This window comes from Phocoena phocoena, chromosome 4 (genome assembly GCF_963924675.1).
Source record: "Phocoena phocoena chromosome 4, mPhoPho1.1, whole genome shotgun sequence".
Lineage (NCBI taxonomy): Eukaryota > Metazoa > Chordata > Mammalia > Artiodactyla > Phocoenidae > Phocoena > Phocoena phocoena.
In genome coordinates, this window is record NC_089222.1 from 60,240,135 (window position 1) to 60,384,313 (window position 144,179).

A 144,179-nucleotide genomic window follows, 5' to 3' on the forward strand; every position below is an offset into this window, starting at 1 on the left:
TGATACTTGCTGGTAATATTTAGGGTGTATAGCAATTTAAATGTTAGTTGTGAGAGTTTAGTTGCTGCTAAATACATCTGGAGCATTAGGAGACCAGCAGTAAGATGACACCTTGAAGGCTTGCACCTTTAGATGCTCTCTCAGAACAGTCTATGGTTATTTAATCCTAACCCCAAGTATGAAGACCACCTGCCTAAGGGGAGAATTTAGGGGGCAGATTTGCTTATATCAGAACATGACAATGCTCAATTCATAAACTTTGCTTTTGCTAAGTTGATTTTCCTTTCAGTTCTTGTAGCTTTTGATAAATACTTATCAAATGTTGAAACACTTGCTATCCTTCCAGTTAATCCAGATTTGAGACTTCTGACTCATTCCTAGACTTTCTTTTCCCTTCCCATCTCATTCAAATCCCTCCCAATCCCTATAGCTACTTCCTTTGTAAAAGATCTTGAGTTCCTTAATACCCAATTCTATCACTAAGTTTGTTTTCGGTGTGTTATGCATGCTTATAAGTAATGAAGAGAAAATACAAAATGAAGACTTTCATTAATATAGATGACAGAATGGTGGAGAACTCTTTTCCTTTATTTAAAAAATCTTGATATTATGAAAATTTTATGTAGTACATACTAATTTTAGAATAATATCACTGAAATTATATGTTAATAGTATTTGTATAAAACAGTTTAAATCAGACTGCCTTACACTTAGCTGATGCTATTTACCTCGGACAAAAAAAATGAAGCAATCCTATTGTTAACAGGAAATCATTTGCTGAAAAGAGTGCTCTAGAGAATGAGACCTTGGATAAATGAGATTTTACTTTATGTTTATGTACCCCAAGTTTCTGAAATAAGAATTAGAAGGTAGATCCTTGGCAATATATAGCACAGCTCCTTCCCCACCACCTGCTACAGTGTCTCTTACATCTTTAAAAGGGTGGTGGTATAGACTCAGTAGTGCCCCCCACTCCAGATTTGTGTGTTGAAGTCCTAACTGCCAGCATCTCCGAATGTGATTGTATTTGGAGATAGGGCCATTAAAGAAGTTATTAAGTTAAAATGAGGCCATTAGAGTGGGTCCTTATCCAATCTGACTGGTATCTTCATAAGAAGAGGAGACTGAGACATACAGAGGCACACTAGGGTTGCGCGTGCATAGAGGAATGACCACGTAAGGACACAGCAGGAAGAGGGCCATCTGCAAACCAAGGAAAGAGGCCTCAGAAGAAACCAATCCTGCTGACACCTTGATTTTGGACCTCCAGCTTCCGGAACTGTGAGAAAATAAATTTCTGTTGTTTAAGCCACCCAGTCTGTGGTACTTTATTATGGTAGCCCTAGTAAGCCAATGGAAACTAAAACTCTGGCCTTTGTTTCAACTTCTCCAGTGACAGAAAACTTTTGGCTTCTCTAAGCCACCCAGTTTTATATTTGGCCTATGTTAATTATTTTGTAGATCTTCCTAATATTGAGCTAAAATTTTCTATCTTATAAATTCTCTAATTCTGACCTCTAGAGTCACATCAAATCTGTTTTTTTTTTATAAATGACGTTTCTCAAATATCTGAAGGTAATTATTTCCCTAATATGACCTGTTTTTTCCGAAACATTCCCTACCCCCAGTTCCTTTCACTGTCTTCATATGCTGTTGTTTTCAAGCCCTGTCTTTATGATGATCATATTCTTTTCAATCTTATAAATATTCCTTTTGAGGACACATTGAAAAAGTTTCCAGGTGGAATATTTTGATCACTGATGGCCAAATAGGCCTATTTCTTTTAGGGAGGATGAAGTTTATGGTGAAAAAGGGAACCAGCAATTTGAATCATCTTTTTTTCCTTAGATGTATAAAACGGAGGAGTAATCACACATTTAAAGTAGAAACATGGAGAAGTAGCACCATGACTCCTTACTACCAGGCAAAACTATCATTGTGTGCTTGTAGACAGAAACCTACTATTCTCTACCATATGTAGTTTGAATTTAAATTGTATTTAAGGACAATTAATATATTTGATGATGTATTTAATATTAAAACTAATGTTTTTACAAAAAATTCAAAATTATATATAATTTTAGAAGTAATTCTAATAACCATAATATTAATTTGGACTTTTTGTCATTTTTGAGGATTCACTCATTTTAAAATATTTATTTATTTATCATTGAAGTATAATTGTCCTATAACACTGTTCCAGTGCACAGCATAGTGATTCAATATTTCAATATTTGCAAAATGATCACAAAGGTAACTCTAGTTACCATCTGTTACCATACAAAGTTATTACAATATTATTGACTATATTCCCCATGCTATGCATTTCATCCCTGTGACTCACTTAGTTTATAACTGGAAGTTTGTACCTCTTAATCTTTCTCACCCATTTCACTCCTCCCGCCACCCATCTGCCCTCTGGGAACCATCTGTTTGTTCACTGTATCTTTGAATCTGTTTCTGTTTCCAACAAATGTTTATGGAATAACTATCATATGGAAGGGTTAGTTCAGGAAAAAGTTTAAAAACCACTTGTATCTGTGTGACTAGTCAACAGTTCAGTCAGATTGTTGAGCATGCTACATTTATAGTGTTTGCATCTCCTTTAAAAATAGAAACACAATAGTGTATTTTATTTATTTACTTATTTATTTAACATCTTTATTGGAGTATAATTGCTTCACAGTGGTGTGTTAGTTTCTACTGTATAACAAAGTGAATCAGCTATACATATACATATATCCCCATATCTCCTCCCTCTTGCATCTCCCTCCCACCCTCCCTATCCCACCCCTCTAGGAGGTCACAAAGCACTGAGCTGATCTCCCTGTGCTATGCGGCTGCTTCCCACTAGCTATCAATTTTACATTTGGTAGTGTATATATGTTCATGCCACTCTCTCACTTCGTCCCAGCTTGCCCTTCCCTCTCCCCTTGTCCTCAAGTCCATTTTCAAAGTCTGCATCTTTATTCTGGTCCTGCCCCTAGTTCTTCAGAGCCATTTTTTTTTTCAGATTCCATATATATGTGTTAGCATACGGTATTTGTTTTTCTCTTTCGGACTTACTTTACTCTGTATGACAGTCTCTAGGTCCACCCACCTCACTACAAATACCTCAATTTGGTTTTTTTTATGGCTGAGTAATACTCCATTGTATATATGTGCCACATCTTCTTTATCCATTCATCTGTTGATAGACACTTAGGTGGCTTCCACATCCTGGCTATTGTAAATAGTGCTGCAGTGAACATTGTGCTACATGACTCTTTTTGAATTATGGTTTTCTCAGGGTATATGCCCAGTAGTGGGATTGCTGGGTCGTATGGTAGTTCTATTCTTAGTTTTTAAAGGAACCTCCATACTGTTCTCCATAGTGGCTGTATCAGTTTACATTCCTAACAACAGTGCAAGACGGTTCCCTTTTCTCCACACCCTCTCCAGCATTTACTGTTTGTAGATTTTTGATGATGGCCATTCTGACTGGTGTGAGGTGATACCTCATTGTAGTTTTGATTTGCATTTCTCTAATGATTAGTGATGTTGAGCATCCTCTCATGTGTTTGTTGGCAATCTGTATATCTTCTTTGGAGAAATGTCTCTTTAGGTCTTCTGCCCATTTTTGGATTCGGTTGTTTTTTTGATATTGAGCTGCATGAGCTGCTTATATATTTTGGAGATTAATCCTTTTTCAGTTGCTTCATTTGCAAATATTTTCTCCCATTCTGAGGGTTGTCTTTTCGTCTTGTTTATGGTTTCCTTTGCTGTGCAAAAGCTTTGAAGTTTCATTAGGTTCCATTTGTTTATCTTTGTTTTTACCTCCATATCTCTAAAAGGTGAGTCAAAAAGGATCTTGCTGTGATTTATGTCATAGAGTGTTCTGCCTATGTTTTCTTCTAAGAGTTTTATAGTGTCTGGCCTTACATTTAGGTCTTTAGTCCATTTTGAGTTTATTTTTGTGTATGCTGTTAGGGAGTGTTCTAATTTCATTCTTTTGCATGTAGCTGTCCAGCTATACCACTTACTAGCACCACTTATTGAAAAGGCTGTCTTTTCTCCATTGTATATTCTTGTCTCCTTTATCAAAGATAAGGTGAACATATGTACATGGGTTTATCTCTGGGCTTTCCAGTTCCATTGATCTATCTTTCTGTTTTTGTGCCAGTACCATACTGTCTTGATTACTGTAGCTTTGTAGTATAGTCTGAAGTCAGGGAGCATGATTCCTCCAACTCCGTTTTTCATTCTCAAGATTGCTTTGGCTATTTGGGATCTTTGTGTTTCCATACACATTGTGAAATATCTTTTTCTAGTTCTGTGGAAAATGCCATTGGCAGTTTGGTAGAGATTGCATTGAATCTGTAGATTGCTTTGGGTAGTAGAGTCATTTTCACAATGTTGATTCTTCCAATCCAAGAACATGATATATCTCTCCATCTATTTGTATCATCTTTAATTTCTGTCATCAGTGTCTTATAGCTTTCTGCATACAGGTCTTTTGCCTCCTTAGGTAGGTTTATTCCTAGGTATTTTATGCTTTTTGTTGCAATGGTAAATGGGAGTGTTTCCTTAATTTCTCTTTGAGATTTTTCATCATTAGTGTATAAGAATGCAAGAGATTTCTGTCATTAATTTTGTATACTTATACTCTACCAAATCCATTGATTAGCTCTAGTAGTTTTCTGGTGGCATTTTTAGGATTCTCTATGTATAGTATCATGTCATCTGCAAACAGTGACAGTTTTACTTCTTCTTTTCCAATTCGCATTCCTTTTATTTCTTTTTTTTCTCTGATTGCTGTGGCTAAAACTTCCAAAATTATGTTGAATAATAGTGATGAGAGTGGGCAACCTTGTCTTGTTCCTGATCTTAGTGGAAATGGTTTCAGTTTTTCACCATTGAGAATGATGTTGGCTGTGGGTTTGTCATATGTGGCCTTTATTATGTTGAGATAAGTTCCCTCGCTGCCTACTTTCCAGAGGGTTTTTATTATCAACGGGTGTTGTATTTTGTCGAAAGCTTTTTCTGCATCTATTGAAATGATCATATGTTTTTTCTCCTTCAGTTTGTTAATATGTTGTATCACATTGATTGATTTGCATATATTGAAGAATCCTTGCATTCCTGGGATAAACCCCACTTGATCATGGTGTATGATCCTTTTAATGTGCTGTTGGATTCTGTTTGCTAGTATTTTGTTGAGGATTTTTGCATCTGTGTTCATCAGTGATATTGGCCTGTAGTTTTCTTTCTTTGTGACATCTTTGTCTGGTTGGTATCAGGGTGATGGTGGCGTCACAGAATGAGTTTGGAAGTGTTCCTCCCTCTGCTATATTTTGGAAGAGGTTGAGAAGGATAGGTGTTAGCTCTTCTCTAAATGTTTGATAGAATTCTCCTGTGAAGCCATCTGCTCCTGGACTTTTGTTTGGTGGAAGTTTGTTTTTTTTTTTTTTTTTTTTTGCTGTACATGGGCCTCTCACTCTTGTGGCGTCTCCCGTTGTGGAGCACAGGCTCTGGACACGCAGGCTCAGCAGCCATGGCTCACAGGCCTAGCCGCTCCACAGCATGTGGGATCTTCCCGGACTGGGGCACTAACCTGTGTCCCCTGGATCGGCTGGCGAACTCTCAACCACTGCGCCACCAGGGAAGCCCTGGTGGAAGATTTTTAATCCCAGTTTTAATTTCGGTGCTTGTGATTGGTCTGTTTATATTTTCTGTTTCTTTCTGGTTCAGTTTCAAAGTTGTGCTTTTCTAAGAATTTGTCAATTTCTTCCAGGCTGTCCATTTTATTGGCATATAGTTGCTTGTAGTAATCCCTCATGATCCTTTGTATTTCTTCAGTGTCAGAAATTATTACTTCTCCTTTTTCATTTATAATTCTACTGATTTGAGTTTTCTCCCATTTTTCTTGATGAGTCTGGCTAATGATTTATAAATTTTGTTTATCTTCTCAAAGAACCAGCTTTTAGTTTTATTGATCTTTGCTCTAGTTTCCTTCATTTCTTTTTCATTTATTTCTGATCTGATCTTTATGATTACTTTCCTTCTGCTAACTTTGGATTTTGTTTGTTCTTCTCTCTCTAGTTCCTTTAGGTGTAAGGTTAGGTTGTTTATTTGAGATGTTTCTTGTTTCTTGAGGTAGGATTGTATTTCTATAAACTTCCCTCTTAGAACTGCTTTTGCTGCATCCCATAGATTTGGGGTCATCGTGTTTTCATTGTCATTTGTTTCTAGGTGTTTTTTGATTTCCTCTTGGACTTCTTCAGTAATCTCTTTGTTATTTAGTAATGTACTGTTAGCCTCCATGTGTTTGTATTTTTTACAGCTATTTTCCTGTAATTGATATCTAGTCTCATAGTGTTGTCGTTGGAAAAGATACTTGACACGATTTCAATTTTCTTAAATTTACCAAGGCTTGATTTGTGACCCAAGGTATAGTCTATTCTGGAGAATGTTCCATGAGCACTTGATAAGAAAGTGTATTCTGTTGTTTTTGGATGGAATGTCCTATAAATATCAATTAAGGCTGTCTTGTTTAATGTATCATTTAAAGTTTGTGTTTCCTTATGTATTTTCATTTTGGATTATCTGTCCACTGGTGAAAGTGGCATGTTAAAGTCCCCTACTATGATTGTGTTACTGTCGACTTCCCCTTTTATAGCTGTTAGCATTTGTCTTATGTATCGAGCCACTCCTATGTTGGGTGCATAAATATTTACAATTGTTATATCTTCTTCTTGGATTGATCCCTTGATCATTATGTAGTGTCCTTTGTCTCTTGTAAAAGTCTTTATTTTAAACTCTATTTTATCTAATATGAGAATTGCTACTCCAGCTTTCTTTTGATTTCCATTTGCATGGAATATCTTTCTCCATCCCCTCACTTTCAGTCTGTATGTGTCCCTGGGTCTGAAGTGGGTCTCTTGTAGACAGCATATATATGGGTCTTGTTTTTGTATGCATTCAGCCATTCTGTTTCTTTTGTTTGGAGCATTTAGACCATTTACATTTAAGGTAATTATTGATATGTATGTATGTTCCTATTACCATTTTCTTAATTGTTTTGGGTTTGTTATTGTAGGTCTTTTCCTTCTCTTGTGTTTTCTGCCTGGAGAAGTACCTTTAGCATTTGTTGTAAAGCTGGTTTGGTGGTGCTGAATTCTCTTAGCTTTTGGTTGTCTGTAAAGGTTTTAATATCTCCATTGAATCTGAATGAGATCCTTGCTGGGTAGAGTAATCTTGGTTGTAGGTTTTTCCCTTTCCTCACTTCAAATATGTCATGTCACTCCCTTCTGGCTTGCAGAGTTTCTGCTGAAAGATCAGCTGTTAGCCTTATGGGGATTCCCTTGTATGGTATTTGTTGTTTTTCCCTTGCTGCTTTTAATATTTTTTCTTGGTTTTTAATTTTTGATAGTTTAATTAATATGTGTCTTGGTGTGTTTCTCCTTGGATTTATCCTGTACAGGGCTCTGTACTTCCTGGACTTGACTGACTGTTTCCTTTCCCATATTGGGGAAGTTTTCAACTATAATCTCTTCATATATTTTCTCAGTCCTGTTCCTTCTCTCTTCTTCTTCTGGGACCCCTATAATTTGAATGTTGGTGTGTTAATTGTTGTCCCAGAGGTCTCTGAGATTGTCCTCAATCCTTTTCATTCTTTTTTCTTTATTCTGCTGTCTGGTAATTATATCCACTATTTTATCTTCCAGGTCACTTATCCGTTCTTCTGCCTCAGTTATTCTGCTATTGATTCCTTCTACAGAATTTTTAATTTCATTTATCCTGTTGTTCATCATTGTTTGTTTGCTCTTTAGTTCTTCTAGGTCCTTGTTAAACGTTTCTTGTATTTTTTCCATTCTGTTTCCCAGATTTGGGATCATCTTTACTATCATGACTCTGAATTCTTTTTCCAGTAGACTGCCTATTTCCTCTTCATTTGTTTGGTCTGGTGAGTTTTTACCTTCCTTCTTCATCTGCTGTGTATTTCTCTCTCTCCTCATTTTGCTTAACTTACTATGTTTAGGGTCTCCTTTTTGCAGGCTGCAGGTTTATAGTTCCCGTTGTTTTTGGTGTCTGCCCCCAGTGGGTAAGGTTGTTTCAGTGGGTTGTGTAGGCTTCCTGGTGGAGGGGACTGGTGCCTGTGTTCTGGTGGATGAGACTGGATCTCGTTTTCTGGTGGGCAGGACCACATCCAGTGGTGTGTTTTGGGGTGTCTGTGAACTTAGTATGATTTTAGGCAGCCTCTCTGCTATTGGGTGGGGTTGTGTTCCTGTTTTGCTAGTTGTTTCGCATAGGGTGTCCAGCACTGTAGCTTGCTGGTTGTTGAGTGGATTTAGGTCTTAGCGTTGAGATGGAGATCTCTCGGAGAGCTTTCACTGTTTGATATTACATGGAGCCGGGAGGTCTCTGGTGCACCAATGTCCTGAACTTGGCTCTCGCACCTTGGAGGCTCATGCCTGACACCCACCCAGAACACTACAACCCTGTCAGCCATACGGCTCAGAAGAAAAGGGAGAAAAAAAGAGAAAGAAAGAAAGAAAAAATAAATAAGATTATTAAAATTTTAAAAATATTAAAAATAAAAAAGTAATTAAAAGAAAGCAAAAAAGAAGAGAGCAATTAAACCAATAAATAAATCCACCAATGATAACAAGTGCTAGAAACTATACTAAACAAACAAACAAAACGGACAGAGAGAACCCTAGGACAAATGGCAAAAGCAAAACTATACAAAGTCACACAAAGAAGCATACACATACACATTCACAAAAAGAGAAAAAGGGAAAAAATATATATATAGAAGGAAGAGAGCAATGAAATCAGTAAACAAATCTACCAATGATAATAAGCTCTAAATACTAAACTAAGATAGACATAAAACCAGAAACAAATTAGATGCAGAAAGCAAACCCCAAGTCTACAGTTGCTCTCAAAGTCCACCTCCTCAATTTTGAGATGATTCATTGTCTATTTGGGTATTCCACAGATGCAGGGAACATCACGTTGATTGTGGAGATTTAATTCACTGCTCCTGAGGTTGCTGGGAGAAATTTCCCTTTCTCTTCTTTGTTCACACAGCTCCTGGGGTTCAGCTTTGGATTTGGTCCTGCCTTTGCATGTAGGTCACCTGAGGGCATCTGTTCTTTGCTCAGACAGGATGGGGTTAAAGTAGCAGCTGATTAGGGGGCTCTGGCTCACTCACACTAAGGGGAGGGCATGGTATGGAATGCGGGGCGAGCCTGTGGCGGCAGAGGCGTGACATTGCAACAGCCTGAGGCACGCTGTGTGTCCTCCCGGGGAAGTTGTCCCTGGATCACAGGACCCTGGCAGTGGTGGGCTGCACAGGCTCTCCGTAGGGGAGGTGTGGATAGTGACCTGTGCTTGCACACAGGCTTCTTGGTGGCTACAGCAGCAGCCTTAGCATTTCATGCCCGTCTCCGGGGTCCACACTGATAGGTGCGGCTTGCCCCCATCTCTGGAGCTCGTTTAGGTGGTGCTCTGAATCCCCTGTCCTCGCACACCCCTAAACAATGGTCTCTTGCCTCTTAGGCAGTTCCAGACTTTTTCCCAGACTCCTTCCTGGCTAGCTGTGGCACACCAGCCCCCTTCAGGCTGTGTTCACATAGCCAACCCCAGTCCTCTCCCTGGGCTCTGACCTCTGAAGCCTCAGCTCTCAGCTCCCACCCGCCCCGTGTGTGAGCAGACAAGCCTCTCAGGCTGGGGAGTGCTGGTTGGCACCGATCCTCTGTGCGGGAATCTCTCCACTTTGTCCTCCGCACCCCTGTTGCTGTGCTCTCCTCCATGGCTCCGAAGCTTCCCCCCTGCCCACCCCCCATCTCCGCCAGTGAAGGGGCTTCCTAGTGTGTGGAAACTTTTCCTCCTTCACAGCTCCCTCCCAGAGGTGCAGGTCCCGTCCCTATTCTTTTGTCTCTGTTTTTTCTTTTGCCCTACCCAGGTACATGGGGAGTTTCTTGCCTTTTGGGAAGTCTGAGGTCTTCTGCTAGTGTTCAGTAGGTGTTCTGTAAGAGTTGTTCCACGTGTAGATGTAGTTTTGATGTATTTGTGGGGAGGAAGGTGATCTCCACATCTTATTCCTCTGCTATCTTGAAGGTGCCTCCAATAGTGTATTTTAAAATTAGCCCTCCATGGCCTGGGGTTCAGGGCTGTCCCAGAAGGTTCCAGGAGTATGAAGAGAAGAGGGGAAAGATGGGCAGACACGTGCCCCAGTAAGAATTAGGAGAGAGTGGTTTAGAAGAGTAAAGACTGTGGATTCACCCCACACTAAAAGCGGGAATAATTCCAAAGACCAGGCTTCTAATATGGTGTCAACTTTGCTTGATTAGTCCAGGAGTTAGCAGGTGACCTGACCCTATAGATCAAATGCCTTTAGTAACTACAGCTTCATAAGCAGGCATGGATACTTCGGATAATAATAAGAATGGCAACAAAAGTAACAACAGTAGCAGCAGTAATAGCAATTACAGCAATGATAATAATAGTTATATGAAAATTTATCAGGCTCTAGCCACTAAGTGCTATATACGTATCAACTTATTTTCCTCAAATTCATTTACTCACTTGATAAACATTTATTGAACGCGTACTATATGTAACATGCTATGAACAAAATACACAAAAGCCTCTGTCGTTAAGAAGTTTATTTCGGTGAAGAAAAAATTTTTTTGCCTTTATTAAATCAAGGTGCCAGAAGAGGTCGCAGTGAGAAAGCGAGATTTAAATAAAGACTTGAAGCAAAAGCCACAGTAGCAGGCAGGTCTCTACCGGGGGAGGGTTCCAGGCTGTGGGAAGAGCTAGAGCAAAGTGCTAAGTGCAGGAGTTTGCCTTTTGTGGTCGAGGAGCAGGGAGATCAGTGTGGCTGAAGCTGCCTGAGTGACTCAGGGGAGAGTGGGAGGGGCTATCAGCGGAGCATAACCGGATGGAGCAGCGTGGAGGACATTGTAAGCCATTGTGAGGACTTGAACTTTTACTCTGATTTAAATGTGAAGTCTTTCCATGATTTTGATCAGAATAGTGATTCGGTCTGACCAAATACGAAATGGATCACTCTTGGGAATCGTGTTGAGAATACATTTGTGGATTAGGAAGACTGATTTGGAGACTTTTGAGACAGTGGTGACAAGGACAAGAGTGATAGCCATGGAGGTAATGAGGAGTGGTCAAATTCTACGTTTATGTTGAAGGGACAAAGAAATCCACTTATCTAAGGTTACAAAGCTAATAAATGGCTGAATTGGGAATTGAACCCAGGCAGTACAGACTCAAAGATAATTCTGATATGCAGAATAACCTGACCAATAAAAAGAGATGGTGAGAAGATAGGCATCAACTCAGTAAAAGGCAGAACTTTCTGATAATTATGTCTGAAAGGCAGTGATTTTCTGTGATTAGAGGGATTTAAGTGTAAACTAGAAAGCTATTTGTCTTTGACAGTAAGGGAGTGAGGGGATTATGCATTGCGGTAGGGTGGGGGCAGTCATAAAATTACTTTTAGTGCCTTTCTAACTCTAAGATTCTATAATCCAAATACAGAGCGACACAGTTTATACTGTTTGTCAGAAGTTGACAATTCTAACTAATAATTACTATTTTGAAAACCACTTTCTTGACTTCATCTCTTATCCTAAAGTAGAAACAATGCTTGGTTTGGCCTCTGCCCTTAAAGAAAGGATGAAAACTTGATATATCCGATAAATCTCTGTTGTGACTCTAAATGAACCCATGAAATTGCCTTTTTAAATGCAAATTTGAAACATTTGTGTATTTGCGGTGCCAATGCTGCTATAAGAGTTTGGAGGATATAAATTCATAAAATAACAGATGTTGGTCTCAGATTAGGATTCTCCAAAGTCATTGTATAAAACCCTTCAGTACTCCTCTGGGGGTCTCGGCTAATAGTTCATATATCCCAGGTGCCGTACCCTGAATGTGTGTGTTGATGGTACACCACTTGAGTATTTGTGTTTGTGTTTGTGTTTATGAAACAGACACAGCTCTGTTCCTGCTTATAGCTGCGGGTTGATGTGCTGGGAGGTAATCCAAAGATGTTACTTCATCCTCATGTTTTAAAAGTTCTTTAGCATAATATCAAAGCGTTCTGAAGAAATTCCTACTGGAGGTCATATGTCCCACTGCAAGCAACATACAACACGTCTATAGAATCTACCAACTACTCCCAGCATATTCGGTGGGACAGGAAATGTGGAAATCTGGGAGAAACTTTTTGGAATATTTCTAATTGGACTAAGAAAAGATAGGAGAGAATAGATGAATGCATGATGTTTGGTGCAATGGGAAGAGGAGGAAGCAAAATGAGGTTGAAGTAGATCCTGGCAATTGACAAAGAAATGCCAGGGCCCCTATTTTGGATGAAAGTTTCTTGAAATTCAACCTGTCTCTGAAGGTGGAAAATTGTAGGTTAGTATGCTTTATCTGAATTTGGGTATATCTGGAGTCCTATTGGTTGGTCTTCTCGAAGAAGGAACACTAAACTCAAAAAGAACAAAGAAAAAAAAATACCCCTTCCCCACTCCATATGGAATAGGATCTTGGATTATGTCCCTGTGGGACTTGATTCTGCTCTTAAAAATACAAAAAGTAAACCTGGTTCTTCTTTACACTGGTGGTGGTGGTGGTTGTGGTGTGTTTGTGTGTGTGTGTGTGTGTGTGTGTGTGTGTACCTTCATCATGCAGATGTTCTAAGGTAAACAGAGAGAGCCATTAGTTATATGAGGCAATTTACCAGCCTACTATAGAGCATACGTTCAGATCTTAATGGTGACTTCTAGGTATTTGGGACTGTTTGAATAGCATATCAAAGGAAGAAAATCTCAAATAAGTTGTCTAAATTTAGTAAAGAAACCTCTTCTCCCTGGTGGTTTTGCTTTGTATTTCTTTTGGAGCACCATAGACATAATAGATAGCATTAAGAAATTCGGTCCTGATTCTGTACTTTGTGAAAAGCTGTGACTTTCTTTTCACTTTTTGTTTGATACTAGCAACTGATGTCTGAATCATGAAGCAAGACCGTATCGATCTTACTTCTTGTAATGTAAAATTACACTCCCACTTGGACTCTCGCTGTATAATTCATAGTGCAATTTTAATGAATTCTTTTTTTTCTTTTTTGTTTTCTTCACGTGTAGCATGCAACTTACATATTCTATTAGAATTTTAGGTCAACTTTTATAATTCCCCAAAATTAATTGTGGAAAAGTTTTGCTTCGTAAATGTGTACATATAGAGAACTAGCACCCCCTAGTGTATTAAATGCCCCCAAAGATTTGATTTGGCATTTAATAAGCTAATAACAACAAACAGGAATGTGTCCTAATGGGCAGGTTATTTGTTAACTTTTATCACTGCCATTATGACATAACTTGTTTAGGCACAGGGAAAGCATGTTTTTAAGTTAATAAAAATCATAAATGGACTAAAAGGATGGAAGTCACATTTCAAATATTGAATCTAAAATTAGATAACCATTGTTGGCTATTTTAACTGTAATATTTCAAGGCTGTAAAATAAAACAGTAATCTGTGGTCATGTTGCTAATTTTCTAAATTCTGTTTCTTTTGGAAAATTTCAGCAAAATACTTAATTGTTTATGGAAGACTATAAAACTGAAAGTGTTTAGGATTTCTCTTCTTTTGGTGACTGTTATACTGTGTGTTGCTTAATGAAACTGTAAACTGAAAATTACAGCTTCATTCCAGAGAGTAAGAGGACTTATTCCAACAGATGGCATCAAAACACCGGTCTAAACTGTATGATCGCTGATTGTTAATTGCATCTGTAAAACAATCCTTTTAAACAGAGTAATGCATTTTATCATACAGATTATAGTTCTACGCTTTTTGGTTTTTCAATGTGTGTTAACATTTTCTGCTCCAATGTGAGATTTAGTGCTTGCATAATTATCAGATTAAACAACAGAACAACAGTGACTCAATCATTTTTAAGAATGTGCATAAGGAAGATAGAGAACCATGAATCACATTTTTTTTTTAGGACATGCTATTTGAGAAATGTTTGGGTTCTTATTTCATTATATAAAACAGGAAGAATGGGCTGGATCTCACCCTCATCAAATTAAAATAGTGGAAACCTATAAAAAGATCTTAAATATATGGTAAACATATACTGTATTTTTAAATATATCTCACTGTAGATTAAAATATGTTTAATCTGCATGGATATTTTGAATGAAAAGGAAACATATGAGGCACATAATAAGAAAAGACTGTTCTCTGAAAGATTTAGAGATTAAGGCACACAGCTTCCTTTTAGAAATGGTTGTAGTGAAATCCTATATAGAAGCAGAGGGGTGGGTTTGACAACATCGTGAATATCCTTTCAGTAAGATTCTTTTGTTATAGATGGCATGGGGAAGATGGAATATGAAGACTTGATTCGTTTTTTTTCAAACTGAATAATATAAGCTGCTTTTATAATTACAGAAAATGCCTGTGTGGTAGAAACAATGTCCATTTTCATAAAGGCAAGCTACATTCTTGGCATGACAGAGATACTCAATAACAGTTTATTTAAGGACTTGATTCTTTTGTTAGTTCTTCAGCCTAGGTGATTTAGAACTTGGAGCCTGAGTTAAGAGATGTGGAGAGAATAATTTAACATTCATGTCGTCATGAGGCAGTTGTTTTGTTTGTGGGTGTCACATGTGATTTTTCTTACATCTAACATATTAAGTATAAACAGAATTAATGGCCCCCCAAACTCTTCCTAACTTGATTTCTGCGTAACCGACTGGGAAGGGACTATCAGAGTAAACTTGCTTGTTGACCTGGAAATATGCACTTAGTAAATCAATTTGTAATGATTCCACTTCTGAGTTTTCAGATATCTTTATCTGATGTATAAGAGCCACTAAGATAATGCCTGATGAGTGACCCTTCCTAAGTGAAGTATTATCAACCATACAGATTCTAGATAGAAAACATCAAAACCAAGAACATGAATGTAACCACAAAGGATGTCTAAGCAGCAAAAAAACATATCTTTAAAAATCTAAAATAAACCTTTGCCCAGAGCCCACTTTTGTTTTTAATTTTGAAAAGAATTCTGACAAACAAGTTTTACTGATTTGTAGCCACAACAGGTTACAAAGGCAAGTTACTGGTGACACGCACATGGAGTGACTTCCAATGTCTCACTCTGAAGAAAGAGTTGGAAAACTGTATTAACAAATCAAAGAAATACTGTTATTTATTAATTACCAAGGGGGAAAATAAGACCTTGGAATATCCTGGCAGACGCCACCTCAATGGAGTGATCAAGGTTAGCATCGCCAGTAATAAGATACATTGCATCATGAACCCTGATGTACCAAAGAAAGGGCACACCCTGACTTCTGTGGTATCTTTGCCAAAAATGTGTAGTCTCAATATATTCATTGGAAAAGTCAGACATAGTTAAAGACATTCTGCAAAATAGTTGACCAGTCCTCACTGAAAGTGAGCAGATCATGGTAGACCAGTACAGACTGAAGATCTGCCACAGATTGAAGGAGACTAAGGAGACAAAAACATGAAACTCGTTGTGAGAATCTGGGTTGGATCCTGGAACAGAGAATGGACATTAGTGGAAAAACTGGTAAAATTTGAATATGGCTGCAGTTTAATTAATAGTATTTATTGTACCAATGTTAATTTCTTAGTTTTGATGATTACATTGTGGTTATTTAAGATAATAGGATTGGGGAAGTTTAGTGAAGTGTATATGTTGAGATTGTCTATACTCTTTTGCAACTTTTAATTAAGTCTAAAATTATTTTAGGATAAAACAATTTAAATCCTATACAGCTCAAAGTGTAGAGTAGTCTGAGGCCGCTTAATGTAGGGGCAAAAAACCTGAGATGTATAAAATAATTATTGATATTCAATATGATGAGTGCAAAGAAGAGTTATTTTCATTATCATTTGTTTAATGTAAACCAGAAAGCACATAATACAGTTTAGAAACATTTTAATTAAAAATTTTAATATAAAAAGTTTTTAAACTGTAAATGAATAAATTTCAATTATTTGGGAAATCTACTTTTTGGAAAATTTTATTCATTAATAATGTATAATGAACCATTATTCTACCCTAAGAATTTTCCTACCTGTGCCAGACACTAGAATTCCCCCTCAGTCCTCCACCCAAAGATAGGTAAGGTGTTATATATCTTGTAGCAACTGTGTGGCTATGTGATGTTATCCAGATCTTAATTTGAACCTGTAATTTAACTAAATATGAAAGTTGAGCAATAAGTTGAAGGAGTTCCATCACACCTTGATCTTGATACTGTGTGGAAATGGGAAATTCAAATGATTTCCTTAAGGCTTATCTCTGTTCTCTGCTTTACAAACAGAAGTGGGAGATTTGAGTATTTATAGAACAGTTAGTGTTAAACAATTCATAGTTCTAACCCCCAAATCCGTTTACTAATATTCTCTTATTTTTCAATAAAGAGTGACAATCAGAGTTTTCACTAAAATCCATGTAAGATGGCCCTGAATGGAACAAAGGGTAGAAAGCGCCACTCTTCTGGGCAACTTAATAAGCAGTAGAATCATGCTTTCTTCATGCTTTTTCTTAGCCTATCATTTAGCAAATAAGCCTGAATTTCTCTCATGTATACCATTACACTTAATTATGTGAGAGAAGCTTATAACAAGTATTTGTTGAACGCCCACCGTGTATTCAGTTTGGGTGAGGTGCTATAGGATTCAGAAGTGTGCTCTAGTTCTACTGTGTCTTTTAAGAAACTCTTTAAAGACCTCATGGGGGTTTACAAAATTAAAGAACATGCACAATTGGATATCAACAAGATTGTATTCACTTAAGTGTTTATACCAGTCGTTTCCAACCTTATTGAGATCAAAGATTCTTTTTTAATGTCAGATATTTCACAAACTCTATCTGATAGTTAATCCATGTTCAGTACTTGGAATGAAAAAAACACATAATGGCAGAAAACAAACATGAATTATTTCAAATTAATGTGTATTTCATTAGTCACAATAGTATCTACTTATTTTGAAAAAATGGTAGCAAGTACCTGTGAGTTGCATGTAATTTAGTATATACTTTGGTACATGTAGGGACCCATAGCCCATGAATTCTCCCCCTGCCCATCCCATGGGTGTTTGTCCTCAGGCTGTGAGCCACACTGCTGGAGCACAAATCCTATAGGAATCCAATTGGAAAAGGCTGGCATTTTCAGGGAAATCATCAGAGGCCCCCTGGTGGGGCTTAAGGTGTGCCTCAGAGGTTAGGAAAAGCTAGAGTATGCCGGAGGGAAGTCATGGAGAATCAGGAATGAGGTAGGCTTATTGAGAGGCAATGAGGAACCAAGGCAATGAGGACCCCCAGGGAGGGGTATGTTGGGGAGTTAGGAAAAATAAAATGGGTTAAATGAGGCAAAGGGAGATTAAGGAGATTCTTGAAATCAAGAACAGGAACTACAAACTTCCTTCCGTTAAGACAAAGCACTGGACCAGGACTCAAAGGAATGGGTTGTAATCCTGGCTCTACAATTACTAGCCTTAGGCAGCTTATATTTTGGAGCCTCAAGTTTCATCATTAGTATGACTGGGATGATAATACCTACCACTCAGAGAAGAGAGCATCTGTGAAATATCCTGGTGGGCTTTCACTCTATTTTGGTTGCATCTGAAATAGGGAACTATCTAAGATTATTGAACAGGGAATCAGCATGATGAAAGTGATATATTAAAGAAGATTAGTTTGGCAGCTATGTGCAGGTTGGTTTAGAGTCAGGGAAGCCAATAAGAAAACTGTCCCAGTGATCCAGACTCAAAGACTGAAAATAGGGACAAAGGGAGGTTGAGATGAAAATTGATTCTGTGTTTTGTTTGATAAGGTATCAGGGATGAAATGAATCAAAAATGATCTTGAGGTTTTAAATAGCTAGTGACTGTAGAAATATGGCTGAAACACTGAAAAAGAAAAGGAAAATGGAGAGGAAGGTGATTTGGAGGAAAAGGATATTGGGTTTGGACATGGTGACTGGTATGTGAGAGCCAACAGTCAAGAAGAAGTTGACGCTAAATTATTGGGAATATGCAATTGGAGTGAAGGTGAAGTTTGTGCTAGAGATGGCAAGGTATGGGAGTCAGAAGCCTAGTGGTGACAGCTGAGCTGTGAAGTGGATGTTCCACTTAATAGAGATTATAAACACAAAACCAAGGATCTAGAATGAAGCCTATGTGATACTTTCTCTTGAGAAATGTTTCCAAAGGCTGATCAATTCATTACTCTGTAGCTAATATAAGATGGAATTGAGTTTTAATCATCTTATAGGGGTATTTAACTTTTTTGTTTTGTTTTGTTTTAAAATTCTGATGAGCAAAGGTATATAAACACATTGTTTTTCCTTTCAAGGGAATGACTGATTGCTTGCTTATAGCACTCCTTCTAATATGAGGCGTTGAAAGGTACTCCTTTTGGGTCGTTTCTTCCTGAGTTATGGCAGGGAAGTAGGGCAACATTGTTGGAATTGCTGGCTGGCAAAGCCACTCAGGACAAGCCTGTAACCAGTAGGGCTTCTCTGGCATTCAAAATTCCTCATGATCTGACTTCTTTCCAGCCTCGTTGTGTAATACTGCCCAGCTCCTTCCAGCTGTATGAGTTGGGACCCCAGGTATGCCAAATCTTATGCTAGCTCTGAGCTCTCACTCTCCCTCTACATGGAATGCCCTTCTCTTTGAATCCTTCAAGAGCCAGTTCCAATGCCTCCTCTTTTCTGAGCCCCTGTTGCTAATTCCCCAGTGGGAACGAATCCCATCTTCACGGGTGCTTCCACCTCTGTGACACACTCCTTCCAGCCTACATTGCATCATTCTTGCTTGTTTACATCCTTGTCTCCCCCACATGGCTGTGAACCCCAGACAGCAGGCGATGTGTCTGACTTGAGTGTATACCCCACACAGTGCCTAGCCTAGTCTCTCACTTACTGCTTGCCAAGTTGAGAAGATGACATTTTTCCTAGCAACATTTAGTAAATCAAAAAGGAAGAAAAGCAGCATTGGGAAAAAGGGAAAGAAGAGTCCTCTGTCTTTAGTTGGAAATTGAACTAAGCAAAAAAAAGGAGCTGGTGACGGTGGTAGGGTAATAGCCATTTCTGTGGGTGGCCCAGGAGAAAGAAACAGGAGCTTGCTGGAGAGTAAACATGAACGCCTGATTTCTGTGGCGCTCTGAATCTCGAAGCATTGGAAGTATGTGTTAAGGATATGACTCCTCTGTGGAGAGTTTTAGGTAATGTGGTGAATTTTAGGAGAATTATTCAGTCAGGGTGACCTTGTTGTACAGGAGGTGAGCAATAGTTTATAAGGCCCGTAGAGGGTCAGTGGGGGCTTGTGGAGTAGATTGAAAGGAAGAATGTCCAGTCCAAGTGCAAAAACTAAATATTTGAGAACTTAAAACTTCAAAATGGGGTACAGGAAAAGTAAATGGGGTAGAGGAAAAGTAAAATGAGGTTATTTTGGAAAGAGAAAATCCATCTCAGGTTTGATTAATTCAACCCCCAAATTATCAAATGAGTAATAACCTATCACATTTGGTTAGAGCTATGGAGCCTTCAATTAAATAGAGGCTGAACATTTAAATTTGATTAAGTAAGGTGACTTCTAATAATACAGGCAATTAGCCTGTGGAATGTGCAGGTGGAGAATGAGAAGGAGGAAACAATGCTGCATTTTGAAAGCTGGTTTAGTAATTTTTAATACAATAATACCTTAGGCTTTTATAGAACTTTCAATTTACAATACTCCTTAATCTTCATTATCTCATTTGAGCCTTGCATCCCCCTGTTGGGCAGGTAAAGAAAGCCATGCTCCCAAAAATGGGCAGAAGACCTAAATAGACATTTCTCCAAAGAAGATATACAACAAACACATGAAAGAATGCTCAACATCATTAATCATTAGAGAAATGCAAATCAAAACTACAATGAGATATCATCTCACACCGGTCAGAATGGCCATCATCAAAAAATCTACAAACAATAAATGCTGGAGAGGGTGTGGAGAAAAGGGAACCCGCTTGCACTGTTGGTGGGAATGTAAGTTGATACAGCCACTATGGAGAACAGTATGGAGGTTCCTTAAAAAACTAAAAATAGAACTACCATACAACCCATCAATCCCACTACTGGGCATATACCCTGAGAAAACCATAATTCAAAAAGAGTCATGTAGGGCTTCCCTGGTGGCGCTGTGGTTAAGAATCCGCCCGCCAATGCAGGGGACATGGGTTCGAGCCCTGGTCCAGGAAGATCCCACATGCCGCATAGCAACTAAGTCCGTGCACCACAACTACATGAGCTTGTGCTCTAGAGCTCGAGAGCCACAACTACTGAGCCCGCGTGCCACAACTACTGAAGCCCACGCGCCTGGAGCCCATGCTCCGCAACAAGAGAAACCACCGCAATGAGAAGCCCGCGCAACTGCAACGAAGTGTAGCCCCTGCTCGCTGCAACTAGAGAAAGCCCGCACGCAGCAATGAAGACCCAATGCAGCCAAAAAAAAAAGAGTCATGTACCAAAATGTTCATTGCAGCTCTATTTACAATAGCCAGGACATGGAAGCAACCTAAGTGTCCATCAACAGATGAATGGATAAAGAAGATGTGGCACATATATACAATGGAGTATTACTCAGCCATAAAAAGAAACGAAATTGAGTTATTTGCAGTGAGGTGGATGGACCTAGAGTCTGTCATACAGAGTGAAGTAAGTCAGAAAGAGAAAGACAAATACCGTATGCTAACACATATATATGGAATCTAAGAAAAAAAAGGTCATGAAGAACCCAAGGGCGAGATGGGAATAAAGACACAGACCTACTAGAGAATGGACTTGAGGACATGGGGAGGGGGAAGGGTAAGCTGGGACAAAGTGAGACAGTGGAATGGACATATATACACTACCAAACGTAAAATAGCTAGCTAGTGGGAAGCAGCTGCATAGCACAGGGAGATCAGCTTGGTGCTTTGTGACCACCTAGAGGGGTGGAATAGGGAGGGTGGGAGGGAGGGAGACACAAGAGGTAAGAGATATGGGAACATATGTATATGTATAACTGATTCACTTTGTTATAAAGCAGAAACTAACACACCATTGTAAAGCAGTTATACTCCAATAAAGATGTAAAAAAAAAAATAAAAAAGCCTTGCTCACACCTGGGTCTCCTCACTTCAAGCCTGGAATTCCTGTGTTCCTTCCACAGCCCCTGCTACCTCTCTGATGGTGGGGAAGATAGGTTCAGAGTGTTTGGAGTTCTTAGCTGTCATTCAATTAATACAGGAAAGTGTGGTTTGAAAAAAGCTATTTGAATGAAAGCCTTGTTTTATTTACTTTTGCAACTATTCCACACACTATGTGACACAGTGCTATGTATGGTAAATATCCACTAATATTTGGGAAACAAATGAACTGTTGCATAGTTTCCCTAGGCATTCTAGTGTTTCTAGAAGGTACCTGAGAGGTAGCTTGGTGGGGGACCAGAGGTGGCGAAGGTGGACAGGGGAGAAAAATGGAAAGACAGACTTATGGTGCTCCAGCCCCTTTAACCCCAGAAACTCCCTTTTCTTTGTCTTAGATAGTAAGTGTTATGGGTTGAATTGTGTGTCCCACCCCCAAGTTCATATGTTGAAGTTCTAACCTCCAGTACCTCAGAATATGAATGTGTTTGGCAATGGTCTTTAAAGAGGTAATTAAGTTAAAACGAGGTAATAAGCGTGGGCCCTAATTCAGTCTGACTGGTATCCTTGTAAGAAGACATTTGTACCCAGAGGGAGAGCCCTGTGAAGACATGAGGAGAAGACAGCCATCTACAAGCCAAGGAGAAAGGCCTCAGAAGAAACCAACCATACTGACGACTTGATCTTCTACTTCTAGCCTCCAAAATTATGAGAAAATAAATTTCTGTTGTTTATGCCACCCAGTCTGTGGTACTTTATTATAGCAGCCTGAGCAAATGAATGCATTAAGATTCTGAGAGTTTAAGGGAGTTAAAAGACAGAGAGATGGGGGTTGAGGAGGAGGTGAGAATGTTCTTAAGAGATTTATAAAACTATGATTCTACGGTTTAAGATTATTTTCTATGAGAGTCAGATACATACTTTTTTTTATCTTTAAATCACATAAACTATCAGTAAGTAGAGGTCTATCTCTTTGAGGTGACCAAGTCTACACCTTCGTTGGGTAAGTAGATCAAAACAGCTTCTACATTTTATTTTCCAGCTCTAGAACATTAACAGGCTATTTAGGCATGCATTGCATCACGCAGCATAATTACCATTGTTCTTGAAAAAGAGTTAAACATTAGTTTCTAAACTGTATGTGGCACAAACTGATTCTGTGGCTGCTTCTTCCTCCACCCTCTTGTACTGAACACTTCAGACTTTGAGCGTCTTCTAAAGGCCCTGAAGAAAAACTCAAATCATTTCACAAAGGCAAGGAACACATACCGTTTTTTGCATAATTTGAAACCTCTGGGGAAGAATTCTAGATTTGTTAATATTACTGTTTGTTTCAAAATTATCTTGGTTCCCCTGGGCCTGAGCAAATGGCCAAGAAAAGGCAAACTAGCTCCCCAACAAGTTTTAGGATGGTGTAATGAAACCACCGTCAATTAAGGATACATTTGGTAGGAGTATCATTGTGAAGAAAATTTTCACTGCTATTTGCAAAAAGAAATCAGCAGGAAGGCATGAAATGAAATTGTTTCTAAAAGAGCTATATATAAGAATTCATATTTGGGATCCATTGTCATTTTCCTTGATTCCAAGGCTGTATCATTTGCAGATGAAATTAACGTCAGATTTCTACTCTTCACGCCTGCTGTAGTAACAATACTGAAACTGCTCTGAAAGACCCATCTTTTGTATTCTCAAGTTTGAACCTAAATTTTAAAGAGATCTGAACGAAATAAAATGTGAAAATTTCTTATTTAGTTAAAAAAATTTTTAAAAAAACAGAAAAAACCGCACAGGACAAGAACATATGCTTACTGCCTTTCTTAATAAACATTGTATGGAATTCTTTAAGAACATGAGTGGTTGAAGCCTTTTAAAAAATGATCAGACAATTGTCTAATTAGGAAGTGGAGAAGAAAACACTATTTGTTTTACTTACAGTCTAGAAAAATAATGCTTCACATGAAAGCATAACTTATTCTGAATGATCTGTTGTGTCAGTACCTGGCAAATTTTTTAAATGAAGACAATTATGTGTAATGTAAATACAGACTATCTATCATTGACCATTTTCTGGTGATGGAATCTGCAAACTGCTTCTCTCACAGGATCATCCTTCTAGGCTAGGATGTGAGCTGGTAACAACAACCAAAATGCATATTTGATTACCTCATTGGCCCTCAGAATCCTGGCAGACTCCTCCAACAGAGTCTATTGTTTGTAAAAGGCCTATTGTTGGTAAAAGGTCATTGGTGAGGTTGGCTTTCAGCCCAATATTATTTATTTATGTAAGTTTTGGAGCACATATGACCTGTCATCTTGAAACCTAGGTCTGGGCAATGAATGCAAAGGACAGAAACGGAGCACATCTTCTTGTATATGCTGGGAGCTGGCAGCCTTGCAGGAGTAGTTCTAAATTGTCATTCCCAGCCCTTTCTTTTAAAGACAGGGGTATTTTACAGTCTTATACTTACTGCCACAGATCACATTAGGTTTGCATAATCTAAGCTGCTTGTGAGTGAGACTGACTACACTATCAGGACAAAATGCTATAATTCACCCTACACGACGAGTCTAAAGCAAGTTCCCAATTCTGCATGAGCATGCAGTTCACCACTGTGAGTTCTAAATCAGTGTCTCTCTATGCTTTTTAGTATCCTGCAGTGTCCTTGAAATAAATATTCCCTAACTTTTGAAAAGTTTGGTTTTATACGTTTGTTTGCATATTGCTTCAGAATTCAGGGAATAATTTTTTCCTTTAAACCATGGTTACAAATATGTCTGTAAAAGCCAGTGCTTATTAGAGCTAATATTGCCAAAATATTGCAAGGCTTAAACTGTATTCTTCACTAATAAGCAAAACTAGAATAGAATAAAGTGCAATTAGAATTAGTTTCAGGGCTTCCCTGGTGGCGCAGTGGTTGAGAGTCCGCCTGCCGATGCAGGGGACACGGGTTCGTGTCCCGGTCTGGGAAGATCCCACATGCCGTGGAGCGGCTAGGCCCGTGAGCCATGGCCGCTGAGCCTGCGTGTCAGGGGCCTGTGCTCCGCAACGGGAGAGGCCACAACAGTGAGAGGCCTGCGTACCGCAAAAAAAAAAAAAAAAAAGAATTAGTTTCATATTTATCTTGATCACTGGTGTCTAAGGAAAAAGTTTAATTAGAGAAAGTTGAGGCAGAAAATGGGGACTTCTCAGTATTTGAAGGACTTTAAAAGGATGAAGCCTTTAATGATGTCTAGCCTAACGATGGAAATGGTTTACCTTTCCTTTATACAAATGTATTGTTAACCATGCTCTAATGCTTATCGATAATAATTAGTATTGTTCTTTGGGCTCACAATGGTGTATAAACAGAGGGCTTGAGAAAGTAAGGGAGAAAAATATTTCTGAAGAAATAAGCAAGGATTAAATGTGTTGGAAAGAAAAAACAGAGTTAAAGAGATATATGAAAAAAATTACCAGGATAGAATTTATGATACTTTCAAGGTTGAAATACAAGGAAAAATTATCTAACCTATCACCTCCTCACCTGCAGGGAAAGAAAGGAGGGAGTGGGACAGAGGCTTGGGGCTTGATGGCTCCCCATTACTATTACTCTGGGTGATAGTGTAGCTTGGCAGCTACCTGGAATGGGCAAAGGGGCAGGAGGCAGCGAGGAAGAGGGGCAGGAACCCATGGGCCAGCTATATAAACAAGGCATTTGTAGCTCAAGGATGATTTATTATAATAGGTGTTATAGTATTATACCATTAGAGAAAGATAATATTTATGAGATCATAGCCAGTACAGTTTTGTGTTGTGTGTGTACTTACTATCTTCCACGCACTGTTTATAATGTTTATAAACATCATCTCATTTAACCCTGTTAATCCTAAAAGAGAGATATAATTGCCACCATTTTCCAGATAAAGAAACAAGTTACATAAAAGTTAAGCATATTGTCCAAGAGAGCAGAGGTTTTAACTGGTGGCCCTGAGATTTGAGCCCTGAGCTGGCTGCACTGAACCAGTGCTCTGGTCCGGAATGAGACATGAGGTCCCCTCTCCCATCCGTACTGAGGTATCATCCCATTAAAATATAAGAAAAAATGTACACTTAGTACAGTGTTGAGTGCAAATTAAATATTAACTAAATATTGTGATTATCGTCTACTGAAGTAAACTGTTGCTTGTTAAATACCAACACGGCCAATATTGGGTCTTGGTATTCACTCTTGATTTTGCTTCTTTCTGCATTTCGGTAGTTTTTTTCTGCCCTCCAGACATCTCACAGTCATATATTTCTATCTTCTTGGAAATCCACCAATTTCCCTTTCGTGTGTTTGCCAGCCTACCAGCTCTGTGAGAGCAAGGGACTGTTCAGGACCATAGTAGGCACTCATTAAATATTTGTTAGATTGAATCATTTTATCCAACAAGTGGATCATTTATTTTGGGTAGTAGGGGGCAATCAAGAATTTAGTTCCAAGGACAAACATCTGTACTTTAATATATTACAATTTAAAAATTTGAAGTAAAACTTCAGAAACATAGGGGATTTTTTGTCCAGAGGCTGTGATAACACATCCCATCATTTACCATTAGGATTTTCAACATAAATAGTGTATTTCCATGTTTACACTAAATTACCAACATGAACAATTTAAGCATTACTCTTCACCAGTTATACAAGATACTTCATTTGAATTCTATTACACGCATAGCACTATGCCTCTCCTCCTAAATTTTTAAAAATTACATTTAGAAACAAGAGTGAATATTGTAACTAAGCAAGTTCATAATCATGTTTCTGAGATTTATAGTCTGCCTTCTTTGCTGTCTATCCATTCATGGGTGTAGAAAACAAGAATATTTTATTCTTGTTCTGATATGTCCTACTAATACATGTTTATGGAATAAAATTGCCATGGTTATTAAAAGAGTCTATGACATTTTCTAAAGAGTGTGGATATTGCCTGCACGGCCTGGCTCAATTCCAATTTGGGTAATTACATTCTGCTGTCTGGTTACCTTAGCGATCCTCTCTTTTGCTCTGTGGGTCCTTACGGTGGTTGAGCTCAGCTGAGATATCCCTGTTTGCCGTCCCTAGTTTCAAATAATAAGAGCTGGAGGCAATCTAGTCTTTGGAAATTTATATTCCATCTATTTTGACAAAGTTAAAATTTTGTACACATTCTGGGGTGTGTAGTAAAGCCTGGCTTCCTAATCTGAATTTCCTTGAAATAGAGTGGGCAGTCTAATCAGGGAGAAAATTGTGAACCTTGTTTTCTTTCTCCTGTTTTTGATCGTATTTATTATTCCTATGGAAATTGGAGGAATTTTCTGAGTCTACTTAATCTCTCCTGTCTCTGAACCTTCATAGCAATTTGCTAGAACTTCTGTTCTTGTTCTTAGAGTCTGCCTTGAGGTAGAGCTGCTTGTGGGTTTATCTTAGGCCCAGGATGAATGTTAAATTTCTCGACTATACGGGCCTCTGCCTTTTTTTCATACTGATGGAAACCTTCACAGAATTGCATGTTGTAGATTTCAATAAATGACGGATGAATGACATTTCCTTTGGGTTAACATTATTTACTATTAAAGACTGAGCCTATGTTTTGGACACTAGCAGGCAATTTATTATGCAATCTAATGGGATTGTTTCAATTGAAATATTTCAGTTCCTGGACATTGGCATCACTATATTGTGGCAGGTTGCCCATAGAGACAGCTGCTTCCCTCCCTTGCGCCTTCCCCACACCAATTTACTCTTAGAAAGCTTAAGGGTTCCAAGCCAGGATTATTATAAGGTTATTATTGGGACTGCAATCACAGTTTGCTCTGCACTGGAAGATTCAATTTGTTCAGAAAGGGCAATTCAGAGCAGAGAGTTCCCAAACTTTGATTTACTCTAACAAAAAGAATGGAGGGTCTAGCTATAGCTGCCCCATCCCCTTGACCCAAGCACATTTTTTTCCTCCCATGGAAGGAAGCATATTAAAATGCAAATGCCTTAGAATGACTTTACTATAGGGTTAAACTTGCATTGGCTTTAAGTTTTGAAATGTAAGTAATTCATAAATGTCAGTACTTTAAGAAATGAAATTCTTGGTACACATCCCTCAGTAGAACTCCTTGTGTTCATATCTTACTTCAGATTCAGGTTGTTCTCAGGGACCTCTAAGGCTACTCTCCTACCTATTTAAGCCTCATCTTGGGGAATTACTCATCCTGTGCTTGGTACTCTAGTAACATCAAACTGCTATTCTTTCCCTGCACACAATGAATATTTCTTTGGCCTGGAATGCCATGTTACTATCCCTGTCTGGCTGACACTTATGCATCCTTAAAGACTCAGTTTCACCAGGAGTGAAAACCCTAGAGGCAGGGTCAGGTCTCCCTCATCTGTGGTTCCCTAATGTCTTGAGTATATCTTCACATTTATCCTTTCTTACAGAAATGATCCATTTCTGTGTAGTCTTCCTTTACTCTTGGCAGAACAGAACTAAGATTCCTTAGACATTGCATGTACATAGCAGAACCACTTGCTGGGGATCCTTATTATGGGGTAACTCTTCTCAGGACTCTAGTCTGCAAGGAGAAAGTAAATACAAAGGACAATGAAAACAAGATGGAGCCAGAGCAAGAAAGGTCATATTTACCTACGTCTCCTTTTCCTCTTTCAGTGTGTTAAATGCAGTTCAAGTATTTACTGTTTTGCTTTTTTTTAAAGATGAATTTGTTTTATACTTAATAAGAAAAGAACTTAATTGCTCTCTAGTTCAGCTCTTAGGGACTTCTTTCTAAAAGATTAATCTGTAAACCTCAAATTCTAGCTTCTCTTTTAGAAGAGCTATTTTCTGTTATTTGGAAATTTTCAAAATTGAATCTTTACCCCAGCGGGGAATGAATCATTTTGGTAAATACTTCTAATATTTAAGAGTCAGAAGTTCATAGGTTTTAATTCAAGATTGACTCACTGCTATGGTGCCATGGTATCAATGAATACCAAATTAAAAATCTACGTTGTACTTGAAATCTGAAAAATGATTATTATAGTCCCTCAAGAGGCAGTGTGATATTGTCAGAAGGGTACTGACCTCGGCAGGAGAAAGCTAACATTCCAGTCTCAGATTTGCCATTTCCAGCTGTGGGACTTTGGGAAAGTCATTTGGCCTCTTCGAGGCTCAGTTTCTGCTTCTGCAAGGTGGTGATATTTGGAGGCTGGGCTGATGACAACAGCAACAGTGGCAACCACAACAATCAAAACTAAAAAACTAGAAGGCATATCCAGGTGCTCCACGCAAGAAAACAGTTGGAGGGAATCTAGACATTTTTTAAACATCCTCCCTTTCATATGAAACATTGGGAAAACATGTTTTGATTTCCCTAATTTGACAGGATTACCTAACGCATGATGACACTGTAAAGATTTAATTTTAAAAATCTTTTGTGTAAACTTGATATACTGGATTGAAAGTCTGGAGACACGTGGTCTGGTTCTTGCTGTTGGAAGAAGGCTGGCATTATGGCGCCTGCAAGAGGCTGGATAGAGGTATTCAAGCCATGCCAATCAGCTTTGGCCAAATCTAGGGAGGCGCTATGGCCTAGTACTTCAGAGCATGGGCTTCAAATCTCAGGTTTGCTCCTTATTAACAGTGTGACATTAGACAACTTGCTTAACCTCTGTGGAAATCAGTCTTCTTATTTGGAAAAGGAGGATAATGTCTAACCAAAGGGGTTTGAGAAATACTACTTGCATCATGATATGTTAAGGATGCAATAAGTGATAGCAATTATTGTGAGGTGGCCTATATGAGTCTCGGAGTCACCTGGGGATTGGGCCCCAGCCTTGTTGGAGCTATCATCTCAGACTTAGTGGCTAGAGTCCTGACTCCTAATGATAACAATAAACAACATTTATAGAATAGGTTATAGACCTGCACATAGATTACCTCATTTTCTCATCATAATAATCCTGGAAGCAAGGCAAGTATGAATCCATTTTATGGACAAAGAAAGTGAAGCTAATAATTTAAATGATATAGGGCTTCCCTGGTGGCGCAGTGGTTGAGAGTCCGCCTGCCGATGCAGGGGACACGGGTTCGTGCCCTGGTCTGGGAAGATCCCACATGCCGTGGAGCGGCTGGGCCCGTGGGCCACGGCCGCTGAGCCTGCGCGTCCAGAGCCTGTGCTCCACAACAGGAGAGGCCACAGCGGTGAGAGGCCCGCGTACTGCAGAAAAAAAAAAAAAAGATATAGCTAAGATCACCCATCTAGTATGTAGCAGACTTGGGGCTCCAACCAAGGTCTTTTGTTGCCTAATCCTCATGTGTTCCTTGTGATCCTAGTTCTACAGAGCGCTAATGATCTGTGGCTTTAGGTCAGTTGCCTAATTTGTCTGTTCAGTTTAATTAATAAAGTGATTAGAAAAGCTTTAAGAATGTGTCTATGATTTCAGGCAGTTTAGGGACAGGTAACGTACAAATTCTGAAGAAGATATTTTGAAAAATAACTTTACCTTAAGAAGAAATATATGCTATTATTAAATATCTAAAGTAGCAAATTGAGGATAATTTTGACTTTTGTTTGGGAGGTTGGCGCAAATAGTGAAATGGGGGAGGAATTAATAGGGGCCTTTAATTTTAGTGGTAACGTTTTATTTCCTAAGCTGACAGTAAATATATGGTAGTTGTTATATTGTTGTTTGTTTGTTCTTTTACTAATTGATATCGGAAATATTTCATAATAAACTTTCCCAAAAAAGACTGGAAGGAAACCACACACATAAAGAAATATATTGGTGCATAAAAAAGTATTTTAATATTTTCATAACCTTATGTCAAAGATGTTTTACACTGGAGAGTCACATCATGGGGGACAGTTTAAGCATTGTAAGGAACCCACTTATATTCCCTAATAATCCTTAACACTTCCCATAGTTAATCTCAACTTTACATTTGGGGTCATAAATCTATTTATATTTCTCTTGGCTGGGACTGTGGGTTTGGTTGCAGGACTGTTAAGAAAAACTAAGAAAACCAGAACTTTTCAATAAGTTGCCTTGTTTATGAACAGTCTATTTTAAGGAATAGACAGTTTCAAGTTCCTACCAATCAAACAAAGGTGCAAATGGACAGCACAGCTGCCAATGAGTCAGAATCCTTATGGCGCTGCTGCCAGTGACCTAAGCTCACACTGGCACAATGCTTTATAGTTTACAAAGCACTTTCACACATAAGAGTGTGCTAATACAAATAGTATGCTAATAGAAAATGCTAATAGTGTTAAGTGATTTTGCCAGTTGAAGAAACCAAGGGGCAAAGTCTAGGATTAATCAGCTGGTGAAGGCTAGAGCCAGGACTGGAACCCACGTTTTTTACTGCAAAAGCCCAAGATTGTCTTAGAACTATAACATCTTTCTATTTGCAGCCCTACATCTAGAACTTTTTAGTTTGTGAGCTAGTCATTTATACCAGATTGCTATTACCTTGGTTTTAACTTTCACCTTTCTTCAATTTTAGAGGTTTTGACCTCTTTCCTACTGAAATGATTAAATGTAACCAAGACGTTCTAGAGGTTACCAAATGTACACAGGTTTTGATGATTTTGGCTGTTTATATACTTCACTGCTACTCCTTTCAGTTTTCCTTCTAGGAACAAGAAAGGGAAGTTGGCTTTTCCATTGTTGTTTGGAAAAATAAGGATATCAAGACAAACAGTCCACCACAAATCCTGCCAATAAAACTAAACAAAAACTATGGCTCCTCTCCTGGGGCCCAGGATTTTGTCAGTGGTTCAGGTGAAGGCAGAGGGTTCTTTGCATTTTTGTCTTGGCGTCCAACACATTGGCTTGCACAAATTTGGATTCAACTGATTTGCTTTAATTTTACCTAAGCCCTTACATTCTCTGCTTCTAGCCTGTTCTTCTGCTGTGGTAAAACAAACAAATAAACAAAAAACAAAAAAAAAACACTATTGTGCTCAAATCAGTCAAAGTAATCATTTAAAAGAGAACTACTTCAATGATTTTCTGAAATTGGTGAAATTATTTACACAGGGACTTATGCCTTTTTCTATTATACTTAAAAACTTTGTGCCAAGTTTTTATGAATTCCATTGCAAATACCCATTCTTCTTTTTTTTTTGAGGTACGCGGGCCTCTCACTGTTGTGGCCTCTCCTGTTGCGGAGCACAGGCTCCGGACGCACAGGCTCAGTGGCCATGGCTTACGAGTCCAGCCGCTCCGCGGCACGTGGGATCCTCCCGGACCAGGGCACGAACCTGTGTCCCCTGCATTGGCAGGCGGACTCTCAACCACTGCACCACCAGGGAAGCCCCAAATACCCATTCTTAATGTGAATTTTACTTATGAGGTAATTAATTAATATCTTCCAGTTACTTTTCTGAGAAATATATTTTCTTCTTCCTAGTAATTTATCCAAAGGAAAAAATAATGTTTTATTCTTACCAAAGATGATGACCCTACTAAATGAACAATGAGTTTGATGCTTTTAACTGCAAGGTTGCATTTAGTTCTCATCACTGAGCCTAAGGGGTAGGTCACATTATTCCTGTTTTAAAGATGAGCAAACAAACTCAAGGAGGTGAAATAACTTGCCATGTATCTGCCATACACCAAGAAGTGACAGAGCAGGTGTATCTGAATCTTTTCATAGCGTCACGTTCTCTACAGAGATGAAAATTAGAGGCGCAGTAATCATTTCATTTATCAATCCTGCAGGAGCTTCTCTGTGGATATATTGTTGAATGACCAACTAATGCCTTCATGAGATGTCTGGCTTTGTGGCCCATTGGGAATAAATTGAACCTTTAGTTCAGAGAAAAAGCATTCAAAGGTTGTGGGTGAATTTGGAAGGGATACCGAGGAGCCCATTTTCATACACAGTGATACAGCTAGGCAGAGCAATCTAACCAAATGTCCTACAAAACATATATTATCCCCTAAAGTTCCAGGATGAAACTTATTTCAACTCAGCAAACATTTTGTGTGTGTGCATGCAAACTTGCTAGGTGTCAAACACTCTTAGTGAACATTAATGGTACTCAAAGGTAAATAACATGTGATTTCTGCCCTTCAGGATCTCAAGATCTAATGAAGAAGACTGAGGTCTATAAATACAAGGCGGAACACTGATTTTTTTTTCTTCCCATTCCTTAAGTGATGATCTTCACTAGGATTCTATCTTCAGTCATTTCCTTTTCTTACTTCCTTTCTCACCCTAGGAAAACTCATTTATGTTCTTTATTTCAACCATCACACAATGAGTTGCAACTCCCAGATATTTATCTCTCCTGGATTCTAGTCTCCTATTTGTAGCTGTCTTCTGGACATACCCAACTGTGTTCCTCAGATATTTTAAATGCTATATATACAGAATGAAACCTTTCCTCCTTTTTATATTCTCTGTTTGATTTGATGGCATCCTTGTACATCAGTTTTCCACACTAAAAACCTTAAATGCATAATTTATCTTTCCATCAGTCTCCCATTCCTCATGTTCAGTTGTTCATTAAATCCTGTGAATTTGTATCTCCTAAATATGCCTTGAATTTGATACTTTATCTCTGTCTTCACAGCTATGGTTTCAGTTCAGCTACATTTCATCTCTTACCTGGACTATGACAATCATCTAACTCATCTCAGCCTTTTATTTCTTTTCCTTCAAATCCAGCCTCTATAGGTTGCCTGGTTGATCTTTCTAAAATATAGTTGCTAACATGACTTTCATTTGTCTAAAACCTTTCAGTGGTTCCCTCCTATCTACTGGAATAAGTTCAAATCATTATCATAGCCCTACTAATCTGTTATTGAGCTAGTCCTTCCTGCTACTCTTTTTGTGCCAGGCACGTTCATTGACTTTGTTTCTGGGTTGATATTCAGCGGGCGTGTATAGGTAAGACCATTGTTAATTCTGATTGGTCAGTACACATGCCCACTGGTTGTTAAATATTTTGAATAGCATCCTTTCTTTAGTAATACTAATCTGTTTTCCATTCTGCTATCGTGTACTTTTGTGCCCTTTGAATAGTTAAAACTAACTAACAGACAACATCTAACTAACTAACTAACAGACAACATCTGTCAGGAACATTATTCTCTTCTTCTCTATCCAGCAAATTAATATTAATTCTTCAAGACACCTGCTCAAATAACACCTCCTCTGTAATATCTTTCCTATTTTCCCTATATCCAGGCAGAATTTTTGTCCCCCTCTGGCCTTTCAAAAACACATTGTGCATATGTTGGTTATAGCATTTATCACATTATATTGCAAACATCACTTACCAACTTAGGAAATATTCAAGAAAAACCTTCTAAAGAAATCTCTGTTGCATAGCTTAGTATTTGGTACACAGCAAAAACTATCATAAAACATGTATTGGATTGACAGATAGATGGATCTAGAAAAGTTTACGATAGGATTCAAGTTTTGTTCTGAAGGCAAAGTTGAAGATTAAGGCAGGAAAGGCATTCCAGGGTGAAAGACTAGAATGTGCCCAAAGCAGGAAAGATCAGTATTTTATGGAGCAGTGAGTCTAAGTGTAAGACGCAGTAGGTTATAGGAAGTAGTTTAATATAAGTAAGTTAGGATCAAATTGTGGAGGGCTCTGATAAAGAAGTTAGGACTGTATCCTATGTATGTTGAATATCTTCACATCAAAGGACTGTGAACAAGGAATGATGTTTTCCAAACTACGTTTCAGCGGGGCATCTCTAATTAGCACTATCCTATGATAACGGAAGACTGGGAGCTTGTGGGTGGCCACAGTGCAAGAAGGGTCCAATGAATAAGGCTCTATCTAAGTCTGTGAGAGTGCAGAGATGGAAATAAAGATGAGATTCATTTTGGAGGCAGAATTGGCAAGATTTTGTAACTGATAAAGTATAGGGTTAAAAGGAGAGAGAGATTAACAATAATTACAGTATTTCAAAATTGAGTGATTAAGAGACTAGACAGGGTACATCACAGGAGGCTTTGTGGAGTTTATGTTCGGTGAATTAAATAAGACAGAAGTACATAGATGCTACCAGTTATAGACTCATACTTTCACCCTAAGAGCCCCAATTATAAAGCTTACCTCACATATTTTCTATGTTTATCTTAATTTCCAGTACAAAACTCACTGAAAGGTTCAGTAGCAGTGCTGGTCAGCACTTCTAATCACTGTTGTGTAGAACTGATGGAGATAATTGAACTAACATATACAGTTAAGAATGTTTCTTTTCTATGGGGTTAGGGAAGAACAAGCTCTATCTCAAATGTATTCATTGCCAAAAAATTTGTTTTATATGTTGGAAAATGCATTATTCTAGTGTCATTAGCTATACCAATACATTATTAACTTACAGCACAAGAGAAAAGAGCAAATCTCATTCAATTAACAGGGTACAGAGTGTCTGTGCTGTCTGATATGGTAACCACTAGCCATATATGGCTGTCGAGCACTTGAAATGTGGTTAGTTTAAACTGAGATGTAATGTAAAATGCGCACTAGATCTTGAAGCCTTAGTACAAAGATGAAATAATATCAAATTTGTCAATAATTTATTATATTCAATACATGTTGAAATGATACTACTTTGGATACATTGGTTATATGAAGTGTATTATCAAAATCAATTCCACCTGTTTCTCTCTACTTTTTTAATGTGGCTCCTAGAACATTTAGAATTACATACAAGGTTCACATTATATTTCTGTTGGATGGTGCCAGAATGTTTTTCTTACTCAAAAACCAGCCAGCAGATATTTATTTAGCTCGTAGTGTACAGATGGTTTTGCTATGTTCTAAAAGCTTTGAAGTTAGCTGAGGAGTTGCAATTGCATAAATTATGTATTTTTAGAGCTTGATAACATTTTGATCAATAAACAGGACATTGGTTAGAAAAGCAGATTGAAATGTCTGTGGATTCGCTCTGTCTCCCCCCTTAAACATTAGTTTTATTGTCTTACACTTTCTCCCCAATATCCTGTTTGGTGATTTGTAAGGATCCACTCATCTTCTGTTTGTTACAAAACAGTCAGGAATTTGATTTACAAGTTCCCAGAACCCTCGGGCTAGTGGGAAAGAATTAGCACATATCCACATTTGGTGGCCAGGATGCAGAGCCCTGGAATATAATCACTATGCTTAACTATTCTCAAACTATGCTCAACATATCTTATTCTTTTTCTGAAGAATCAGAAGATGCTTACCAAGGTGTTAGGCCTTGGGGTCATCCAGAATATTATCTGCTAGCCATGGTACAGAGGAAGGAGGAAGAAGCGGAGGGAGAAGTGGAGAGAGAAAGAGATTGTATGTAATTTATAAATATTGAGATTTTAAATAAAAAAGAATTTAGCTTGTAGTGATGGCCTTACTGATAGTGTATTTGCACTACTCTTCCAGATAAAACATGTGAATGTGTGTGATTGTACAGAAACAACTGTTTTTTAAGCAAAATGACTTGTTATTGGCCCATATCTTAATTTTTATGTTTTGATCAAGGCACCTAGTTTTCCATGCCTTGGTTCCTTCACCTTTCAAATGGAAGAGATTTTTATTCTGTTGTGTTTTGTTTTTATGGAAATGAGAAGTAAATGCTTTATATTTTAAAAAGCTAACTTCCTGATTATAATGGAAAGTGCTTCAGTGCTACAACAATGTACTGAATAGACTAAAGTGGCAGAAACAATGTAATACAGAAGATGCACAATATTCTTTGAAAATGGCGACTTCGTTTTAGACGAGATTTTGACTGGGTTAGAGTAATGCTGATGGAAATAAATAAGTAGCTGGAAACCATTTATGAAAACCAAGATACGAGCGCAGTTTAGCTTTGCAATTCTCAATTAAGAGCCTGTGTGGGAACATCTCTTATTTAAAAAGAGCTGCCTGAATTGAGGTTATGTTCACTTTCCCAAGTGCCAGTCTGGATGTGTTTTTATATTTTGATTGCTAAAAAGGATTTTATTTCCTTTGAAAAAAGAAAATTTACATCACTTACTGAATAGCCCACGTCGTGTACTCTAAAAGTATGCACAAGCAATGCAAAACCAGGAAAAATGGCTAAGTTTTCAAATGAGTAGCGCTCATTTTTGGGTATAAAGAATTGAATTATTCAAGGCTAGACTGCACTTTCAAATATTAGTTACACAGTTTTGTGAAACATTGTTAACATTCTTGTTGACTCTGAATAAGTATTAATAATATGCAGATTGTACCTGGGGTGCACTCTGTATTCTGGCTGCATAGTATGTCAAATGTACCAATGTTTCTATGCGTTTGGAGTGTTTCTGTGTCAGTATTAAAATATACGCTACTAACTTCAATATCTACTCAGTCTCAAAACAAAAAATCTATGCCAATGGCCTTGCTTTTTCATAGAATTTATATTCTTTAAAGTATCAGTGACACTTAAACATTTTGGCTTTTACTTACAGCCTTACAATAAAAGGAATTAAACCATTAAAAAACAAAAATAAAAGCACCTTACTCACTGAAGCAAAGATACATGAAGTTCTGTCTGTTAGGCTAAGCCACCTCACAGGATTAATGAAGCAGACAGGTCTCCAAATATGGAGGAACTGCATTGGCAGCTAAAATAACTGAGAGATTCAGCAGTCTTCAGCTTCTAAACCATGTCTTTATTTTGAGCTAAATTTCATTCACTGATTCAATAATTGTTAAGTTCCTATTATGGATCAGGCTTGAGCAAAATAAACATGATTGCTGGCTTCCTGGTACTTCCCGACTAGTGTCTGGGGGACAAGGGGAGTTGACAAATAGTGTGGCTAGGTAATTGTGCGGATAAATATGGCAATAAGAAGCAGTAGCTAAGAGCACATACTCTGGACCCAGACACGGGTCGAGTCCTGGCTCCACCACTTTCTAGCTGTGGAATCTTGGGCAAGCAATTTAATGTCTCCGTGACTCATCATCTTCCTCCACAAGGTTGCTGTGAGGTATTTGTTAAAACGTCTAGTAGCCTGGCACATAATAAATGCTTTATATTTGTATTATTATTCTTTTCTTAAACTGTAATAAGGGCTATGAGGGATGTAATAACACTGATGATCTTATCCAGAGCTGACAGTGGGGGGTCAGAGAACGCTTTCCTAAGGAAAGGATGTTTGAATCGGGATCTGCAGAATGAGTGGGACATAAGTAGATTGAAGGGATTGGAGGTGGAGGAGAGAGTGGGGTTGAAGTTGTAAAAGAACTTTCCAGGCAGTGGGAAGAACACGTGCAAACACCCTGAGGCAGGAGGGAATGTGCCACATTCAAGGTCCCCAGAGTAGCCCAGGGTGAAGAGGAATGACGAGAGAAGAGGTGGTACTGACTTTGCTCACTGCAGGAACTTGAGTTTCCTTAGACTTTTTTTTTTTATAGTTTTGCTTTCTCTCCCCCATCCACACCCCTCTCCCCCTCCAAGCAAAAGATAGGGGAACGAATAGTCCTCTGTCCCTTCTCTGCTCAGCCTTGCAAATAAAAATAATTCACAAGTGGCTCTACATATATAACCAAAATGTAACATTCTGTCTAAATATTAGATGTAAATTAAATTGCCTCTTGGTGTTCAACTTATCTTTTTGTATGCATTATAATCCTCTATTTGTGTTTATGCTCCACAGCTGGAGTGCTGCAACTAGCTGGGAAAAAAAAATTATAATACTCAATACAAAAGAGGTGGGGTGGAAGGGTACTAATTAAACCTAAGTAGTAAGAGACTTAAGGAAAAAGAGATTTCTGTATCTCTCCTAATGGGATGAATGTCATGTTCCAATTCCTACTTTATGTAAAATCCATTATACAATATGTAAAATAATTCTCCAAATCTTGATTTCCTCAATTGAAAATGACCCAGAGCATAAACTATAAGTAGAGGAAGGTTTGAATTTCTTGATCTTTGCACTCTTTTGTTCTCTCCGTACGTGATGTCTTAAATCAGCAGAATAATTTAGGAACGGTAGATATTGAAACAACTAATTTTTCTTTTCTATAATCTGCATAGACTTCAAAATGCCTACAAAGCACCAAGTGCCAGTTCATATAATTTGTTGGCAAGGATAAAAAGAAGAAAGGAAATTATTTCCTAAGCGTGTGAATCAGCCCAGCTTTAACAGATATTTTTCTGTCATGTGCAGCCTGAGGGCTTATGCCTATCTGAGCTTTATTTGACAATTACCACTTGCCAGCATAATTAAATGAGAATTTATAAATACTAAGAAAGCATAATGGGGAAGAGCAAATAAGTGCTTATCAGGGTATTGAATAAAGTTGATCGGCTTCAGTGGCAATTTTCATCTCTTATCTTGGTTGTTAACTGGTCTCACGTTTGTGTGTGTTTTGTTTAGGTTTGATATTTGTTAGGGTGATATTATCTACCTACATATACACATTTTCCTTCCATACAGAATTCTAATATTTCTTTTATTGTTCTTTCTGAAGCCAATGTATTTATGAACCATTGCTGGTATTTTAATTCATAACGTAAATTGAGCACCTAGAATTGCACATATTACTAGAGAAACCCTACACAAATTACTAATTTTTCTGTTCACCTCCCCCTCACCTTATTTTTCTTTTTCCGGTGAATAAGTTCTTTCCTGTGCTGTGTCTGTGATTTTCTTTTAATCGGTTTTTTAATCACCTGGGCTTTGCAGTTAATTACATTCCACAGAGTTTCTTCATCTATTTCCTAGAATGCTGGCAGATTTTTTGTAAGTAAGAGAGAAAGCACACATGTAAGCCAGGACTGGCAAGAAGGGCTTCCTAACCTTGCAGTGAGAAGAATGATACTTTATATGCATCACGGAAATTTTGCTATGTTCCTACCGAATATAGAAATTACCCAAAGAAGAATTCTGTAGGGTAGACGGCTTTTGTCCTATCAGTATCTCTTCTCAAGGTCCCTTACCTATTGTAAATATTAGGGCAATCTCTGCAGAAGCTGTCGTTAGGCCATGGACAGAAACACAGTTTTGTCCTGGGTAACCTAGATAAAGCAGTGCAAGAGCAGTTCTCTATTTGAATGGAAACAAATCAGTAGAATGGCAAATATATATATATATATATATACACAGAGAGAGAGAGAGAGAGAGAGAGAGAATTTCCACACTTTTAGAAAAGCATGTTTGAAGAAGCAAATGGGTGGGGAAAGCAAGATATTGTTAGTGGGTCGCAAAGAGACTGAGGTCTTTTTTTTTTTTTTTGACACCATGAAATTAAATAATTTTAGTAACTACTGATTAGGGTTGTGGTGGCTTGAGTGAAGAGTGTGGGAATGGCTTATCAGAGGAATAACGAAATAAAAGGCTTTGGTGTTTAAAGTTGTCAATTCCTTGAATTATTCAGCATTTTGTTCTTATAAATAGCAATTATTTGCCTTTTTTAGCACTGAAAAATTATCTTTTATATTCAGATATTTAAATATACAGAGCCATCATTGGGGCAAAAAAAACATCCTAATGTCAGAACAGATTTTTATACAGGGAATAATTTGAAAGTGGTGGATTAGTTTCCACCTTTTGAAACACAGTGCTTTCTGTAATCTTCAAACATTATTTAGGATAATGGAAGCCATCATCCTGGTTCTCAAATGTTAGCACTTCCATTAGAATTTGCAGCTACCTCTTATTTTTTATATTAAAATACAAGGCTTAAAAGGTATTATCTTACTAAAGGGGGCAATTGTAGAGATGATTTGATTGAATAAAGGAAAAAGCTGTACAGGCCTTTTAAGATCAAGGATGTATTGATGGAAAGCTATCATTAGAGACAATTAATGTCCTCCAAGGGAAGAAATTGATTATGGACAAAGATGGACCCTAAGGAGCAGATATGTCTTAATGCTCTAAGGCCTTAAGGATTATGCATTTCATTCGCAGCATCTGTATTTTAACCCTTTGTAGTGACTAAAATACTAGCTTATTCTTGCAGAGTGGCATGAATTAAATTTTTTTAAAAAGACTGTGCCTTGTACAAGATGTTCATAGTGATTGACATTTGATCCTTTAAATAATAATAAAATAATTAAATTTGTAGCGTCATTTCTCTAAATTGCCCTTTAGAGTAGATCTAGTCATAAATCTATAGAAGGAATGAAATTAGATAGCGATGGCCATTCTTCAACATTATGGAAGTGTAGTAATGCCCAATCATTACCTTAAAGATGTGCTTTCATATGGAGCCCCTGAACTTCAGCTGCACTTATGCTTCCAAATAACATACCTATTTAACTTTGCTGGTCCTTTCTATAGATCTTGTACAACGCATTCATCATGTTTTTAGCCAGTCCCCAGCAGCCGTGGATCACAATTGGGTACTTAATAAGGTGGCAACCCCACTGGGAACATTTCACATAATTATTCTTAGCAGAAAGAAGATTGTTATGGCTTTTTCTCCCCTCTTTTTGAGTTTGGCAAAATTCCAAGTGATTTAGTTTGGGCTCCTGAAAACCCGTTCTATACCATTGGTGAAATATACTTCATGTATACTCTGTATCCTTACTTCCCAGTAGGATACTATATTGCAGGCCAGCAGAGACAGCTTAACTGTACAGCTGTCCTCCTCGAATCTGGGACCAGCCGCAGAACAAGTGAGTGATAAAAACTGCTTTTAGGCCACAAACTTCAGAGGGTGTCGATCTGAGCATGGGACTGTTTTTAGAAATCATTATCACTCAAGACTTCACTGTACTCTCTGACAGTGCATTATGGTTATTACTAAATAATTAGGAGAAGCTCACGCACAGTTGTAAATAGCGTATCCAGAGAGCTCTATGAGTTTAAGTATCAGTTAAGGGTGGTTAGGCCCTGGACCCTAACTTTGGGCTTATTGAGTTTAGAAATAACTTATTTAGTTAGCTCGTATCATTAAAACAGTTTAAATTCTCATAATTTAAAGGTATATCTTGAGGCTCTCGGACCTTAAAGATTATGCATTTCATTCACCACTGAATGATTTTTTTTCAAAAATTTCAAACAATTTGGAAATCACTATTTTAAAGAATAGTGGGTGACTATGCATTCTACTGGGGTGCAACTGGATTATAAGTTTCAGTCTCCCAGCTGCCATTGCCAACTAGTGTCTCTGAGCACTCAGCACTTACATTGACTCAAGTACATGTATTTTGGTGACTATGTGAGTGACTGTAAGTGGCTTTTTCTGGTAAGACAGTCATCTTCATATGTGAGAAGATAGTCTCCTATACAGTTCCTCTTAACAACAACAACAACAAATAGAGCATAGGAGATTAAATATCCAAAGTTCTAAATTAAAGAAAGATTATGGCTAATTTTTCATGGAATTCTCATAAAAAGAGGAAAAATGTAGGTGTTCTTCCTAATTTTCATTGGCCACATTGCTGATGAGAAGTGGTATTCTATTAAGGGCCTTTTAGAAATCCCTCGTGTGGTTTATGAAAAGAGTGAAAATAACTAAGTAGAAACTCCCAACTAACTAAATGCGTCTGAAGTTTTGAACCTGAGTGACTGGGAAGATAGTGGTGCCACTAGTGAAAATAAATGAGGGAGAAGAATGAGCTAGGGTGAGGCATATTGCTTTCGATTTGTCTGGTCAAATCTAGGCAGAGCTGCCCAGCAGGAAATTGAAATAAAGTCTGGAGTTTAAGAGAGAGGTCAAAGTTTAGAATACTAATTTGGAGATATAATGAAGAATCAAAATGGTAAGAGAAAGAACAGGATAATGCAGTGAAAAAAACCCAGAGAGAAGAAACTTTCAGGGAGAGTAGTCAGGTACCATTAATGACCCAGGGAGAAGGAGAACCTAGAAAAAGCCCATTGGGTTTGACCATCGATAGCTCATTAGTAGGCTGGGAAGTCAGATCTGCTTAGGTTAAAGCCTAGTTCCCCAATTACTAGGGGAATTTTGTATCCTTGGGGAAGTTACTTAATCTCTCTAGGCCTAACTCATTTATTCCTTACAGCAACCCTGAGAACTGATAAAGTTATTAGGACACAACTGAGTTGCAAAGAAGTAAGTAACTTCCCCCCAAGAACCACAGCTAGTAATGGCGGGATAGGGATTAGAACCACCACTCATGGGTCTTCTTCCTGTTTCACGAATCAGTAGCCGGAGATGCGCGAAGATTAAACAAATTGATTAGAGAGGCAGAGCCAAGATCCGAACCTATGCCCATCTGATTCTCAACTAATATCTGTTCACTATAGCCCTTCCAATTACTGACTATGAGATTTTGGAGGGGGAACAATTTATAGGGATCAAAAATACTGGACCTGTTGGCTTAGAAGAGCTCAATTTATTGACCTATGACCTCTGCAGCCTGATTACGTTCGAAGAACCCAGAGTATATTTTCTGGTCCAGCTGCATTGGCATCACCTGGGGACTTGTTAGAACTGTAGATTCTCTGCCCCACCCAGACCTGCTGACTCATAAACTCTGGAGTGGGGCCTGGCAGTCTGTTTTAACAAGCCCTCCAGGTGAGACGCTCATGTGTGCTGAAGTCCAAGAATTGCTGTCTTAATCTAGCTTTGCTTCCAGGTTTTCTGTTTCTGTTGGTGACTATTGCCAAGCAGCCGGGTAGATCTGATTGTGGGTAGAACTGTGGTTCCCTACTGAAATCTAGGTGCTATTTTCGGAAATTTTTATTTAATTTGTCTGGGTTGTGGACTAGGCACTGAGAGTTCTAAAACTTCCCCAGGTGATTTTAATGCACAGCTAGGGCTGGGAACTTCTGGTCTAGAAGCATGGTTCTCAAACTTTAGTACGAATCAGAATTTCACCTGGAGAGCTGGTTAAAAGCCAGATTATTGGGCCCCCTCCCTTTAAGTTTCTAATTCAGTAGTTTGGAGATGGGGTCAGAGAGTTTGTATTTCTTACGTGTTGCCAGGTGATACTGATGCTGCCGGTCTGGGGACCACACTGTGAGAATTGCTAGTCTAGAAATCACATGTTCACTTTGGGAGATGTGATGAATTGAGCTGGTAATTTTGGTCAGAGAACTCCCATTCCTGCCCCCAGGCCTATGTAATAGTCCCTGCCAGTGTCCTGGTGATTCCTCCGTGTCTGCTTCTCATTGACTGGGGAGACTTGGTCCAGAAATACATGCACCTGGGCCGGGCTTCTCAAACTTCTCAAACTTGGTGATCACAGATCACCAAAGGATCTTGCTAATGCCAGTTCTGATTCAGTGGGTCTGGGGCAGGGCTGAGAATCTGCATTTGTGACAAGCTCCCTGGTGATGCTCAGGCTGTTGATCCATGGGCCACGGTGAGTAGCAAGACACTAAAAGAGTGATTCTCAAATTTGCCTGATCATCCAGATCCCCTGAAGTGCTTTTATTATGGGCTTTTGGCTTCACCTCAGTTCTGTTCAGTCAGAATATCCAGGGGAAACAGCCTCAGTATCATATCTGTATCTTTGTTAAGCAATTTATTAATTTATTTAAAAAATACTGAGCATTTACTTCTGTGCTAGGATCTGTGCTAAGTGCAAACAAGGCAGATGCATAGCTCCCCATCCCATGGGGCTTACATTTTAGACAAAGAAACAAACAATAAACAAGTTTTTTATAAAAGTAACTTATGATAGTAACTGCCTCAAAGCACACAAAGCAGGGTCATGTGTCCAAGTTTTGCGGTGAAGCTGCATTGAATAGGGTCTTCAAGAAAGGCCTTCTAAGGGGGAGCCGTCCTGGTCTCACTCTGTGTGAAGATGGTGGGAAAGGAGAAGCAGAGGCTCTGAGGGGAGACTGGATTTGGCTGATTGCCAGGAGTTTAGAGTGGGTGGGGTGCCAAGTACAGTGATTGAGTTCCCACCACCCCACCCGACCCCACCCCGGTGATTTTGATACTTCCTCACATTTGGGAAACACTTCTAAACTTTCTTACCAGCTGTCAGAGAATAGTGTAATACTTGTTGATGAAGAGGTCATCAATCACCCCATCACTGGTCCCTAGAGGAGGAATGTAGAAGCTCTCATATAGTCCCCTAATGGCCATAAAAAGAAATTATCTCTAAAATTCATAGGGATAAAATTACAATCATTTCCTACTGATTATTTAACTCTGCGGAAGTGATCATGTTCACAGAAAGTAACCAGAGGGTCAAAGAATTATATTCCACTTAGAGAATGTTTCTACAACTTTGAGGGCCATATAGCACAGTAAACACTATTTTGGACGGTTTGTGTGATTTCCCAGAAACGCTGTGTTATTAAAAGGAGCAAAAGAAATGAAAAGAGTCAAGACAAAAATTAAAAAACAAGGAAGAAAGAGTGGGGTTTTCTCAGGGAGGAACTGAACTCATATGTGTTTAACATTGTTACAAATTTGTTTTAGGGCTACTGTTTATCTAGATAATAATTTTGAGAGCTTATTTTTTCCATATATGCTGCATTCAAGAACTATGTAAATGGGTAGAGGAAAAATAAGTCTTTGGGCAGAGGCAGCTTTCACCTGTATTATTTTTTTTCTTCAAGCTGTGAGCACTCCTTAATTACGAGTTTTAAAAAAAATTGAAGATTGGTAACATATGTTGTTGTCAGCATGTATTTAGCACCTGCAGAAATGAACATGAAAAATGTGACAGCTCATAGGTGGAACACCCACTGCGTTGACTGTGAACACTGTCAACAAATTTTACTGTGTTAATTTTTTCTTATTAAAAAATCCAAGAAAAGAATTTAATAGTGCAGGTGTTTAGAACATCATGGCAAGATGATATAATGAAGGGGGAGGTTATAAACCTTTACCATGAAAGCCGGGGTCTGGATTTGTGGATCTTTAAGCTTTGCTTCTCACACACTTCTTTCTGCTTCCCTTTAAAAAAAAATCCTCCCTGCTTGTTGGTGTCGGCAGTCTCGGTTGTCCTAGGAGGGGTTTCTCCTCGAAGTAAGGGTGAGAAGCAGTCATGGCAGATCAGCTGACGGACAGAACCAGGCACGTGAAACAGCCTTTTCCAGGGGATGGGAATTGAGGTGTTCCTTTTGCACTTGATTTTCTAATAATGAACTTGTAATAACTGTAGATAAGAGGTCCCATATCAGCTACCTCCATAGCACAGTATGGGTTCTGTCTTCTGAACTCTGTGGTCCCTCTTACTTGGAGCCGAGGCCATTTCATTTAGCAAATGGCATGCCTCACAATACAGTGCTGGGCAGAGAGCGAGCCCTTGGAAATACTTCCTGAATGATGCTGCAGTTGCTGTGCCATCTTCCGATCTTACTGGTTCCTTCCACTGTAGAAAGAGAATCTTGCAAGTTACTTTCCATGATCTCCCATCATCAATGATTTTATTTCCTAATTCTGTAAACCAGTTCACTCAACAGGAATGGGTAATGCTTTTCCTTTGAAGAGTCATTTCCTCCCCAAAATGAATTTTCCCAGATTGAAAATAAATTACTGGTGGGTGTGTTAATTTTTACTTTGAAAACTTTGAACTTCTGAAGTTTTCAAAGGACCCACAGGATCTTCCCCATTCTCCCATCCCCTCCCTCCACGCTTTGGCATTGGCCTAACTACAGTTAATTCTCATTCTGGGAGCTTATAAAAAGACTTTTCATAAACACAGAGTATTTCAGAGACACAAAATAGAAGGATTTAGGTCAAGCTCAGCCAGTCTGTGTTTTCCTCCCAGGCCCAGCAAAGGCTCTGGCTGCGTGTGTGGGAAATGTTTTTGTTTCTCACAGCTGAGAGAAGACCCTGGAAATGATACGTTTTACACCTCTTAGATGAGACTTGGGAGCTAGAAAGCACTTCACTCCCATCCCTCTGGGACGAAGAATCTGTTTGCAGTAATCGCTGGCAGTGTTGACAGAGTGTTCAAAACCATTTGCTCAACGGCAAGTGTTAACTCTATCAAATCCTAATATTTTAAGCACACTGATCCCCAGGCCCAGGAGACCTCCTGACAGAGCTCTCCTTGGGCTGCGTGTCAGCCTGCTGTCAATTATTACTGCACTGCGGAAAGGCCTGATACACCAGCCAAAACTCGGTGAGGGAAGGCTGTTAGAATGAGAAGGCAGCAACCCAGTCCACTTCATTCAAGTCTTGTTAGTTATTAGGAATCTGAGCCTTTCTGATTCTTTTATACAAGAGCTTCTTTGTAATATATACATCTTTTTACCCTTTAAATTTATTGTTTGTAAATGAGCTTTTGATTTTTTTAGGCCCAATGCATGGCATCTTCGGTATGGGTTTTATAAATTCATGTAAACTTACTGTACACACACAGTTACGGACAAATAAGCATACAGACAGATATGTATCACCAGATTAAAATCCTCTACCACAATTACTTAATAAAACAAAATTCAGCCGGCAGAGTTTTGGTATATCACTCTCACAACACTTATTAGTAGCCATCAAGTTGTTTAAACTGGTCAGAATATTTATTTATGTAGTGTTAATATAGTTTGCCAGTACAACTGCTCTCAGTGTTTCAGAATTTAAAGTATGTAGAACAATTTTTTTTAAAAGCATATAGCAGTAAAAACATTATAAAGCCCAATGAGCTGAAAACATTTGCCTTCTCAAAAGGAAGCCAGTTTAAATCTTCCAGAACAGATCTGAGCGATTTTCCCCAGTAAGGTCCCCACTGGAAAGGAAATGTACTGGCCTGAACCATCTGTGAGAATGTCTTCCTGCTTCCTCCATCCTTGTCAGACATTTCAGTAAAGCTGATATTATTTGCCATAATAGCTTAGAGGGATTAAGGGAAATGCTGAGAAGAAACCCAGCACTAAGAGAAAGTTCTCAGCCACAAACCTCCAAAAGTTCAAATATGACATTTTTATTTTTAAATTTTTTGTGTGTGAGAATTTTATCCTATGCCACTTACTAGGCCAGGCCACTGTAGGTACTCAATAAAGAATATGTGTTGAATAAATAGATATAGGTTTTGCTGTACTATAGCACTAATATTATCTGGATTTATGTTCCAGATATAAAGGAGAGTAAATGGGGGAATTCTGTGGTTATGATCACCACCACCAATGCCACCCCTATAGCTCACATGCGGTTGTGTGCTACCACGTGCCAAGCACTTTAAGCTCATTATCTCATTACCTAACTAGATCTGCTATATTAAGTAGGTCCTATTATTATTACTATTATTATTATTATTATTTTAAGCCCCATTTCTTTCAGAGGCTTAGAGAGCTAAGTGGATTGGCCAAGGTCACACAACTAGTAAGTGGTAGAGTCCAAATTAGAACCTGGGCAGAAAGTTCCAAAGCTCATCTTGTCAACATAATGCTGAACTATCTCTAAGAGAGAAATATTTAATGTCTATGAAATTCTTGGAGGCCAAAGGGCATAGATAAGACTTCATGTTTTCTTCTAGACTCCCACTGAATGCCATCCACTTATTTATTGGTCTGACATTTATTGAGGGCCAGAGGACGTGTGGAGATTGGCCTCAGAGCCTACAGCAGAAGTTTTTTTTTTTTTTAAACATCTTTATTGGAATATAATTGCTTTACAATGGTGTGTTAGTTTCTGCTTTATAACAAAGTGAATCAGCTATACAATATACATGTATCCCCATATTTCCTCCGTCTTGCGTCTCCCTCCCACCCTCCCTATCCCACCCCTCTAGGTGGTCACAAAGCACAGAGCTGATCTCCCTGTGCTATGTGGTTGCTTCCCACTAGCTATCTATTTTATGTTTGGTAGCGTATATATGTCCACGCCTCTCTCTCGCTTTGTCACAGCTTACCCTTCCCCCTCCCCATATCCTCAAGTCCATTCTCTAGTAGGTCTGTGTCTTTATTCCCATCTTACCCCTAGGTTCTTCATGACATTTTTTTTTTTTTAGATTCCATATATATGTGTTAGCGTACCGTATTTGTCTTTCTCTTTCTGACTTACTTCACTCTGTATGACAGACTCTGGATACAAAATTAATGCACAGAATTCCCTTACATTCTTATACACCAATGATGAAAAATCTGAAAGAGAAATTAAGGAAACACTCCCACTTACCATTGCAACAAAAAGAGTAAAACACCTAGGAATAAACCTACCTAAGGAGACGTTCTTAACTTTGACAGTTGCATATCCTATTGAAAATCTAGAGAACGTTATGAAATATCATCCCAGCAAAATGTGTAAATGCATACTTTTGCATACATTTGCCAGTATTTTCTTTTTTGAGGGTGTGTGGGGCGGTTTTTGGCTGTGAACTTCTCGGAGAGGCTGCCATGTAATTAAACAGAGTAAAACCTGTAGTAGACATTAAAAAAATTCTAGGGTAGTACAAAGGGAAGGTTAGGGAACCGCTTGGAGAAGTCAGGAAAGGGAATCTTAGAGTTCTGTGCATTAAACAATTAGACTGAAACCTATCTGTAGGGTCTCGCTTAGCACCTAAAAGCTCTGTATTTTAGTTGCTCCATCTAAAGATGACCTTCAAGATTTCTCATTTGACAGTTTCTGAGCTGATTTTCATGAGATGATGCAATATTTCTATTATTTTGTATTTATTTCTGCCATCCAGAGAACATTGTGTGTTGCTCTCAGCATTCAGTGTTTTGTTGTAGCTTTCATTTTAACTGACCATGTGTCTTTGTCTTTCAGCGTATGTGTATGTGTGTGTGTGTGTGTGTGTGTGAGAGAGAGAGTGTGTGACAAAGACAGAGACTTGGTGAACATATAAACATACAAATTTACACATTTACTCATAATTAGTCCTGGTTAATAGAAGCTCTTTGATCGTCTAGGCCTCTTGGATCAGTTGCTTAAGGTTTCTGAGCTTCAGTTTCCTCATCTCAGCAAGAATACTTACTTTTCAGGGTTATTGTAAACATTAAGATAATGTGAAAAAAGAATCAGTACTTTATCTGGCATATTTTAAATGTTCAACGAATATTAATTCCCTTCTCTGTTCTCTTCTTCTCAACCTGGGTTTTTCATTTGCTATTTGTAAAAAGAAACAACATTGGTAACCTTTGTTCACAGGAAAGAAAAGGGAACATAATGGCATATTCATGTAAAACTCCTTGGAGAAATGTTCTTTGAAAATTAACTTGTGTTTATGTTTGATTATTGTGCCTTTTGTGATTACTTGAGATTAGGCTACCAAAAAAATCCTATAGTTAAAATAACAGATGGGAATAATAGTTTCTACTTAAAGATTTTTAGAAGGGTGATTTTGCCTTTTGCCTATATCTTGAAGGCTAGCCTTTTGGAATTCTTCTGAAACCCATAGTGCTCTGCAGTGGAGCTCTCCCACTCAGTATGCTCCCATTTATTCTTTCAAACATCAACGTGGGGGCGATATGCAGCACTGTCCCAGGTGCTGAAGGGAAATAGAAGAGCTATAGACTCAAGACTAGGTAACTATGAGCAATAATTTTTATATGTATATGTGTGTACAGATAACAGTTGTTCTAAAGGGTGTCCTGTACCTCTGACAATGGAATTTAGGAATGGTATACAAAAGCACTCTCTAAAATTCCAGTTTTAAAAATTAAAGAAGACAATAAATATAAAACATGAATTAATTGACAGTAAATAAAGCCCTATATTAATGCAAAGGACTGTTCTTATCTCAATTTCTAGGGTAATCCCCAGGAATAAAATGAGGATCTTTATAAGGTGTGAGCGTTTTTCTTTTTTTTTTCTTATTTATATTATTAGTAAAGAAGTTTAATATGTTCCGTAAACAGTGACTTCCAAAAGTACCGAGCATTCAGCTTTTTACAAATGGCTGAGTTTTATTTCTTTTTTTTGAAAGGTCTTCTGAGGAATGTTAATTTGTTATTCACTCTCATTTACAAAATGTGTTCTAATCTCTCTATTGCCCAGGAATTCTGTCCTTTCAAGAATCTTGGCTCTTGGTCATTTGGATTTTCCTGAATGGCAGGAAGCAGGAGGTAGCCTTCACCTGTGGAGGGTGGGAAGGGGAGAGTGAGTCCCTGCTGCCACTCAGAGAGAATAACAGTAGTGGGCATCCCTGGCATTTTTCATAGTCGAGGCCTAATATAGATGAACGGCTTTACGCTTTGGGAAGTGAGGATACAATAGAAGAATTGCCAGAGGGGATATGTATCTTGGGTGGGCCTTGATCACAAAGGCCATGAAGGCCCAAAAGGGGCAAACAGAAGATTGAAACGTGTGTTAAATTTTTCTGCAGGCTGTAATGGAAAGGGGGAAATTACCTAAGTCCCCCTCGGGAAGAAGTGTCTTCCTAACTGTGTGGATACTTAGGGAGTTTCGCAAGCTGTGAGCGTCTCTGAGTGCATCTAGTCTCTTGCTTTTGCCTCACTGAGCCCCTTCCCTCTGTTGCTCCATTCTTCTAGCTGCTTCTGTAGACTCTCCTCTGTGGCATCTCATCCCCCACGGCTGCTCAGATGTGGTTCCCCCGAGCCTCTCTTCCTCTCCAGCTGCATCTGTTCACCTCCCCTGCTGATCGATCCACTTCTTTAGCTCAGGGACAGGAGAGGAAATGATTCCAGCAGCTAAACAGATTTTATGCAGAGAGAATATTTAAATATTCTCAGTTTGTATGATTCCCTTCACCTCATGCTATGATCAGAGGTTAATGGAGACATGTGGGGCTTCTCTCTGTTGGTATAGACCAGAAGGCTTTCAGGAGTGAAGGCTAAGATCTTGTCAACACCTTCCCCCAATCTGCCCCCCAAATGCATATATTCATTTAAGAGAGTAGAAATCCTTTTTCTTGTCAAAGTTCTTCTTTTTAGGTAGTGGTCCCATGCTCTATTTTCACCCGAACTCTGGGTAAGATGCCAACCAAATCAGAAGCTGTTATTAATATTTATTATTTCTAGTGGATGGAATTAAAAAATGAGGTTTGAATTCTAAATGTTTATATCACTAAAAATTTTCTTTTGATATATAAAGTGTATTTTTACAGTGCTACTTAGAGAATTTCTTTTTTTGCTTTTTTTGAAATAAGTTTATTTTTGCAAATTTGAGCTGTGAGACATGGTACAAAGTAACCTGCCAGGCAGACTTGTCCTGAGTATTAAATTAGTGATAGCCTATCACAGTGCCTGACCGATAATGCCCCAAAACTACTAATTTATAAATATGGATGTATATACATATATATGCATATATATCCTGCATACATCTATCCAATATACATGTTTATCTTTTAATTGCTTATATATAGTGTCTCCCTATATTGTAATGTCATTTTTCTTTTGTTTCCTTATTCTTGAGCATCTATCTTACTTCCATTTTTCTTTATCTTCCTCCCTCTCCTTTCCTTGCTTTCTTCCTTCCTTTCACTTTCTCTTTTCATTTAAAAACTTCCTTCTACTACCTTTTTTTCTCCAAGCCTTCTTCCTTTATTTTTTACTTTGTTTTGTTACTCCAGGAGATATTGAGAAGAACACCCTCTGTATATTTTTCTTTATCTTTTTGGCATCTTCATCGTGATGTAATGTCCCCAAATAAAATTCCTAAATCAAGGATCTGAACAATGCTTGTCTAGATTGGTTTGTAAAGACATGGTCTCTGGCTTCTAAGAGGTTTGAGAAATTTATCTAGTAAAAGGTGACAAGTATATAAACAAAGGGCATCATAGTGCAACAGGTATTGTAATGGAAATATGTATAGGGTTCGGTGGTGTCACATAGGAAATGGAGTGATTAATCAAACCAGAGATTAAAGAAAGTTTTAATCATGAAGGATCATGGAGGAAACCTTCACCATTACACTTGTCATTTGTTTTCTTTCTGATTCTCCTGGATCTGTGTCTTTTGATTATTTACCAAAGCAACTCCTTTGCTTCCATTTGCCTGGTAATACCACCAGCTTTTATGACTCAGTGATAATAACGACATACATATGTGCAACATAATATCGAGGTATGTATTACTATGATGTACTTTTTAGAGTTTAAGGTGAAAATAGAATGTGACTAACACTGAAGGGAACATATTCACCCCTACTTTATTTATTTATTTGAAGGCCCAATTAGTGATCATATGCAGTCTCAAGTTTGGAGTTGATCCTCTCATGCCTACCCACCACAGGATTCTAATATACTCCTACCAGGAAGTCCATGGGATGACCTCATGGGAGGGTACCTTAGGGAGCATAGTGGCCTCAGAAATATGTCCCTCCAAACCTCCCACTCCTAAGGACTCAAACAACTGCAGAGACCTTGATCTTTCTGGTATAAAGATCTTCAGCTCTTTCTGAATGATAGTGGTGCAAAAAGGTCCTGGATTACAGAGAACAGAGTTTATCTAGTTTTGTCTTCTGCTAGCTTTCACAGGTCATTTTTAGGGTGGACCTATCATAGGTACTCAAGAACTACTTCAATGCTTGGTCGACTGGTTGGGTTTAGCATTTTTTTAAAAAGAGCCCATGTGAAAATGTCCATTTTTTTCTCCTTTGGAGACCTAGCATTACTTCCCAGCTTTCTATTTCTCTTTCTTCCACACTTACTTTTCTCAAATGTGATTATGTTAGTCCATGATCTGCTTGAAGGCAGGGATTCTGTTCTATTCGTCTCTGTATCCTACACATGTAGCAACCGTGCTGGCTCATGGTGGACCCTCAACAATGCTTACCATATGAATGAAGCATACCCTCCTTGTCTTTGGGATTACCCTAGATGTTGCTCTTCTTTTTCCTAATGTTCAATAATAGTAAGACGTCTTTATGTGCCCAGCTTTCCGACTCCTGACCCAATTCCTTGTGAGAGAATTGCTTTGACTCCAGGTGTTTGTATATCCACTAGAGGGCACTGTTTTGTCAGAGGCTTTCTTTGATACCTAGATAGATACCTTAACTTCATGGCCCATCCCAGCTTCAAGTTCTTTCTATATTTGTTAATAAATGACTCTGAGCTTTCCATCACAACTATGCTTACAAAAATAGAATCATCATAGTAAATCATGACTAAAAACAATTTTAATAGGTTAGATGTAAGCTAATATTACTAATTGATATGACAAATATGTGTTTAATAACAGAAGGACATATCCTAAATAAGAATGCTCATATACATTAAGGTCATCCCTCAGTTCTTACCTTTTTTTTTTTCAGATTTTCTTCTGACCAAAACTAGGAAGGCTAGTAAAGTTTTCATTAAGTCTCCAATTTCATTTTTGCACTTGCATAATAAAAGCATTGTACCATTACTGGAGAAATTCCAAGCTAAACACATTTTATCCAAATTCCAAAGGTAACTCCCGTGGAAATTTGTTTTAAATGGAGTGACAATATCAAGTCTGCTGCTATTTTTAAAAACTATTAAATCTATGTTTCATGAAGGTTTTGTCCCTCCATCAGTTCTAATCCCACAGAACTATCTTTAGGCAGAATCAAATGAGTTTCCTGGGCTTTATGTCAAACAGTTCAAATCTGCAAATATTTTCAACTTATATGTGAATCAACACAGGGGATACGTAAGAAGACAAAGCTGCTTGCACTGTCAGCAAGCTGCCAAACACATCATTAACCCGGTGGTGGCTCGTGAGGCCCCACTGGAGCTGTCTAAGGAAGCTGCAAAAGAGGGAGAAGCCAACAAGCAAGGTATCTTTCCCAAGTTTAAAACCTTAACTCGAAGTCATGTCATAGAATTGAAGGAGGTGCTGGGGCCCGGTACCCTATCAAATATTAAGGGACAGACCTGTAAGAAAGAATTCTTGGAGTCTTCTCACAAGAATCTGTTAGTAAACTCTCTTTTAAATTATGTTTAAAGACCCAAAAAACTGGGCATTTATTTGTGCCAGGCTGCAAAGTCATTTGTGAAGTGTTTAATTAAGCTTACTATGATTTAAAATGTAGGCTTAAATATCTGTTGATTTTGTGACAAGCTGTAGATGTTAATTGTCTTGTTTGGTTTTATTTTGTATTCCCCTTCCCAGGACACCAGGATCATATATACATAACTTTGGTTGGGGAAAAGGAGCAAAAATACAATTTTTGAAAAGAAACATGTATTTCTTAAGTTAGCCAGATGTTACAAAACCATATTTATAGGAAGCATTGAGCCTGAGAGAAAAATTTGAAAGACTTAGAGAAGGAAAAAAATAAAGTTCCTCTCCCTCAGAATTTACATCTAGAAGAAATGGATGATAGTTTTTTCATGAACTTTATTTGAAATCTAGCTTCCTACTCAATAATTCCAACATTTGGACATTTTTAAACGATACCATTTCCCTTAAATATTATACTTGTTTTCTGGAAGTCTTTTTAACTTTTAATAAGAGGAGAAACTATTTCTTTTCACCTATTTGATGTAGCAGATTGTTTATGGAGCCAACATGTTGACACACTATAAACTGTAAAAAATGAGGCCTAATAAGGTTAATTGTCATCTGAACCTTCCTCTGTAGGCTGCAATCTGTAGGCTTTGATTGTTTCTCTGGGGGAAACTCTGCCCAGATGGTGAAGTCCTCAAGGCCCTGACCCACAAGAGGCCTGCAGAGATGGAGAACAAGGTGCTTCTCCACAGACTAATTAATTTACTAGTATAGCACCTGTTCCAGAATAGATAGGGCTGGAAGGGAAAGCAGTCCCTGGGCACAGCGGCAAGCTCACGGGTAAATGGATTTCAGCTGATTATATTAAGCTGATGCTTTGATCATCTAAAGGCGTTAAAATGGAAATATGTTTTTTCTGGCTGTTGGCCTCCGTGAGTGTGGTTTATATTATTATTATTATAAGTGTTGGGTAACAGAAAAGCTGTTTTAGATTTCAGCACGTTCCATTTATAAATGTGCAGTATATTTGTCTCTTGCTTTTTCCAATTTTAGAAATGCATGTTGTCCTAAAGCTGTACCTTTTAAACAATTCTGCTTTCTTGTTTCCATTTTATTCCAGCCAAATTACTAGCTGGAAATCAAACACCAGCACAGATTCCTTTTAGCTAGAACATTTTATTATGTACTCACACCTTTAATTCAATGTGTGTAATTAGGCTTTAATCAGCTGAACACTATTTGTGAAAAAATATCAGACACTTCTTTAAATGAAATTCTGGTAAAGTCATGCTATTAAGCTTTGGTGACTACTTACTGGCATGAATAAATCCTTGAGTAAACAAGACTTGGTAGTAAATGGATTTACAATGTGAGTCTTTCTGCACTCAATTTCACTTTATTGCCTCTTTGATTCCCAAAAGGATTAGAGGTAATTTTTTCAGTCCTTTAGATGCCATAAAACTGTTTCCCTTTCCAAATTAACACTATGATCTTCCATGTAATGTGTTTGGCAAACATGAGGAATTTATAAGACCACTAGTCTGATGTTGCATAGTAATGGAGATACAAATATGATGTCTTAGGTGTCATGGCCTTATAGAGGGCAGCTTTCACCAAGGTTTTGAAAGGTTGGTTTTCTAAAAATAGAAAAATATTCTTGCTCATATGGAAGATAGCTTAAAGAATGCTAATGATTTGGTAAATTAAATGATTTGAACTATTTCTATTGCCATTAAATGTTAAATGCCGACATTGCAACGATAAAGTGCTATTAACATGATGATGAGTAAAAGTGGGTCCTTTTTAAGGAAGATATCACACAGAAATGCGAAAACAGAGCAAGCACACAAATTTAGCATATAATCCTAGGGCTTATTTCCTGATAGTCCTCTCTGGTTGTGTCCTCATAATCCTTGGAACTGTCCCGTGGAAGAAATTGAAAATTTCATGGCTGCTTTTCTTCGGTTTTCTCTTCCAAAACTCCAAAAGCATCTTTTAAATGTTTGTTTTAGTGGATTTATTTTTAATATACATTCTTTTTTAAAAATAAAAAATACAAAAATCTATATAGTGAAAAGAATTCACAGTTCCACTCCTGACTCTGGTCCCTCTCTTCAGCTCCCCTCGTTGACCAGTTCTTTGTGTGGCCCTCCAGAGGTATTTTAACGGTGTTTGGTATAAACAAGAGGACATTTGGGTTGCTTCTAGAATTGCTGTTGTAATATGCCTGAGCATGTATCTCTGAGCCAGTGGTACAAATGCACCCATAGTATGTACTTCTAGAAGTATAATTACTAGGTCATGGATTGCATGCATTTTGAATTGGATACATATTAAGCTGTGCTTCAAATATGATGTATGAGTGTGACTTCTTCCCCATAACCAGGTTTGCTTTTCTCCCCCAACCTGAAAGTATTGTATCTTATGTTAATTTGCATTTCTTTAATTATGACAGAGGTTGAATATCTTTTCAAATGATTAAAAACCACTTCATTTTCTTTTGATGTGAACAGCCTGTTCATGTCCTTTGCCAGTCTCTCTATGGGGCCATCAGTGTTATTCTTGTGGGGTTGAAGAGCTCTTTATGGAATAAGGAAATCAGCCGTCTGTCTGCCAACGTGCAGCATTTGTCACTTCAGTGGCATTTCCCCTCATATCTGTCGTCTCTCATTTACCATGCCTTCTATTCCTCTACTTTTGTCATTGGCAGTCTGGATAGCTTAATAACTCCTGGAAGCTAGAAATGATAAGGTCATGGGAAAGGGGTTAATTTAGGTGGTTTTCTAACTTTGACTTTGATAAAGTAGGAGGAGAAGAACTGAAAGGGCAAAATTAAAAAGAAGGTGAAGTGACTTTAGTGATTTGAAAGAGGGGCTTTTATACTGACAAGACCTTGAAAAAATAATGTTTATAAAATAAAATCAATTTATTCTACCCATAATTTTCTGCTTGCTTTTGCCATTATTACAGGTGTTTGTATTAGGGTGAGAATTCTCTTTCTAGATGCTTTGGCCATACAGTCATATTTCTGTGTTTTGGACTTCACAATTTGTGGTCATGAATTGGAAGTGATTGTAGGGCCACAAATGTAGCACAGTGACCTTGATCTTGGATGAAGTGGAGAGGAGAGAGTGAGAACAGCAAGACTGACAGCTCTTGTCTAAGCACAAGTAATGTTTCATGTTCAACTCTATGTTGATGACAAAGTAAATACAGAGACAGGTTTTAGACATTTATGGCTTAATGTCAAAATAAAATATCTTTGTGATGTCCTGAAGTTATCGCTATTATCTTCAGAGTAATGGTGAAAAGCCTGGGCTTTGAAATCCAACAACTTGGGTTCAAATCTTGAGTCTTTCACTTCTTAGCTGCATGACCTTGGTTAAGTTCTCATCTATAAAACAGAGATAATGAGAGAAATGACTTCATAAGTTGCTTTAAGGATAGAATGAGATAATGTATGTGCCTGGCAAAAACTCCATCAGTATCAGTTCTTATTATTAGCTTTATTAATTACCAGAGAGTGTTTGTAAAATATTATCTAAATTGTGCTGTACTCACCTGATTTAAAGTAAGTGAATGGATAACTTTCTTACATGTGCTGAAGTATGTTGCAGCCTTCATTAAACCACATCTGAATAGTTTCTTGGTGAGTTACTTCACAGTATCTTTTCTGTCTTTGAAATTCTTATCCAAGCCAGGTTTAAAGGTAAAAGCCTGATATTGTGGTAGAAGTTAACAGAATGAAGTTAGCTCTGACAAGGGGTCTCACATACGCTTCATTAGTCTTACAGTGAATATTGGCTAGCTTCCTCCGCCTCAGTCCCCATTGCATTCATGTGTTTGCTCATACTATTCCTTCTGTTTGAAATGCTGTTCCTGCCTTTACCACTCATGTAGAAATATATACATTCCTCTATCTGTCAGTGAAATTGGTGGCTAATTTTTATTCTAAGTCACTTCTGTTGATTGGTTATGACTATCCAGTACTATAAGGGAGACGAGGGTGCTTATTTATTAGTTTTAAGTGAATGACTTTCAGTCACTCCAGTCAACATTTCTGATATGAATATTTCACGTGAAATGATTGCTATTGTGTTGGTTAGTTCTGCAAAGCAGAACTTGTTTGCAGAACACTATTGGGTCAATATATCTTATCATAATATTTGCCAGTACCACAGATTTTACAAATTGTGTAGTTTTCCATTAACATGAATTTACTGATTAACTGATTTATTTACTTTATGAGAATTCATTTAGCACAACACTAATGTTCCATGACTAAGAGTGAGAGCATGAATTCTTCGTATTAAAAAACAACTACCGCCCATTGTACATTTTTATTCTGGCTCTACATGCCCGGAAAATGCCCAGCAGAAAAGATTATAAAATAATCACTTAGGAAATTAATTAGTAACATTTCAAGCAAGAGCCTGAATCAAACCTACTCCATTTATGAGGGTTCCTTCATGAGTAATTGCAGCTTCATCAGAAGAAGATAACTGGAATTGTACTTCCTAGCTACAGTTTTCCCCCCAAATAAACAAATGAAAATAATGACCAAATACCATTTTCATCTATCAAATAGGTAAAGTTTCCAAAAACAGTGGTCAGCTCTTCAGAATGTAATGAGATGGGTACCCTCATTGAATGGCTGGTGAGGTCGTGTATCGGTACAACTTTACTGGGAAGTAATTTGGCAAAACATATTAAGAACCTTAAAATGACCTTCTTGGCAAAATGTTTAATGGAGCACAAGCATCTTGCCTCCCCTCTCTGCAGGTTCCCATTATATCACCAATGAAATGTAGAAATAGGTAAGTATCTAGACAATGCTACTACTATAACTACTGCTATTTCTACTACTACTACTAACGATAATAATCTGAACCCAGAACCCCAGATAACAACAAAAGTTGGGAAATGGGTAAGTGAGGGACAAGGAAGAAGTGAAATGTGCTATTTCCCATCTAATTCAGGAATCATTAGATGCTATTTCACTATGGGAAAAATTGTGTGTGTTCTTGTGTATGTGTGTTAAACTTAAAGGTAATCATTAGAAAAAGAAAAACAGAATAAATGTTTTCCAGATTACCAGAGAAACAAATATAGGACAAAACAAACATGGTCCAAATGCAAAAAAATTTTTAAATGAAAAAGGATAAAGAATGAAGAAAATAACGTTATAATAGAGAAAATAATAATAATAAAGCAGATAGCATTTCAAACTTGAATTCAGTGATGTGGGCTACATGAAAAATAAGACCAGTTAAATTTTATAATTTGATTTAAAAAATTTTAAATGATGGCTATAAAAGGGGGTGCAGTCTGGCAACCTGAGCAATGAGAGGACTCATTCTGGATGTCCACAGTCTTGGATGCCCACAGTCTCTCACTCCAGGCCAAGAACTCTGGTTATAAAAGTAATCTCACTTACCCAGAGTAAGTGGGTTCATACCGTTCAGTCTAGAAAGATTTAGAATTAAGTAGCTCCAGTTAATTGCCATGGAAATTGTTATCCTTCAACCCCAGGAAAATTATAACTAAGTATGAAGGGACAAAGGGAATCAAAACCATAATGTATAAATATTTTTGTGTTAAGAAGGTACATGCACATAGTTAGTATCTTATATATTTGAAGTATTGAAATTAATTTGCTCTATTAGAGTCTCTTTGTTCAAAATTGATTGATTGATTTTGGTCTATTATAACTTTGTACCTCCAACTTAAATGTGTCAAATTGTTAATTTGATATATTAAATTGCGTAAGTGATTTAGATTTGCATTTTAAATTGAAATCTAACTAAGCACTGCATTTGCATCTAAAATAACAATTACATTTTTAAATGTAAACTTTGGACTCTTCATTTATGCATCGAGGAAGGTTAGGTTTGTTAAATCAGATAACTGAAGTACCTAAAAGTATATCATGTATTAAGTTTATAAATACAATGATAAATGTTTGAAGGTGTTTAATTATCTGTAAATGTGATTGAGCATTACCAAAATTCCTTTAGAAATGATTTCTGAGATCTCCAAACTTAATAGAATTTTAAATTTCTTAAGCTCAACTTAAAAATAAGGAAAAACCAGATTTTAAAAATTTGTACCTTATTTCACGGAATATAAATTTTAAAGCTAAAAATAAACCCAATAATAGGTATTTTCATATTCAAAAACCACCCTCAGGGACAACAAAAAAACTCACATCAATATATATGACAGTAGATAAAAATAAGAGCAGGAGTGACAATACTAATATTAGAAAAAATAAAATTCAAGACAAGAAGCATCAAGTTGGCCAAAGGAGATTAATTTATATTAATAAAAAACCAACAGTGAGGGTAAAATAATTATGAACTCTTAGGTGCAAATAACAGCACTAAAATTTTTATTAAAAACTTACAGATATATTAAAAAACACTAGGAAAAATATAAAGGTGGAAGACTACACACTCACAGCAAAAGATGGCTTGAAGCCCTAAAACAAATTTATATTTTTCTACCCTGAATTTTCACTTCTAGGAATCTACCCTTACGATATAGTTAGAAATATACACAAAGCTTTAGGTGTAAGAATATTCATTGGGCTTCCCTGGTGGCACAGTGGTTAAGAATCTGCCTGCCAATGCAGGGGACACGGGTTCAAGCTCTGGTCCAGGAAGATCCCACATGCTGCGGAGCAATTAAGCCTGTGCGCCACAAGTACTGAGCCTGTGCTCTACAGCCCACAAACCACAACTACTGAGCCTGCATGCCACAACTACTGAAGCCTGCACGCCTAGAGCCAGTGCTCCACAACAAGAGAAGCCCCTGCAACGAGAAGCCCGCACACCACAATGAAGTCGCCCCTGCTTGCTGCAACTAGAGAAAGCTCGTGCGCATCAACAATGACCCAAGGCAGCCAAAAATAAATAAATAAAATAAATTTATTTAAAAAAAGAATACTCATTAAGTGTTAGTTATAATAGTGAAAAATTAAGTATTCACATGTCTAATAATTATGAAATGATCAATTTAGGGTTCATAATTGAAAGGATCTATGAACATCTGAAATTATATACTAAATTTGGTGGTGAACATCTGAAATTATATACTAAATTTGGTGTGTTTTCTCAAAATGCCCCATGTCCTCATAATAGTATGAATAACTAAGTAAGAATTTCAGCTTCTATAGACTATGAATAACACAACCACTAAAAAGTTTCCAAATAAATTTAATAACATTAAATATTAATTTTAAATGTTACCAAATAATTTTAATAATAAGCATAACAAAATGCACGTTACGTTATATGAAGTGAAAATCAGCAAAAGCTCTCTACATATTTGACAACTGAATCACACAAAAAGAGCGCACCTCCATAGAAAGAAATATCCATGTGGGGCTTCCCTGGTGGTGCAGTGGTTGAGAGTCTGCCTGCCGATGCAGGGGACACGGGTTCGTGCCCCGGTCCGGGAAGATCCCACATGCCGCAGAGCGGCTGCACCCGTGAGCCATGGCCGCTGAGCCTGCGCATCCGCAGCCTGTGCTCCGCAACGGGAGAGGCCACGACAGTGAGAGGCCCGCGTATCGCAAAAAAAAAAAAAAAAAAAAAAAGAAATATCCATGTGGAAGCTTAATAAGGCAGGAATTTGGGGTTTTTTCTTCACTGCTGTAGACTCAGCATCTAGAGTGGTGTCTGGTATGTAGTAGGTGCTCAGTAAATATTTCTTGAATTATTAAATGGAAATTCACCCAAGTGTTAACAATGGTGGTCTCTAAGTGGTAGGATTATGGGTGTTTTTTGCTCTCTTTATACCACATTTTCTAATTATTTTTACTATGTACATTTACTATATTTAGAATGACAAAAAAAAAAAACCACTTTAAAAAACTGGGTCGGGAATTCCCCTCTTACCAGTCTTTATACTAAGGAGAAACCATTCTTTTCTTCCCTCAAGATTTCTTTTCTCAAGAGCGGGTAACTGCGGTGTAGTCATCATCTGAGGTAAATCATATCACCCTGCTGCTTAGGAGTTTTGAATGTTTGCAAGCCAAATTTTGCATTCAGAGTCTAAAATCTGGTCCCAACATATCTTTCTAACTGAATCTCCAACTCTTTCATGTTAGAAAACGTCCTTACCACGTTCATTCTCTGTTCTTAGTCTTTGCTTCCAGGGAGCTTCCAAGATTATTCCAGCCAAATGATCATCTTGCTCTGCTTCCATCCCAATCTTCAAAACTCCTGCCCATCCTCACACTCCCTCATGCTTTGTCTGTCTCACCCCAAGCGAGTTCTCTCTCTGATGTCCTTCAGCACATATTGCATCTATGGATTCTTTTGACTCTTACCTGTGTATTCTTACTGTTTTTCTGAAATGTTTCATAAGTGCTTGTTTTGATTTCCCCAAGGTGCTAGTAAATCTCATGGGATTGGGGAGAATGATGCTTACTTCTTTATGTCTTATCAAGCTTGGCACAGTACGTTGAACATAGCAGGCACCAAACATGTATTTATTGAAAATGGCTAGATGCTGTTCAGTTTTGGCAGTGGTCAGAAAAATTGGAAAAGGAGAGCTTGGGAGTATGATAAACTGGGGTTCCTATCTCTGTTGATTACTGTTTAACTATGTGACCCTATATTAGTAAATCTCTTTGAGCCTTTAACAGCAGTTTACTACAGAGATTATAAGATCTTACTCCGTCTTCTTGACTCTGTCATTTACTATTTGATCTTGGGCAAATTTTTCTGCCTTTCTAAGCCTTAGTTTCTTCATTTGTTAAATAGAGACAACAATACCAACCAACTCGTAGCGTTGTCAGAAAGATTAAATAAAGCTTGGGAAAGCCCTTAACATAGTTCAGAGCATGTGATCAAGGCTCACTCAGAAGATAACAATTATTTTGGTATTTGAGAGGATAGCAGTGGCAAAGAAATGACATTATTTCTGAACCTGCTTAATAGAGGTCCTATAAATGTTAAGAGAGAAGTGCTTAGCATTTCTGGCTCAGTAGGTGCTGGTGATCATTATTTTAGTTTCATGTACAATGGATTAGTAATACCTACTTTGAAGAGTTTAGGGTTGAGTTCAATGTGAAATTTGTATAATGCACGTGATTAATAGATCACAATTTTCCTCTTTATCCTCCCTTATTTATCTTCCTTTATCCCCTGTACCCCACTACTAATTTTGGACCAACTTATGTCTACTGAACACCTGAAGAACAGCTGGGGTACTCTAGTCATGTATGAATATAGAAATGGTTTGTGGAGAAATGCTGGTCTCCACTAAGTTTCCCTCTATGTTGTTTGTCCCCCAGTGGTATTTACTTTCTGTGATTTAGGACTGAAGTGAGGATTATATTCAGATTGTAGCAGCATGAGACCAAATGGAACCACAACTTCAGTAGTTTGCATATGTAAAAAATGAGACCTAGGGACTTCCGTGGTGGCACAGTGGTTAAGAATCCGCCTGCCAAGGCAGGGGACATGGGTTCGAGCCCTGGTCCCGGAAGATCCCACATGCCGCAGAGAAACTAAGCCTGTGCGCCACAACTACTGAGCCTGCACTCTAGATCCCACAAGCCACAGCTACTGAGACCGCAAGCCACAGCTATTGAAGCCCACACGCCTAGAGCCCATGCTCTGCAACAAGAGAAGCCGCCGCAATAAGCCTGCGCACCGCATTGAAGAGTAGCCCCACTCGCCACAACTAGAGAAAGCCCGCGTGCAGCAACAAATACCCAACACACCCCCAAAATAAATAAATAAATAAATTAAAAAAATGAGACCCAGAGAGGTTCTGTTATTTACCTAAGGTCACACAGCATGTTGTCTCTGTAGTCCTATGCATTGTGCAGATCTACATTGCCTTTCCTCCCCTGGGCTTTGTGATTACCTGTCACAACTCTAGGACCCATATGAGACCCACACAGCATTCTGCAGAGAGCTGCAAAAAAAAAACAAAAACAAAAAAAACCTGCCTCATCTTCTGCTGGATCTCCCAGAAAATACATTTATATAAAAGTTCCTTGCTCTTTTTTTCCCCCAAGCTCATGTTATTCATTAAATGACTATTTAATATAAAGAAACAAATTAAACAGGGGAGGAGAAGAAAAGCATTTCTTTAATTTTTTTCCCAGTTGCTTTTTGTGCAGGTGGATTGCTGCAGGAGTCCCCTCTTCCAAAGCCCATCTGGGATGTTAGTTTAGCTCTATTGATGTTTAAGACTCCGTCTTTCATCATAACCACATGCCAAGACAATAAGTAATTGAACCACATGTTTTGCCTTTTTAAAAAGGTGTAATCTCCTTCTGAAGTGTAGAGATGTTTAGCAGGATTTTTCTGATTTATCTGTCATCACACCATGCGGGCTAGGCTCCAAGCCCCGACTGCAGTGTCTCTTTATTACCGTCTTTTGATGAACACCTGTTTCCAGCATACAAATATATCTGCTGAGATGCAAAATTAAAATAATTCAACAGTATAGGAATAATTATGAACCTTTTTTTTTTGAAAGGTCCACCTGTTCCAAATATCAAAATATCATATTTAGTTGCAGGTACATCCTTTATCACTATATATTCTTTATGCTTGGTATGTATATATTTGATAATAATTCTTCTCTGATATTCTATTAAGTAAAAAAAAAAACTTTCACTTTTAGATATTCAATTGTAAACAATTTTTAAAAACAACCAGAAATGCTTTGTGACCACCTAAAGGGGTGGGATAGGGAGGGTGGGAGGGAGACGCACGAGGGAGGGAATATGGGGATATATGTATACGTACAGCTGATTCACTTTGTTATACAGCAGAAACTAACACAACAATGTAAAGCAATTATACTCCAATAAAGATGTTAAAACAAAACAAAACAAAACAAAACAGAGTTCTCTATGTTCATTGAGAGAGAGAAATTCTCTTTAGAAATTTATCTCGAAAACTCTTCAAGGGAAATTACTCCAAAACTTTTTAAGGGGAGAAACTTTTTAAACATTCTATTATTTGTGACTGATTGTACCTTTTGTTAAGGATTTGACTTCTTGGTAAATACAACAAAGAGTATGTGAATCTTAAGTTAGTTTCAATAGATACTAGTTTTTAAAGGAAAAGATATAAGCGCTCTTATAAGAAAAGATTTTTTTGTTAAAGTCTGGTATATTAAAGCACTTAAATCAATAGATTTAATATGAAGAATTTTAAAAATTATCATTCATTTCGCTTTATATTTAAGACTTTATCCATCATGCTTACTTTTGGCTTTCCCATAAACTATGGGTGGTTTGTGCCTTCAAAGTGAAATTATGTAGCAACTGTAATCCCCTATTTGTGGAGCCCTCACCAAGAGTGACCCTCTGTCCTAATACGTGAGAGAAAAGATCCCCATTTCGAGGAATTCATATTACAAAAAGAGAAGCCCACACAGAATTTTTAAAAAATATCCAGAGTAAGATACCTTAGATACAACAAGCTATGTAATGATTGCCATTTAACATTAGCCATAGTGGTGTTCACTCAGATAAGAAGTAACCTTGAATTTATCCAAACACCCAATAAAGCAAATTCGCAGAGGAAGGCCAGGTTAATGTAGAAATATATTACAATTTGTCTTCATTTTCAGAAAGTGAAATCAGAAGTGCCAGATTTTTTATTGTTTTTCTGACAGCCATGCAAAAAAGTAAATCACCAGTTGCCTGGCCCTTACATGCAAAGTCTTCCACCAGGCATTATGTGGCTGGTTGCTTTTTAGCTGTTGGGGACATTTTGGGCAGTGGTTATATACACAAGACTAATTACACTAATTAATCCACACCAACGTGTGAGCAGTAGGCATGTTTTTACAGTTAGGATGTAATTTTTAAAAATTCTTTATTGGAAAAGAAAATCCTTTATTGGGTACATTTAGAGACACAGCAGTTTCAGATTTACCATACAATAGAAGGAGTTATCCAAATTGAATAAATGTAAATTTCAGGTTGGGCAAATACATTAATATATGGCAAATGAAACCTACGCTTGTGTCACAAGTATGTACTTGCGTAAGAATGATTTTCTGACTAGGTGTATGGATTGTAGCTTTTGTGGTCATTAAATTATAGGAATCCCTGTTCACTTTGCTTAATGCAATGTAGCAACATCACATTACTTCTATAGCTTTTACTTCTGTTGTGAGTTGTTGTGTTAGGCAGAATAATGGCCCCTCAGAGAGGTCTGTATGCTAACCCCCCAAACCTGTGAATATGTAACCTAACACATCAAACAAACAAAGAAAAAACAAAAGCAAAATAACCTTGTAGATGTGATTTAGTCAAGAATTTTAAGATGAGGAGCTCATCCTGGATTATTTTAGCAAACCAAACTAATCCCAAGGGTCCTTCTAAGTGAAAGAGGGAGGTGGGAGAGTCAGTGTCAGAGTGATGTGATATGAGAATGACTCAGCCTGCCATTTCTGACTTTGAAGGTAAAGAAGAGGCCACGAGCAAAGGAATGTGGGCAGCATCTAGAATCTGGGAAAGGGAAGCACACACATTCTTCCCTGAACCTCAAGAAAGGAATATAGCCTTGCCATACCTTGATTTTAGCCCACTGAGACCTCTAGAATTAGAATATAATAAATTTGTTATGTTTAAAGCCACTAGGTTTGTGGTAATTTGTTATATCAGCAGTAGGAAACTAAGATAGTTTTTTGGGTTTTTTTGTCTGTTTTGGCTTCTTGGAGCCTCAGATTCCTCATCTGTAAAGTACTAATAACATTTTCTTATTATTTTTATAAGAATTTATGTGAAATTGCTTTAACATATTCAAAACTTTAAATAAGATGTTTTGTAAAATAAAACTATTTCTAAATTTTACAGTAACTAAGAGACTCTGCCAATGTAAGACTTAATCATTTAAAAAGTCTTCCCCAATTCCTATCAATTAAGAACCAGTGACTAGAGAACATGGAATATGTCCAGCTTCATTAGACAGCACCTGTCAAAACGTATCCAGGCAGCCAGAGAAAGGGATTGAGTAAATGACCTGGACAGTATGAAAAGCCAAGAACATAACTCATGTCAACAGGGCAGCAGAGATTCAACGGACAGGAAATTATCTCAGCAGGGCTGAGGAAAACAAAAAATACTGGGACTCATTAAAAGCCCAAACTAAATTATTTACAGCAAAAAATAGCTTAAATGACCCTTAAACACTATTTTCTGAAAAGATGGCTAGACAACTCTTTTTGCTCAGAGGTATTCAGCTCTGAACTATTTTAATTAGAAAAAAATTGAAAACCATCTTAAATGCCCAACAATTAGGGAATGATTAAGTAAAATATGGTCTTAACAATAGGATTAGATACTGTAATTAAAAGTACTTATGAAAATCATTTAATAACCTTTGGGGGAAAACAGATACATATATGGGGTATAATAACTATGTAAAAATCCTTTTAAAAAACTAGGAGGAAATGTACAAATTAAAATGTTATCTGTGGTTGTCTCTGAATGATGGAGTAATGGTGATGTTTTCCTTTTTTCAATTTTTCGTTTTCCCATTTTATAAAATACACATGCATTACTTTCTATGATTCTCCAAGACAGCACGAACTTTAGAAAATAATACTGTAGACTTAAGAGGATCTTCTAACTGGGCAAATTTATTCACTGTTGCTATTTCCCAATTAATGACTATCTCATCTCACTTTTATTTTAATCCAGTAACATTTATTGAATACTTACTTTGTTCCAGTCACTTTGCTACGCAATGTGAAAAATATAACAGTGAATAAAATATAGCGTTATATTTAATATAATATTGTATTAATGTAGTACTTAATTTAATATAATATTGACCTCTGGGAATTTATAAACTAGTGGGCAGAAAATGAAAATAAACATTACAGTCCATGTTTGAGGTGTAAAGACGAGACTAGGGAAGAATAGAGGGAAGTGAGATTAAGTGACTCATGGAAGCGGTAGAGTCTCAGCAGGGCCTTTCTAGATGACTAGGACATGAACAAAGAGATTGGGGAGGACAGGAGCATGTGTGGGTAGAGATGCCATTGGCACTGGCATAGAAGGAGGAGAGGACAAGGGTATGTTTAGAGAACATTGAACATTCCCAGTTAGAGTTTGGGGAGAATCATTAGAGGCAGGGATGGAGGGAGAATAAAGAGTTGGAAAAGAAGCTGAAGGTCTGGTTGTGAAGGACGCTGAAGGCTCAGCAGGTGAATCTGGATATCAGCTTTATGCACATTAGCTTCTTGACATTTACCCACCAAGACAGAAAAGCTAAGAAGAAAGGAGACATAGTCACCTGAATGGTTGACAGCAAGGTGGTTGACTACATGTTTACTCTTCATTCAAATGTTTTATGATGTTGAAGACACACCCATAGGACAGGTGGATTCTATTAATTATATCTACTGGGGCAGGATTTTATCTTATTTTTAAAAAATTTTATTGAAATATAGTTGATTTACAATGTTGTATTAGTTTCAGCTGTACAGCAAAGTTGTTCATATATATACATATATCTGGGGCAGAATCCAACTGGCCTGCTCCTTGTCCCATCACACCCCTGGGATGAATCTTAAAGCAATACCACAACTAGGATTCGAATTCAGAGCCTTGAGACTGGCTTCTTCCATATTCAGCAAGTCTTCCCTCTCCCAGCTTCTTTATTTGGATTTGTATACATACTATCTCCTCCCCTAAACTATAGCTCTTCAGTGGATAAGAGCGGTGTATTCTTATGTTTGTTCTTTTCCTTTCTCCTAGATTTAGACATGGAAGAATAACCATAAAGTTTTTTAAATCAATGGACTGGTGTCCTATCCATTTGCGTCGATTCATGTACAGCAGCACCTGCTCAGCATTTAGGTATAAAAGATTTCTTTGGATTCAGAAACCATTGCCTGAGATATTTAGAAGGATCATGGAGACATCCTGAGTCCTCCAATGTTATCTTACCATTTTCCCCATTACTGCTACATTTTCAGATGGAACATATTAGTTTTGCATGGCTCATGATTTAATTCTCCTTCCTTTTAAACTACTCATATAAGTGTCTGGACTGAGAAAAATAATCTTTTGTCCTTTTAGGAGATTTCTTTCCCACATGGTATTTTAAAATCTGTTCTGCCCTCATCAGTTATCTGATCTCTTTGCAGTTCATGCTCCATTCTCTTAGACTCTTTTTAATGGCATGTTTTCCAAGCCTTTTGTCATTATTACTAGCCTTTGGATTCTTTCCAAATTAGCAATCTTATTTTTTTTAACATAGAGCCGAAAATTGCGTGCAGTTTTCCAGACAGAGCTTGAGGAGTATGGTGAATAATGGAATAATTACTTCCCATGTGAGCTTCGTTGACACCCAGATGGATTCTTAGGCATTCTCTTTTCCTTTTTTATCCCAAAGGATGATGTTCACTAAGAAATGATCAGATCTTTTATTAAGGAAAATTTAATGAGGAAAAGTTTTGCTAAGTAACGAATTAGATAATGCCAAAATACTGATAATTATCTAAAAGATGGACACTTCTGTTGGGAAGTATTACTTTTGGTGGAAATTTTAAGCTCCAACAAGGTAGTATATTTTGTTCAGTAGTAGTGCGAAGAGTAGAGGCACTCTCAAGGAGTGGTTTGAGGTGGGAGAATACCTCATTTATACCACATTTAATCATGCAGCACAGGAACTTCCATGAAAAATGGTCAAAAACATAAGCGGAAGTGAAACTGACATCAGTTAGCATTGCATATTCCTACATATATTTATATATGTTTATTAAACACTGTGTAGTGCACTGATCTATAAGCTATGGCTATAAATGTGAGCAAAACTTTCTGGCTCTAAACCAGATTATTTCACTTCTCAGAAATCTCTAATAACTTCTTCTCTCATACAGGATAAAATCCACATTCCTGACTCTGGCTTACAAGACACTTTGTAATCTGGGCCCTGCTCCCTCTTTGACTACATCACCTGCCCTCTCCTTTTCAACTCTGCTGTTGCACAGGGCCTCAGGGCCTTTGACAGAATAGCTGGGGCCCAGGGCGGGGCTCTGAGAATCACTATCTGTTAACTCTTATTCTATGCCAGGCACTATGCTAAATGCTTTGCAGACATTGTTGTATTCAAGCTTTACATCAAAGAAGAAAGATGCTGATTACTGCTCCTATTATTTTTACTAGCAGTATGTTAAACATTACTAATATTAGTAGTAATATTAGACCTATTACTGTCTTATTAAGGAAGAGAAGAAGTTAGATAAGTAGCTCATAGTCACTCAACTAGTAGTTGGTTGAACCAGACCACTATGCTCTAAAGACCTCCTTGTCCTTGGATGTTCTGTTGAAAGATTCAACAGAGTTGAATTATGTAGATAATAGGCAAAAACAAAACCAAAAAAACCCCTCTTTTCTTCAAGAAACTTTCAATTTAGTACAATTATTGTATGGATAGCAATCATTCAGATGACTTCCTGAGTCTGAAGAATTAACTATTCTACAATTGATCTCCAGTTCAAGTTGATTATTTAGACCTAAGTATTTAATGCTCCTCCTTTCCAAATTCCTATTGAAATAAACAAAGAAGTGTAAATTAGGAGGAAAAAAACTGTTTCAGACCTAGAAAGGTGGAAAAGATTGACCAACAGACCAGAAACTTGGAGTTTAGGTTATATCCTGCATAACCTCCTGCTGTTAGAGTGCCCCAGGGCTTTGGCTTAGGTACCTCCTCTCTTCAGTTATACATAATGAACCCTGTCTCTATTGCTACTTTGAATTTTCTCTAGAACTCTAAACTTATATACCCAACTGACTATTGGACATCATCCATGGGTACTCAATGGGAATGTCAAATTTGAAGTAGCCAAAACAGAACTCATAATTCTTCCACTGTCTATCAAACCTGTCCCTCCCAGAGGTATTTCCATTTCAGTAAACACACGCCACTATCTACCCAATTGCTAAAAATAAAAACCTAAGCATTATATATGATTCTCCTCTTGTTCTCACCACTCACCCACCCTAAATTCAAACCATCAGCAGGTCCTGTGATCTCAATATCCAAAACATGCCCTGAATCTGGTGACTTCTCTCCATCTCCATCACCTGTCCTGCTGATGCTCTTGTTTCTCCTTGAATAGATTCCCGCACAGCAGAAGAGCCACCTTTTACAATAGAAAATTGGATTATGTTACTCCTTCCCCACAGCAAAACCAAAAACAGATACAGAAACAAACCCCACAGTTTAAAACCCACCAGCAGCTTGGCATTACACTTAAAATATAATCCATACTCCTTGTGGTTTATGAAGTCCTACTTTATCTGGTAACTGCCACCTTTTATCACTTTCTCACTCTCTTAATATGCACCAGCTTCTTTCAGTTTTTAAAACTCACCAACTCTTTCCCACCTCAGGGTCTTTGCACTAGGGCTTTTCTCTCCTCAATCTCAGGAGAATAATTACTGATCTTTACACTACTGACTCTTTTGCATCAAATCGAGCTCAGCCTTTTAGAGAGACCTTGCCTAACCTCCCAATTTGAAGTATGTAACAACCCTTCTTTAATTCTCTATGTCGCAGTCACCACTGGCTGAACTGTTTCCTGTATATTTGTTTGTCTATTGTTTCTTTTCACCTTCTAAGAAAAGTCCCCAGGAAACAAGGACCCTGTCTGTTTTGTTTAGTGCAGAATTTGCTCTACCTGTGTGGTACATAGTAGGTGCTCAGTTAATATTTTAGTGACTAACTGATTTGTTATTAATGTGGTTTTGAAATGTAACACAAATATCAAAAATTAATAATTATTATAATCTAAATTTAAAGATCATTTCACCCAAATCTGAGCAATATGTTAAAGCTATGTAAAGGAGTCATCATAAAAAATACAAAATAAGATGATAGAAGCTAGACCAAACGCTACCAGTTATTACAACAAGTCTGGGTTAAACTCCACCATTAAACAACAAATATTTTCAGATTGGGTCTCAAAATATAATCAAACTACTTGATGTTTAAGAGACATACATAATGTAGAAAGATATAGAAAACATATAAATGAAAAGAAGGGCAAAGAAAAATCTGGAAAATGGAAAAACGGATAGTAATATCACACAAAATATCAACGAAAAAGACATGTATTTTACATTGATAAAATGCACGGTCCACAGAGAAACTGTAGCAGTGGTACCTTTGTGCACTCACTAACATAATATTAAAATACATAAATCAGTAAACTTAGAAGTTCCACATTTAAAAAATCACAATCATAGTAGAAGGCTTCAGTATACCTTTTTGAGGCTTTGATTGATAAGTCTCAAAATAAAATACGGTAAGTCCCCTGCATATGAACCTTCAGGTTGTGAACTTTCAAAGATGTGAATGTGCATTTGCATGTCCAATCACGTAAGTTAGTTCACGTGTCTGGCATACATTGTCACATGCGTGCATCCTCTACATGTGGTTGTGTTTTGTGTACTTTACTGTACAGTATCTTTATAGATAGAATTGAATCCAGCAAGGAACCAGAACCTGTGCCATCAACGTCAGGCATGAGTGAAATTGCAGCTTGTCTTTCTTCTCCTATTGCTGATGGTCCTTCAGCTCTACCATCTCCAACCTCCTCTCCCTCCTCCAGTCAGTAACTCTTCCTTCCTGTTCACTAGATGCCAGCCCTTGTATGCCAGTTGTTGTACTGTAGTACTGTACTTTTCAAGGTACTGTACTGTAAGATTAAAAATGTTTTCTTTATTTTTTGTGTTTGTTTTTTATGTATTATTTGTGTGAGAAGTATTATAAATCTATTACAATACAGTACTATATAACCGATTGTGTTAGTTGGGTACCTAGGCTAACTTTGTTGGACTTATGAATAAATTGGACTTAGGAACACACTCTCCGAATGGAACTTGTTCATACGTAGGGGACTTTCTGTACAAAGGAGATAAAACTATCACTGATAACCTTGTTTAAATATGTATGGAACTTCATAGTCTACTAATAGAGAATACCTATTTTTCAGACATCAAGAGAAAGTTACAAAAGTTGTTTATATCCTAGGATGCAAAGAAGGCTTAAATAAATGCAGAAATATTATGAATACTTATTCTTTGACAATGATGCAATAAATCCAAATAGAAAAAATGTAAGCAAAATCAAACCACAAGAAAACTAAAAAATCTACTTTAAAAAAATATTTGACAAAGAAAAACTAAAAACTTCCAGGATTAATGAAATTAATATATTTCAAAATTTATGAGATGCAGCTACAAACTCATACAGAGGAAAATTCATAAATTTAAGTGCTTTTATTAAAGAAGGATTAATAAATGAATTAAGCGTTTGAATGAAGAATTTTAAAAGCAACCAAAGAAGCATGAAAAAGAACAAGTATTAATGAAGAATAAAACAGAAATTACTGAAGTAGAAAGGCGAAAAATTGGTTGAGTTTATAATCCTGGAGTACATTCTTTGAAAGGGCCAATAAAATAAACAAACAAGTCTATGCTGATTAAGGAAAAATAATTGATATAACACAAATAGATATATAAATGGGAAAGGGGTGATAATTATAAAATAAAAATTTGGAAATTAAAATTATATAGTCTTCAATTCTATATTAATAAAAATGAAAATTTTACCCAAAGTGGTCTACATATTCAATGCAATCTCTGTCAAAATTCCAATGACATTTGTCATGGAATAGATAAAACAATCCTACAATTCATACAGAGCCAAAAAGACTGTAAATAGCTCAAGTAATCTTGAGCAAACACAAGCAAAACCAAAACAAAATTGGAGTCATCACATTACCTGATTTCAAAACATACTACAAAGCTATAGTAACCAAAGCAGCATGGCACTGGCATAAAAACAGACATATTGATCAATAGAACAGAATAGAAAGCCCAGAAATAGGGCTTCCCTGGTGACGCAGTGGTTAGGAATCTGCCTGCTAATGCAGGGGACACAGATTCGAGCCCTGGTCTAGGAAGATCCCACATGCCACAGAGTAACCAAGCCTGCAAGCCACAACTACTGAGGCCCGTGCACCTAGAGCCCATGCTCTGCAACAAGAGAAGCCACCACAATGAGAAGCCCGTGCAATGCAACATAGAGTAGCCCCCACTCACCGCAACTAGAGAAAGCCTGTGTGCAGCAATGAAGACCCAACACAGCCAAAAATAAAATAAAATAAATAAATTTTTTTAAAAAAGAAAGCCCAGAAATAAATTCATGCATTTATGGTCAATTGGTCCTTGACAAAATTGCCAAGAATACACAGTGGGGAAAGGACAATCTCTTCAATAAATTGTGTTGGAAAAACTGGTTTTCCACACACAGAAGAAAGAAACTGAACCCTTATCTCACTCCACATTTAAAAATCAATTGAAAATTAATTAAAGATTCCAATGTAATACCTGAAACCATAAAACTATTAGGAGAAAACATAGAGAAAAATCTTCTTGACATTGGTCTGTGCAATGCTTTTTTTGGATATGACCACAAAAGCACGGGCAACAAAAGCAAAATAGACAAAAAGGATTGCATCAAGCTAAAAAGCTTCTGCACAGAAAAGGAAACAATCAAGAGTGAAGAGACAACCTACAGAATGGGAAAATATTTGCAAATCATATATCTGATAAGGAGTTAATATCCAAAATATAAGAAACTCAAACAACTCAATAGCAAGAAAACAAATAACCCCATTTAAAAACATACTCCAGGAACTTGAACAGACATTCCTCTAAAGATGACATACAGATGGCCAACAGGTACATGTAAGTGTATTCAACATAACAATCATCAGGGAAATGCAAACCAAAACCACAATGAAATATTAGGTCCTACCTGTTAGAATGACTATTATCATAAACACAAATGTTAACAAGTGTTGATGAGGTTGTGGGGAAAAGGGAACCCTTGTACACTGTTGGTGGGAATGTAAATTTGTACAGCTATTATGGGAAACAATGTGGAGGCCTCTCAAAAAATTAAAAATAGAACTACCATATGATCCATCAATCCTACTGCTGGGTGTATATCCAAAGGAAATGAAATCACTATCTTGAAGAGATGATCTGCACTCACAGGTTCTTTGCAGCATTATTCACAAATTATCTGCACTCACATGTTCTTTGCAGCATTATTCACATGCCAAGATGTGGAAACAACCTAGTGTCCATCAATGGATAAAGAAGATGTGATACACATGCACACACACACTGGAATATTGTTCAGCCATGAGAAAGAAGGAAGTACTGTCATTTGTGACAACATAAATGAACCTAGAGGATATTATGCTAGGTGAAAGAAGCCAGACAGAAAAAGACAAGTACTGTGTATATACATGTGGAATCTTAAAAAAAAAGAGTCAAACTCATAGAAGCAGAGAGTAGCATGTTAGTTACCAGGGGCTGGGGGTGGGGGAAATGGGAGATGATGGTCAAAGGGTTTAAATTTGCAGTTATGTAGGATGAATCAACAAATAAGTCTAGAAATCGAATATGCAGGCATGATGGCTATATGTGATAATGCTGTATTGAACAGTACTGCTAAGAGTAGATTTTAGGCACACGAAGCACACACAAAAATTGTAACTAAAAAAAAAAAAAAAATTTGTAACTAGGGGAAGGGATGGTATGTTAATTAGCTTGAGTGTAGTAGTCGTTTCACTGTGTATATGTATATCAAATCATCATGTTGAAAAAAAAATCATCATGTTGTACACCTTAAATATATATAATACAATTTTTATTTTAAATATTTAATGAAAAGATAATGTCCAAGGAAAGTATAAATTATTTAAATTGTCTAAAAAAGAGTGAATGTGGTATTTTAATTTATGATTTTTGAACCTATATTCATGAGTAGGCATTTTTAGTAGTAGGATTAGTTCATTAAAAACTTTTATTTTCTTCTTTATATTTTTTTCTCTTCCCCCAATTCTCAATGACAGTCTGAAAAGATTTTTTTTAAGGTCTTGTTTTATCTATATTTCTTTGATTGTTAGTGAGATAGAACCTTTTAAAATTTGTTTATTAGGAATTTTATATTTTGTGAATTGCCTATTATTCATTAGACATTTTTCTATCAGGTAGTTCATCTTTTTTCTAAACTGCTTTATATATGGCTAGTAATTCTTTGTCTATGTGGAGGGTTTTAGTATTTTTTTCTTAATTTAAAATTGCTTTTTAACTGTTTCACTGTACTTTTTCTCAGTCAGAAAGTTTTATATATTAATGTAGTAAAGCATGTCAATATTTTTCTTTATAGTTTCCCCAATGGTCCCCAATGGTATTATGGTTAGAACATTTTCCCACACCTCAAGAGTATATATAGGAATTTATCTACGTTTTAAAGTACCAGCATATTTTTATATTTAACATTTAAATCTTTAATCCACCTAGGAGTTACTTTTGTAGGTGTGAGGTAGGGATCTAACTATTTTTTTCTCCATTTAAGAGAAAAAATAAATTTTTTTCTTAAATGGAAATAAATGATATTGAGTGATCCTCTTATCTATCAATTAGCAGTTATACCTTATTGATACACTAATTTCTTAAATATACTAAAATCTGTTTCTTGAATTTTATTGAGCAAATTCTGACACTAATACTCTTTCAAGTATTATCATTATATAATATATTGTTTTAAAAAAGAAACCCCTGTAATCATTTTAAAAACTTTTTTCATGGACATTCTTTAGTTTTAAATGAACTTTCAAAAAGATCTCCCAGAAACTTAATTGTATATCATTAACTTTTCAGAATAATTTGAAGATTATCTATTATTTTGTACAGTATTGAGTCTTATCATCCAATAATATAGTACCTCTATTTATTCAAATCTACTGGATGTCTGTCAGTAGAATTTTACAGCAAATACACAAACCATCTGAGCTAATAATGCTACTGTGAATTACTTAACACAGAACATTCTTTGCAAACCGATTTAAAAAAGTAGCTATGATTAGTTATGTAATTATTATTACCTGATGAAAAGAAGTATGTGTATTTTATGCAGAGACAATAATTTATTGGTTCAACTTTAGCACTGATCAACTTAATAGATGCTAGTCATGTGGCTGTCTCTTACATCAACCCTTGGGGGGAGTTGATATAAAAGAATAATTGAGCATATATATTGGGGGGTACAAGCAGGAAGGTGAGATAATCAGGACTTACACAATTATCTGAAGATAAAATTTAAATCAAGTATAGAATTTAGAATACTTCGAAGAATAAATGAAAATAACATAACTCAGTCTTTTAACAGGGTTTGGATGAGTTTTCAGAAGCTGGTTGTTAGTTCCTCCTTTAACAACGTGTGACAGCAGAGTTGTCACCATAGGTGCTTTCTCCTGTTGAATCACGGGAGACCCCTGTGCAAGAATTTCATTCTCCTGTGAAGGCTGAAGGTCCTGATCATATTCTCCATAAATGGAGGTCCTCTGTTCATCAGCAGTGGAGCAGAGCAACACAGTAGTTAAATTAGATCCATGTTTTGAAGTCTGAATATTTGGAAGCCCTTCCCTTCACATCGTTTCATAGATACTGCCTCTGCTCTTTCTGAGTGCTTACTGTATGCTAGGTACTTTATAATCATAATTTTGTTTAATTTCCACAAAGACCTGTAGGTAATATTGTCAATTCCATATGGTAGATGAGGAACTGCCCCAATTCACACAGCTAATCAGTAGTAGAACTAGGATTTAAATTCATATCTCCGTGACAGCCAAGCCTGTGATAGCAACCACCACCATCCCATATCACCTCCTCTCCTAAGTGTACCAACACTTTTACAATTCATTAGTGTCAGCAGGATTCACCCTTGTTACAAAGGAGATATTAAAGCAAGAAAGTAGGTTTTGTGTACTCAGTTCTAATATATGAACTTTTTCATTTTACAGTTACATAAGAAGGATTTGGCTTCTTTTAAATATTTTACAGGTGTTACAATTTTGGCTAGAGTGATGCATCTCAAACTTTAATGTGCATATACTCAAGGATGCTGTTAAAATGCAGATTCTATTTCAGCAGGTTTGGGGTGGGGCCAAGAGCTTGCATTTCTAACAACTTCCCAAATTATGCTGATGCTGTGGTTCCACAGAACACACTTTGAATAGCAAGTGACTAGAGGATCATCACCAACTTTTAGTTTTCTACATTTGGGGCAGTTACTAGGTATTAGATGAGAAGGATGAATGAGAGTAGCCTCCAGGATGACATACTGCTTTCCGACAGAAGAAATTGGATGTATAGACAAATTCTAAAGGCCTTTATCATGTATTTGCCTAGAGGATCTTGGCCAAAATTAGCTCACAGTTTGAATGAGAGCAAGAACAAATATTTACCGAGTGATCAGGGCCAAGCCCTGTGCTGGATACTTATGTTATCTCTATAATCCTTACCAGATCGTTGTGAGGAGGATGGCTACCCACCCTGGTTCCCTACACGTGATAGAAATGGTACAATGTGGAGGGCGATAGAGGGCAAGTTTAGAGAGGAGGGGAGACAGAGTGTGAGCAACACCATGTTCCTGGCATTGCACCAGGTGCTTGCATTTATGTCACCTCATTTCAACCTCATGAATATCATATGAAATATGTATTCTTACTTCTGGTTTCTCTAAATGAGGGAACTGAAGATCAGAGATGTTAAATTAACTTGTCTAAGGTTATTAAGCTCTTAGGTGGCAAGTGTACGGTAAAAATCTAGAACTGTCTGACTCTCCAGTTCCTTTTTCTGCCACACCCTCATGTATTATCAACCCCATCCTCCACTTTGTGGAGGTGTGGACGATAATATTATATTATAATTAGAGCCCATGATTCATGGTTTGTTGCACACCTATTCTAACTCATAAACATGGGTGTAAAACAAGTCAATGTGAGTGCAGTCAGCCTTGTTTACTCATTTTGCAGAAATCTGGGCTTGAAGCCTTTCATCACCCAGAGGTTAGAACAAGGAGGCTGCCATTGTAGGGATAAAGCTACAGTTCATTGTCCAAGTTGGGCCATAACCAGTAATGGATTCCATAAGTACTACAGTACTTTCCTCCTTACTTTGTCCTCGTTGGGCTTTATCTCCCTTTTCCTGGGGGTGTTTGTGGCATCTTCACTTTGATTGTTGAGCTCTAGAAAGGAGAGGGCTCATCTCAGCACCTCATTTGACAGGTTCCAAAGGAAATCAACAAAAGAATAAAAAATTGAGGTGGCATTATCACTCTATTCTCTTCTTTGCAGACATTGCTGCAGTGAATCCTTTTCCACATCCTGGACCTTTGAAAATTGTTGCTACAGATGGCTACTGATGTGTGACAGTGTTTTCTGTATAGAATCAAATGATGAAAGAGATTGGAGAAGAGGGAGGCAGAGGGGAGAGCAGGGAAAGAAACTCTCATACAAGAAGAGGGGGACAGAAGCAACAGCCTCCTACTAGCCCCTTAGAAAGAGAGAGAGAAAGAAAGTTGATTATTTTCTGGGAAATAGTATAGAAAGGCTGAGCAGGAGGTGAGCATATGAGGGAATTTCAAAATGAAGAAGGAAAATTACTTCCCTGGAAAAGCAAGTAGAGTGCAAGAGATATAAGTGTCAAGGAGGGGAAAGTTTTGTTATGAACAGGCTTGACGTTTTGCCAGCGTTCTGAACTTAAGTGAACAGAGTAAAATACATTTCTAACCACTGCAGGTAACTTTCTTTTAAGTTATTGTAACTTTCCTTATCAAGATATGCAGACATATCATTTGCATTTTTTCTAGTTTTGAAGTTTGTGAATCATCTTTTAAAACCTTCCCATTAAAGTATGAGAAGGGCATGGAAGTGAGCTGAGCATGCTCAGTAGAGGAACTAGCGGGAACTTGGGTGAAGAGTGTGAGAAAAGGGAATTGGAATTTTAAAGAGAACAGTGAGAAGTTCTGTTTCATTGGAGTACCCTGTATAGGATTCTTGATGTGGAATAAAACAATAATTGGTTGGAAATTCGATTGGGGTAGGATCACAGAGGTATTAAATTTTAGGGTAAGGAGTGGAGTTTGGAATTTGTTCAATACAGAGGGTTTTGTCCTGGGAACTTGCTAGTATTTTTCTAAGTATATTATGACATACTCAAAGGTGGGTAGATGTGTCTCATGCTCTGGAGAGAGGTCAAGATTAATGATATCAATTTCAGTGTCTTTTACATAGAGGTCATATTTGAAGCCTTGGGAGAGATGATGTCATCCAGAGAGAAAATGTAGGGAAAGAAGAGATCACTTAGAACATAACCTCAAAGAATGTTTACCCTTTTAGATAATTGGGATAGGAAAAGTCGTTGATAAAGACAGAGAAGGAGAAAACAAACCTGATTACACATTGCCATAGAAGCCAAATAAACAGAAAGTTTTAAGAAGCAAGGACATGTTGAACCATACTAAAAGCTGGGGGGAAAAGATTAAGAAGGATATAAACAGAGAAGAATCTGTGGGGCTTGACATTTTGTAGGTCCAGAAAGCATGATGAGAACAAAGACCACAGAGGGACACAGGCATTGATAGGCATAAACCCATTTCGTGTCCCATTTCTGTAAGGACTGGGAAGGGATCAACATGTCAGTATTTTAACAAACAGAAAAAGCCCTTCTGGATCTATAGCTGGAGATTCTAAAAAACATATTTATCATTTACATCTTTTAGGGGAAGGGCAGCCAAAGCTGCCCAAAGTCAACAAGAAGCAGTAGGTCTAGAAAAAAGCCATCCGAGAAGCCATGGATTGTTTTTTTGCAGCCCCAGTTCTGGTTTATTTTACCTTTAGAGTTGGGGTTTTAAAAGTATTCTAAAATATATAAGGGTGTAGAATAGAATGAGAATAAAGAGATGAAACATTCTGAATTTAATATTTTTTCCTTTTGTGATCATAGCCAGGCCTAAGTCTTTATGAGCCTAAGGCTTAAAATTTCCTTGACTTCTCTGCCCTAAGAATTAAGGACTACATATTTGAAACTGCTAAACAGTGGAAGAATCAGAAGAGAAAAAGCTTTTAGGACTATCCCTTTCAATATGGTCACTTGGTTTGTGTACCGCCCCCAAACCTGTCTAGGCTCCTTCCCACCAGTCCCACCAGCTAAGGACTGAAAGTACTAAGTCTCCCTGTTCCTTTCCATTCAAGGAACATATCTGTTCCTTGCAGATAGGCTAACTTACAGTTGGCAAATTCTAGGATGATGTTTTAGGTTGGGTCTGGTACTTTCTGAATATAGAGTGAACTTGTAAAGTGTATGGTCTTTAAAAGAGAGAAAAGGGGACTGTTATAAAAGACACTGCTGAGGAACACATTTTGGTTTGGAACACATTCAGAACCTATCTCAACATTATGTTTCTGTTGATTGAAATTTGTATTTATTGCATATGTATATATATCCATTCACCCATTACTTTTCCAGGAGTAAAACTTGTGTGGTACTCATCCATCTTTTCATAAACAACTCATAAAGACATACAATTTCCCCAGTCCCTTGGAGGTTAGGTTTGGCCGTATGTCTCACTTTGGCCCATTGAATGCGGGCAGAACTAGTGTAAGTCACTTTCAGACTGAAGGTTTAAGGCCTGGTGTACAATTCATCCTTCTTCTCTTCCCTCCTATCATGGCATCCAGTAGTTCCCCAGATGGTGGCTGTTCTTTCACCCTGATCCTGGAGTGAGGACCACATGGAGTGGAGATCCCAGCCAAACCATCATGGACATATAGCTTGACAGAGAAATACACTGAGATTTTTGTCTCTGTGATACAGCTTCCAACAACTTGAAATGTTGGTACAGGTTTAAAAGTGTTCTTGATCCTTGTGCTTGAGTCTTGGTAACCAGCCCAGCCTCCAGACCTGCTACCTGCTGATACCTAACAGCTGCCTGCCTGCCATTTTTAGCATGTTGTTCTGCATAATTAGATGCAAGGCTTCTAACTCCTTATGTCACCCCTGATGTTTTGTATTGTACGTCCATCATCTATTACTTGTTACTATTCTCTCCAGAGACTCTCTTCTCTGGTAGCCTCCCCAAACCCTACAGCTGGATCTGACCTCTAAGCATCTGGCCCAATCCTGTGTTCTACCTTTGCCAGTTCCTATGGAATCAGTAATGCCCAACAGTGTCTCATGATGTGATGAATTCAAATGACACTAAACTAATGGAGCGTAGGATTGATGTTAGATTTAACATTGTAGATACTCTCTGTCTTAGAACAAGTGTTCTATAAACATTAAATGAATAAGTGTACACTTATAGCAGATTTCATTAAAATTTATTCAAGTGTATTCAAATTTGAGAAAGAGTCCCAACTGTTAAGTGGATTGGCTTCCATTTTGTTTCAAATTAAGCCACAAATTAAACTTAGGGTGGAGTGTCTTTTAGTAAATTTCATCAAAATCAGTCAAATATTTTGACAAACAGAGCAAAATGAGTCAATGCTATGTTGGATATCACGAGGTAGAACCATTGTTTTTCCATGCTCTTGCAAGATATTCTTAAAATCTTTAGTAATTCAGTATGGGTAACTGTAGCACATACCTCTGGTACATCATATCCCATCTCACTGGCCCGTGTCTGATTTCTGCTGCAATTGGAATAGACTGTTCAGTTCAAGTGCTTGCCTTCTGCCTTCTGCCTCAGGCTGCTCTCCATCTGGGAGCCCTCTAGCTAGCCTGCAAACCAGGACACGCAGGCCTTTACTGTGCCTGGGAGGACCCTCAGCCAGAGGACAAAAATTCTATGAATGCATCAGCCTCCCATGTTTGAGGCATTCTGAAGAATTTTCAGGTGGTCTGGCAAATCAAGTCCCTAGTTTCCACAGCTGTGCATTTTATATTGGTCTTTCTTCCTTCCCATCTATCACTCTCCCTGTTCCCTCACTCTTGCTTCCTGAACTCATCTGCTTCATCCAAGTCCTTGTCTCAGGCTCTGCTTAGGGGGGAACCCAAATTATGACAGTAATACATACTCTCTATATCTAGTCAATCACACAAATCAGTGTGCCCTGTATAGATTTTGTTTGCTCTTATTTCAAAGTGAATGTTCTAAGTGTTTTTAAATCTTCAACCAGTTACTATGTACCTATTATGTGTTCAACACTGTGCCAACTCTTGTAAGAGAGCACATTGGAAAAAAGCATGATGTTTGCCCTCCAAAGATCTGGTTTCAGTCTTGGCTTTGCTGTACACTATCTAGTACCTGGCAAGTTACTTAAATTCCCTAACCCTTGCCTATAGAATAAGGAAAATAATAATGCCTCTTTCTGAGGAATGGGGAAAATATTGCCAATATTTTAATTAACCATGATAGTATAACACATGTAGTCCGCACTATAAAATGTATTACATAATTATAGGACATTATCTTTGTGTCGGTGTCTCCCTCTTGTGAAGGTTGTAAATGCACTGAAGCCATGGAATATATTTTATATTTTTCTAATCCTCAAAATTACTTAATGGTACTGGGTGTATATTAGTCAATTAGTAAATTATAGGTTGGCATAAAAATATTGAATTGTTGTCTAGACAAGTGACACAATTGGGGTGCTCACTTTTTGAGTTACTTTTAGATATGTTTTCTAGGTACCTGATTTGTATGCTAAAGAAAATAGTATCTTGTTAGTTTTGTAGTTGTAAATGATAGTCTCTTTGTGTGTATGTGTGTGTGTGTGTGTGTGTGTGTGTGTGTGTGGAGACAGAGACAGAGAGACAGAGACAGAGAGAAAGGGAAAATCAGTTCAAGAATGGCTATTTACCTGTCCCAAAAAACTATCTTTGGTGACTAGGAGAAGATCCTTTCGAGGTGGTAGATGAATGGTAGCATGCAGAATAAATCTACTGTTAAGTGTCAATCCATTTCAAGAACTCATGTAAAGCAACTAAGTCAAGGCTCAACCTTGAAACTGAGCAAATTGGTTTAGATGGCTGTTCAAAGAAACAAAGCAAGCAAAGGTCAGTGGGATATAGGGTGAATATAAGCATTTGTGCTATTACAATAACTTGACCTTAGTTGGTTTTTCAAAGTTTTCTCCAAGTAACTTGGAATTTCCAAAGCATCCTTCCTTATGCAGTGCTCTCTGGAACTACCCCAAAACTAGAAATGTGGTTCTTTTGTTATGGAAAACAAACTGAAAGTAATGCTAATTAACTTTCAAAGACAATGTCTTAAATCATTTCCTCCTGCCTGTTGGGTTTGTTTGTGATCTCCCCTCTCTACTTGTGGGAACAAGTTACAGACCTGGCTGAGGTCTTTGGAGCAGAGTTAGAGACAGACTTTAGAGGTAGTGAGGATGGTCTTTCACTGTGAGTCTTAAGTCAAGGGGCCAGAGCCCTGGACCAGTAGGAACAGGCTCATTTTTGGTTGTAGCTCTTCATGAGTCTGGTCCTTGATAAGAATGAAGTTGGGAGAACAGACAAATTAAAACAGAGGTAGTCTAACCCTGGTGTAAGGCTTCCCAAATTACCAATGGTAGTAGGTGAGATAATTTTAAGTGATTCATAAATGAGTAGCTTTTAATTTTAAAAGTAGTATGTTTATTTCAGGATTTATTGGGTACCTTCTATATATAAGTAATTCCAGTTATGGAAAATAAATAAAAAGGAGTGAGTCAACTAAAAAATGTTGACTGCTTTCACGGGCTTCCCTGGTGGCGCAGTGGTTGGGGGTCCACCTGCTGATGCAGGAGACGCGGGTTCGTGCCCCGGTCCGGGAGGATCCCACGTGCCGCGGAGCTGCTGGGCCCGTGGGCCATGGCTGCTGGGCCTGTGCGTCCGGAGCCTGTGCTCCGCAACGGGAGAGGCCACAGCAGTGAGAAGCCCGCGTACCGCAAAAAAAAAATGTTGACTGCTTTCAAAGAATAGGATTCATATGATACACGAGATGATTTTAGGTGCTACAGAGATGAATATTTCTTTATATATATATATATATATATATATATATATATATATATATATAACAAATTTATTTTCTTACGTTTCTGGAGACTTGAAGTCCAAGATTAAGGTGATATCAGGGCTGATTTCTGGTGAGACCTCTCTTCCTGACTTGTTCTATGCCATTTTATTTATTTATTTTTTATTGGAGTATAATTGCTTTACAATGGTGTGTTAATTTCTGCTTTATAACAAAGTGAATCAGCTATGCATACACATATGCCGCCGTATCTCCTCCCTCTTGCGTCTCCCTCCCAACCTCCCTATCCCACCCCTTTAGGTGGTCACAAAGCACCGAGCTGATCTCCCTGTGCTATGTGGCTGCTTCCCACTAGCTATCTATTTTACATTTAGTAATGTATATATGTCTGTCCCACTCTCTCGCTTCATCCCAGCTTACCCTTACCCCTTAAAATTGGGAAACAAAACATATATATACAGAAATGTGCATAAAACAAGATATAGAGTTTAATGATTTATCAGAAAACAAACACCCGTGTAACTACCACCAAGTCAAGAAAGAGAACATTGTCATCACCATGGAAACTCTGTGTTTCTCTTCCAGTCACCATCCTCTGCTGCCCCACAAAGAACCACTGTTTTGACTGTCATTGTACGAGGTTGTGTGCTCTTCCTTAGTTTTTCTATATTAAGATGCACTCCTCAACACCATCAAGTTAGTTTTGATGATTTTAATTCTTTGTAAATGGAACTATGCACTGTGTATTGTTTGTGCCTGGCTGTTTTGGTTTTTTTTACTTATGAGATTCATCCATGATGTTGCATGTAGCTCTCGTTTCTTTATTTTCATTGCTGCGCAGTATTATATTGCTAAATATACCATTATTTATTTATTTATTCTATTGTTGGTAGATATTTTTACTACTTCCAGTTTTCAACTATTAACAGTAATACTGCTTTGAACATTCTTGTACATGTCTCCTGGGATGTATATGCACACATTTCTGTAGGATATGTAGTAAAAGAACAGAATTGTTGAGTCATAAGCTATGTATTAATTCAACTTTACAAGATGATGATGACGATGAATCTGGTGATGATGAAAACTGCTTGCGTAGTAGTTATACCAATTTCTGTAATATGTTTGCTTCACATCCTAATTAATGTTTGTCAGTCTTTTAAATTTCAGTCATGCTGGTGTTTATGTGTAGTGATATTTCATTATAGTTTTAATTTGCATGGTCCTGATTCTTAATGAAAATAACAACTTTTCATATGTTTTGTTGACATTTGGATATCCTCTTTTATAAAGTATCTGTTCAAATCTCTTGCCCATTTTTCTTCTATTTGGTCATTTTTCTTTTTCATATTGATTTCTTTATATATTCTGGATACTACTCTTTTGTTTGGTAATATACTAGTTGGTGCCCCTTAATAAGAGAATTTCTTAATTTTAATATAATCATTTTTTCAGTTGGTTAAAATAAGTGGATTTTGTCTTCTAAGAAGTATTTCCTATCTTAAGGTCATGAAAATACACTCCTATGTTATTTTCTAGCAACTTTGTTATTTAGCCTGACATATTTAAATCTATAATCCACCTGAAACTTAATTTTTGAATAAGCTGTTAGATACGGTAAAAGTTTCTACTGTTTTCCACCACCACTTATGGAAAACACTATTTTCTCCACAGCTCTGTAGTGCCATCTTTTCATAAATCATGCCTAATATGTAGGGATCTGTGCCTGAGATCTCTATTCTGTTCCATTGCTCTATTTGTTTATCCCTTGCCAATACTATACTGTCTTAATTCTTGTTGCGTTGTAAGTCATGATACCTGGTAAAACGTGTCTTTCCACTTTGTTTTTATTCTTCGAGTTTGTCTTAACTGTTTGGTTGGGGTTTTTTTCTTTCTTTCTTTCTATATCAATTTTAGAGTTAGCTCAGTGGTGTCCTGGTTAATTGGCACTCTAGGGGAAAAAATTGTCTGATTTGTAGTATTTACCAATTTCCATTGGTTAAATACTCCCAAAATGGTTGGTTTCAAGCCACCACAAACACCACTATAACTATTTTGGTTTGGGTTGCACTGAATCTATACATCAGTCTGAGAAAAATGACATATTTATAATATAGAGTTGTCCAGCCCATGAAAATGATATATTCTCCATTAATTGATATATACATGATATATATGATATATTCTCCATCTCTTCTTTAATTTCTCTCAATAATACTTTATAATATCTTTCTTTTTTCTATTCTGTTTTGTAGAGACCTTGCTCATCTTCTTTAGTTAACTTTATTACTAGAGATTTGATATTTTTGATGAAATATGAATATATTTACATATAAAATATATGAAATTTATATGTAAATTAAGTTTGTTTTTTAAATGTTTGTTGCTGATATAAAGAAATGCATTTTTTTAAAATGGTTATATTAACCCTGTATCCAGCAACATTCCCTGACTCACATATACATTTTAAAATTTATCTGTACTTTTTTCATTTTCTATGTATGCATATTTTTTGTGTAAATGACAGTTTTATTTCTTCATTTTTATTCCTTATGCCTTATATTTCTTCTTCTTGCCTTGCTGCATTGTTTTCTAGTACGATGTTGAATAAATTAGTGACTGCTGTCATTCTTGTTCTATTCCAGATTTCAGAGTAAAAGCTTTCAGCATTTTACTATTAAATATGCCTTTTGCTATAGGAATTTTTTGTTGTTATCCAATTTGTTTTTGTTCATTTGTTTTTATACATGCCCAATATTGAATTATGGAAGTTTCCTTCTGGTCTTACTTTGCTCAGGGTTTTTACTTATATATGAATGGTTGCTGAATCTTATCAAGTGCCTTTTCTCCATCTATTTAGGCCACATTATTTTTCTTTTTTATGCAAATGTAATGAATTATACTAATCACTGTTTTAATATTATACCAAACTCAAATTCTAGATAAACTAGTAAATGTGTGTTACTGGTTTCCATTTGCTGAGTTTAAAATTTTTACATCTATGGATATGAATATGATTGCCTGTAATTTTCCTTTATCTTAATATCCTTGTCAAGTTTTAATATCAAAGTTATTCTGGTTTTGTAAAAGAAGATAGGGTATATTTCCTTTTTTCTATTCTCTGGAAGAATTTGGATTTATTTCTTGGATTTGTTTATTTTTTGGTTGAATTCATTGTTAAAGAATTATATTAAAGAAAATAGGACTATTCAAGATTTAATTTCTTCTTGTTTTAGTTTTGGAAAGTTATATTGTTAGAAATTTCCATTACTTCAACATTTTCAAATTGGCAAAAAGTTGTCCATATTACCCTATTGTAAACTTTTCCAGATCTATGTAATCTATGTCCATGTCCCCTTTTTCTTGCTGATAATGATTTTTTCATGCCTTTTTCTTTTTTTCTCATTAGTATCAATATGAGGTTTTTAAATTTTTGCTAATGTCCTAAAAGAAATAATATATGAACTTTATTGATCTTCTCTATTATTTATTTTCTATATAATTTATGCTAACTTTATTTCTTCCTTCCCTCTACTTTCTTTGGATTTTATTTTGTTGAGACAAATGCCTAACTCATTGACTTTTAGCTTTTCTTCTTTTTGAATATGTGCTTTTTTTTTTTTTTTTTTTTTTTTTGAGGTATGCGGGCCTCTCACTGCGGTGGCCTCTCCCGTTGCGGAGCACAGGCTCCGGACGCGCAGGCCCAGCAGCCATGGCCCACGGGCCCAGCCGCTCCGCGGCATGCGGGATCCTCCCAGACCGGGGCACGAACCCGTGTCCCCTGCATCGGCAGGCAGACTCTCAACCACTGCGCCACCAGGGAAGCCCGAATATGTGCTTTTTAATGCTCTAAATTTTCTCTAAGCATGACTCTAACTGTATCCTACATATTTTCATACTTGGTAATTTTATTAACCTTCAGTTAAAACTATTTTATAATCTTCAATATATTCTCTTCATTGAATACCGATTTACTTAAGCATATATTTTCTTAATTTCTAAATCAACAGGGATATTCCAGTAGAATATTTGATACTGGTTTCTAAATTAATTGCACTATGACCCTAGAATATACTTTGTATGATTTTAGTTGCTTGAAATTTGTAGAACCTTACTTTGTGGTCCATAACATGGTATAATTTTTGAAATGTTCCAGGTGTACTTAAAAAGAATGTGAATTATTCAGTTTTTGTGTGTATTATTTTATGCCTGTTAATTAGGTCAAGTTTACTCCTCCTGTTATTCCACTGTATCCTAACTGGTTTTCTGTTTGCTTTTATTATAAAGAGAAATGTGTTATAATCTTACACTATAACTTTGGGTTTGTCTATCCCTTTTTACTGTCAATTTTATGTAGCCTTTATTTTAAGGCTATGTTATTAGATACAAATACAGAATTTTCATAAAATATTTTTCTTACTTTTTGTCTTAAGTTCTATTTCATCTGATATTATGGTTACACAAATTTTATTTAATAGAAGCTTTTTATTTTTTTTACTTTCAATCATTTTTCGTCAGTAGATTTTTAGCTATCTCCCTCGTAAAAAGAATATAGTTTTTAATGCAGTCTGATAATGTTTATCTTTTAATTGGAATATTTAGTCTATTTATATTTAATATAATAACTGCTCTATTTGAATTTAAATCTACCATTCTATTATGAGCTTTCTGTTTGTTCTGTCTGCTTTGTCCTTTTCCTCTTCTTTCTCACCTTCATTTGTACTGATACATTTTAATTATTCCATTTTCCTTCTATTTGCCCCAAAGTTTATACACTCTTACTGTTCTTTCAGTAGTTATCTTACAGACTATAGCATATATTCTCGGCTTATCAAAATCTAGTATTAATTGCTTCTTTCAGATTCTACCCAATGCAAGTAGATCAAAGACATTAAAATAAGTTAATATCACTTGCCCTCATTTTAATTAGATTGATTTAATTTCATTTATCTTCCCTTTAAGCGTACATACCATTATTTGGTGAATTTTATTTATATATATATTATAAGACCAATAAAACCCTATTATGACTGTCATGCATAGCCAATAATCTTATTTACTCACTTATTTAGCTCTTATAGCCAGCTTTCAAGAATAGAATAACCCCTCACCAAAAATATTGTTTAGTTGTCAATACTGATGATACCACACACATTTAAAGAGGGTATGAAAATGTTTATTACTTAATGAAGCTGCCTGGGGAGAGCAGGGAAGATCTCCTAAGCTGGTCTCAAAAGCTTGGGAGAATGGGAAAAGGAGACTAGCTTGGGGTTTTATGGTGGTTAGAGGGTGGTTTAAAATAAGGGTTCCTGGGCTTCCCTGGTGGCGCAGTGGTTGGGAGTCTGCCTGCCGATGCAGGGGACACGGGTTCGAGCCCTGGTCTGGGAGGATCCCACATGCCGTGGAGCAACTAGGCCCGTGAGCCATGAGTACTGAGCCTGCGCGTCTGGAACCTGTGCTCCACAACAAGGGAGGCCGCGATAGTGAGAGGCTCGCGCACCGTGATGAAGAGTGGCCCCTGCTTGCCACAACTAGAGAAAGCCCTCGCACAGAAACGAAGACACAACACAGCAAAAATAAATTAATTAATTAATAAACTCCTACCCTCAACATCTTCTAAAAAAAAAAAAAATTAAAATGAGGGTTCCTGTGTGTGTAAAGGGGCTTAAACAGTTTAAATTTCCTACTGGTACCAAAGGAGGGAGTAACCAGGCTTTCTTCTTAGCCTGTTCAGATATGGAGCAGAAAGGGAAGAGGGAGGGGGTGTAGCTTAAAAGCTTTTAGCAGTCAAAATTTCAAAACATGGAGCCAGACTTCTTATTACCTTAGCCTTTCCATTGCTCTTAATGACCTACATTTCTAAGCTTCCATCTGAGATCTTTTTCATTCTGCCTGAAGAACATCCTTTAATATTTATTTTAGTGTGTCTACTTCTGAGAAATTATCTCATTTTGTCAATCTGAAAAGACTTTTTTTCACCATCAAATTCAGAAGATATGAGGTTGACAGGTGTTTTAACACTTTAAAGATAACATTCCATTTTTAGGTGATGTTCATTGTTTCTGCTGAGGAGTCAGCTGAAGTCTGATTATTACTCTTTTAAAGGTAATAGTTTCTATAACTGACTTTTAGTTTAGTTTAGTTTTGTTTTGTTTCCCCATTTTGGGGTTTTATTATTTAGTGCCTCAGTGTGGATTTTTTTTTTTCAGTTATTCTTCCTGGGATTTGTAGTAATTCTTGAATAGATAGCTTGATGTCTTTCTCCAGTTTTAGAAAGTTCTCAGCTATTAGTGCTTAAAAATTTGCTTCAGTCTGATTATATCTCTCCTGTCTTTGTACTTCAGACCTATTATTTCTCTCCTCTATTTTTACGACTCCATTTAAATGTTACACCTTCTCACCGTATCCTCTATATCTCTTACCATCTTTTCTGTATTTTCTATCATTTCATTTTTACAGGGTTGACTGAGGATATTCCAGGTTATTAAATCTCTCTTAGATTGTGTATATTCTATTAGACCCATCCACTGAATTCTTAATTTCAGTTCTTATTTTCAGTTTCAGAGATTTCGTTCAGTTTTTTCTTCCTCTGACAAACTTCTTACCTGTCTTTTATATTCTTGAACATGAGAAGTGATTTATTTTAAAGCCTTTATCTAGTTATGACTATTTCTGAAGCCCTTAAAGGTTAATTTCTACTGCTGTGGTTTCTACTAAATTTTCCTCATATTCTCTTTCTCCTCATGGAGCTTTTTTAAATCATGTACTAGAAGTTATAGCCTTGAATTGTTTATAGAAATAATGTGATACCTAAGATATATTAGTTCATCTAGAAAGGCATCTGAGAGCTTCTGCAAGATATCTGAGGGCACAAGCATTCTTGGATGCCTAAAGACTCTAATAAATTGATATTACTTTAATTCTATTTCAAGGATAAAGATAATTCAAGGCTGAGCTACAAGAATTTGTGTGTTTCTGGCTTACCCTATTCCTTAGGATATATCCCTTTGTAGACTCATCCCAAAATAGTATTCACTGTGTCTGTCCATCACCTTGGGAGGCTCTGGACTAAAATCTTCTTCCTAGAGCCTCATGAAAATGTCAAGGGTTCACTCAGCCTCTCAGTTGCTTATTCCAAAATTAGAAAATTATACCAGGGGAAATGTAGCCCTAAATTTCAGTCTCACCTCCGGCTATCTTCCTCTCCTAGATCCTGGACCAGTAGTTCTTTATTGTCTTTTTGGCTCTACATTACCTTCAAGATAAATTTTTAAAAAACATTTTGCCTGATTTTCTTTTTGTCTTTTGTGAGATATTGGACCAAGTTATATACTCTGACATTACTAGAAGTGGAAGCTGGTAGAATGAGTATTTTTACAATTTTAGTAGTTAATAATTTATGTAAATTTATACCAGAAAGATTATTAGCATATCCAAACTATTATTTCATAGATATAATTGCTTAGGATGAATAAAAAAATTAATCTGCCAGGGCTTCCCTGGTGGCGCAGTGGTTGAGAGTCTGCCTGCCGATGCAGGGGACACGGGTTCGTGCCCCGGTCCAGGAAGATCCCACATGCCGTGGAGCAGCTGGGCCCGTGAGCCATGGCCGCTGAGCCTGCGCGTCCGGAGCCTGTGCTCCTCAACAGGAGAGGCCACAACAGTGAGAGGCCCGCGTACCGCAAAAAAAAAAAAAAAAAAAAAATTAATCTGCCAGTTTGAAGAATATTCAGGAAACAATAGATAATGATGGCAAAAACTATGAAATTAGAATGAAATTATTTATGGGAAACTACTGTAGCAGAATTATAAGGTAGGACCTAGAGAGTTGTCCAGAGACAATGATGCATGGGGAGTGATAACATTCTAAGGAGTGACAAAAAAGAGTACCTAGTTTTTCCTAGTGAGTGATTAAGGGCAGGTTACTAATCTAGGGAGTGATTAAGGGCAGATTACCAACTACAAGTGGCCCCTTGAATAATATCCATATCTCATGCCTGAAGCTAATTAACATCTTGCCATTTTACTGATGGGAAAAACTTGGCCACATCTATTTATTCCCAAGTTCAGTAATAGATAGTCATTGAAAACAACACCAAAGCATATGGAAGGGCATGACGGTTTAAGTGCCATCTATGTGGAATTTCTTTTGATCTTAATATTTTCCCATATTTTATTGAGACCCTGTATCTAAGATTCCAGGTTCAGACCCATATTCTAGTGATTTATTGATTGCAAGTTTGACAAAGACTAAATTGATTGAAAGTTTTCAGAAAGTCCTATGTCATTTTAATATATCAGGTATATAAATAACAGAAGAGAAATGTCAGTTTCTTAAATTACTTCAGTGTTACTGATAATGATCTCAGTTAATTCAAAAGTTGTGCAAACCAAAATGTGTTTGGTCTTAAAGAGTTGCAAACCTTCTTGGAATTATTCAGCCCCTACTAATATTTTCTTCCAGGAAATCCACTGTGGCCCTAATTCATTCCTCACTGGAAAAAGGCTTTCTGTAACATTGGGTTCACAATTTTGTGTGCATTGTGCTGAAAATTAAGTACCTCTTTATTTGAATCTACACTAATACTGTATAATAAAAAGTTAAACTTTTTTTTAATCACTGGCATCTTTATCTTAGATTATTGATGTTGTGATTGGCCACAAAGTGCCACCAAGACCCCGGTGAAGTCCTCTTTTTATTATGGGTATAAGAAAGTTGCAAATCTGTCGCCAAACTTTAACTGTTTCCAATTATTTTTTGCCAGGTATATATCTAGTGCTTTAATATACATATAGTACTAAAATCCTTTGCATTTTACTTTTGACTACACATTTTTTCTTAAAGCCAGGAAAACAATATGTAATTTTCACCCCCTAAGCTATTTGTTTGTTTTGCTACATTCACTAGTATCCTTTTTTTTTTTTCATTGAAGTATAGTTGATTTACAGTGTTGTGTTAGTTTCAGGTGAACAGCAAAGTGACTCAGTTATATGTACATATATATATTCCTTTTCAGATTCCTTTCCATTATAGGTTTTATAAGATATTGAATATAGTCCCCTGTGCTATACAGTAAGCCCTTGCTATTTATTTTATGTATAGTAGTGTGTATCTGTTAATCTCAAACTCCTAATTTATCCCTCCCCCACCTGTGGTAACCATGTTTATTTTCCATGTCTGTGAGTCTATTTCTGTTTTGTGAATAAGTTCATTTGTATCGCTTTTTTAGATTCCACATATGAGTGATATGATATTTGTCATTCTTTGTCTGACTGACTTCACTTAGTATGATAATCTCTAGATCCATACATGTTGCTGCAAATGGCATTATTTCATTCTTTTTTAATGGCTGAGTAATATTCCATTGTATGTATGTATACACACACACCACATTTTCTTTATTCATTCGTCGATGGACATTTAGGTTGCTTCCATGTCTTTGATATTGTGAATAGTGCAGCTATGAAAATTAGTGTGCATGTATCTTTTCAAGTTAGAGTTTTCATCTTTTCTGGATATATGCCCAAGAGTAGGATTGCTGGATCATATGGTAACTCTATTTTTAGTTTTTTAAGGAATCTCCAGACTCTTCTCCATAGTAGCTGCACCAATTTACATTCCCACCAATAGTGTGGGAGGGTTCTCTTTTCTCCACACCCTCTCCAGCATTTATTTGTAGACTTTTTGATGATGGCCATTCTGACCAATGTGAGGTGATACCTCATTGTAGTTTTGACTTGCATTTCTCAAATAATTAGTGATGTTAAGTATCTTTTCATGTGCCTCTTGGCCATCTGTATGTCTTTTCTGAAGAAATGTTTATTTAGTTCTTCTGCCCATTTTTTGATTGGGCTGTTTGGTTTTTTGTTATAGAGTTGTATGAGCTGTTTGAATATTTTGAAAATTAATCCCTTGTCGGTCACATCATTTGCAAATATTTTCTCCCATTCAGTAAGTTGTCTTTTCGTTTTGTTTATGGTTTCGTTTGCTGTGCAAAAGATTTTAAGTTTAATTAGGTCCCATCTGTTTATTTTGGCTTTTGTTTCCATTACTCTAGGAGATAGATCCAAAAAATATTGCTGCGATTTATGTCAAAAAATGTTCTGCCTATGTTTTCCTCTAGGAGTTTTATAGTATCCGGCCTTACATTTAGGTCTTTAATCCGTTTTGAGTTTATTTCTGTGTGTGGTGTTAGAGAATGTTCTATTTTTATTCTTTTACGTGTAGGTGTCCAGTTTTCCCAGACCACTTATTGAAGAGACTGTCTTTTCTCCACTGTATATTCTTGCCTTCTTGGTTGTAGACTAATTGACCATAAGTGTGTGGGTTTATTTCTGGACTTTCTATCCAGTTCCATTAGTCTATGTGTCTGTTTTTGTGCTAGTACCATACTGTTTTTGTTACTGTAGTTTGTAATATAGTCTGAAGTCAGGGAGCCTGATTCTTCTAGCTCTGTTCTCAAGATTGTTTTGGATATTTGGGGTCTCTTGTGTTTCCATACAAATTTTTAAATTATTTCTTCTAGTTCTGTGAAAAATGCCATTGGTAATTTGATAGGGATTGTATTAAATCTGTAGATTACCTTTGGAAGTATGGTCATTTTAACAATATTGGTTATTCCAATGCAAGAACACCATATATCTTTCCATCTCTTTGTGTCATCTTCAGTTTCTTTCAGCAGCATTTTACAGTTTTTGGAGTACAGGTATTTTGCCTCCTCAGGTAGGTTTATTCCTAGGTATTTTATTCTTTTTGTTGCTATGGTAAATGAAATTATTTCCTTAATTTCTCTTCCTGATATTTCATTGTTAGTGTATAGAAATGGAAGCAATTTCTGTGTATTAATTTTGTATCCTGCAACTTTACTGAATTCATTGATGAGCTTTAGTAGTTTTCTGGTGGCACCTTTAGGATTTTCTATGTATAATATCATGTCATCTACAAACAATGACAGTTTTACTTCTTCCTTTCCAATTTAGATTACTTTAATTTGTTCTTCTTCTCTAATTATTTTGGCTTGGACTTCCAAAGCTATGATGAATAAAAGTGGTAAGAGTGAGCATCTCTGTCTTGTTTCTGATCTTAGAGGGAATGCTTTCAGCTTTTCACTGTTGAGTATGATGTTAGCTGTGGGTTTGTCATATATAGCCTTTATTATGTTGACATATGTTCCCTCGATGCCCACTTGCTGGAGAATTTTTATCATAAATCGATGTTGAATTTTATCAAAAGCTTTTTTTGCACCTAGATGATCATATGGTTTTTATTCTTCAGTTTGTAAATGTGTATATCACATTGATTGATTTGCAGATATTGAAAAATCCTTGCATCCCTGGGATAAACCCACTTGATCATTTTGTATAATCCTTTTAATGTATTGTTGGATTCAGCTTCCTAGTATTTTGTCAAGAATTTTTTTATCTATCTTCATCAGTAGTATTGTAATTTTCTTTTTTGTGATATCTTTGCCTGGTTTTGTTATCAAAGTGATGGCAGCTTCATAGAATGGGTTTGGGAGTGCTCCTTCTTCTGCAATTTTTGGAATAGTTTCAGAAGGACAGGTATTAACTTTTCTGTAAATGTTTTGTAGAATTCACCTATGAAGCCATCTGGTCCTGGATTTTTGCTTGTTGGGAGTTTTAAAATTACTGATTAAATTTCAGTACTGGTAATTGGTCTGTTCATATTTTCTATTTCTTCCTGGTTCAGTCTTGAGAGATTGTACCTTTCTCTTAGAGATTTGCCCATTTCTTCTAGATTATTCCTTTTATTGGCTTATGATCCTTTGTATTTCTCTGGTGTCAGTTGTAACTTCTTTTTCATTTCTCATTTCTGTTTTTATTGATTTGGGCCCTCTCCCTTTTCTTCTTGATGAGTCTGGCTAGCGGTTTATCAATTTTGTTTATCTTTTCAAAGAACCAGCTTTTAGTGTCATTGATCTTTTCTATTGTTTTTTAGTCTCTATTTCATTTATTTCTGCTCTGATCTTTATGGTTTCTTTCCTTCTACTAACTTTGGATTTTGTTTGTTCTTCTTTCTCTAGTTGCTTTAGGTGTAATGTTAGGTTGTTTATTTGTGATTTTTCTTGTTTCCTGAGGTAAGATTTTATCACTATAAGCTTCCTTCTTAGAACTGCTTTTGCTGCATCCATAGGTTTTGGATCGTCTTGTGCTAGTTTGTCTCTAGGTATTTTTTGTAAATTTCCTCTTTGATTTCTTGAGTCATCCATTGGTTGTTCAGTAGCATATTATTTAGTCTCCATGTAATTTTAGGTTTTGCAGTTTTTCCTTGTAGTTGATTTCTAGTCTCATAGCATTGTGTTCATAAAAGATGCTTGATATGATTTTAATTCTCTTAAATTTGCTGAGGCTTGATTTGTGGCCTAGCATGTTATCTATCCTGGAGAATGTTCCACATGCACTTGAAAAGAATATGTATTCTGCTGCTTTTGGATGCAATGCTCTATAAGTATCAATAAATCTATTTGGTCTAATACGTTATTTAAGGCCTTTGTTTCCTTATTGATTTTCTGTCTGGATGATCTGTCCATTGATGTAAGTGGGGTGTTAAAGTCCCCTACTATTATTGTGTTACTGTCAATTTCTCCTTTTATGTCTATTAATGTTTGCTTTATATATTGAGGTGCTCCTATGTTGGTTGCTCCTATTATTTACAATTGTTATATCTTCTTCTTGGATTGATCCCTTGATCGTTATGCAGTGTCCTTCTTTGTCTCATGTGATAGTCTTTATTTTAAAGTCTTTTTTGTCTGATATAAGTATTGCTACTCCAGCTTTCTTTTGATTTCCATTTGTGTGGAATACCTTTTTCCATCCCCTCACTTTCAGTCTGTATGTGTTCCTAGATATGAAGTGAGTCTCTTGTAGGCAGTATATATACAGTCTTGTTTTCATATCCATTCAGCCAGTCTGTTTCAGTTGGAACATTTAGTCTGTTCACATTTAAGATAATTATCGATATGTATGTTTTTTTCCATATTGTTAATCATTTTGGATTTGATTTTGTAGGACATTTTTCCCCTTTCCTTTTGTCCTCTTCTCTTGTGATTTGATGACTATCTTTAGTGTTGTGTTTGAATTCCTTTTCCTGGTGTATATGTATCTTAGATTTTTTGTTCGTGGTTACTGTGAGGTTTTTGTATAACATATATAAACTGATTGCTATATATAAACTGATTGCTATTAAGTTATTAATTAATCTCTTAATTTCAAATGCATTTTAAATACCCTGCATTCGTACTCTCCTCCCTTCATATTTACTGTTTTCAATATCATATTTTACATCTAGTTTTTTTGTGTATCCTGTAACTGCTTATTGTGGATACAGGTGATTTTACTACTTTTGTCTTTTAACCTCTCTGTTAGTTTTGTTTGTGGGTGATTTCCTACCTTTACTGTATGTTTGCCTTTACCAGTGAGATTTTTCATTTCATAATTTTCTTGTTTCTAGTTGTGACCTTTTCTCTTCACCTAGAGAAGTTCCTTTAACATTTGTTGCAAAGCTGGTTTGGTGGTGCTGAATTCTTTTAGCTTTTGCTTGTCTGTAAAGCTTTTGATTTCTCCATAAAATCTGAATGAGAGCCTTGCTAGATAGAGTATTCTTTGTTGTGGAATTTTCTGTTTCATCACTTTAAATATATTGTGCCACTTCCTTCTTCCCTGCAGAGTTTCTGCTGAAAAATCAACTGATAGCCTTATGGGTGTCCCCTTGTATGTTCTCTGTTGCTTTTCTCTTGCTACTTTTAGTATTCTCTCTTTATCTTTAATATTTGTCATTTTGATTACAATGTGTCTTGGTGTTTTCCTCTTTGGGTTAATCCTGCATGGGACTCTGCACTTCCTGGACTTGAGTGATTGTCTCCTTCTTCAGGTTAGGGAAGATTTTAGCTATGACATCTTCAAATATTTTCTCAGGCCCTTTCTCCCTTCTCCTTCTGGGACCCCTATAATGTAAATATTACTGTGCTTGATGTTGTCCCAGAAGTCTCTTAAATTGTCATCATTTCTTTTCATTCTTTTTTTTTCTTTTCTATTCAGTGACAGTGATTTCCACTACTCTGTCTTCCAGCTTACTGATCCATTCTTCTGTATCATTTAGCCTGTGATTTATTCCTTTTAGTATATTTTTCATTTCTGCTATTTTTTTCTTCATCTCTGGTTGTTCTTTGTATTTTCTCTTTGCTGTTTGTATTTTTATGTCTGTGGTAGGTTAATTATGCTTCTTGACCTTGGAGAAGTGGCCTTCTGTAGGAGATGTCCTTTGGGCCCCAGCAGTACACTCCCCTCTCATCACCCCAGCTATATGCTCTAGGGATTTCCCCTAAGAGGGCCACATGGGGCCTTCTATTGTGGTGGGCTATGTGGGAGGTCGGTTAGGCTTGGTTAGCCCCTAGTCTGGTTGGTTGCCAGGCCCTGCCTTGTACAGATGCGGCTGGCTGCTGTTTAGCAGGACCTGGTCATGAGGTGGCTGGTTGTGGAACCCTAGGGGACCCTGGGGCTAGTGTTTGCTCACTGGAGTGCGGAGTCAGGGTTCTGAAGACACTGGGGCTATTGCTCCCCCACTGGCAGGTGAAGCCAGATCCTGGGGTTAGTGCTGGACTACTGTCAGGGAGAGCTGGTTCCTGTAGTCTGACTGCAGTACCCAGAGATCCCAGAGCTCTTTTCAGATCACTGATGGTGGGGAAGTTCCTGACAGAGTTGGGTATGGGGTCTGGGGTATCCTGAAGGTATGGGGTCTGGGTATTGGCCTGTGGGCAGGGCCAGGGCCCAGCTGGTCCCAGACTAGGGTCTGGCCTGCATTGTAGGATAATAGTTTTCTTGCTTCTGGGGTCTGCCCCCTAGTGTGTAATGCTGGTCTAGAGACTTGTACAAACTTCCTGGTGGGAGGGGCCGGTGCCTGTCCACTGGTGGGTGGAGCTGGGTCTTCGCCCTCTCATGGGCAAGGCTCAGTCTAGGATCACATCTAGAGGTGGCTGTGGGCTGAGGAAGTCTTTAGGCAGCCTGTCTACTGATGGGTGGAGCTGTTTCCCCACCCACTTAGTTGTTTGGCCTGAGGCGTTCCAGCACTGGGGCCTACAGGCTGTTGGGTGGGACCAGGTCTTGGTGTTAATGAGCCAATGTGTTGGTTGCCAGGACTGTTCCTGCATTTGAATATTCCCCATAATGTCTGCCACCAGTGTCTATGTCCCTGAGCCTCAGCTGCCCCTTGCCTCTCCAGGAGGTTCTCTGAGACCAGCAGGTAGGTCTGGCCCAGGCTCCTGTCAAAAGGAGCCTGCTTTTGTCCTGGGTCCTGGTGCATGTGAGATTTTGTATGCGCCCTGTAAGTATGAAGTTTCTATTTCCCCCAGTCCTGTGGGGCTCCTACAGTTAAGCCCCGCTGGCTTTCAAAGCCATATGCTCTGGGGCTTCATCTTCCTGGTGCTGGACCCCCGGGCTGGGGAGCCTGATGTGGGTCTCAGAACTCTCACTCCTGTGAGAGAATCTCTGTAATATAATTATTCTCCAGTTTGTGGATCCCCCACCTGTGGGGTATGGGATTTGATTATGTCGTGAGTCTGCCCCTCCTACCCATCTCACTGTGGTTCCTCCTTTATGTCTTTAGTTGTAGCAGATCTTTTCTGGTAGGTTCTAGTTGTTTTCCTTGATGGTTGTTCTGCAGATAGTTGTGATTTTGGTGTGCTCATGAGAAGACGTGAGCTCAGGGTCTTTCTACTCTGCCATCTTGGCCACTCTCCCCTAGAAATATTGATGTTAGAAAATTTAGATGAAGAGACCCATTCCTTAATCCTGATTAGAGATCTACATAGGGTTCATAATCAACTTCTGTATTAAACTCAGGATTAAAAGAGGAGTCAGTAAGAAAAGTACCAAAGATACTCAAACCATTTGAAAAACAAGGGTAAGAATTCTGCTCCTAAATGATGCTCTTTGTTTTGATGCAACCAAGTTGTTTTTCTAGATGTACATCCTGTTACCTTATTCACTGCCACATTTGGAAATGGTTGCATCAAAGCCTTGCTCATCCCAATGGCATATGAATAATTTTAATATTTAAAAAATTTATACAAGTTGTATCATAGGAAATAACAAACAGAAAGCAAAAACAGATGACCAGCAAAGCCAACAGTTGATTATTTGAAAAGACTAGTAAAAGAGATATATCTCTAGGAAGATTGATCTAGAAAAAACAAAATGGGAAGATAATACAATATTAGGATTGAAAAGAGGATATAACTATAGGTGGAAAAGAAATTTAAAAGTAAATAAGAGAATATCATGAATTTCTTTATTCCACTAAATTTGAAAAAATTGGAAAAAATTGAATTTTTTTATCAAAACTGACTCAAAAGGAGTAGAAGAACTAAATAATTCTATGATTATATGAAATTAAATCAACAATAAAGACTTTTTTAAAAGAAAAAGAAAGAAACAGACCTTTTAATGAACTTGCAAGGAACATACAATTCCAATTTTACAGAACGTTTTCCAGAGAATGGAAAAAGAGGAAACATTCCTTAACAAATTTGATGAATCTGTATAGATTTGATATAAAAAAAATGTGAGGAGAAGAACAGTACAAGGAGGGTAAGTTATAGGCTAATCACACCATACACAGAAATAAATCCCAGGTGGATTAAAGTCTTCATTACAAAAGCAAAACTTTAAAATTCTCATGAGATAATTTAATAATATATTCATGATTTTGGTATAGACAAGGATTATTTATGCAAGATAGAAAAAGCACTACCCATAAAGGAAAATGTTGAAGGACCTGTCTACATTAAAATTTTAAACTTCTGTTTGTCAAAGACACCATTTCAAACGTGAAAAGACAGACCACGGGAGAATATATTTGAAACACATATAACCAATAATGGAATAACATTGAAAATGTATGAATATTTGTAAATGCCTCCTAAAAATCAATATAAAAATTGCAAATAATCCAATAGAAAAATGTCCCAAAGAGATATTTAGATATTTCACAGAGGAGGACATATGAATGGCCCACAGACACATGCAATATGTAAACAGAGAAATATAAATACAAACCTAAGATACCTACCTGATTGGCAATTGTGTTTAAAAAAAAAAGTCTGACAATACCAAGTGTTTCAAGGGTGTGGAACAATGAGAACTCAAGTATTCCTAGCTGAAATATAAAGTAATATAATTATTAGAAAACAAATCCAGCATTAATTAATGCATTTGAAGATGTATATAGCCTATGACCCCCAAATTTTACTCTTTGCATATATTCCAAAAAACATTTTTATGTGTGTATTGGAAGACTTTTATAAGAGTTTTTAGCAGCATTGTGTAAAATAGCAAGAACAAAACCAACCAAACAAACAAAAAACACCTGGAAACAGCTGTAATGGATAGATAACTTTGGATATATGAATACAGCACTGTTGAGTGAAAAACACTATACACATTAACATCAATAAAACCCACTAATAAAATCTGGAACTCCAAAAAATTTAAGTCACAAAAGAATACATATTTAATGATTTTCTTTATATAAATTTCAAAAGTGTGCAAAACAAAGCAATATATATTCAGGGGTTGTGGTACACTGTATTATTTATTCAAAATACTCACTATCCCTTCTATCTTTGTTGTGGATTGTACTTCCTACAACACCAATGTCAGTTTCAGCCATGTGCCTTACTTTGGCCAATTGAATGTGAGCAGAAGTGATGTATTCCATTTTTAAGAGGAAACTTGAAGAATCATCTCATGGTTTTGCCATCACCCTTCTCCATCTTCCACAGCATGGCATGTCCCAGACAGGGGCTACTCTCTTCATCCTGGAAGAGGACACAGGGAATAAAGCTTCAGCCAACCCACAGCCAATATAGAACTATGTAACATGAACAAAAAATAATTGTTTTTGTCAGTCCCAGAGATTTAGAGATTGTTACCTTAAAGCAGATGCTGCCATAACAAAACCCTTAAAATATGTCCCACTGACTTTGTGGCAGAGTGGTGGGTAACAAGGAACCTGTTATTAGAGGCTGGAAGGATGGCAACCCACTATGCAGTGGTAAAGCAAAGCTGCAATAACATAAAAAGGGAATAACATACTGAGTGACTTTGTGACCTTACACAAAGAGATTAGGAAACAGAAGATTACTAGCATGTCCTGGTTGCTGTTGGCTGCATTTGACATGGTGGTAAAGAAAAAGAAATGAGCTCACAAAGGGATTGGCCAGTTTGTAAGCAAAGATGAGAAGATATGATAGGAAATCAGAAAGCTGGGCATTTAGAGGATTAGAGGATGCAACTTATTCTCATATCCCATAGTAAAACTGAGAATGCCTCTGAGTGTCAAAATCTGTTTAAAAATTCAACTTTGGAGAATCATAGACTGAATTAAAGATATTAAAGGTGCCTCAGGTTGAATTGATTATGGTGATAGATGGTGAACCTTTTCAGGGGCACAAATGGGCTTAAAAGAGCCTAAGGGTATAGTGCCCTCATGGAAGTCTGATAAGCTCCAAAAAACCTGTGTGTAAGTCTGGAGAAAGAGAAGTGTGTCTTGAAAAGAATTGCCAGTGCGGCTGTTGGTACAAAAAGCAGATGAAGCTGTCGGGAGAATTACAGTCTGCCGAAATAAGCATCAGCCTCTGCTAAAAGAGCCTGCGTCTGCCCCAGGTCCAAGAGCAGGAAGCAAGAAAATCTTAGCTCCCAAGGGAGCATGTTCTCCAACGCCCTTTTCAGATATGGTCCAAGAAGAGTAATGGAAAAGGAAGAACCGCTCAGAGGCTGGGGTCAAGAGTTGTCTATAACCATGAACTGGAGCTAGACGCAGAGAGCAGAATGACCTTAATCAAGAGCCATCTCTTCCCGCCATGTTAGAGGGCCATCACAACACTTGCCCAGTGAAATTTCAGAATTGCTATGTTTAGCAGAGAGTTTTAGTTTTAGTTCATCTGTCTACAAATGAAGAGGAGCTATATCTGGACCTGATGTTAAGGTGATCACAGAATCCTGGACCTAGAATCGGATGCTTTAATGGGTACATCATTTAAACTGTTTTCCTTGGGGATGGGAGGGGAGTATATTATTACATGGAAGAGTGAGAAATGAATATTTGTGACCAGGAGAACAAACTTTGGTCAATTTTATTATTGTTTCCCACTATTCACTATCATTTCCTGGAAAGGGGGTACGTTCCTTTCCTTTGCCATGTATCTTGCAGTGTCCGTCCCTGTGATATATCCTCCTCGCTTATAACAGGTTTGGTCCATGAAACATGATGGAACTGATATGAGCCACTTCCAGCAGAAGTTTTAAGAGCCATTGCATGGTGTTGCCACTGCCCTTTTCCCTTTGCAATGAGACTGAGATGGGGCTACTCCTTTAGCCTGAGTCCTGGAATGAAGAAGACCCAGAACAAAGTCAAGGCTGACTCACAGACACACAGCCAGCCTGTATCAAGTGTGTACTTGAGCAAAAAATCAATATTTCTTTTTGTAAGTCACCACTGAAGTGTAACTTAGCAACACGGATTAATACAGAATATATATAGATATACACACACACACACACACACACATATATGTGAGAAAAATTGGAAGGAAAAACGAAAGAATTTTAAACACAAAATTTGAGATAATGGTTACCTTTAGTGGGGAGGCAGGAGGATACAGGGAGGAGCACATAGGTATTTAGGTGTGTACATGTGGGTGTTCGTTTTATCATTCTTTTACCTTGCAAATACTATCAGTTGAGCAACAGAGCATATTATATAGTACATAGGCATGTGTATAAATATATACAATGCATATGTGTAGTCTTTATACAAATATAATTTTATATTCAATTGTTTGTATCAAACATTTCATAATTATAAAATGGGGAAAATATATTAAACCTATGAAATAATAAACTGAACACATGCTTTAACCTGTGCTTCTTCACAAAACCATACTAAAATGACAGCAGAAGGACCAAAACAGCACAAAGACAAGGACAATGGGAGAGGAGAAACAGCAACAAAATTTTGACTTAGCAGATCAGAGAAAGCTGAAACCTAGACTAGCAGCTTGAGAAGCCTAGACTCAAGATGATTCAAATCAGATTACTCCCGAAAAGTTCAGGAACTGTAGGCACAATATACCTCTGAAGAAGGGTGTTCAGTTAATGGTGGAAACAGGAGAGTTGCCTTAAAATGCTATAATTTGCAGTTGGACCCTCAGATCTGCTCCTGCATCACAAGCAGCTGAGTTGACAGAAGGTTTAATTCTAAAGACGTTGAACTCCAGGATGTCAGGCAAAGCTGATCACAAAAATATCTTTCTAAAACAAAGAGAGATCAAATAAGAATCCACAGTGAAAAATGTTCCTTCAGTTTTTACAGTATTTACAATCTTGCCAGAATTACTGTGAAAGAGTAAGCAGTTAATGCTACAAAGAGGTTAAAGTGATCATTCTTCTAGGGCTGCTACAACTCCTAAAATGTGGATATGTGGGGAATCCTCAATTCAGTTGTTCAAATAATATTTCTTGAGTAGCCGCTATGTGGCAAGAACTGCCTTAAACAAGAGATACAAGAAAGAAATTGTCCTGCGCTCTCTCAAGAGGTGACTGTTGGAGGAGATGACAAGACATTAAATAAATACTTAAACAAATTATTAACCAATTACAATTATAGAAAATGTTTCATTGGGGACCAACAACCATTCTGGTAAATATTTTGTACATAAAAAATATTTAACTGCTATGGCACAGGTACCGACTAATCAGACTAAACATCAGTGGTGAACATTCCCAGTGCCCCCCAACCAAACAACATCACTGAATACAGGAAGAAATAGCCTCTCACCCAAAGTTTGGTTATTCCATGTTTATTATTAAAATTGGCAAATAAAAGGAAGAGTCTTTAGACTTGTCTAAAGGTCCCACCTGAGATAGTAAAAACAGTTAAACTGTAATGCCATTCTTGAGGTCAGGCGACATATTGTTCTATTTAAACACAATTAACTGATTTTCCATACTTACAGGACAAGTGAGGAACTGTACAAAATAATCATAAAACCCTGGATTATTAGATGACCAAACTCCAGAGTGCTCGTTGTATTTTTACATGTTAAAATTATTATTATTATAATATTTTAGGGACTAGGAATGAGAGTTGGCGGTCAGGGAAATATCGAATGCAGCTTTTTGAGATGACAGTATGACGACCTGGAGCTAATACAGAGGTTAGTTTTATCCCTTCCCTTACCTACAGGATCTGGGGTCTTAAATTTGGATTATGGAAGTCAAAAAGGGTAGGAGTCTAAAGGGTTTAAGAAATCACCTACAGAGTGGAGGTTAAAAAAGAGTCCTCTTGATGTGTTTTGAATTCTTCCAGAGCATCTATCTTGTGCAAAGCAGCGTTTTTTCTTTCTTTACTCTGCTCTTTCTGCCTCCCTCACACTCTTTCTGTCTCCTATCCCCCCTTCCGCACTTAAGGGTGACCTCCTTCTCGTGGTGGGTAAATGAGGTATGAGGGAGACCACCCGGCTGGGCCTACCACGCTGCAAGTGCCACCCCGGTCCGGTAGGGTTCAGGAAGGGCCCCACCGCCCCATTTAGAACGCTTTGTATTTTTTGTTGCATTGTTCTCCCAGCCCTGAATAAAAAACATGGCATGAACAATAGAGCTGTGTGAGATTTAAAATATCTGAATACATAATAATTTTACCCAGCTTTCAGAAAAAAACTAAAAAGTAAATAACAAAAACCACTCTTCGGAATGTGTGAGCCTAAATTTTCAGTCACTTTGGAAGCATTTTCTTCTTTTTCTGGTTTTTCATTATCTGGGCCAGTTGGCAATAAAGCAGCATTTAATTATACATAAACGTGAGAACTCTGGTGAGAGACTATGGATTGTGATCTAGTCAGAACTAGTTTGGGGCCAGAAATTGTTCATTCTTCATGCCTTCATTCTTATCTGCTTTTCCCCTATTTATTTTGTACCTTTATTTTCCCCTGCAGTTTTCTTTCTCGACTTTTTTGTTGTTGTTGTTTTTGGTATACGGTCTTCATTTTCTGTTCCTTTTCTTTACTTTCTCTTTTAAAAGTCCCACCTTTACCAAGGTACAAGCAGTCTCCTTGCAGGAAAAAAAAAGGAAAGAAAATTATTTTCTCCAGGAAGTAATTACCCAAAATTGGCAATTTTTTTTGCAGAAATGTAAATTGTAGTCACATTAATGAGATCACATTTTATAGTGAAAGTACTTTTAGGGAAGGTATGATAAAACATGCTCCATTTAAATCTGAAGCTTCTCCTGGAAATACATTGTGGGCTTCATTTGAATAAAATTTATCCTATGAATCTGTTGCTTCTTACGGATTTTGAGAGAGTACCCTGTTCTTCCTGTCAGTGGCAGGCAGCATCTCTTTAATTTTTTTCCCAATAATATTGCAGTACTTCAGTACTCATTTTAAAGATAGATGGATTTTTTTTCTCTCATAAAGAAGAACATTGTGGGGGAAAAATCGCTGGATGTGATTTCAAAAAATGTCAAAATATGTCAAACGCAGATACCACTCAAGGGTTTCATTAACTGAAGCTTTGGTGATAAGTGTCATCTTGTCAAAGACCCACCCATCTCTTCCAATACATTACCAAATGTACTAATTTCCTTGCCGAGCTTGATGTTTATTGTATAGCTGAAATTGAAAATGGTCGGTAATGGAGTGAGCTTCAATCCAAGACCAATTCTGAATCTAAATTACTTGCTTCTTTCAATAGCATCGACAGAGGAGAGCTTTATGCACCTTGTACCTAATCAACCCTTACTGTGACCCTAAATTCAGCAGTCTTCAGAGATTAATAATAAAATCCTCAGTTCAAACAATTATTTGCCCTGAACAAGTTGCCCATTTCTTATGCTGAGAATGAAAGAATGTGACATTATTTTTTAAAAGCTCTGCATGTTGTGGCCCACCATTTATTTTTGATCTCTGACCCCCCCCCCTCTGCTGCAGCATGATTGCAAATCCTACATGCTTGCTTGAATATTTTTTGGGGGTGTGGGGGCATTGAGAGGAGATTTCTTTGTTAGCATTTTAACATGCCTGTTCTCATTGCATATTCCCTCGTGGCTGTGGTTTTCACAAAATAAATGAGATACATTCTAGCAATATATATTACTAAAGTTTTTAGTACAGATCTTTAATCATCATGGAAAACATGACCTAATTCTGGCTTTGTACAAAACTATTCAGAATCTCTAGAAAATAAACATAAACTCTGGGAAAAAAATCAACTATAGCTCTACTTTCTCAAATAAAAAAGTCAGATTCAGAGAATGTCTTACTGAGACTCAAAGCATAAATCTTTTAATGAAAGTTTTGCTCACTCCATTGCATTTGGCAGTGTAGCTTATAGCCCTTGAGTGAGATTAGCTGAGCAATATCAAATTCCTTTACTCATGTTTACAATGAAAACTATTCCTTCACATTCAGTGCCAAAGGTTTGTGGTTTTTTTGTTGTTGTCGTTGCTTTGTTTTGTTTTTGGATTTGGTATTTTCAACTTCCTTATGTCCAATTAGTATTCGTTAGTGTGGTTACAGTGATAGAAAGGCTCTTCATAACATTTGGAGTTTGGAGGAAAATTCTGAATCAAAAAAGTAAAGGAAATATTTGGACACCCTAAATGGCTCCATCGATTCATCAGCAAGAGTCAGTCCTATGTCCAGGAACCTGCTGGGGGAGGGAAGAGACCCATGGTGCATTGCCGCCCTAGAAACTCTGCCTGACATTTGACAGTGTCGACATTTCCTCTGTCTGGCTGCTTTTGGAGGGAAACCCTCCCTAAGGACTGCCCTGGTTGACAGAATGAGTGTCTCCAGAAGATTCTCCTGCCTTTTGAATGCATTTTTTAATGCCCAACAGCAATAATGGCCATCTAAGTATTGATTATATAATATGTCTGCTGAGGTGGCAACTACATTATTGTTGCAAGAGGCCAAGAGGATAAGAAACTAGGTTATCTATGAACTCTCTCAGCCACTGAACATTTTTTCCAGCAAGGGTCAATATACAAAGCTATCTTTGGACCATATTTTACCTTATTCTTTGATTCCAGTTGATGGATAATACAACGAGATGGCCAGCATGTTCCAAGCCCTTCGAAAATAGCCTCAAGTTTACCATGGAATAGGCATAATTTGTTCATCACCACAAGGGGACAGTAGTCTTATGGAGGTCTGATTCATGAGGGAGACTAGGAATTGCCCAGGGTGTTGCTCTGTTAGGGCACCCAGATGCTAATTAGCAGCAGTGAATTGGTTAAGTAGACTTTGAAAGGCAGTCAGGAAATAATTTAATACTTTTTCTTTCATCCAAAAAAATACAATGGATGGTATATAGTAAGTCTGCTGTGTATAGTAACAGCAATAAGGGCACTGAGCTTTTATTATAAACTGAATTACATCCCCTGTGTGGGGACACTAGACAGCCTATCGTGTATTAAGAATTCAGCTGAGATCACAAGCTTGCCTCACCTAAACCTTCTGTGATGTGATGAGAATGACTTTTGGTTACCGTACATCAAAGAGGGTCTAGCAGGCTAAACAGTGATTGATCCATTCTCCTCTTTCAAGCCCTCTCTTCAAAAATAGCTTTAAAGCAATCATCTAATAAGTGTCAGAATAGAAGATAGAAAATGTTAGTACAAGTGCTAGGCGTATATCCACACTAGCTAAATTTCTGCAAGATGTTCAATGACTGAACAAGGTTTTTAGAGCAAATGCTATCATCTCATAAGAGGCAAGAAGTACCCAGTGGACTGCCATTGACATGGAAACAGTGCTGAGATGTAAAATGATTTAAGGCAAAATACTGTGATTTGCTCAACTAGCAGAGAATTCTGTTAAGAAAATTTGTGAATAATTTTATTTATACACAAAATCTGGTAAAGGGGTTATCTTCTTGCTTATGCACACAAAAGCGATAGTATTTTCACAATGTTCATTCACACAACTGCATTTATTAAGTTTTCTTCTACACTGAAAGCTAAGTTAAAAGGACCAATCATGTGAGTGATCCAGCGTGCGGGTAATTAAAGCTGTTCACAAATATTGTGATTCTCTTCCTCTTTCCTGAAGTCAGATCTGACCGTATGATTGGCTTTGGGCAATGAAACAGGAGACAGAGTAACCTGCGTCACATGTGGATGGAAGCTTTAAGAGCTGGTGAAGGATTTGCCACATCCTTGTTGCCCTGTCTTGATGACTCTGGAAGCGTGAGTTAAGACGGAGCCAACCCCCTTCAGTCCTTGAGTCATTATTATGAGCCCTTCCTGCTGACCTGCACTGGACATGTAGCATCAGCAAGAAATAAACCTGTATTATGTTAAGCCACTGAGATTTTTGGAGCTGTTTGTTAGCACACCATAATCCAGCCTATCCAGACAGACACATCCAGTGACACTAAGTAACTTAAGAGTTCCACTAGGTCTCTGAATAACGGAATATGGTGTAGAGTAGGGCATCATTATGGATCATATGTCTTCTTTTGTCCAGGCAACAAAGATTTATTAAGTATGTACTATGTGCCAGGCAGGGTACATGGGGATAAATAATTGCTGAGTGCGGTTTGATACGTTACCCTTTTACACCTCTTTGCTAAATCCCTCAGGAGTAGGTGAGTAATAAAGCTTGAAGTGTTCACTGCTTTAATAGAACGAATCAAGAGAAAAATAATCTCAGATTAGTGATGTTTTGACATAGTTTTGACTGAATGGCATTGTTTCAGAGGACCATTTATTGGAGAAAAAAATGGACTATTTCAGAAAATCCTGAGATTTCTTACATTGGACAAAACTCTGTAATTCTTAACCCCTACAGTCTAGCCACTTCTAAGCACATCGGGCGTTTCCTAGGCTTGCACTCTTGGTCAGGCTGTGCTCTCTGCCTTGAGCGCTCTTCTTTGCTTCTTCTCCTCATCTTTCAAAGAGCAGCTCATATGTCTTTCTTTGCTCAAAATTTTCCTTTCTCAGCCTCCCCACAGCATCAGATACCTACCTCTACTTAGCATTTCTTTCAGTCTGCTTTACATTATGATTGCTGTTTACAAGATACAACTTTCTGCTGCAAGATTCACTGACCTCCCTGCCACCCCCACCCCCCCCCATAAAGGCTCTACATTCTTTTATTCTGTTTTATGTATCTCCAATCTGACTCTCCTGTCTACAGCTCAATACATGTTAATTGATATTTGAATTGACTTGAGAGATTTGTTTGGGTGGATCATGGATTTCTTAAAACAGATTGCAACTGACCTGATTTGGAATGTTGAAGAAACAAAGAAACCCTTTCAGCTGGAAGAAGGGCAGTTGTGAAGCTGCTACTTTTGGCTACTCTTGGGGGAATTAGTTCTCTCCTGGCCGAGGACCAAAGCCTGCCTTCTGAACACCCATCACACTTAGCTAATTTCCATTCTCCCCAGGGACCAAGACAGAAAGACAAAAGAGGAAGGAAGTAGGCATTTCAGAAGAGTAACCCACCCACAAAGAGCCAGTTGAAAGGGAGAAATGAAGAGGGGAGGAGGGAATTGGGTTAAAAAAATTTCCCAAATGAATGCAGCATTTAAATTGCATTTCATTATCCATCTTCTCTGCATCATACCAATAACTCCCTTGACTTGCTATCTGTCCCCAGGATGAGTCCTGATTGCTCAAAGCTTGCTGCTACTGGAGCAGTGATCTGAAACCTCAGTGTTTGCGCCCCCAATGCCAAGCCACTATGTTCAATCCTTCTCTCTCCCCTTCCCATTTCTCCTTCCTCACTCTACCCCAGCATCCACCAGCCAGGACCCCGCTATTCCCTGAATGTTTGACCCCATGAGTACTAAATAGGAGAGACGAGCATGCAGGTTTTCTCTCCTGGTTTATCAGTCACTTTGACCTCTTCACCACACAGGCAATTTCTAGCCTTTCGTTCTTCAGCAAGATTGAGAAAATGACTTTGTCTTCAAACAGATGGAGGATCTAATCCTAGTTCTCCCACAAACTTGCCTTAAATACCTCAGAATGTTAACCATTTAGCCTGTTTCCTCATCATGTGAAATAGAGTTAAGTACCTATGTAAAGTGATTGTTATATGGATGGAGGAGATATGATTGTAAAGTCACATAGCTGGTACGCAGTAAATCTTACTATTGTTATTACTAGTAAATATTTCTCAATTATTTTTCTCCTCTCCATGATCTTTCCACTATGATGATCTTGGTTGTGTCCTAATGATCTCATGTCTAATATCACGCAGTCTCTCCTAAGTCATCTTTATAAAACCAGAGATCAGAGCATGGCATCTTCACAGAAGCCCCTTCCACACCTCTAAAACTTTTAAAAACTTTCCACTCATTCTTGGGGATCTATAAGAAAAAAACTTAACCCAGTTTAGCACAGGAGGGCTGCAGCAATCTGGCATCTGTGTCCAGTCTCACTACCTGTTGTTCCCCTACTTGTAACTGTGAGAGATTGTTTCTCTGAGGAATCCCAAAGAATCACACCTCCAAGGGTCCACGTAATAGTGCCTCCCACGTTGAGTCTGGGCTTGGCCATGTGACTTGCTTTGACTACTAGAACATCAGCACATGTGACTCAAGTAGAAGCTTGATAAGTGTTTATACACTGGGGCTTCCCCTCTTGAAACTCTGCTGGCACCACTTGAAGAAGTATAGCCTGGTCCAGTCTCTTGAGAATAAATGACTTCTTGGAGAGAGATGCTTAGCCATCCCAGATGTTCCAGCTGAGCCTAGCCAAGCCAACCTTCCAGAGGAATGCAGCTACATGAATGCACCCAGCCAAAGGTAGCAGAAAAACCAGCCAGCCAACCCACACGATTATGAAGAATTTTAAGCATTGTTGTTTAAAGCCATGTTTCCGAATAGTTCATTACACAGCAATAGATAACTGATACAGTGCCTTTATCTCCAAAATAATGAGTAACTACAGTTCTATGAAAACATTCTTTTTTGTGACACACCTATTCCTTTGCAAATGCCGTTTCTTGTGCTTGTAATGCCCTTCCCCCTTGTCTATTACCCTTTGTATCCCAGTGAATGCAGTGGAGGCTGGCATATACTAAGTGTTCAATAAAGTCTGCATGAATACACTTAAAATGTCAAAATATGCCACAAAACCTCCAAAGGTGTACACTAATTTCACCATTGTTCTGACTGGAATTTTAGATAGAAATGCATCCACGTTGCTGCTTTTGTGAAAGAAAATAATGGTTTTTATGCAACTATACACTTACATTTCTGCTACTGCAGAAAATGTCTTAGCTTAAAAAGAGATTTAGTTTTAATAAAGATGAGCCAAATTCTTTCACTACTTAGATAGCAAGTTTAAAATTATAATATCCAGAGCTAGCAAAGGTGCTGTAGAGTAGCACTCATACAGTGCAGGTGCCAGGGAAAATCAGAGTGGAATTTGAGAGATGAATTCTGGTGCATGTATTAAGAGCCATAAAAAAATAATAGGTTTCCTTTGATCCAGTAATTCCATTTCTGACAGCCTAACTCAGAGAAATAATTCACAATATAGGAAAATGGGCACGGGAATATTAAGCATGGCATTATTTGTTTTAAAAAGTGTAAATAAGTTAGATTCTTATCACCAGGAGCTTGGCTTCATCACTTTTGGTGCATCCATTCAGTGAAATGTCATGTGGCCATTTAATACCTATGAAGTCTGTCATGAAAAATACAGAAGAGCAAATATTAAGAGAAAAAAGTAAGGAAACGTAGTAATTGTATGCATCCAAAGATGACAACAATATAAAAATGTAAATGTGAAAATAATTATAGGGAATTATGGATCATTTTCTTCCTCCCCCCACACCAGATTTTCTATAATCTTGTAACATTATTTTTATAATTTAAATAGAAATTTTAAAATAAAAAATAAATTATATCTATAATACCATAAAAATGTAGTATTACAGAAATAATTTTGATGCTGGCTTTTAATTTAATTCTCTACCTGAAACTGACCCCTTGTAGTAACTGCTGTTACTTTACAGAATCCAGGAATCATGGTGTTCCACCATCTGGTTTATGCCATCTCTTTAATCAATATTTATGAATATACTTCACAGGGGTTTTATGAGTCATTGTACCTTATAGAATTTTTAAATTAAATTACTTTGTGAATATTACTGGCACTCGTGCATTTTGTGAAAATCATTGATAATTATTGCCTTTTGCATGGGTCAGTTTATATCGAGAAGAATTCCTTATGACAGTGGGGATGTCCTTCACCAGGATGGATTTACATATTCCATTTAAAGAGCTGCATTTTAGAGAGGGATATCCCAGGCCCAGACACATCCTCAAAGAAAATCACTGGAGCAAGACTCATGATAATTTCCCAGTAACTTCAACTCTTCCTGCAGGTAAGAAGACCTCCAAAATCTCTGTCTCAGCCATTAGGACTTTCACAAGGTCCAATCACAGACTTCTAGATATATTTCTACTGACATGATCTGTTTTCTTCAAAACTCAATACACCTAAAATGGCCCCAGCTGATTCTTCTCCTGGCTTCCATGTTTCTCACATAAGTACCTGCTTTCTAAGTCACTTAAACTCCCCAATTAGAAAATTAATGATTTCCCTCTCTCCTTCATATACATGTATGAAGTTAGTACAGCCAGTCAGTTTAGATAATGCTTCTCAGATCAAAACTCTTCTCTTTGCTTTTCCTTGTCTCCATGCTTGTTTAGATTTTACCACTATTTCGAAAGTCTCCTGATTAGTCTGTCTTCCTCTACTCTTCTTCCCTATCTGATCCTACTACTATATGAGTGTGTCTTGAGTGGTCATGCAACTCCCCAGGACACTAAAAAAATTTCAGTACATTTCTCATTACCAACTGGGTTAAATCAGATGTAGCATTCAAAGCTCTCTGTAATTTAGAGCCAATCTACTTTCCTAGCTTTGTTCTCTCAAGGCTGCCACGTTACACAATTCTGAGGGCACCGTTGACACTGCAGAATGCATATGTAGACTACGCCTCCAGTAGTATGTAACCATACACCACAGCGTGACTGGTGCTCCCTGGAAGTGTGCAATACCTGGCTGTGTAACCCTGTTCTCTCCTGTAGCCAAAGCCCATTCTCAGAAAGTCCCTTTCAGCCTCTGCATCTTTGGACCATCTTTGCCTAGCAAGTCTTGCCCACTCATTAATATCCCTTATCCTGGAAGTCTTTCCTGGTTTCCCTAACCCTTTTCCTCTCTTCTGGTATCACTCTAATTACATTTGCTAAATGCGTATACTGAGATAGGTCAGAATCGGACAGAGTAATTTTTTTTTAACATCTTTATTGGAGTATGATTGCTTTACAGTGGTGTGTTAGTTTCTGCTTTATAACAAAGTGAATCAGCTATACGTATACATATATCCCCATGTCTCCTCCCTCTTGCGTCTCCCTCCCCCCCTCCCTATCTCACCCCTCTAGGTGGTCATTCCTCATTTCAGCACTATTTCCATGACGTTGGACAAGTTACTTTACTCCTCTAAGCCTCATCTGCCTGTAAATGGAGATAATATTACCCATTCCCACAGAGCACAGGGGAGATTAAATGATATCATAAATGTCATGTGACACATTTAGCACGGTTTCCAGCACAACATAAATGCTCCTCATATGTCAGTTGTGGTGGTAGAGGTGGTAGCTACTGCTGAGGTGATGGTCATAGGTTTTATTTGTTCTATTAGCTGGGAAAGCGGGGCCTGGGGAGAAAGGTTATATGCCAGGCTCTGCCACGTACAAGCTGTGAAGCCTTGAACAAGTTCTCTTTACCTTTCTGAACCTTGTTTTCCTTTCCAGTAAAACTATCAAGTGACACAATGGATAAGAAAATGCTTTGCAGACTAGGCAGGCAATATAAATGTAAGGTGGCAACAGGAGCATGTTGGCAGGGGTTTTATTTATCTCTTATTCCCTTCAGGGCCTTGCACTCGGTGTAGATAAGTACACTCAATCTACCGCTGTACAAACTGAATATTTGAGCAAAATTTTGTATATGAGTCCAAAGACTTATGGAGCATCGCTGTTATGTGATTCTAGAGTTTGAAGAAATTTCAGAGATTGTTTGCTTTAATGCCCCATCTCACTGACACCTAAAGTCATACCCAGGGTCATAAAGAGATTTAGCAGCTGAACTCAGATCTGTATCCAATTTTTCAGGTTTTTCTTCCCATCATTCTTAGCTGACTCCCCATATTAAGATCTCATAAATGAAAAAATATATATATTTAAATGTTACTAGTTTTAACTTAACCAAAACCTTAGTAACCCAGTCGAGGCAATTCATGGAAAGTTTTCTTTCTTTTAAATAAATTAATTTATTTATTTTTGGCTGCGTTGGGCCTTTGCTGCTGCACATGGGCTTTCTATAGTTGCGGCGAGCAGGGGCCACTCTTCCTTGTGGTGCACGGGCTTCTCATTGCGATGGCTTCTCTTGTTACGGAGCACGGGCTCTAGGCGTGCGGGCTTCAGTAGCTGTGGCTCGCGGGCTCAGCAGTTGTGGTTCGTGGGCTCTAGAGCACAGGCTCAGTAGTTGTGGCGCACGGGCTTAGTCACTCCGTGGCATGTGGGATCTTCTCGGACCTGGGCTCAAACCCGTGTCCCCTGCATTGGCAAGCGGATTCTTAACCACTGTGCCACCAGTGAAGCCCCACGGAAAGTTTTCTTAAAGACAGGAGAAGAACTAGAAATAATGGCTACTAGAATTTAGCACTATTTTTCTCTTGTTTTCTTCCTTCTGCATGGAACAGCAGTCTCTACAGCTTTTAGCCTGCTTCATCTTGAGAAGAGGAGGATGTGGATAGTGAGTGATGTAGAGCAAGCAAGTGGGCTCAGACACCTGGGACTGGAGTGGAGAGAAAGCAGAGGTGGGGGCAGGCATCCTCAAGCTGAGGGGGTTTGTTTGCACTTCTTAAGGCCACTCCTACTGTCTTATACTGACTATTTTCATCCTCCTTTCCCTCTACCCAATTCTGTAGGGTACTCATATGTACCTACCGCCATTAATACCCCTCAGACACCGGGAGTTGTTTGGGATTCTGTCATCTACATCTTTGAATCTTTCTTAACCCCCTGTAATGCATTATAGAGGCTTCGTGATAATGGATAAATGAATAGATAAAAAAGGGAATAAATACTGATAGAAACCCAGAGGGAGTAAGGAAGAAAAGCATGACAACTTACTCCTCAGCTACCAGAGTTCAAGCACATTTTAGAGAGACTTTTCAGAGATAGCTTGGGTTCATTATATTTTAGCATCTTTTAATCCAGAGATTACCAACTAGTGCCCCAGGGTTAAATTCAACCTAAGCACCTATTTTGTTTGCCCTTTCCGTATTGGCCCACCATTAAATAAACAAAGAATTCACATTATATTGAATTCTTTGCCAATGTTTAAAAACTGGGAAATGTCACATTTTAAAAGAATCCAGATTTTTCTGAAAAAACTCAGCAGCAGTGGGATCATATTCCCATTCCCTTTTGATAAGGCAGACACTGTCCGATGTGCCATAGTAACAGTCACTGACATAGACAATAGTCAATTGCCATCTATGTCATGTTCAAACTCTTAAAAATCCCCACTCACACTTCTTGCTTATACGACTTGCTTGGCCCCACTAGGTGTTAGAGTTTACAACTCTGGTTTTAGTTAGTATCACAGCCCCTACCCCACACTGAAGGAGAGAAAAAGATCAAAGAGAAATTTTAAGAAGGTAATAGTATTAACAATACTTACTGAGCTTTAGCCATGTGTGTAGACTGTGCTACTTTATATATCCTCACTGTGTGCTCTGTGGATCAGGAGCTAGTCTTATCACCATTTTATATCTGAGGAGACTTTGGTTTACATGTTAGGTAACTTGTCCAAGGCTACATACAGTTCATGAGTGTTTATAATACAGATATTTCTGCCTCCAAAGCCTATTGTTGGAACTGCTACACTGCTTTTGTACTCTTTCTTAACATATAAATGATGAAATCAACACCATAATATACTCTCTTCATCTCTTAGAAAAAGCAAATAAATATTGATTAACTATGCTCAAACAATTTTAAATTAGGCAGTCAATTTTGAAGTACTCCAAATCTTGCCGATTTTTGTTCATGCAGTGGTGGGCTGGCATTAATAATATGCCTGGGTAGATTCCTGCAGCATTTGGTAGTTTGAAACATCTAACGTACAGGTGGGAGGATATGTATAGCAAAGTAACAGAAAATCTCTTTCTTTTCTTTCCAGTTGAACTTATTGTGACATGTAGGGAATTCATTCTGAAAGATGGTGGGTTTCTTAAATGGTGGCTAATTCTGATGCATCTGCAAACACTTGACTCTTTGGGTACCCAAGCTTCTTCTGAAGTTGTATGGATGTTACCCCTGAATTAGAGGAACTAAAAGCAACCCATACTCACTGTGTCGTACTCTCAGGCCCCATTCCAGCACGGGAAGGCTTCTTTGCACTCTTTCCAGTAATAGCTCCTATGTGTTAATCAAATACATCTCCCTGGTTCAGTGTTTTCCTAGCAACATTTCATTCTTTTCTTATTAATTGTGCCCTGTGAATTTTGCGGGTGGGGGGGGGGAGATTTTTATCTAAACCAAATCTCTATCCCTACCCCCCACCATTATTAGGCAGCATTATAATAACAGATCTTATTGGCTGTTCCACATTGTGCTGAAGGCACACAAGGCCTTGTCTAACTGTTTATATCAAGGGCTGTGTATGGAAAAACCCTAAGTTCGTGTGGTGAGGCTGCAGTGGGGTAGATAGTTGCTTCATTCAAGGGATAAGCGGCTATCAGAATGATTGCTGCTTTGTTTTACGTGAATGTCTTGCAAGAACATGTGCCCACAGCTAAGACAAAATAACACTTATTAAATCTATTTATTACACATTTCATCATCGTAAACCTTCTAGGGAGTCATAGCCTAAGCAGCAGCTTGGCCTCATGGGGACAAATGATCAGTTAAGTCTAATTGGAGACAATTTCATAGATTTTAAATTGTTTTTCTCCTGGGAAGAGTGTGTTCTTATGGCTAATGTAGGATTCAATCTGAAATTGCATTCCTGAGAACATCCTGGATTACATTGTATGTTAGGATTTCAGAATGCATATTAATGTCTTCCTAAGTGTCCAGTTCACTGGTTTATTCCCTTTTCATTTGATAGCTGCCACAAGAAGCACCTTTCCGAAGCAGCTCTCTAGAAATGTGATTTCTGAGGTGCTTAAAACCTCTCTCAAGGGCTTCCCTGGTGGTGCAGTGGTTGAGAGTCCGCCTGCCGATGCAGGGGACACAGGTTCGTGCCCCAGTCCAGGAAGATCCCACATGCCGCAGAGCGGCTGGGCCTGTGAGCCATGGCCGCTGAGCCTGCACGTCCAGAGCCTGTGCTCCGCAATGGGAGAGGCCACAACAGTGAGAGGCCCCTGTACCGCAAAAAAAAAAAAAAAAAAAAACCCTCTCTCAAATCCCCACCCAAGAATATACTACCCATAGACTTTCCCCCTGGGCTGCGAATTCCCGTCATCTGTCCCTGGAAAAAGTGGCCCATTAAGATGCATTAAATTTACCACTGTAAAATTGATACATTTAAGATGTCTCTGGACTTGTCATAAATTTTCCCACCTCCATACCTAGGCAGATATTTGGAATGTTCTTACGTCTCTTTGCCCCTTGTCCAATTGCTTATCATAATCAAAGGTCTGGCCAAAATGTTATATTCCCCATAAAAATCACCCCTGACTGCCCCAGTCCAAAGCACTGCCTACCCATAGTAATGCCTGCAGTGCATATTTATGCCTTCATTAATTCATCATTAAATGAAGACTAGGAATTTAGAAAAATGGTGAAAATAGAGAAATAAACATGGGTATTTGCCCTTTGGTCATGTCCTCCAGGGCAGCTTTTCTCAAAGTAATAAATCTGCCAAGGGGTATATACAGTGATTTTAAATGATGCATGGATTAATTTTTAAATTTCAATTATTACTTATTTACTTTTACATTTACTGTCTAATTACATTTACTAACTGATCCTGGTTTCTCAATCATGGGAGTGATAATGCAAGTTTTCTAAGAATAATAAATGTATTTAAAAAAGAAACAAGTAGAGTTAATGGAAGGCTTATTTAAATTATAACACAGGCAATACATAGATATAGAAAAGAAAACAAAAGCAAAAAGCCATGAATTAGGTACTTAGCATTTATAGGCTTGAGGAGAATTGTTAAGGGAATAAGTGAAAAATGAAAATTTAGAAAGTTTTTTTAGGGACAAACACACCTGGAGATAGACAAATGGTAATGCAACTTGATAAATCCTGTGATAATGTTATAAAAATACGTCTGTAGGATCCTACCAGAGGTATCAGTTGCCAGGGATGGAGCATCAGAGCCAAATTAACTTGTTGACTGCTCATGGGACTCCCCCCACCCCACACCTGATCAGGTTTCGGTGCATATCTCATCTCCTTAGAAGTTACATAAGGTGGCCCTGAGAGGGAAGGATTCCCTGTGCATCATCGTCCCTCCACACAGTAGTGCACAGCGTGAACTAATTGTTGTTCCTAAAGCTAATATCTAAGGAAAGGTATTGTTTGTCATGTATTGTTTATCTAGCAGATAAAATAGAAATGTATGCGTATTTCAGACTTGTCGTCTTACCACTTCCCAGATTTATAATCTTCTTTTTAAAGTGTAATTGACCTCCAACTCTGTGTTAGTTCCAGGTACACAGCACAGTGATTTGATATTTCTATACATTACAAAATGATCACCACAATAACTTTAGTTACCACCAGATTTATGATCTTAGTATCTCTTAATTAGTAATCAGAATGCATTCTTTTGTTATAACGTTTCCTGACAAATGAACTAAAGGTCTTGGGAAATACCTTACCAAAAACAGATCCTATTTAAGGATAATCAAGGTCTGGCAAAATAGGGTTCTGTGTATGGGGAACTCTGAGTTCCTGAGGAACTCAGAAATTACAAGATCCTACAAGAGATCTCCATAAAACAGGTGGGCTGGAGACCTGAGTGACTTCACAGCCTGATGCAGGGCACACACCCTTCTGCTCTTTCCTTTCCGACTTCTTTGTCTCTTCTCTGGAGTCTCCGTGGAAGGCATATCCCCTGGAAAATAGCATAACGTCTGAGAAGGGCCAGGATTGGGTGTCACACATCCTGGGTTTGAATCCTAGCTCTGCTCTTTTGAGCTGTATGACCTCAAGCATGTTACTTAACCTCTTTACGTTTCTTCATCAGTAAAATGAGATTCTTAGCACCTTATCCTTACAAGATTCGTTATGAGAATTTGAGATAAGGAATGTAAAGCACTTGGCATATATTATAGGAATCATTTTATAATTATTGTTGTATGAAGGAAAGTTTCCCTGAAAGCAGTGTTGTGACATTAAGTGCTAGAAATACCCCTAACATCCAAAGTTCAAGATGAGCCTGGAGGTAAGAAGGAAAGAGAGGTGGGTAAAGCAGTGAAGGAGCAGATCCTTGCACAGCAGCCGAGATCTTGTTAGTAATGGGGAATCTCAGGTCCCACCCTATACCTACTGAATCAGAATCTGCATTTTAACAGGATCCCCAGGTGACTGTTTGCACGTTAGAATGGGAGAAGCATTGTTGTTAGATGATATCTCCTCTTCCTCTGCTCCTCTAATTCCTTCCTTTTTGACCCCAGACAAGGGGACCTTGTCAGGCAAATGCAGTCACAAACTTCTTTTCTTTAAGCAGCTCAAAAATAATGAAAATAACAAAAAGAGTAATGGTGAACAACAGGTGCGTGCACTGTTCTAAGCACTTGACATATATTAGTTTGTTTAATACCCACAACAGAACTAGAAATGGATGCTATTATCATCCCCATTTTACAATTGAGTAAACCAAGGCACGAAGAAGGTGAGTTACTTACTAAGGGTTATACAGTAAGTGCAGTTTCTGGGATAACAACCCAGACATTTTGGCTCTAGAGCCCTTGCTCTCAACCACCATTGATTCCAGCATCTTTCTACCACTTCTCCAAAATCACAGTTGAACTAAAACACATGATGCAAGCCATGATGCACCTGCCTCTTCCCTCCAGGCAACTGTTTTGCACCTAAACTTCCTTGAGATCATCTAGAAGTGAATCTAGTAGGGTAGCTTCACAAACTTTAATCTTCCCCCACTGCCTCTGTCAGAGTTCTGAGCTGAATTTCTTCTCCTTAGACTTAGGTAGTAGCTTCCTCAGCTGACTTGGTTGTGGTCTTTCTCCCACTCAAGGCTGTTCAAATACTATAACCAGAATTATCTTTCTAAAGGGCAGCTCTGATCACCTGTTCCCATGTCAAAACCTCAAAAGCTTCCCCATTTGAATGTAATCCACCTGCCTCAATTTGAGATTCCAGTTACTGCTTAGATCCTGCCTTTCTAAAATTATTTCCAACCATCTCCCCCAACACGTGTGCACTCATGGAGTGACCCAGCTGCATGCCCACTTTAGGCAGTCATGCTTTTGCCTCTCTCTAGAATGCCATTTCCCATATTTCATCTGTCTGAGACCACTCAGGCCCCATGCAGATACTACATTCTCAAGAGATGTTTTTACATGCACAGAGTCAAGATTCATCTTTCTCTCCCCTCTTTTCCTGTTCAACTTTGTGGCTGTCTCATAGAGATACCTTGTATTAATAGCAGGCATGTGCCCTTTACAAGTCTAGTTAAATGTTCTTTGAATAAAATATTGACCATAAGTAATGAATTCTACTTAATCTACTTTCAAACTTGACTTCCTGAGGCACCTTTATCCAGCTTTCTCTGTGGAGTATCTGGCATTTAAGCAATTATATGATAGTACATTAGGAGAGGGGGTAGAAGTTCCCCCTTCACCCTGTAGTAGATTTCTCTGAGAAATCTGACTCAGTCATTGATTTTCAACAAACATGAAAAGCCATGTATCTTGCATGAATAGCAGTGAATAGCTTCATGGCTATCCTACCCCATTCACCTATTCCCCCATGTTTATTTTACATACATACATGTGTTTTTAAGCATATATTTAAAAAATAGTTTGAGCTCTAACCATTGTCCAAAGGAGTTCAATTTCTAAAGATATGTACACCCTTTAATGTGACATCTTACTTCTAGAAATCCTGAGAAATTTTCATAGATACAAAGATTATTATACAAGGATGTTCATTGCAGGGTGGTTTATGTTAGCAAAAATTCCAAAATAACCTAAATATCCAAAAAAGTAGTGATTAAATAAATCATAGTATGTTCTACCCATAGCATGCTTCAGGTAAAATGATACTGAAAATATTTGTGGAAACAGGTTCATGATATATTTTTAACTGAACAAAATGTGTATGAAGGAATAGAGAACCCATAAATAGTCCCACACAAATATGACCAACTGATTTTTGACAAAGGTGTAAAAACAATTCAATGGAGGAAGAATAGTCTTTTCAACAAATGATGCTGGAGCAATTGAACATCCACAGGCAAAAACATGAAAAAAAAATAGATAAATCTTGATGTAAACCTCACACTTTATAAAAAAATATTGTGTAATGGATCATAGATTTAAATGTAAAGTATAAAACTGGAAAACATATAGAAGAAAACATAGGAGAAAGTATTTGGGACTTAGAGATGGGCATAGTGTTCTTACATATGAAACTCTAAGGATGATCCATAAAAGAAAAAAGTGATAGTTTGGATTTCATCAAAATTAAAAACTTTTGCTCCATAAAAGACCCTATGAAAAGGCTGAAAGGATACCCTAAAAGCCAGGAGAAAGTACTGCAAACCACATATCCAACAAAGGACTTGAATCTAGAATATATAAAGAATTCTCAAAACTCAGCACAAAATAAAGAATAAAAAGACCAAAAATCCAATTAGAAAATGGGTAAAAGACATGAATAAACATTTCATCAAAGAGGAGATATAGATGAGAAATAAACACATGAGAAACTGTTCAATATCATTAGCCATGTAGGAAATGCAAATGAAAACCACGAGATGTTACTTCACACCCATCAGAATGGACAAATGAAAACTGATGATAATACCAAATGCTGGTGAGGACTTGAAAAAACTGAATCACTGGTACATTGCTAGCTGAAATGTGAAATGGTACAGTTATTCGCAAATCTAGTTCAGCAGTTTCTTAAAAAAAAAAAAAAAAGCGAAACTAAACATGTTCTTACTAAAAAAGCAATCACATCTCTGGGCATTTATCCCAGAGAAATGAAGACTTATGGCCACACAAAAACCTGTACCTGATTGTTCATAGCAGCTTTATTTGTAATAGTCAAAAGCTGGAAACAACCCAAATATCCTTTAGTGGATGAGTGATAAAACAAATTGTGGTATATCCATTCTGTAATACTACTCAGCTACATAAATGAACTAACAGGAATGAACTATTGATGTATGCAACAATTGGGATGAATCTCAAGGGAATTATGCTGAATGATGAAAGCCAATATCAAAAGATTACACATGCATGATTTTATTTTACATTTGCAAATGTTGCCGGGGTTAGAGATGGGGTAGAATAAGGAAGGGGAATGGATGTGACTGTAAAGGGTTGACACAGGGATCTTCATGATGATGGGATAATTCTGAATCTTGATTGTGGTGTTGATTACATGAATCTACACATGTGTTATAATTACGTTAAACTACAGTAGTGCAAATGAGTTCATGTAAGACTGGTAAAATCTGAATAAGATCTGTGGATTGTACCAGTATCAGTTTACTGGTTTTGATATTGTACTATAGTTATGTAAGATGTTACCACTGGGGAAAATGGGATAAAAGGTACATGATACCTCTGTGTACTATTTTTCGAACATCCTGTGAATCTATAATTATTTAAAAATAAAAAGTAAAAAAAAAACAACTAAGTTTCTACATGTGATAACTTGGATGGATCTCAACGACATTATACTGAGTGAAAAAAAAATCCCATCTCAGTTACATACTGTATGATTCCATTTATAGGAGGCGGTGTATTAGTTGGTTCATGAAAATGTTACCAGAGGCTCACAGGAACTTAACCTTAAATTCCCCCTAGGAGAAATGATTTAATATTCGCTAATTTAGTGTTTGCAGTGACTTTATGGAACATAACTACCATAAATAACATGAATCAACTGTATATAATTCTCATAATAGCAGATAGATAGAAAGAGAACAAATTAGTAGTTGCCAAGGGATAAGGATGAGGAAGGAGGTAATGAAGGGGTAGACAATAAAGGATTTCCACAGAGAAGTTTGTGTAATGGAATAGTTCTATATATAGATTATGGTGGTGGTTACACAAATCTATACATGGGATCAAATTGCATGGAATTACACACAGGTGTGTGTGTGTGTATGTGCAAGTAAAACTGAATTCTGAACAAGGCAGAATATAGTTAGCAGTATTGTACAAATGTCAATTTCCTACTTTAGATACTACATTTATGTAAGATATCACTGGGGGAAGCTGGGGGAAGGATATGTTGAACTCTTTGTACAATTTTTGCAACTTCCTGTAGTTTATAATTATTTCAAAATTTTAAAAGTCTACAAAGCAATATGTATAATGCAACCACATATATATAATCTAAAACTGATATCTACAACTTAAAATTTCAAGTCCTAATTATAATTGCTAATCAATATAAAAGTTAACGAGGAACTACCAAAATCATCTGAGATATCATTGTGTGCCAAGGGCAAAGTATCTTTTAATTTAGATTTATACTTGACTAAAATTAATTTAATCAGGATTTAGATATAAATTTTATTAAATATAGAGATAAATTTTAATGTAACATAAATGTTACCCACAGTGTTAGTGTTTTTCTACACATTTGAAAATCAGCTGTAAATATTTGATAGTTTACTTTCATATAATATTTAATATTTGGAATATTAGAAGTTTATTGACCACTCTAGTGTATCCAACAGATTAGCTTACATTTCTATTTAAAATATAATATATCAAATGATTTAAAATTTTAGCTTTGGGTTGAAAGTAAAAGAATTTTATCAAGATTATAAATATTACTGGAAGTTTAAGAAAACAAGGTTCATCATATTTAAAGGTTTAATATAATAGATTTACAAAAGTTAAGTGTTAGGGAAGATTTGTTAAATAGTTGCAGTATTTAAAATATTAATTTCATCTTCAACACATAACATATAGTAAATTTATAAATGCTATAAAACTTAAGGAAATTTTATTTAGGTGACTAAACACTTTGAAGATTTGAAGTCAAACTTTTAAAAGCTTAAGGAAAAACTGGGTTTATGAATATGTGACTTTAATAAATGGAATATTAATATTTTTAAAAGTAGCCCCAGAATATTCCCTTTTATGTGTCCTCAATACCCAAATTTCATGTTTATACTGTGGGATATAGATACTGATTTCATTGGCATGTAGGCATTACAAAAAGAATTTATGAAACTCTGGATTAACATAAGAATATGAAAGTAATAAAAGCAAGAAACAAAACAACATAATATAATTTAAATATGATGTATAGCAGATTAGGTAAAACCTTATTTATTTGAACTATTCTGTATACTGACTTACAAACACATCCACTGCATTTCCTAAGAACTAAGAAAGATGCCTTTTCTACCTTTTTTCAGTAAGAATGTAGGCAGGTCTAGAAAAGAGTTTTGAGAAGGATGCTTTGTCCCCGGCCCTTTTCTTGAAATGAAATGAGCATGAGTTTTGTGTCAGAACCAGTTTGAATCCTATCTCTGACTCTTACCAGCCATATCTCCTTGAGTGAAAGTCACTCAGCTACTCAGAGCCCGTGTCCTTTTCTGTGAAATGAAAATAATAATATCTGCCCATATAAAAGTACTTGCTACATAGTAGGCACTTTATTAAAGGGCTTCTCCACCTTTCCTCTTAAACTTATGAATATTGTGTATCTTGTACCTGACTATGCTTCCCCCTTTGCTTGTGTCCTGGACCAGCACCCCTGGCAACTCTGGTAAAATGCGTTATGAATTTCTGTGTGTGCATCTCACCCTTGGTCTTATTCAGTCTTTATTTTCCCTTTGCCTTTCCTTTCTCTGGTAAATGCTATATCTCTCACATTATATTTTTGTTTGGAGCCACCTTAAATCCTTTGTGAAAGGTGTCAGGTGGAAGGTCCTGAAGAAGTGTTGGCTGGTTCCTTTTCCCTCCACCATGACCAGACACCCGAAGAGACCCCTCCCTCCCTCTCTGCAGTGGACGGGCCTTTCTGGGTTATTGAAAGCCCACCCTGCTCTAAGTAGACCCAAAGTTCCGTTTAGAGTAGGCCTAGTAAGGAAGTGGCAGCCAGAATCATCTAATACATTCAGCACTTGATTCCTCAAGTGACTATTAGCTGTTCTGTGTAAAGTTCACAGCAAATTCTTAATCCTCAGCCATCTTTCACCTGTCATCTAGCTGTTTTCTGCTTAGGGAATTAAAGTTGATGTTTGTGAGTAACTAAGCAAACTACAATCAGGAAGGAAATCTGTACTTTAAAGGAAGTATATGATGCATTTCAAAAATACGTGTCCCAGATTGTAACCTGGCTTTTTTGTTCAATCTTAGCAGTTAATGGTAATAAATTGTTACAATTATTGGTCAGCTGTTTCTTCCCGCTGAGAAGCACTGTCATTGGAAGAGAGATAGCACTCACATTCCCTAAACTTTAAGAGTGAAAAAAGCCATATGCATATAAGTATGAAAATATTTTCTATGGTTTTGAATGAGATCAGTATATGTGTGTACTATGTATATGTTTAAAATTCTTCCACCTGGTCAAAACGCTTTTAAAAGAGAAAGAATAGCTGATGCTTATTGTTCAGACTGGAAAGTATTGTGATTACACTAAAAAGCATAGCCCCTCTTGAAGTTTAGTTTTTTACTTCCTTTATTTGAGTATAAAGCAAAAAGGAGGCTTCTCTAAGATGTCCTAATAGAAGCTTTTGAATGATCTGCAGAGGTAGCATTGAGGTGAATGGAGTCCATCAAGATTTGCCGGAAGTATGAAATAATTATCGAAAGGATTCCATTAGAGACGAAAGCTACCTAGGCTAATACAGACAGAAAAGGCTGACCCTTTTCAGGCTCTTAACTTTCTCTAATGGATGGCCTTAAGTTGAAATCAAGACTCAACTGGATCATTGATTCTTAAAAGAAAAATATTGAGCATAGTGGCATATAAGTTAAAGCTGGAAAAACGGTCAGATAGATTTATCTTTTAGTTAAAGCTTGGAATGAAAAGTATTTTTACTATTTGCTGTTTTTAAAAACATTTTAGGCTCCCAGGAATGGAGACTAAATGATAGGATATATTCTCATGAGGTAAATATTCGTTTTAATAAAGTAATGAAAGCTGCTTTCAATAAGAACAACATGGTTGTCAACAAAAAGGAATCTACAGATTTTTAAAAGATAGTTGCCATTATATGTTACCTATTAGGTAATGGAGTGTTCTTTACCTAGTAATTGACCCATGTGTCAAATTCCATACTTTCCTCTGAAAGGCCACACAAAGTCTTGGAGTCTATATTTTGTAGTGCATACTTCCATAGCCAACATGTAATGCACACACAGACATGCACACATGTACACACGTGCACACATACCTAGCCAGGGTAAAAAGGGTCAAGTACGTGAAATTATCTAAAATTTCCTGTGTTTGTCGAAAGCAGCAGCTGATGCCTTTGCCTCTAGTTGTTCCAAAGCACTTCATTGCAGCTGGGTAGAAGTGTTCAGAGTGTCAGATTGGTAATTAAGTGGTCTGTTATGGAGGGAAAATTGCTAATAATAAATAAATGTACCACAATTGTCTGAGTATAGGGTCGGCAGAAGGCAAGAATGTCAAGGGGAGAAGTGAAATTGTGGATGAAGCATTTTGGTTGTCATTTAAGTTAATATTAGGTTGCTCCTGATAAGTAAGATGGGCTAAAGTGGCCAGTAATATGAAAGTGGAAGTAAAGAACCTATTTTAAAATCTCAAACATAGTGCTAGGATGAATAAAAAAATCCTGTACCATTTTAGTTGGGCATGTCAGTATACTCAATATATGGTTAAATACTAGATCATTAGTAAATTGTATCAGTACTCAATTTAATAATATTCTGAGAGAATATAAGAAAACTGACAGTACAGTTAATAAATCTCCTGAGAATCATATATAATTGGTGTAATTTTACACTGAGGATAATAAATAATTCCATAATAATGACCCAGCAGATTCTGGATACATTTCTATTAGAGTTTTCTAATTTATCTCATTGAAAACTGTAAATGTTTTAAATTATCAAGTAAAGTTATTGTTTAACCAATAAATACATATCAGTTAAGTAAATCAATATACATACAAACACTTAAATATATATAAGATGGAGTGAAATCATATATAGTTTGACTTTTACTAATAAAATAAAATGTTTTATGAAATATAAAGTAATTTCTCTTAAATATAATATGACCCTAAATGTTACTATTTCAACTTCAGAGTAACTTTTGCTTTATTGTGTCTCTATTATAATAATTGTACGGTTATACTTTTGAAAACAAGCTTTCACATATATATTTTTCAATCATTCTTTAACAATTCTATGAAGTAGATGGGACAAATATTATTATTAGCTTTATTCTGTGGATGAGAATACTGAGACTCGGAAGGTTCAAGGAAGTAATTTACCTAAAGTCACATAACAACAAATCGGTAGAGTCTGGAATTGAATGTCTTCTGATGACTCCAAAAAGTGTGGAGTGTGGGTGTGGGCAGGGTAGAGTCTTCTTGTGATTACTGTTCATAGTTGAAGATGCTCATGCTGATGGCCTTTGTGGCAGAGCAATTTGCTCAGTAACAGAGGGATGCGGGGGGAGAGAAGAAAGAAGAGAGAAAATTAAAAAAAAATATATGGGTCCAGTTCATATAGTGCCTATTTGGTGAATGACTGTTTGGTGAATGTTGACTTGTAAGATGTTTTCATGTTTTGTGACTCACTTGTATGCCTTCCAGACTACATGACACCTTTGTTCAAAAAAGAGACGCTTCATTACAGAAAAAAAATCGTCAGCCAAGTCAGTATCAACTAATGGGGACAAAGCTATTTGCAGGATTTCAGGAGAGCGTCATCACACGTATGGCCTTTGGGAGCATGCCGTAGGTTGAAACTAAACTAGAATGGAGGATAATAGCACTTGTTAGTATTAGGAGCTTTGTATTAAAGCTGTTGAAATAATACATACATTGGTGTTCTAAAAAATGAGGCTAGAAAGTTTATTGTGATTTTTTTTTTTGGCTTAAAACTCTCTTATATCTAACTCATGAAAAGGAAATATCCTCTGTACTGTACTATATACAGAAATGTCTGCATGGAGCTTTAAGTGTGGAGAGTATGAGTATTCCCTGATCTATATAGTGAATTTTATAATATTCACAGATGTTACGTGTCTTAATGGGCTAATTTGTAATTACTTGAAATGTAATTACCTCTCAAGAAATGTCTTGAGAGGTAAATAAATCAATGATTATGAAGTGCCTTCTACAAATTTGACCCTTGCCGTGAGGGCGTGACCCAAGCTAAGTGCCCAGCAGCGTAACTCTGTCATCAGACAGAGTTCAGAAATTGAGGTTTTATCAAAGATCTTAGGATATGGATAAGAAATATATTGAAATGCCTACTCAATTCCCTGTATTACAGTGAGAATCTGGTTGAATGGGTTCCCGTCCTCCCTCAGTATGTTTACAACTATAATTTTCTTGTAAAGGAAACTCTAATGAAGTCAGAATACTTAAATATTGCACACTTCTTTTGTTGACAGAATCGATCAAGTCCAAATGTTATTTTTGGTTTTGCAGACATCACTGGTGAATAATTTGGAGGGAAGAACACTAGAGTATGAATGTTCTGGAAATGTTTTCAATATATATCAAAATATAAATCCTACTAATTATGGATTTATATTACACTCTGAGCAAAAAAAGAATTCTTCTCTAGTATGTTTTTTCAGGTTTCCAAATAACTATCATATGCTGAATGGATAGCCCAGCTGACGTGAGTGGGCCCAAACTGATGAAAATACGCAGGACAATTGGCCTGCCAATGAAATGAAGGGGTTTTTAGGTTTCCCAGTTATATAAGGGGGAAAAAAAATCAGATTACAGATTCTGATAGTCCAAATGTCATGTCAATCATTAAGTAACAATATATATGTAATAAATTAAACCAAGCTAACCTTATGGTACAGTGTTTTATATATATATATTCTATATAGTAAGAAAGGAGACAAAGCATTTGGCTGGTATGTGAAATTAACACTGTCAGAATATTTTCAGGGACAAGTGTTTCAAAATGTTAATATGTTACTAGGTTTCTTTGCCATTAAATATAGCCAAGTAAATTTAGAATATAGAGAAAATATCCAGCTGAGGAACTCTTGGAGGAAATCTGCCTATCCAGTCAGCTGCTTCTGAGACATGGGTCAACGGGCAAGCAGAGGAGGGGAGGAAGGTTCATTTAAGTTTAGATTGATAATAATAATAATAATAATAAAATGTTGAATTGAATGGAATTTCTTCCATCCCTTTCAAATGGAAGAAAAATGGTTCCTAGTTTTTTATATTTTACATTGAGAAAGAAAAAACTCTCCTAATATAATCAAAGATTTAACAGGTTCGGAGGTCTAAAGAAAGAGCTCATCCTCAAGTTAATAGCTTTATTTACAATATCTTTAGCTGAAAAAGTTTTAAATGTGATTTACATGGAACAAATCAGTTTTAGGTTTCAACATACATTTCAATCTGAAGGAGTTTGCAAGATCCAACTAAACATAGCCACCAAACATTTCATTTATTTGAGGTAAGCATGTGCATTTGCAAATGAGTTTCTCTTTATAATAGGAAAATAGCCCAATTTTTACTTAGAATTTTATTTTCTTATTATTATACTTTAGGCCCTCATTTTAGTTATTGTTGTTTTCCCTTTCACCTTGGTTAAATAATAAGTTTTATTTATATTGTTTGTTAGTGATCAATCTCTGCCTCCCCCAAAATCTACCCTATTAAGGGTCTGCTTGGTTGAGGTTGTATAAACTCAACAGACAGTTAACTAAATGCATTTTTTTTACTCCTCAGTTTTTGTGTTGAGCAAATAGAAAAGCAGCTAACATTCATTTGTTTTCCTTTTTGCTTGTGTTTTGAGAGAATCAGTCAAATTATAGGTGTTTAACTGGAGGTTGGGCCTTATTTATAACCATCGTGCACTAAAAGCTCTTTATTTTGTGTCTACAAAGATATAGGTTACATAAATGTCAACACAAAAATAATTTGAAGTTTTATTTCAAAGTGCTGATTTATGGAGATTGGGGCTGTCATTGTGCTGATAAGAAAATGAATGAAGTAGTTCCCATGATAGATGCAAACCTTAAGTAAGACCTTGAATTTCTGATTTTTTCAATTATAGACATTCGCATTTGGTACATAGACATTGGCCAGGCTATTCTCAAAGCTGGATATCCTCCTCCTTATTTTCCAGTGAGTTGTCTAGTGGAAGATTACATACTGTGCCTCAGGAAGAATCAAATGCTGGATGTCTGTTTGGGCTGGTGCAAAATGAAGCCAATAAACTAGAAAAAAAATTGTCCACACTTGCTTTCAAACTGCTAAGTCTCTAGTGTTTTACCATTGTTTAAAACATTTAAACATTTTGTCACATATTTAAATTACCGATGGGCCATTGAGTCATTTTCTTTACAGCACATCACCCACTGTTTGTAAATTATCCGTGAGCTTGGGACAAGCAGCCATATGTGTATGGGATTTAGAGGAAGGAGGCTCTTGTCTTTTGTTGCAGAAAGTATTGCTTCTGTCTTACTTCATTCACTTGATTTAACACTTCAAAAACTGAATTTTTTTCCTGTGCATGATTTTCCTGCCTATTTTGTACATCGAACAAGTAACAAGCAACATCTTGAATTAGGATTTAATATCAGATCTAGGCATAATTTTCTATGAAAAATAAAATGATTATATTTTAAAAGTCATTCTTGAAAAATGATAGCCAAAAGAGTAAAAACGAATTTTAAACTAATATAATTTTGAGGATGAAAATTTTCTAAGCCAGTAGAATAAGAAGAGTAAAGTTGTTAACTGACTTACAGCAGCAAGTAATATTATAGAATTACAAAATTTAACCTTAAAGAGGACTTATTTTAACACCTCTGTTTATACGTGAAAAAGCCAAAAACTCCTAGAGTCAGGTGCCTAAAATTACACTACAAGTGACCAGGAGAGTTATGTATCCACTTATTCAACAGATATCATTGGAGAACCTACTATATGTTCCAGATGGTAGAAGATCCAAAGATGAAAAAGACCTAGACCATATTTGATACTCATAAGAAATTTTTATGGTAGTAAAGTAGAAATATATGCAGAAATAACTATAAAGAGAATATGATTTATATCATAAGAGTGATGCAAGTAAAAGGAATTCAGGATTTGAGAGGCAAAGCAAAGTTTAGAACTCTGATGGGTTTTTTTCCCTGGTTTATCTCTACCCCTACTAGAGTATAAGCTCCATGAAGGCAGGGACCTTACTATGCAGAATAAGTGGCATGTAGTAAATACTCAGTGAATGAATGACTGACTGTTCTTTCCACACTGCAATACTGCCTCTTAAAAGTAGCAAATGTGTATGTTCCTCCTAGAAAGCATTTATCCTCCTCACAATGATTATAAGATCTATTCTCTCATTGACTATCCTGGGCTTAATACCATTCTAGTGATATGTCAGAGTATAATATAATACTTTATTGCTTAAATATTTACCATATTTAAGCAATAAAATAAAATACTCTCAATATTTATCTTTCAGCTTAAAGTATGCAGTTTGGAAATTATGAATGCTAAAGTACAGAGTTAAAAACATGGACAGAGCCAATCTCATTGTTTCTAACATATTCCTAGCACATATAACACGTGTCTTGTAACTAGAAGATGGGTTTTTTTCATATAATAACACTTGAAAAAGAGAAATTTGGCCACTTCCCATTGTGAAACTTCTGGCTTCTAGCATACAGATTACTATTTAAGTCCTAAAATATACATGCTCACAATTAAAGAACTTGGGAAGATTTCTAGTAAGAAAAGTGGACATTGTCATATGGCCGTGCAAGAAATCCTAATGCATTTAATTGTAATTTTTCTGCTTTAAAGGGGGGAAAAAGAACAAAATGAAATATCATCTCTAGGTCATGTATTTCATTGCATAAGGACTGGAACGACCTAAAACATGTGATAACTTGTTTGGCTGTCCATATGTAAAACAAAATAAAGAACAGAAAGAAAAATCATGTTATTTTTAGGCATAGGCACTTGTTCTAGCCAGAATTATCAGGTAGTTTTCTTTGATTTCTTATTTACTTTTGTGTAAATATAATATGCTTTTTAAATTTGTTTAGAAATTTTCGTGAAACCCATTCACTGTACACATCAATTCTTGTTGAAGAGTATAAGGAGTATTTTTTTGCAGGGGAAAAAATATGTCAAATAGGGCAATACTAAAAGTCAATATTTTTGATAGTTCCATGTAGCATATTATTTACATAAAAATGAACATATAAGATAATGCCTTCTTTTTATTTTTCTTGGATAATATTCAATTATAGGAATATGTTAAAGTTTGGGGGTCTTTAGCTAGATTTCACCCCTGAATTCTAAAACTTGGGAACAACATATAGTCTATTATAATCAAGTTGGAATTCTGGGCATATCTAATACATGGATCATTTGATAGAAAATAAATTTTCTTACCTTTACCCAGAAAGGAGAGAGAACATTAATTTAAATTTAGGGAAGGGTTAATTTGGATAATTATAGATATCTTTGGTGTTTGTATATGTTGTAGCTTACTTGAATAGCATATGAATATTTGGGTTTAAATGTGGAAATTTTACATACAAGTATCCTTAGAAAATCTGACTGAAAATAAAGAAAAAAGTGTATATTTAAAATTGAGGTGATAATAGAGATATAACATTTTATTTTGAGAAATGCACATTTAAAAATTGTTCAGAGAAGCTATGTTATAAAAAGTACTCCAGCACTTTCTGGCATTTTCACTGTTTAAACAGATTAAATTTTTAAAATATATCATTTTACATAGCTATCAGAGTAGTCCTGTGTCATGAAAGATACAAGGGATTTGAGTCATTATGTACTTTAAAATATCCTAATGGTAATTATAAGTTTTTTGAAATCACATCAGATTCAGTTAATTATAAATTATTATTACAACATGGAAAGGAGTTATAAAGTCTCACAGTGCTGGCAAAAACTGTTTAAAAAAAACCCCAACAAATATAATGCAAAAGTAAGTGTTCCTGGTAGCGAAGTTAAATATTTTAAATTATGCTGGTTTGTGACTCAGTATTCAGCCTAATGCAGTCTAGGGATTGTGCAATAAGTAAAAATTTTGTGACAAGAATATAAAATTTCTAATCTAATACCATAAAAATAACTGCTAGACATTTTATAATTTTGTAAAGAATAGGACAAAAAACACAACTCCTGGTTACAAAACAAAAGTCTAATAAATACACCTTTGCATGGCTGACTTTGAAGTCCTTCCTTATAAATGGGCAACGCATGTTGCATTTTTTGGTCATTTTCCCCAAGTGCCTTTCAGTTTTAACGATCTGAGTTCAGTTTCCTAAGAAAGAAGCCCCTGTTTCCCATTCGTCACATCTAAGAGGTTAGAGAGTATGTTTAAACAGATATATTTTCTTTTCGTCTAACCTTGTCTGGAAGATATAGGAAAACTAATTTGCCTTATTTACATATGGCACAATCTATCCAGTATTCAAGGGCTTGTCAGAAACAGGAACCTTGTGCATTTCCATGGTAACCGATGGCATGCTGACAGTATCTGGCTTGTTGCAGCTTCGTCTAGGCAGGCCGGCAATTAATCAGCCATCTACATGCACAAAATTCTTTGTGAGTGAATGGCAGCGCGCCTCTGTAGTGCTGTCTGTGCTTTTACAATTTTGTATTCCTGCCGGGCAAAGTACTTTTTTGTCTCTTCTGTTCTTTTTCCATAGCTCCCCAAAATGTGCTAGAAAAGAGTGTGAGGGAGTGGGGAAAAGGGGAACACATCTACCTGTAATTTCAAAATGACATTATTACTTCCTGGCGTCGGATATGCCAGAGTATGTTTCTTCCTTTTATTCATAGTGTGGGTTTGCCTTTTTTTTTTTTTTTTTTCCTGAGTTTTCTTGGGTTTGTGCTAGATAGTCACTTAATCTGTGTCTCAAGGTCCTTTATTGTTGGTGCAAGTAGGACATACCTACTGAAGCAGGTCTGTGCGTAAATCATGGCTGGGCCTGTGTCGTGTAGTGTGGAGCCTTCAAGTCCTTTTACTCCTTATCTAGGTCTATCCTCTCAGCTATGTGGAATGGACATTATTCCCATTTTGCAGACTGAGGCGCAGAGCGGTTAAATGATTCAGCCAGCTTCCCATTTGGGCTGGAATGCTCCAGTGCTCTTGCGACTGTGCCAGCTCTGAAGCACTGGCAGTTACCGTTTATGTAGAGTGATCTCTTAGGGTACAGGAATCAGTGTTATTTCACTTCAATAGCCTGGAGTTTTCTTCCTCAAAAAATAGTACCATTTAATTTATTCAAATAGAACCTTATATTATCTAGGATCTGGACAAGAGAGTGAGGAAGTTAACAGTTTGGGCCCTGCCTTCGATGGTTATTAGGAAACTGTGTTTGGATATGGCCTACAGCCCTAACTTTGTCGTGTCTGAGCTTAGGTTTTTCTCTGTAAAATTAAGGGAATGTATTTGATTATCTTGAAGGGTCCACCCAGCACTGAAATTCTATAATTCTTCAAATTTTCTAAAACATTATTTTGGATAGTTGTAGGTAAAAATTAAGACCTATAATTCCTTCAGTCTTTTGTTCTTGAAATATGACAGAATGATTTGCATTGAATTGAGCTGAATAAATTTCTTTCTCAAAAAAAGGGAAAAGAAAGATTTAACATCTGGATAGTTGACAAATCTTAGAAGGATTTGGTCATTAGCGTTTCTACAATTCACAGAGCAAAAATTTGGTTGTCTTCAAACTCAAGTTTAAGCAAAATATCTGAAGAAAATTTTAAGTGTATTGGGGCATAGAGATATTAACCTTCTGAGGTTTCACACATTAAAAGAAAAGTTTTTGTTGGGAGAGTTTCAATGGAAAAAAAACTAGTAACAAAAGTGTTTATTCATAGAATGGAGGGAATACAGGTGAAAACACATGTAATCTTTAATATCTCTGTAAATCTAAAGTCATTTTTATTAGTTTAGGAATATGAATGTTTATAAAAATATACCTATTTTAATAAGTTCATTACTTTTTATTAATTTATTTATTTAAGGAAGAATTATTTATTTATCATGTAATTTTTCTTTAAAATTAAAAAAATTTCTTAAAAATGTGACCTCAGTTTGAAAGTAAATCCCATTTCAATAATATAAAAATAAGGATGCTGTTTCATGCAAATATTTTGCCTCTCTCAGTTCTGCTTCATTTGTTTTATGAATGGCAAAGTCTTTAATATAACTGTTTTCTCCAATTTTGTCTTTCTGTTAAAAAGAAAAAAGGTGAAGTGTGACCACAAAGCTTCTGTTTTCTTCTAACCAATTATTGTTCATCCTTTAAGTGCTACAAACACAAGGGCATCATTTGATCTTCCACACTCACTTTCTCTTACTTGTTTATGTACCAACTCTGAGTAACATACTAAATAATATTTCATCTAACATTTAAGCCATTTTAAAACATCCTATTTCCTCCAGAGTTCAATTAAATTTGTCAATGATATTCCAGAATAGAATGCTGTTTTGTTCTTATAATTAAGTCCTTTTTTCCTAGTTTTTTTTTAGATATCTTATGTTTATATAAGAAGTCTATCCATTTTTTTTTAGTATAGTATAGCTCATAGTATGTGGTCTCTATAAGTTTTGCTGTTTTAGAAAAATCAACCCAAAGCCTTCGCTACATGGATAATGTTACCATGAGCTTTTGCGTGTTCTCCCTCAAAGTTCTTCTCATTCTTTCATATTGTTTTTAATTAAGGAGGGATTCTGTCACATCATTCACGTAGTCATTAATCAAGTATTTATTGAGCTCCATTATTTGGGTGTTTGGAAATCCACATCACCACCACCTCCCACTAATAAAAAATATGGGAAATCTTCTCTGTGGTAGAAATTATTCTTATCAATTTGGATATAGCAAATTTGAACACATGTAATAATGAGTTAGTTTCAGATGTGACTTGATGTCTACCTTACCTTTTTAATTTCCTAGGCTATAAATGAAGATAATAGTAGTTCATAGAATTTTTTTAGAATTAAATAAAGCGCACGAGGCATCTTGCAGATTTTACGCCTTCAAAAATGGTAGAAATCTGAGGTATCCAAAGCATTCAAATTCATAGAAACAGAAAGTAGAATGGTGGTTACTAGGGGTTGGGAAGAGGGGAGAATGGAAAGTGACTGCTTAATAGGTACAAGATTTCCTTTGGGGGGTGATGAACACAATATTGTGCATATACTAAAAAATCATTATATTGTACACTTTAATTGGGTAAACTTACGGTATTTGAATTCTCTCTCAACAAAGCTATTTTTTTAAGCCAACATTAAAACTTAGAAAATTTCACACAAAATTCCAGATGAACCTCTTTTGGAAAAGTCCTTTGATCTGATACCACCAGCCACATGGTCCCTCATAGTGTCTCTCGTTGTTTAATGGGTATAGAGTTTCAGTTTTGCAAGATGAAAAAGTACTGGAGATTTGTTTCACAACATCATAAACATACTTAACACAAATGAACTATGCACTTGAAAATGGTTAAGATGGTAAATTTTATGTTATGTGTTTTTAGCACAATAAAAATAATGGTAGAAGTAGTTTTTTTAAAAAATTAAATAGTTCATAATGTTATTATTACTATTTTTCTTATTATATCATTATCACTATTCTTATTAGCTTGCTAGTCCTTAACTTATTGCAGAGGTTAGGTAGAGGCAGAGAACTGTGGCGTAGTAAAACTTAATAATGATGTATATTAGATCAAACCATATGCAATCATAATATTCAACCACTTTTGACCCACAAAATGGCAATTTTGATTGATTCAACCTATCAATTTATGAAAATGTCCTAATATAACTAGAGTATGGCTTATTGATCTGCTATTATACATATTTGAATTCAACACAAAAGTATACTTATCTTTAGCTTCTTGATGAATGTCTACTTCAGGGCCCAATAGAAATCATTCTGGTTTTTTACATTTCTGGCTCCTCCACTTACTGGCTGTGTGATCTTCAGCCTAAGTTTCCTTATCTGTGAAACAGGGAAGATAAATAGGATTGAGGTCAGGAATACATGAAAACAAATTATGAAAAACACTAAACCCAGGGCTTGGCACACAGTAGAAGCTCAACAAATATAGTACTTCCTTTCTCCTGGGTAGCACTATATGAGACAGTATGGCATATAGTTAATGGGTATCTGAATTTGAGTTAGATATGAATTCCAGCTGCTGATTTTAGGCAGATTACTTCTCCTCACTGAGTCTCAGTCTCCTCATCTGGGAAGAGCTACCTCAAAGGAGTATGAGGACTAAAACACCTCACACAGTTCTGAGAACATATTAGGCTTTGACAAATTACCCATCAATTTATTGTTTTCATAATCATTTTTCCCTGATGGAGGGGGAAGACTGAGGAAAGAGGAGAATGTTCTTAGGAACTAAAAATGCACTCATTTCCTTTCCTCAGAATGTTTCACCCACTTTTTTTCTCTATCTCCCTGATCCCAGGGTTGCCCCAATCCTATATATAGGGGAGGATTCACCTCACCTTCCATCTTGGGCCCTTTGTCATGCTCCCAAAGTCCAAGCATATGGTGATTAGAAGAAACACTGAAGTGGGCTCCAGTGACTTGGGTACTGGTTCCAGCCACTAATTTGTAACACTGGTCTGTCATTGCCCCTGTGAAGAGTTTGGAGGAGATCAGAGTTTCCTAAACTCCAGTTTTGACCAGTCTAAGATGAAATGAAAAAAATAAAGACAAATTTTATGTAGCTATAATATTTAATCTATTTATGTTTATATCTATCTTTATATTGCTATAAATTTATAACTGTCCTTGCTTAGGAGAGGCTGTCCTTGATACTGAGATGATGCTCTTCTTCCTCTTTTGTTTCCAAATGCCTGTTCATTTATGGGATCACAGCTAAATAGATGGTACATTTTATGTTACTTCCTCACTTGGCAAAATAAAAAGCTGGCAACCCTCCATCTTTCTCCTTAAAAATTGTAAAAGCTAAAAGTCTCGACCTTTTGAATTAGTTAATTCTAAGGATATTTTTCAATCTGACATTCCATTATTCTCATTAGAATTCACCAAAACGATAGATCCTTAAGTGGTTCTTTGGTTTAAGGATTAGAGAGGCAGCTCTCTTATAAACTCAATGAAATCTGCACTTCTTCAGGTTTTGTCCACAGATGTCTTTGCTTCACTAATATGAAGCCATAGAATGCTTTTATTTTAAGACTTTATTTTTTAGAGCAGTTTTAAGTTTACGACAAAATTAAGAGGGAGGTAGAGAGATTTCCCATACATGCGTAGCCACCTCCATTATCAACATCACTCACCAGAAGGGGACATTTTTTTACCAAGGGTGAACCTACATTGACATATCACAATTACCCAAAGTCCACATTTTACCTTAGGGCCCACTTTTGTTGTACATTCTGAGTTTGAACAAATGTATAATGACATATATCCATCACTATCGTATTATACAGAGTATTTTCATTAAACTAAAAACCCTCTGTGTTCTGCCTATTTATCTCCTCCTCCTCCTCCTCTGTCAACCACTAATCATTTTACTGTCTCCATAGCTTTACCATTTCCAGAACATCATATAGTTGGAATCATACAGTATGTAGCCTTTTCAGATTGGCTTCTCTCAATTAGTAATATGCATTTAACTTTCCTCCATGTCTTTTCATGGCTTGATAGTATATTTCTTTTTAGCACTGAATAATATTCCATTGTATGCATGTACCACAATTTATCCATTCACCTGCTGAAGGACATCTTAGTTGCTTCCAGGTTTTGGCAATTATGAATAAATCTGCTATAAACATCTGTGTGCAGGTTTTTGTGTGGACATAAGTTTTCAGCTCTTTTGTGTAAATACCAAGGAGCGCAATTGCTGAATTGTATGCTATGAGTATGTTGAGCTTTGTAAGAAACTGCCAAACTGTCTTCCAAGGTAGCTGTACCATTTTGCAATCCCACTAGCAAAGTGTAAGTGTTCCTGTTGCTCTACCTCCACCAGCATTTGGTGTTGTCAGTGTTTTGGATTTTTACCATTCTAAAAAGTGTGTAGTGATATCTTATTGTTTTAATTTCATTTTCCTGATGACATATGCTGTGGAGCATCTTTTCATATGCTTATTTGCCATCTATACGTCTGCTCTGGTGAAGTATCTGTTAAGATCTTGGCCTGTTTTTTAGTTGAATTGTTTTCTTATTGTTGAGTTTTAAGAGTTCATTGTATATTTTGGATAACAGTCCTTTATCAGATGTGTTTTTGTAAATATTTTCTCCCAGTCTGTGGCTTGTCTTCTAATTCTCTTGATATTGCTTTCACAGAGCAGAAGTTTTTAATTTTAATGAAGTCCAGCTTATCAATTATTTCTTTCATGGATCATTCCTTTGGTGTTGTATCTAAAAAGGCGTCATGATAACCAAAGTCATCTAAGTTTTCTCCTATGTTATCTACTAGGAATTTTATAGTTTTGCATTTTATATTTAGGTCTATGATCTGTTTGAGTTAATTTTTGTTAAGGGTGTAAGGTCTGTGTTTAGCTGCATTTTTGTTTTTGCACGTACATGTCCAGTTGTTCCAGCACCATTTGCTGAAGAGATTAACTTGCTCCATTGTATTGCCTTTGCTTCTTTGTCAAAGAACAACTGACCATCTTTATGGGGGTCTATTTCTGGGTTATCTGTTCTATTGATCCAGTTGTCTATTCTTTCGCCAATACCACAATATTTTAATTACTGTAGCTTCATAGTAAGTCCTAAAGTTGGGTAACATCAGTCCTCCGACTTTGTTTTTCTCCTTCAATACTGTATTGGCTATTCTGAGTCTTTTGCCTCTCCATATAAACTTTAGAATCAGTTTGTCAATATCCAAAAAAAAATAAATTGCTGGTATTTTCATTGGGTTTGCATTGTATCTATAGATCAAGAACTGATATCTTGACAATATTGAGTCTTCTTGTCCATGAACAGGGACTATCTCTCCATTTATTTAGTTCTCCTTTGATTTCACTTATCAGAGTTTTGTAGTTTTCCTCATATAGATTTCACACATTTTTGTTCATGGTAAACTTTTGAGGAAGATAAACTTTCTTTTTGCAAGTTGGGTTCTTTGCATATCCTAGTAAGTATGAGATATGTGTTAGGTTAGAGAGGGAAGCCCATTATCTAGAATTTTGTAAACAGGAAGAAAAGTATACATCATCAGTTATTGAATTTTTAATTTTCTCCACACAATGCATAATACCAGAGAATTTTCTTTCGCAGCACTTATGATAAATGGAATTATCCCTTTATTAGTTGTGTGGATATGGGGTTACCTTGCTAGATTTTAAGCTACATGAGGGCAAGGATGATGTTGTTATATTCACCGTGGTGTGGCTGGCATATAGTGCATACTCTGCAAATGTGAATAAAAGTGATATGTGCCATAAGAGAGGGGGAGGATCTCAAGTTCTATAGCGAGATCAGAGAAAACCTTTCAAAAAGTGGCAGGTAAAGTAGCTTTAAATGGTGGCCGATATTTTAGCATACAAATATGAAAGATTACATGGTGCTCAGTATAATTGTAGAATTGAGAACACTTTAGTGTATACTAGTCCTTTAAATATCGGAAATCTCCTTATAAGGCAGCTTCTAAATAATCTTTTTTTAAAAACTAGAATCAATAAGATCAGTTTACTCTAAAGTCTGTCTAGGGAAAGGGAAGTTTTCTCCATATGAAGGGTAACATATAGGAAGGGCTGCGAAGTCTTTAGCCACTGAAGGTTGTAAAGAATTAAGCATTATTCCAAAAATCTTGTCTTAAAAGACCAGCAAGCACAATCTCATTTTGATAAAGAGACTGAGCAAGAGAAGAATTTAAATAAGAGATAAGAACCTCTGTTTCCATCTACCTGCAAAGTAATTGATGAAGCAGCAAACTTAGAGACAAATTGTAGGCACGAGACAGCATGCCATGTGGAAAGAGGTTTGGTATTAAACAGATTTTGGCTTTACCTTCAGCTTTACCACGAACTAGCTGGTAACTTGGGACATACTAGATAAACTTACTAAATCTCAGTTTCTCCTTTAGTAACATGAAGATAATATTCTGTAGGATTTTTATTATAAATAAATTAAAATAATATATGTAAAAGGGACTAGGACAGAATTTAAAACATAGTAGGTATTCAGGAAACACTTCTCTCCACCCTTTCTTTGTCTATTTTGTCTGCTTTAGGTCTTGAGCTTTGCTTTTTTCCAAGAAGTTACCTATTCCTTGGTACCACATAAGCTCTTTGTGTATCCCAAAAATTGGAAGCAAATATATAAATAGAATAACAATCCAATGAGTCTAATAGTAACATCAAATTAATCTACAGTATCAAGCCTTGAAAATTAGTTTGGAATATTCACTTCTGTAAAATGCTTAAAACAATTTATCCATTTAGTCTGCCTTCTATGTTCTTTTATCAAATTAAAAGGGAATTAGAGGTCAAGTTTATAGCTCATATATAGATTACTGTATATCAAATTCTCTATTCAGAGTTGATAAGTTCAGCCAGGTCATAGAGTGATGGAAGAGACCTTGCTGTGGGGGTGACTGGAAGGACTATGGAAGTTAAATGGGACAGGAGCCAAACCATTTATCACTAGGTGCTGAGAAGCAGCGCGTGACACTGTTCAGACTGCTGAGTTTATAGTCAGAAGAATTCTGCTTGAGCCCTTGGTCTCATGCTTATTAGCTTGGTCATCCTGAATAGGACCCACCTGAGCTCCCAAAAGAAAAATCTGGTTCTTGGATAGTGCTGACCCAAAGTAAATGCTTGGTCGATGTTTGTTGAATGAATAAATGTCACAGAAACTGACATTAATACTTAGTTTCCATGTATTTGTGCTGTGGTCCTTTATCGCTTCCCTTAAGCCCACAGACTATGTAAAATCA